The sequence below is a fragment of the Condylostylus longicornis genome, unplaced genomic scaffold (assembly GCF_029603195.1).
Source record: "Condylostylus longicornis isolate FDR11 unplaced genomic scaffold, ASM2960319v2 ptg000180l, whole genome shotgun sequence".
Lineage (NCBI taxonomy): Eukaryota > Metazoa > Arthropoda > Insecta > Diptera > Dolichopodidae > Condylostylus > Condylostylus longicornis.
This window is the reverse complement of record NW_026578148.1, coordinates 565466-709644: the sequence shown is the minus strand read 5'-3', so window position 1 is coordinate 709644 and position 144179 is coordinate 565466.

Here is a 144179-nt window from a genome sequence, read left to right as displayed (position 1 = left end):
GACAGTTGATAGATGACAGATCACAGATGACAAATGACAGATGACAGATGACAGATAATGAGTGAGTGATGACAGAACACAGATGACAGATGACAGATGACAGATGACAGATGACAGATGACAGTTGACAGATGACAGATGACAGATGACAGATGACAGATGACGGAAGACAGATGGCAGATGACAGATGTCAGATGACATATGACAGATGTCAGATGACAGATAAGAGATTATAGATAACAGATGACAGATGACAGATGACCGATGACAGCCGAAAGGTGACGGATGATATATGACAGATGACAGATGGCAGATGACAGATGACAGACGACAGGTGACAAAAGACAGATGACAGATAACAGGTGAAATCTGAGAGATGGCAGATAATAGGTGACAGATGACAGATGACAGATGAGAGATGACAGATGACAGATGACAGATGACAGATGACAGATGTCGATGGCAGATGACAGATGACAGATAACAATTTACAGATATCAGATGACCGATGGCAGATGACAGTTGACACATGACAAATGACAGATGACAGATGACAGATAACAGATGACAGATGACAGATGACAGATGACAGATGACAGATGACAGATGAAAGATAACAGATGACAGATGACCGATGACAGTTGAAAGATGACAGATGACAGTTGACAGATGACAGATAGCAGATGACAGATGACAGATGACAGATGAAAGATGACAAATGACAGATGACAGATGTCAGATGACAGATAACAGATGACAGATGACAGATGACAGATAACAGATCATAGATGACAGATGATCGATGACCGATGACAACTGAAAGATGACAGATGACAGATGACAGATGTCAGATGGCAGATGGCAGATGACAGATATCAATTTACAGATGTCAGATGACAGATGGCAGATGACAGTTGACACATGACAAATGACAGATGACAGATGACAGATGACAGATGACAGATGACAGATGACAGATGACAGATGACAGATGACAGATGACAGATGACAGATGACAGATAACAGATGACAGATGACCGATGACAGCTGAAAGATGACAGATGACAGATAATAGATGACAGATGACAGATGACAGTTGAAAAATGACAGATGACAAATAACAGATGACAGATGCCAGATGGCAGATGACAGATGACAGATGACAGATGAAAGATAACAGATGACAGATGACAGATGACCGATGACAGCTGAAAGATGACAGATGACAGTTGACAGATGACAGATGGCAGATGACAGATGACAATAATAACAGATAACAGATGGCAGATGACAGATAACAGATGACAGATAATAGATGACAGATGACAGATGACAGCTGAAAAATGACAGATGACAGATGACAGATAACAGATGACAGATGCCAGATGGCAGATGACAGATGACAGATAACAGATGACTGATGACAGATGACAGATAACAGATGACAGATAATAGATGACAGATAATAGATGGCAGATGACAGATGACAGATGAAATATGACAAATTACAAATGACAGATGACAGATGACAGATGACAGATGACAGAAGAAAGATGACAGATGACAGATGACAATAATAACAGATAACAGATGGCAGATGACAGATAACAGATGACAGATAATAGATGACAGATGACAGATGAAAGATGACAAATTACAAATGACAGATGACAGATGACAGATGACAGATGACAGATGACAGATGTCAGATGGCAGATGACAGATGACAGATGACAGATGACAGATGATAGATGAGGGATAACAGATAATAGATTATAGATGACAGATGGCAGATGGCAGATAACAGATGACAGATAACAGATAATAGATGAGAGATGACAGATGAGAGATGACAGATGACAGATAAAAGATAACAGATAACTGATGACAGATGACAGATAACAGATGACAGATAATGGGTGACAAATGACAGATGACATATGACAGATGACATATGACAGATGACAGATGACAGATGACAGATGACAGATGGCAGATGACAGATGACAGATGACAGATCACAGATGACAGATGACAGATGACAGATGACAGATGACAGATGACAGATGACAGATGACAGATGACAGATGGCAGATGGCAGATAACAGCTGACAGATGACAGATAATAGATGACAGATGACAGATGACAGATGAGAGATGAGAGATGACAGATGACAGATAACAGATAACAGATGACTGATGACAGATGACAGATAACAGATGACAGATAATGGGTGACAAATGACAGATGACAGATGGCAGATGACAGATGACAGATGACAAATGACAGATGACAGTTGATAGATGACAGATGACAGATGACAAATGACAGATGACGGATAACAGATAATAGATTATAGATGACAGATGGCAGATGACAGATGGCAGATGACAGATGAGAGATGACAGATGAGAGATGACAGATGACAGATAACAGATAATAGATGACTGATGACAGATGACAGATAACAGATGACAGATAATGGGTGACAAATGACAGATGACAGATGGCAGATGACAGATGACAGATGACAGATGACAGATGACAGTTGACAGATGACAGATGACAAATGACAGATGACGGATAACAGATAATAGATTATAGATGACAGATGGCAGATGACAGATGGCAGATAACAGATGACAGATGACAGATGACAGATGACAGATGACAGATGACAGATGACAGATGACAGTTGACAGATGACATATGATAGATGACAGATGACAGATAACAGATAACAGATGACTGATGACAGATGACAGATAACAGATGACAGATAATGGGTGACAGATGACAGATGACAGATGACAGATGGCAGATGACAGATGACAGATAACAGATGACAGTTGATAGATGACAGATGACAGATGACAAATGACAGGTGACAGATGACAGATAATGAGTGAGTGATGACAGAACACAGATGACAGATGACAGATGACAGATGATAGATGACAGATGACAGATGACAGATGACAGATGACAGATGACAGATGACAGATGACAGTTGACAGATGACAGATGACAGATGACAGATGACAGATGACAGATGACGGAAGACAGATGGCAGATGACAGATGTCAGATGACAGATGACAGATGTCTGATGACAGATAAGAGATTATAGATAACAGATGACAGATGACAGATGACCGATGACAGCTGAAAGGTGACGGATGATATATGACAGATGACAGATGGCAGATGACAGATGACAGACGACAGGTGACAAAAGACAGATGACAGATAACAGGTGAAATCTGAGAGATGGCAGATAATAGGTGACAGGTGACAGATGACAGATGAGAGATGACAGATGATAGATGACAGATGACAGATGACAGATGACAGATGACAGATGACAGATGACAGATGACAGATGACAGATGAAAGATAACAGATGACAGATGACCGATGACAGCTGAAAGATGACAGATGACAGTTGACAGATGACAGATAGCAGATGACAGATGACAGATGACAGATGACAGATGAAAGATGACAAATGACAGATGACAGATAACAATTTACAGATATCAGATGACCGATGGCAGATGACAGTTGACACATGACAAATGACAGATGACAGATGACAGATGACAGATGACAGATGACAGATGACAGATGACAGATGACAGATGACAGATGACAGATGACAGATGACAGATGACAGATGAAAGATAACAGATGACAGATGACCGATGACAGCTGAAAGATGACAGATGACAGTTGACAGATGACAGATAGCAGATGACAGATGACAGATGACAGATGACAGATGAAAGATGACAAATGGCAGATGACAGATGTCAGATGACAGATAACAGATGACAGATGACCGATGACAGATAACAGATCATAGATGACAGATGATCGATGACCGATGACAACTGAAAGATGACAGATGACAAATGACAGATGTCAGATGGCAGATGACAGATGACAGATATCAATTTACAGATGTCAGATGACAGATGGCAGATGACAGTTGACACATGACAAATGACAGATGACAGATGACAGATGACAGATGACAGATGACAGATGACAGATGACAGATGACAGATGACAGATGACAGATAACAGATGACAGATGACCGATGACAGCTGAAAGATGACAGATGACAGATAATAGATGACAGTTGACAGATGACAGTTGAAAAATGACAGATGACAAATAACAGATGACAGATGCCAGATGGCAGATGACAGATGACAGATGACAGATGAAAGATAACAGATGACAGATGACAGATGACCGATGACAGCTGAAAGATGACAGATGACAGTTGACAGATGACAGATGGCAGATGACAGATGACAATAATAACAGATAACAGATGGCAGATGACAGATAACAGATGACAGATAATAGATGACAGATGACAGATGACAGCTGAAAAATGACAGATGACAGATGACAGATAACAGATGACAGATGCCAGTTGGCAGATGACAGATGACAGATAACAGACGACTGATGACAGATGACAGATAACAGATGACAGATAATAGATGACAGATAATAGATGGCAGATGACAGATGACAGATGACAGATGACAGAAGAAAGATGACAGATGACAGATGACAGATGACAGATGACAGATGACAGATGACAGATGACAGATGAAAGATAACAGATGACAGATGACCGATGACAGCTGAAAGATGACAGATGACAGTTGACAGATGACAGATAGCAGATGACAGATGACAGATGACAGATGACAGATGAAAGATGACAAATGACAGATGACAGATGTCAGATGACAGATAACAGATGACAGATGACAGATGACAGATAACAGATCATAGATGACAGATGATCGATGACCGATGACAACTGAAAGATGACAGATGACAAATGACAGATGTCAGATGGCAGATGACAGATGACAGATATCAATTTACAGATGTCAGATGACAGATGGCAGATGACAGTTGACACATGACAAATGACAGATGACAGATTACAGATGACAGATGACAGATGACAGATGACAGATGACAGATGACAGATAACAGATGACAGATGACCGATGACAGCTGAAAGATGACAGATGACAGATAATAGATGACAGTTGACAGATGACAGTTGAAAAATGACAGATGACAAATAACAGATGACAGATGCCAGATGACAGATGACAGATGACAGATAACAGATCATAGATGACAGATGATCGATGACCGATGACAACTGAAAGATGACAGATGACAAATAACAGATGAAAGATGCCAGATAGCAGATGACAGATGACAGATGACAGATGAAAGATAACAGATGACAGATGACAGATGACCGATGACAGCTAAAAGATGACAGATGACAGTTGACAGATGACAGATAACAGATTATCGATGACAGATGATCGATGACCGATGACAACTGAAAGATGACAGATGACAGATGACAGATGTCAGATGGCAGATGACAGATGACAGATAACAATTTACAGATGACAGACGGCAGATGACAGTTGACACATGACAAATGACAGATGACAGATGACAGATGACAGATGACAGATGACAGATGACAGATGACAGATAACAGATGACCGATGATAGCTGAAAGATGACAGATGACAGATAATAGATGACAGATGACAGATGACAGCTGAAAAATGACAGATGACAGATGACAAATAACAGATGACAGATGCCAGATGGCAGATGACAGATGACAGATGACAGATGACAGATGAAAGATAACAGATGACAGATGACAGATGACAGATGACCGATGACAGCTGAAAGATGACAGATGACAGTTGACAGATGACAGATGGCAGATGACAGATGACAGATGACAGATGACAGATGAAAGATGACAGATAACAGATGACAGATGACAGATTAGAGATAACAGATTATAGATGAGAGATGACCGATGACCGATGACAACTGAAAGATGACAGATGACAGATGACAGATGACAGATGACAGATGACAGATGACAGATGACAGATGACAGTTGACAGATGACATATGATAGATGACAGATGACAGATAACAGATAACAGATGACTGATGACAGATGACAGATAACAGATGACAGATAATGGGTGACAGATGACAGATGACAGATGGCAGATGACAGATGACAGATAACAGATGACAGTTGATAGATGACAGATCACAGATGACAAATGACAGATGACAGATGACAGATAATGAGTGAGTGATGACAGAACACAGATGACAGATGACAGATGACAGATGACAGATGACAGATGACAGTTGACAGATGACAGATGACAGATGACAGATGACAGATGACGGAAGACAGATGGCAGATGACAGATGTCAGATGACATATGACAGATGTCAGATGACAGATAAGAGATTATAGATAACAGATGACAGATGACAGATGACCGATGACAGCCGAAAGGTGACGGATGATATATGACAGATGACAGATGGCAGATGACAGATGACAGACGACAGGTGACAAAAGACAGATGACAGATAACAGGTGAAATCTGAGAGATGGCAGATAATAGGTGACAGATGACAGATGACAGATGACAGATGAGAGATGACAGATGACAGATGACAGATGACAGATGACAGATGTCGATGGCAGATGACAGATGACAGATAACAATTTACAGATATCAGATGACCGATGGCAGATGACAGTTGACACATGACAAATGACAGATGACAGATAACAGATGACAGATGACAGATGACAGATGACAGATGAAAGATAACAGATGACAGATGACCGATGACAGTTGAAAGATGACAGATGACAGTTGACAGATGACAGATAGCAGATGACAGATGACAGATGACAGATGAAAGATGACAAATGACAGATGACAGATGTCAGATGACAGATAACAGATGACAGATGACAGATGACAGATAACAGATCATAGATGACAGATGATCGATGACCGATGACAACTGAAAGATGACAGATGACAGATGACAGATGTCAGATGGCAGATGACAGATGACAGATATCAATTTACAGATGTCAGATGACAGATGGCAGATGACAGTTGACACATGACAAATGACAGATGACAGATGACAGATGACAGATGACAGATGACAGATGACAGATGACAGATGACAGATGACAGATGACAGATGACAGATGACAGATAGCAGATGACAGATGACCGATGACAGCTGAAAGATGACAGATGACAGATAATAGATGACAGATGACAGATGACAGTTGAAAAATGACAGATGACAAATAACAGATGACAGATGCCAGATGGCAGATGACAGATGACAGATGACAGATGAAAGATAACAGATGACAGATGACAGATGACCGATGACAGCTGAAAGATGACAGATGACAGTTGACAGATGACAGATGGCAGATGACAGATGACAATAATAACAGATAACAGATGGCAGATGACAGATAACAGATGACAGATAATAGATGACAGATGACAGATGACAGCTGAAAAATGACAGATGACAGATGACAGATAACAGATGACAGATGCCAGATGGCAGATGACAGATGACAGATAACAGATGACTGATGACAGATGACAGATAACAGATGACAGATAATAGATGACAGATAATAGATGGCAGATGACAGATGACAGATGAAAGATGACAAATTACAAATGACAGATGACAGATGACAGAAGAAAGATGACAGATGACAGATGACAATAATAACAGATAACAGATGGCAGATGACAGATAACAGATGACAGATAATAGATGACAGATGACAGATGAAAGATGACAAATTACAAATGACAGATGACAGATGACAGATGACAGATGACAGATGACAGATGACAGATGGCAGATGACAGATGACAGATGACAGATGATAGATGAGGGATAACAGATAATAGATTATAGATGACAGATGGCAGATGGCAGATAACAGATGACAGATAACAGATAATAGATGAGAGATGACAGATGAGAGATGACAGATGACAGATAAAAGATAACAGATGACTGATGACAGATGACAGATAACAGATGACAGATAATGGGTGACAAATGACAGATGACAGATGACAGATGACATATGACAGATGACAGATGACAGATGACAGATGACAGATGGCAGATGACAGATGACAGATGACAGATCACAGATGACAGATGACAGATGACAGATGACAGATGACAGATGACAGATGACAGATGACAGATGACAGATGGCAGATGGCAGATAACAGCTGACAGATGACAGATAATAGATGACAGATGACAGATGACAGATGAGAGATGAGAGATGACAGATGACAGATAACAGATAACAGATGACTGATGACAGATGACAGATAACAGATGACAGATAATGGGTGACAAATGACAGATGACAGATGGCAGATGACAGATGACAGATGACAAATGACAGATGACAGTTGATAGATGACAGATGACAGATGACAAATGACAGATGACGGATAACAGATAATAGATTATAGATGACAGATGGCAGATGACAGATGGCAGATGACAGATGAGAGATGACAGATGAGAGATGACAGATGACAGATAACAGATAATAGATGACTGATGACAGATGACAGATAACAGATGACAGATAATGGGTGACAAATGACAGATGACAGATGGCAGATGACAGATGACAGATGACAGATGACAGATGACAGTTGACAGATGACAGATGACAAATGACAGATGACGGATAACAGATAATAGATTATAGATGACAGATGGCAGATGACAGATGGCAGATGACAGATGACAGATGACAGATGACAGATGACAGATGACAGATGACAGATGACAGATGACAGTTGACAGATGACATATGATAGATGACAGATGACAGATAACAGATAACAGATGACTGATGACAGATGACAGATAACAGATGACAGATAATGGGTGACAGATGACAGATGACAGATGACAGATGGCAGATGACAGATGACAGATAACAGATGACAGTTGATAGATGACAGATGACAGATGACAAATGACAGGTGACAGATGACAGATAATGAGTGAGTGATGACAGAACACAGATGACAGATGACAGATGACAGATGATAGACGACAGATGACAGATGACAGATGACAGATGACAGATGACAGATGACAGCTGACAGTTGACAGATGACAGATGACAGATGACAGATGACAGATGACAGATGACGGAAGACAGATGGCAGATGACAGATGTCAGATGACAGATGACAGATGTCTGATGACAGATAAGAGATTATAGATAACAGATGACAGATGACAGATGACCGATGACAGCTGAAAGGTGACGGATGATATATGACAGATGACAGATGGCAGATGACAGATGACAGACGACAGGTGACAAAAGACAGATGACAGATAACAGGTGAAATCTGAGAGATGGCAGATAATAGGTGACAGGTGACAGATGACAGATGAGAGATGACAGATGATAGATGACAGATGACAGATGACAGATGACAGATGACAGATGACAGATGACAGATGACAGATGACAGATGAAAGATAACAGATGACAGATGACCGATGACAGCTGAAAGATGACAGATGACAGTTGACAGATGACAGATAGCAGATGACAGATGACAGATGACAGATGACAGATGAAAGATGACAAATGACAGATGACAGATAACAATTTACAGATATCAGATGACCGATGGCAGATGACAGTTGACACATGACAAATGACAGATGACAGATGACAGATGACAGATGACAGATGACAGATGACAGATGACAGATGACAGATGACAGATGACAGATGACAGATGACAGATGACAGATGACAGATGACAGATGACAGATGAAAGATAACAGATGACAGATGACCGATGACAGCTGAAAGATGACAGATGACAGTTGACAGATGACAGATAGCAGATGACAGATGACAGATGACAGATGACAGATGAAAGATGACAAATGACAGATGACAGATGTCAGATGACAGATAACAGATGACAGATGACCGATGACAGATAACAGATCATAGATGACAGATGATCGATGACCGATGACAACTGAAAGATGACAGATGACAAATGACAGATGTCAGATGGCAGATGACAGATAACAGATATCAATTTACAGATGTCAGATGACAGATGGCAGATGACAGTTGACACATGACAAATGACAGATGACAGATGACAGATGACAGATGACAGATGACAGATGACAGATGACAGATGACAGATGACAGATGACAGATGACAGATAACAGATGACAGATGACCGATGACAGCTGAAAGATGACAGATGACAGATAATAGATGACAGTTGACAGATGACAGTTGAAAAATGACAGATGACAAATAACAGATGACAGATGCCAGATGGCAGATGACAGATGACAGATGACAGATGAAAGATAACAGATGACAGATGACAGATGACCGATAACAGCTGAAAGATGACAGATGACAGTTGACAGATGACAGATGGCAGATGACAGATGACAATAATAACAGATAACAGATGGCAGATGACAGATAACAGATGACAGATAATAGATGACAGATGACCGATGACAGCTGAAAGATGACAGATGACAGATGACAGATAATAGATGACAGATAATAGATGGCAGATGACAGATGACAGTTGACAGATGACAGATAGCAGATGACAGATGACAGATGACAGATGACAGATGAAAGATGACAAATGACAGATGACAGATGTCAGATGACAGATAACAGATGACAGATGACAGATGACAGATAACAGATCATAGATGACAGATGATCGATGACCGATGACAACTGAAAGATGACAGATGACAAATGACAGATGTCAGATGGCAGATGACAGATGACAGATATCAATTTACAGATGTCAGATGACAGATGGCAGATGACAGTTGACACATGACAAATGACAGATGACAGATTACAGATGACAGATGACAGATGACAGATGACAGATGACAGATGACAGATAACAGATGACAGATGACCGATGACAGCTGAAAGATGACAGATGACAGATAATAGATGACAGTTGACAGATGACAGTTGAAAAATGACAGATGACAAATAACAGATGACAGATGCCAGATGGCAGATGACAGATGACAGATGACAGATGAAAGATAACAGATGACAGATGACAGATGACCGATGACAGCTGAAAGATGACAGATGACAGTTGACAGATGACAGATGGCAGATGACAGATGACAATAATAACAGATAACAGATGGCAGATGACAGATAACAGATGACAGATAACAGATGACAGATGACAGATGACAGCTGAAAAATGACAGATGACAGATGACAGATAACAGATGACAGATGCCAGATGGCAGATGACAGATGACAGATAACAGATGACTGATGACAGATGACAGATAACAGATGACAGATAATAGATGACAGATAATAGATGGCAGATGACAGATGACAGATGAAAGATGACAAATTACAAATGACAAATGACAGATGACAGATGACAGAAGAAAGATGACAGATGACAGATGACAATAATAACAGATAACAGATGGCAGATGACAGATAACAGATGACAGATAATAGATGACAGATGACAGATGAAAGATGACAAATTACAAATGACAGATGACAGATGACAGATGACAGATGACAGATGGCAGATGACAGATGACAGATGACAGATGACAGATGAGGGATAACAGATAATAAATTATAGATGACAGATGGCAGATGGCAGATAACAGATGACAGATAACAGATAATAGATGAGAGATGACAGATGAGAGATGACAGATGAGAGATGACAGATGACAGATAAAAGATAACAGATGACTGATGACAGATGACAGATAACAGATGACAGATAATGGGTGACAAATGACAGATGACAGATGACAGATGACATATGACAGATGACAGATGACAGATGACAGATGACAGATGACAGATGGCAGATGACAGATGACAGATGACAGATGACAGATGATAGATGACAGATGACAGATGACAGATGACAGATGACATATGACAGATGACAGATGGCAGATGGCAGATAACAGCTGACAGATGACAGATAATAAATGACAGATGACAGATGACAGATGAGAGATGAGAGATGACAGATGACAGATAACAGATAACAGATGACTGATGACAGATGACAGATAACAGATGACAGATAATGGGTGACAAATGACAGATGACAGATGGCAGATGACAGATGACAGATGACAAATGACAGATGACAGTTGATAGATGACAGATGACAGATGACAAATGACAGATGACGGATAACAGATAATAGATTATAGATGACAGATGGCAGATGACAGATGGCAGATGACAGATGAGAGATGACAGATGAGAGATGACAGATGACAGATAACAGATAATAGATGACTGATGACAGATGACAGATAACAGATGACAGATAATGGGTGACAAATGACAGATGACAGATGGCAGATGACAGATGATAGATGACAGATGACAGATGACAGATGACAGATGACAGATGACAGATGACAGATGACAGATGACAGTTGACAGATGACAGATGACAGATGACAGATGTCGATGGCAGATGACAGATGACAGATAACAATTTACAGATATCAGATGACCAATGGCAGATGACAGTTGGCACATGACAAATCACAGATGACAGATGACAGATGAGAGATGACAGATGACAGATGACAGATGACAAATGACAGATGTCAGATGACAGATGACAGATGAAAGGTAACAGATGACAAATGACAGATGACCGATGACAGCTGAAAGATGACAGATGACAGTTGACAGATGACAGATGGCAGATGACAGATGACAGATGACAGATGACAGATGAAAGATGACAAATGGCAGATGACAGATGTCAGATGACAGATAACAGATGACAGATGACAGATGACAGATAACAGATTATAGATGACAGATGATCGATGACCGATGACAACTGAAAGATGACAGATGACAGATGACAGATGTCAGATGGCAGATGACAGATAACAATTTACAGATGTCAGATGACAGATGGCAGATGACCGATGACAGCTGAAAGGTGACGGGTGATATATGACAGATGACAGATGGCAGATGACAGATGATAGATGACAGATGACAGATGACAGATGACCAATGACAGATGACAGATGACAGTTGACAGATGACAGATGACAGATGACAGATGACAGATGACAGATGTCGATGGCAGATGACAGATGACAGATAACAATTTACAGATATCAGATGACCAATGGCAGATGACAGTTGGCACATGACAAATCACAGATGACAGATGACAGATGAGAAATGACAGATGACAGATGACAGATGACAGATGACAGATGTCAGATGACAGATGACAGAAGACAGATGACAGATGACAGATGTCAGATGACAGATAAGAGATTATAGATAACAGATGACAGATGACAGATGACCGATGACAGCTGAAAGGTGACGGATGATATATGACAGATGACAGATGGCAGATGACAGATGACAGATGACAGATGACAGATGACAGATGACAGATGACAGTTGACAGATGACAGATGACAGATAACAGATGACCGATGATAGCTGAAAGATGACAGATGACAGATAATAGATGACTGATGACAGATTACAGATGACAGATGACAGATGACAGATGACAGATGACAGATGACAGTTGACAGATGACAGATGACAGATGACAGATGACAGATGTCGATGGCAGATGACAGATGACAGATAACAATTTACAGATATCAGATGACCAATGGCAGATGACAGTTGGCACATGACAAATCGCAGATGACAGATGACAGAACACAGATGACAGATGACAGATGACAGATGATAGATGACAGATGACAGATGACAGATGACAGATGACAGATGACAGATGACAGATGACAGTTGACAGATGACAGATGACAGATGACAGATGACAGATGTCGATGGCAGATGACAGATGACAGATAACAATTTACAGATATCAGATGACCAATGGCAGATGACAGTTGGCACATGACAAATCACAGATGACAGATGACAGATGAGAAATGACAGATGACAGATGACAGATGACAGATGACAGATGTCAGATGACAGATGACAGAAGACAGATGACAGATGACAGATGTCAGATGACAGATAAGAGATTATAGATAACAGATGACAGATGACAGATGACAGATGACAGATGACAGCTGAAAGGTGACGGATGATATATGACAGATGACAGATGGCAGATGACAGATGATAGATGACAGATGACAGATGACAGATGACAAATGACAGATGACAGATGACAGATAATGAGTGAGTGATGACAGAACACAGATGACAGATGACAGATGACAGATGACTGATGACAGATGACAGCTAACAGATGACAGATAATAGATGACAGATGACAGATGACAGATGGCAGATGGCAGATGGCAGATGACAGATGACAGATGAAAGATGACAAATTACAAATGTCAGATGACAGATGACAGATGGCAGATGACAGTTGACACATGACAAATGACAGATGACAGATGACAGATGACAGATGACAGATGACAGATGACAGATGACAGATGACAGATAACAGATGACCGATGATAGCTGAAAGATGACAGATGACAGATAATAGATGACTGATGACAGATGACAGCTGAAAAATGACAGATGACAGATGACAGATAATAGATGACAAATGCCAGATGGCAGATGACAGATGACAGATGACCGATGACCGATGACAGCTGAAAGGTGACAGATGACAGATAACAGATGACTGATGACAGATGACAGCTGAAAAATGACAGATGACAGATGACAGATAACAGATGACAGATGCCAGATGGCAGATGACAGATGACAGATAACAGATGACTGATGACAGATGACAGATAACAGATAACAGATAATAGATGACAGATAATAGATGGCAGATGACAGATGACAGATGAAAGATGACAAATTACAAATGACAAATGACAGATGACAGATGACAGATGACAGAAGAAAGATGACAGATGACAGATGACAATAATAACAGATAACAGATGGCAGATGACAGATAACAGATGACAGATAATAGATGACAGATGACAGATGAAAGATGACAAATTACAAATGACAGATGACAGATGACAGATGACAGATGACAGATGACAGATGGCAGATGACAGATGACAGATAACAGATTATAGATGACAGATAATAGATTATAGATGACAGATGGCAGATGGCAGATAACAGATGACAGATAACAGTTAATAGATGAGAGATGACAGATGAGAGATGACAGATGAGAGATGACAGATGACAGATAAAAGATAACAGATGCCTGATGACAGATGACAGATAACAGATGACAGATAATGGGTGACAAATGACAGATGACAGATGACAGATGACATATGACAGATGACAGATGACAGATGACAGATGACAGATGGCAGATGACAGATGACAGATGACAGATGACAGATGATAGATGACAGATGACAGATGACAGATGACAGATGACAGATGGCAGATGGCAGATAACAGCTGACAGATGACAGATAATAGATGACAGATGACAGATGACAGATGAGAGATGAGAGATGACAGATGACAGATAACAGATAACAGATGACTGATGACAGATGACAGATAACAGATGACAGATAATGGGTGACAAATGACAGATGACAGATGGCAGATGACAGATGACAGATGACAAATGACAGATGACAGTTGATAGATGACAGATAACAGATGACAAATGACAGATGACGGATAACAGATAATAGATTATAGATGACAGATGGCAGATGACAGATGGCAGATGACAGATGAGAGATGACAGATGAGAGATGACAGATGACAGATAACAGATAATAGATGACTGATGACAGATGACAGATAACAGATGACAGATAATGGGTGACAAATGACAGATGACAGATGGCAGATGACAGATGATAGATGACAGATGACAGATGACAGATGACAGATGACAGATGACAGATGACAGTTGACAGATGACAGATGACAGATGACAGATGTCGATGGCAGATGACAGATGACAGATAACAATTTACAGATATCAGATGACCAATGGCAGATGACAGTTGGCACATGACAAATCACAGATGACAGATGACAGATGAGAGATGACAGATGACAGATGACAGATGACAAATGACAGATGTCAGATGACAGATGACAGATGAAAGGTAACAGATGACAAATGACAGATGACCGATGACAGCTGAAAGATGACAGATGACAGTTGACAGATGGCAGATGACAGATGACAGATGACAGATGACAGTTGACAGATGACAGATGACAGATGACAGATGACAGATGTCGATGGCAGATGACAGATGACAGATAACAATTTACAGATATCAGATCACCAATGGCAGATGACAGTTGGCACATGACAAATCACAGATGACAGATGACAGATGAGAGATGACAGATGACAGATGACAAATGACAGATGACAGATGACAGATAATGAGTGAGTGATGACAGAACACAGATGACAGATGACAGATGACAGATGATAGATGACAGATGACAGATGACAGATGACAGATGACAGATGACAGATGACAGTTGACAGATGACAGACGACAGATGACAGATGACAGATGTCGATGGCAGATGACAGATGACAGATAACAATTTACAGATATCAGATGACCAATGGCAGATGACAGTTGGCACATGACAAATCACAGATGACAGATGAGAAATGACAGATGACAGATGACAGATGACAGATGACAGATGTCAGATGACAGATGACAGATGACAGATGACAGATGTCAGATGACAGATAAGAGATTGTAGATAACAGATGACAGATGACAGATGACCGATGACAGCTGAAAGGTGACGGATGATATATGACAGATGACAGATGGCAGATGACAGATGATAGATGACAGATGACAGATGACAGATGACAGATGACAGATGACAGATGTCAGATGACAGATAAGAGATTATAGATAACAGATGACAGATGACAGATGACCGATGACAGCTGAAAGGTGACGGATGATATATGACAGATGACAGATGGCAGATGACAGATGACAGATGATAGATGACAGATGACAGATGACAGATGACAGATGACAGATGACAGATGACAGATGACAGATGACCGATGACAGTTGACAGATGACAGATGACAGATGACAGATAACAATTTACAGATATCAGATGACCAATGGCAGATGACAGTTGGCACATGACAAATCACAGATGACAGATGACAGATGAGAGATGACAGATGACAGATGCCAGATGACAGATGACAGATGTCAGATGACAGATGACAGATGAAAGGTAACAGATGACAGATGACAGATGACCGATGACAGCTGAAAGATGACAGATGACAGTTGACAGATGACAGATGACAGATGACAGATGACAGATGACAGATGACAGATGACAGATGACAGATGACAGATGACAGATGAAAGATGACAAATGACAGATGACAGATGTCAGATGACAGATAACAGATGACAGATGACAGATAACAGATTATAGATGACAGATGATCGATGACCGATGACAACTGAAAGATGACAGATGACAGATGACAGATGTCAGATGGCAGATGACAGATGACAGATAACAATTTACAGATGTCAGATGACAGATGGCAGATGACAGTTGACACATGACAAATGACAGATGACAGATGACAGATGACAGATGACAGATGACAGATGACAGATGACAGATGACAGATAACAGATGACCGATGATAGCTGAAAGATGACAGATGACAGATAATAGATGACAGATGACAGATGACAGCTGAAAAATGACAGATGACAAATAACAGATGACAGATGACATATGACAGATGACAGATGACAGATGACAGATGACAGATGGCAGATGACAGATGACAGATGACAGATGACAGATGATAGATGACAGATGACAGATGACAGATGACAGATGACAGATAACAGATAACAGATGACTGATGACAGATGACAGATAACAGATGACAGATAATGGGTGACAAATGACAGATGACAGATGGCAGATGACAGATGACAGATGACAAATGACAGATGACAGTTGATAGATGACAGATGACAGATGACAAATGACAGATGACGGATAACAGATAATAGATTATAGATGACAGATGGCAGATGACAGATGGCAGATGACAGATGAGAGATGACAGATGAGAGATGACAGATGACAGATAACAGATAATAGATGACTGATGACAGATGACAGATAACAGATGACAGATAATGGGTGACAAATGACAAATGACAGATGGCAGATGACAGATGATAGATGACAGATGACAGATGACAGATGACAGGTGACAGATGACAGATGACAGTTGACAGATGACAGATGACAGATGACAGATGTCGATGGCAGATGACAGATGACAGATAACAATTTACAGATATCAGATGACCAATGGCAGATGACAGTTGGCACATGACAAATCACAGATGACAGATGACAGATGAGAGATGACAGATGACAGATGACAGATGACAAATGACAGATGTCAGATGACAGATGACAGATGAAAGGTAACAGATGACAAATGACAGATGACCGATGACAGCTGAAAGATGACAGATGACAGTTGACAGATGACAGATGGCAGATGACAGATGACAGATGACAGATGACAGTTGACAGATGACAGATGACAGATGACAGATGACAGATGTCGATGGCAGATGACAGATGACAGATAACAATTTACAGATATCAGATCACCAATGGCAGATGACAGTTGGCACATGACAAATCACAGATGACAGATGACAGATGAGAGATGACAGATGACAGATGACAAATGACAGATGACAGATGACAGATAATGAGTGAGTGATGACAGAACACAGATGACAGATGACAGATGACAGATGATAGATGACAGATGACAGATGACAGATGACAGATGACAGATGACAGATGACAGTTGACAGATGACAGACGACAGATGACAGATGACAGATGTCGATGGCAGATGACAGATGACAGATAACAATTTACAGATATCAGATGACCAATGGCAGATGACAGTTGGCACATGACAAATCACAGATGACAGATGAGAAATGACAGATGACAGATGACAGATGACAGATGACAGATGTCAGATGACAGATGACAGATGACAGATGACAGATGTCAGATGACAGATAAGAGATTATAGATAACAGATGACAGATGACAGATGACCGATGACAGCTGAAAGGTGACGGATGATATATGACAGATGACAGATGGCAGATGACAGATGATAGATGACAGATGACAGATGACAGATGACAGATGACAGATGACAGATGACAGATGTCAGATGACAGATAAGAGATTATAGATAACAGATGACAGATGACAGATGACCGATGACAGCTGAAAGGTGACGGATGATATATGACAGATGACAGATGGCAGATGACAGATGACAGATGATAGATGACAGATGACAGATGACAGATGACAGATGACAGATGACAGATGACCGATGACAGTTGACAGATGACAGATGACAGATGACAGATAACAATTTACAGATATCAGATGACCAATGGCAGATGACAGTTGGCACATGACAAATCACAGATGACAGATGACAGATGAGAGATGACAGATGACAGATGCCAGATGACAGATGACAGATGTCAGATGACAGATGAGAGATGAAAGGTAACAGATGACAGATGACAGATGACCGATGACAGCTGAAAGATGACAGATGACAGTTGACAGATGACAGATGACAGATGACAGATGACAGATGACAGATGTCAGATGGCAGATGACAGATGACAGATAACAATTTACAGATGTCAGATGACAGATGGCAGATGACAGTTGACACATGACAAATGATAGATGACAGATGACAGATGACAGATGACAGATGACAGATGACAGATGACAGATGACAGATGACAGATGACAGATAACAGATGACCGATGATAGCTGAAAGATGACAGATGACAGATAATAGATGACAGATGACAGATGACAGCTGAAAAATGACAGATGACAGATGACAAATAACAGATGACAGATGCCAGATGGCAGATGACAGATGACAGATGACAGATGAAAAATAACAGATGACAGATGACAGATAACAGATGACAGATAATAGATGACAGATGACAGATGACAGCTAAAAAATGACAGATGACAGATAATAGATGACAGATGACAGATGACAGCTGAAAAATGACAGATGACAGATAATAGATTACAGATGACAGATGACAGCTGAAAAATGACAGATGACAGATGACAGATAACAGATGACAAATGCCAGATGGCAGATGACAGATGACAGATGACCGATGACAGCTGAAAGGTGACAGATGACAGATAACAGATGACTGATGACAGATGACAGCTAGGAGATGACAGATAATAGATGACAGATGACAAATGACAGATGGCAGATGGCAGATGGCAGATGACAGATGACAGATGAAAGATGACAAATTACAAATGTCAGATGACAGATGACAGATGACAGATGGCAGATGACAGTTGACACATGACAAATGACAGATGACAGATGACAGATGACAGATGACAGATGACAGATGACAGATGACAGATGACAGATGACAGATGACAGATAACAGATGACCGATGATAGCTGAAAGATGACAGATGACAGATAATAGATGACAGATGACAGATGACAGCTGAAAAATGACAGATGACAGATGACAGATAACAGATGACAAATGCCAGATGGCAGATGACAGATGACAGATGACCGATGACCGATGACAGCTGAAAGGTGACAGATGACAGATAACAGATGACAGATGACAGCTAACAGATGACAGATAATAGATGACAGATGACAGATGACAGATGGCAGATGGCAGATGGCAGATGACAGATGACAGATGAAAGATGACAAATTACAAATGTCAGATGACAGATGACAGATGACAGATGACAGATGACTGATGACAGATGACAATAATAACAGATAACAGAAGACAGATGACAGATAACAGATGACAGATAATAGATGACAGATGACAGATGACAGCTGAAAAATGACAGATGACAGATGACAGATAACAGATGACAAATGCCAGATGGCAGATGACAGATGACAGATGACCGATGACCGATGACAGCTGAAAGGTGACAGATGACAGATAACAGATGACTGATGACAGATGACAGCTAACAGATGACAGATAATAAATGACAGATGACAGATGACACATGGCAGATGGCAGATGGCAGATGACAGATGACAGATGAAAGATGACAAATTACAAATGACAGATGACAGATGACAGATGACAGATGACAGATGACAGATGACAGATGACAGATGACCGATGACCGATGACAGCTGAAAGGTGACAAATGACAGATATCAGATGACTGATGACAGATGACAGCTAACAGATGACAGATAATAGATGACAGATGACAGATGACAGATGGCAGATGGCAGATGGCAGATGACAGATGACAGATGAAAGATGACAAATTACAAATGACAGATGATAGATGACAGATGAGAGATGACAGAAGACAGATGACAGATGACAGATGACAATAATAACAGATAATAGATGGCAGATGACAGATAACAGATGACAGATAATAGATGACAGATGACAGATGACAGCTGAAAAATGACAGATGACAGATGACAGATAACAGATGACAGATGCCAGATGGCAGATGACAGATGACAGATAACAGATGACTGATGACAGATGACAGATAACAGATGACAGATAATAGATGACAGATAATAGATGACAGATGACAGATGACAGATGAAAGATGACAAATTACAAATGACAGATGACAGATGACAGATGACAGATGACAGATGACAGATGGCAGATGACAGATTACAGATAACAGATGACTGATGACAGATGACAGATAACAGATGACAGATAATAGATGACAGATAATAGATGGCAGATGACAGATGACAGATGAAAGATGACAAATTACAAGTGACAGATGACACATGCCAGATGGCAGATGACAGATGACAGATGACCGATGACCGATGATAGCTGAAAGGTGACAGATGACAGATAACAGATGACTGATGACAGATGACAGATAACAGATGACAGATAATAGATGACAGATGACAGATGACAGCTGAAAAATGACAGATGACAGATGACAGATAACAGATGAAAGATGCCAGATGGCAGATGACAGATGACAGATAACAGATGACTGATGACAGATGACAGATAACAGATGACAGATAATAGATGACAGATAATAGATGACAGACGACAGATGACAGATGAAAGATGACAAATTACAAATGACAGATGACAGATGACAGATGACAGATGACAGATGACAGATGGCAGATGACAGATGACAGATAACAGATGACTGATGACAGATGACAGATAACAGATGACAGATAATAGATGACAGATAATAGATGACAGATGACAGATGACTGATGACAGATGAAAGATGACAAATTACAAATGACAGATGACAGATGACAGATGACAGATGACAGATGACAGATGACAGACGACAGATGACAAAAGACAGATGACAGATGACAGATGACAATAATAACAGATAACAGATGGCAGATGACAGATAACAGATAATAGATGACAGATGACAGATGACAGCTGAAAAATGACAGATGACAGATGACAGATAACAGATGACAGATGCCAGATGGCAGATGACAGATGACAGATAACAGATGACTGATGACAGATGACAGATAACAGATGACAGATTATAGATGACAGATAATAGATGGCAGATGACAGATGACAGATGAAAGATGACAAATTACAAATGACAGATGACAGATGACAGATGACAGATGACAGAAGACAGATGACAGATGACAGATGACAATAATAACAGATAACAGATGGCAGATGACAGATAACAGATGACAGATAATAGATGACAGATGACAGATGACAGATGAAAGATGACAAATTACAAATGACAGATGACAGATGAAAGATGACAGATGACAGATGACAGATGACAGATGACATATGGCAGATGACAGATGACAGATGACAGATTACAGATGACAGATGAGGGATAACAGATAATAGATTATAGACGACAGATGGCAGATGGCAGATAACAGATGACAGATAACAGATATTAGATGAGAGATGACAGATGAGAGATGACAGGTGAGAGATGACAGATGACAGATAAAAGATAACAGATGACTGATGACAGATGACAGATAACAGATGACAGATAATGGGTGACAAATGACAGATGACAGATGGCAGATGACAGATGACAGATGACAGATGACAGATGACAGATGACAGTTGATAGATTACAGACGACAGATGACAAATGACAGATGACGGATAACAGATAATAGATTATAGATGACAGATGGCAGATGACAGATGGCAGATGACAGATGAGAGATGACAGATGAGAGATGACAGATGACAGATAACAGATAATAGATTATAGACGACAGATGGCAGATGGCAGATAACAGATGACAGATAACAGATATTAGATGAGAGATGACAGATGAGAGATGACAGATGAGAGATGACAGATGACAGATAAAAGATAACAGATGACTGATGACAGATGACAGATAACAGATGACAGATAATGGGTGACAAATGACAGATGACAGATGGCAGATGACATATGACAGATGACAGATGACAGATGACAGATGGCATATGACAGATGACAGATGACAGATGACAGATGACAGATGACAGATGACAGATGGCAGATGGCAGATAACAGCTGACAGATGACAGATAATAGATGACAGATGACAGATGAGAGATGACAGATGAGAGATGACAGATGACAGATAACAGATAACAGATGACTGATGACAGATGACAGATAACAGATGACAGATAACAGATATTAGATGAGAGATGACAGATGAGAGATGACAGATGAGAGATGACAGATGACAGATAAAAGATAACAGATGACTGATGACAGATGACTGATGACAGATGACGGATAACAGATGACAGATAATGGGTGACAAATGACAGATGACAGATGGCAGATGACATATGACAGATGACAGATGACAGATGACAGATGGCATATGACAGATGACAGATGACAGATGACAGATGACAGATGACAGATGACAGATGGCAGATGGCAGATAACAGCTGACAGATGACAGATAATAGATGACAGATGACAGATGAGAGATGACAGATGAGAGATGACAGATGACAGATAACAGATAACAGATGACTGATGACAGATGACAGATAACAGATGACAGATAATGGGTGACAAATGACATATGACAGATGGCAGATGACAGATGACAGATGACAGATGACAGATGACAGATGACAGTTGATAGATGACAGACGACAGATGACAAATGACAGATGACGGATAACAGATAATAGATTATAGATGAGAGATGGCAGATGACAGATGGCAGATGACAGATGAGAGATGACAGATGAGAGATGACAGATGACAGATAACAGATAATAGATGACTGATGACAGATGACAGATAACAGATGACAGATAATGGGTGACAAATGACAGATGACAGATGGCAGATGGCAGATGGCAGATGACAGATGACAGATGAAAGATGACAAATTACAAATGTCAGATGACAGATGACAGATGACAGATGACAGATGACTGATGACAGATGACAATAATAACAGATAACAGAAGACAGATGACAGATAACAGATGACAGATAATAGATGACAGATGACAGATGACAGCTGAAAAATGACAGATGACAGATGACAGATAACAGATGACAAATGCCAGATGGCAGATGACAGATGACAGATGACCGATGACCGATGACAGCTGAAAGGTGACAGATGACAGATAACAGATGACTGATGACAGATGACAGCTAACAGATGACAGATAATAAATGACAGATGACAGATGACAGATGGCAGATGGCAGATGGCAGATGACAGATGACAGATGAAAGATGACAAATTACAAATGACAGATGACAGATGACAGATGACAGATGACAGATGACAGATGTCAGATGACAGATAAGAGATTATAGATAACAGATGACAGATGACAGATGACCGATGACAGCTGAAAGGTGACGGATGATATATGACAGATGACAGATGGCAGATGACAGATGACAGATGATAGATGACAGATGACAGATGACAGATGACAGATGACAGATGACAGATGACAGATGACAGATGACCGATGACAGTTGACAGATGACAGATGACAGATGACAGATAACAATTTACAGATATCAGATGACCAATGGCAGATGACAGTTGGCACATGACAAATCACAGATGACAGATGACAGATGAGAGATGACAGATGACAGATGCCAGATGACAGATGACAGATGTCAGATGACAGATGACAGATGAAAGGTAACAGATGACAGATGACAGATGACCGATGACAGCTGAAAGATGACAGATGACAGTTGACAGATGACAGATGACAGATGACAGATGACAGATGACAGATGACAGATGACAGATGACAGATGACAGATGACAGATGAAAGATGACAAATGACAGATGACAGATGTCAGATGACAGATAACAGATGACAGATGACAGATAACAGATTATAGATGACAGATGATCGATGACCGATGACAACTGAAAGATGACAGATGACAGATGACAGATGTCAGATGGCAGATGACAGATGACAGATAACAATTTACAGATGTCAGATGACAGATGGCAGATGACAGTTGACACATGACAAATGACAGATGACAGATGACAGATGACAGATGACAGATGACAGATGACAGATGACAGATGACAGATAACAGATGACCGATGATAGCTGAAAGATGACAGATGACAGATAATAGATGACAGATGACAGATGACAGCTGAAAAATGACAGATGACAAATAACAGATGACAGATGACATATGACAGATGACAGATGACAGATGACAGATGACAGATGGCAGATGACAGATGACAGATGACAGATGACAGATGATAGATGACAGATGACAGATGACAGATGACAGATGACAGATAACAGATAACAGATGACTGATGACAGATGAAAGATAACAGATGACAGATAATGGGTGACAAATGACAGATGACAGATGGCAGATGACAGATGACAGATGACAAATGACAGATGACAGTTGATAGATGACAGATGACAGATGACAAATGACAGATGACGGATAACAGATAATAGATTATAGATGACAGATGGCAGATGACAGATGGCAGATGACAGATGAGAGATGACAGATGAGAGATGACAGATGACAGATAACAGATAATAGATGACTGATGACAGATGACAGATAACAGATGACAGATAATGGGTGACAAATGACAAATGACAGATGGCAGATGACAGATGATAGATGACAGATGACAGATGACAGATGACAGGTGACAGATGACAGATGACAGTTGACAGATGACAGATGACAGATGACAGATGTCGATGGCAGATGACAGATGACAGATAACAATTTACAGATATCAGATGACCAATGGCAGATGACAGTTGGCACATGACAAATCACAGATGACAGATGACAGATGAGAGATGACAGATGACAGATGACAGATGACAAATGACAGATGTCAGATGACAGATGACAGATGAAAGGTAACAGATGACAAATGACAGATGACCGATGACAGCTGAAAGATGACAGATGACAGTTGACAGATGACAGATGGCAGATGACAGATGACAGATGACAGATGACAGTTGACAGATGACAGATGACAGATGACAGATGACAGATGTCGATGGCAGATGACAGATGACAGATAACAATTTACAGATATCAGATCACCAATGGCAGATGACAGTTGGCACATGACAAATCACAGATGACAGATGACAGATGAGAGATGACAGATGACAGATGACAAATGACAGATGACAGATGACAGATAATGAGTGAGTGATGACAGAACACAGATGACAGATGACAGATGACAGATGATAGATGACAGATGACAGATGACAGATGACAGATGACAGATGACAGATGACAGTTGACAGATGACAGACGACAGATGACAGATGACAGATGTCGATGGCAGATGACAGATGACAGATAACAATTTACAGATATCAGATGACCAATGGCAGATGACAGTTGGCACATGACAAATCACAGATGACAGATGAGAAATGACAGATGACAGATGACAGATGACAGATGACAGATGTCAGATGACAGATGACAGATGACAGATGACAGATGTCAGATGACAGATAAGAGATTATAGATAACAGATGACAGATGACAGATGACCGATGACAGCTGAAAGGTGACGGATGATATATGACAGATGACAGATGGCAGATGACAGATGATAGATGACAGATGACAGATGACAGATGACAGATGACAGATGACAGATGACAGATGTCAGATGACAGATAAGAGATTATAGATAACAGATGACAGATGACAGATGACCGATGACAGCTGAAAGGTGACGGATGATATATGACAGATGACAGATGGCAGATGACAGATGACAGATGATAGATGACAGATGACAGATGACAGATGACAGATGACAGATGACAGATGACCGATGACAGTTGACAGATGACAGATGACAGATGACAGATAACAATTTACAGATATCAGATGACCAATGGCAGATGACAGTTGGCACATGACAAATCACAGATGACAGATGACAGATGAGAGATGACAGATGACAGATGCCAGATGACAGATGACAGATGTCAGATGACAGATGACAGATGAAAGGTAACAGATGACAGATGACAGATGACCGATGACAGCTGAAAGATGACAGATGACAGTTGACAGATGACAGATGACATATGACAGATGACAGATGACAGATGTCAGATGGCAGATGACAGATGACAGATAACAATTTACAGATGTCAGATGACAGATGGCAGATGACAGTTGACACATGACAAATGACAGATGACAGATGACAGATGACAGATGACAGATGACAGATGACAGATGACAGATGACAGATAACAGATGACCGATGATAGCTGAAAGATGACAGATGACAGATAATAGATGACAGATGACAGATGACAGCTGAAAAATGACAGATGACAGATGACAAATAACAGATGACAGATGCCAGATGGCAGATGACAGATGACAGATGACAGATGAAAAATAACAGATGACAGATGACAGATAACAGATGACAGATAATAGATGACAGATGACAGATGACAGCTAAAAAATGACAGATGACAGATAATAGATGACAGATGACAGATGACAGCTGAAAAATGACAGATGACAGATAATAGATTACAGATGACAGATGACAGCTGAAAAATGACAGATGACAGATGACAGATAACAGATGACAAATGCCAGATGGCAGATGACAGATGACAGATGACCGATGACAGCTGAAAGGTGACAGATGACAGATAACAGATGACTGATGACAGATGACAGCTAGGAGATGACAGATAATAGATGACAGATGACAAATGACAGATGGCAGATGGCAGATGGCAGATGACAGATGACAGATGAAAGATGACAAATTACAAATGTCAGATGACAGATGACAGATGACAGATGGCAGATGACAGTTGACACATGACAAATGACAGATGACAGATGACAGATGACAGATGACAGATGACAGATGACAGATGACAGATGACAGATGACAGATGACAGATAACAGATGACCGATGATAGCTGAAAGATGACAGATGACAGATAATAGATGACAGATGACAGATGACAGCTGAAAAATGACAGATGACAGATGACAGATAACAGATGACAAATGCCAGATGGCAGATGACAGATGACAGATGACCGATGACCGATGACAGCTGAAAGGTGACAGATGACAGATAACAGATGACAGATGACAGCTAACAGATGACAGATAATAGATGACAGATGACAGATGACAGATGGCAGATGGCAGATGGCAGATGACAGATGACAGATGAAAGATGACAAATTACAAATGTCAGATGACAGATGACAGATGACAGATGACAGATGACTGATGACAGATGACAATAATAACAGATAACAGAAGACAGATGACAGATAACAGATGACAGATAATAGATGACAGATGACAGATGACAGCTGAAAAATGACAGATGACAGATGACAGATAACAGATGACAAATGCCAGATGGCAGATGACAGATGACAGATGACCGATGACCGATGACAGCTGAAAGGTGACAGATGACAGATAACAGATGACTGATGACAGATGACAGCTAACAGATGACAGATAATAAATGACAGATGACAGATGACAGATGGCAGATATCAGATGGCAGATGACAGATGACAGATGAAAGATGACAAATTACAAATGACAGATGACAGATGACAGATGACAGATGACAGATGACAGATGACAGATGACAGATGACCGATGACCGATGACAGCTGAAAGGTGACAAATGACAGATATCAGATGACTGATGACAGATGACAGCTAACAGATGACAGATAATAGATGACAGATGACAGATGACAGATGGCAGATGGCAGATGGCAGATGACAGATGACAGATGAAAGATGACAAATTACAAATGACAGATGATAGATGACAGATGAGAGATGACAGAAGACAGATGACAGATGACAGATGACAATAATAACAGATAATAGATGGCAGATGACAGATAACAGATGACAGATAATAGATGACAGATGACAGATGACAGCTGAAAAATGACAGATGACAGATGACAGATAACAGATGACAGATGCCAGATGGCAGATGACAGATGACAGATAACAGATGACTGATGACAGATGACAGATAACAGATGACAGATAATAGATGACAGATAATAGATGACAGATGACAGATGACAGATGAAAGATGACAAATTACAAATGACAGATGACAGATGACAGATGACAGATGACAGATGACAGATGGCAGATGACAGATTACAGATAACAGATGACTGATGACAGATGACAGATAACAGATGACAGATAATAGATGACAGATAATAGATGGCAGATGACAGATGACAGATGAAAGATGACAAATTACAAGTGACAGATGACACATGCCAGATGGCAGATGACAGATGACAGATGACCGATGACCGATGATAGCTGAAAGGTGACAGATGACAGATAACAGATGACTGATGACAGATGACAGATAACAGATGACAGATAATAGATGACAGATGACAGATGACAGCTGAAAAATGACAGATGACAGATGACAGATAACAGATGAAAGATGCCAGATGGCAGATGACAGATGACAGATAACAGATGACTGATGACAGATGACAGATAACAGATGACAGATAATAGATGACAGATAATAGATGACAGACGACAGATGACAGATGAAAGATGACAAATTACAAATGACAGATGACAGATGACAGATGACAGATGACAGATGACAGATGGCAGATGACAGATGACAGATAACAGATGACTGATGACAGATGACAGATAACAGATGACAGATAATAGATGACAGATAATAGATGACAGATGACAGATGACTGATGACAGATGAAAGATGACAAATTACAAATGACAGATGACAGATGACAGATGACAGATGACAGATGACAGATGACAGACGACAGATGACAAAAGACAGATGACAGATGACAGATGACAATAATAACAGATAACAGATGGCAGATGACAGATAACAGATAATAGATGACAGATGACAGATGACAGCTGAAAAATGACAGATGACAGATGACAGATAACAGATGACAGATGCCAGATGGCAGATGACAGATGACAGATAACAGATGACTGATGACAGATGACAGATAACAGATGACAGATTATAGATGACAGATAATAGATGGCAGATGACAGATGACAGATGAAAGATGACAAATTACAAATGACAGATGACAGATGACAGATGACAGATGACAGAAGACAGATGACAGATGACAGATGACAATAATAACAGATAACAGATGGCAGATGACAGATAACAGATGACAGATAATAGATGACAGATGACAGATGACAGATGAAAGATGACAAATTACAAATGACAGATGACAGATGAAAGATGACAGATGACAGATGACAGATGACAGATGACATATGGCAGATGACAGATGACAGATGACAGATTACAGATGACAGATGAGGGATAACAGATAATAGATTATAGACGACAGATGGCAGATGGCAGATAACAGATGACAGATAACATATATTAGATGAGAGATGACAGATGAGAGATGACAGATGAGAGATGACAGATGACAGATAAAAGATAACAGATGACTGATGACAGATGACAGATAACAGATGACAGATAATGGGTGACAAATGACAGATGACAGATGGCAGATGACAGATGACAGATGACAGATGACAGATGACAGTTGATAGATGACAGACGACAGATGACAAATGACAGATGACGGATAACAGATAATAGATTATAGATGACAGATGGCAGATGACAGATGGCAGATGACAGATGAGAGATGACAGATGAGAGATGACAGATGACAGATAACAGATAATAGATTATAGACGACAGATGGCAGATGGCAGATAACAGATGACAGATAACAGATATTAGATGAGAGATGACAGATGAGAGATGACAGATGAGAGATGACAGATGACAGATAAAAGATAACAGATGACTGATGACAGATGACAGATAACAGATGACAGATAATGGGTGACAAATGACAGATGACAGATGGCAGATGACATATGACAGATGACAGATGACAGATGACAGATGGCATATGACAGATGACAGATGACAGATGACAGATGACAGATGACAGATGACAGATGGCAGATGGCAGATAACAGCTGACAGATGACAGATAATAGATGACAGATGACAGATGAGAGATGACAGATGAGAGATGACAGATGACAGATAACAGATAACAGATGACTGATGACAGATGACAGATAACAGATGACAGATAACAGATATTAGATGAGAGATGACAGATGAGAGATGACAGATGAGAGATGACAGATGACAGATAAAAGATAACAGATGACTGATGACAGATGACTGATGACAGATGACGGATAACAGATGACAGATAATGGGTGACAAATGACAGATGACAGATGGCAGATGACATATGACAGATGACAGATGACAGATGACAGATGGCATATGACAGATGACAGATGACAGATGACAGATGACAGATGACAGAAGACAGATGGCAGATGGCAGATAACAGCTGACAGATGACAGATAATAGATGACAGATGACAGATGAGAGATGACAGATGAGAGATGACAGATGACAGATAACAGATAACAGATGACTGATGACAGATGACAGATAACAGATGACAGATAATGGGTGACAAATGACATATGACAGATGGCAGATCACAGATGACAGATGACAGATGACAGATGACAGATGACAGTTGATAGATGACAGACGACAGATGACAAATGACAGATGACGGATAACAGATAATAGATTATAGATGAGAGATGGCAGATGACAGATGGCAGATGACAGATGAGAGATGACAGATGAGAGATGACAGATGACAGATAACAGATAATAGATGACTGATGACAGATGACAGATAACAGATGACAGATAATGGGTGACAAATGACAGATGACAGATGGCAGATGGCAGATGGCAGATGACAGATGACAGATGAAAGATGACAAATTACAAATGTCAGATGACAGATGACAGATGACAGATGACAGATGACTGATGACAGATGACAATAATAACAGATAACAGAAGACAGATGACAGATAACAGATGACAGATAATAGATGACAGATGACAGATGACAGCTGAAAAATGACAGATGACAGATGACAGATAACAGATGACAAATGCCAGATGGCAGATGACAGATGACAGATGACCGATGACCGATGACAGCTGAAAGGTGACAGATGACAGATAACAGATGACTGATGACAGATGACAGCTAACAGATGACAGATAATAAATGACAGATGACAGATGACAGATGGCAGATGGCAGATGGCAGATGACAGATGACAGATGAAAGATGACAAATTACAAATGACAGATGACAGATGACAGATGACAGATGACAGATGACAGATGACAGATGACAGATGACCGATGACCGATGACAGCTGAAAGGTGACAAATGACAGATAACAGATGACTGATGACAGATGACAGCTAACAGATGACAGATAATAGATGACAGATGACAGATGACAGATGGCAGATGGCAGATGGCAGATGACAGATGACAGATGAAAGATGACAAATTACAAATGACAGATGATAGATGACAGATGAGAGATGACAGAAGACAGATGACAGATGACAGATGACAATAATAACAGATAATAGATGGCAGATGACAGATAACAGATGACAGATAATAGATGACAGATGACAGATGACAGCTGAAAAATGACAGATGACAGATGACAGATAACAGATGACAGATGCCAGATGGCAGATGACAGATGACAGATAACAGATGACTGATGACAGATGACAGATAACAGATGACAGATAATAGATGACAGATAATAGATGACAGATGACAGATGACAGATGAAAGATGACAAATTACAAATGACAGATGACAGATGACAGACGACAGATGACAGATGCCAGATGGCAGATGACAGATTACAGATAACAGATGACTGATGACAGATGACAGATAACAGATGACAGATAATAGATGACAGATAATAGATGGCAGATGACAGATGACAGATGAAAGATGACAAATTACAAGTGACAGATGACACATGCCAGATGGCAGATGACAGATGACAGATGACCGATGACCGATGACAGCTGAAAGGTGACAGATGACAGATAACAGATGACTGATGACAGATGACAGATAACAGATGACAGATAATAGATGACAGATGACAGATGACAGCTGAAAAATGACAGATGACAGATGACAGATAACAGATGAAAGATGCCAGATGGCAGATGACAGATGACAGATAACAGATGACTGATGACAGATGACAGATAACAGATGACAGATAATAGATGACAGATAATAGATGACAGACGACAGATGACAGATGAAAGATGACAAATTACAAATGACAGATGACAGATGACAGATGACAGATGACAGATGACAGATGGCAGATGACAGATGACAGATAACAGATGACTGATGACAGATGACAGATAACAGATGACAGATAATAGATGACAGATAATAGATGACAGATGACAGATGACTGATGACAGATGAAAGATGACAAATTACAAATGACAGATGACAGATGACAGATGACAGATGACAGATGACAGATGACAGACGACAGATGACAAAAGACAGATGACAGATGACAGATGACAATAATAACAGATAACTGATGGCAGATGACAGATAACAGATAATAGATGACAGATGACAGATGACAGCTGAAAAATGACAGATGACAGATGACAGATAACAGATGACAGATGCCAGATGGCAGATGACAGATGACAGATAACAGATGACTGATGACAGATGACAGATAACAGATGACAGATTATAGATGACAGATAATAGATGGCAGATGACAGATGACAGATGAAAGATGACAAATTACAAATGACAGATGACAGATGACAGATGACAGATGACAGAAGACAGATGACAGATGACAGATGACAATAATAACAGATAACAGATGGCAGATGACAGATAACAGATGACAGATAATAGATGACAGATGACAGATGACAGATGAAAGATGACAAATTACAAATGACAGATGACAGATGAAAGATGACAGATGACAGATGACAGATGACAGATGACATATGGCAGATGACAGATGACAGATGACAGATTACAGATGACAGATGAGGGATAACAGATAATAGATTATAGACGACAGATGGCAGATGGCAGATAACAGATGACAGATAACAGATATTAGATGAGAGATGACAGATGAGAGATGACAGATGAGAGATGACAGATGACAGATAAAAGATAACAGATGACTGATGACAGATGACAGATAACAGATGACAGATAATGGGTGACAAATGACAGATGACAGATGGCAGATGACAGATGACAGATGACAGATGACAGATGACAGTTGATAGATGACAGACGACAGATGACAAATGACAGATGACGGATAACAGATAATAGATTATAGATGACAGATGGCAGATGACAGATGGCAGATGACAGATGAGAGATGACAGATGAGAGATGACAGATGACAGATAACAGATAATAGATTATAGACGACAGATGGCAGATGGCAGATAACAGATGACAGATAACAGATATTAGATGAGAGATGACAGATGAGAGATGACAGATGAGAGATGACAGATGACAGATAAAAGATAACAGATGACTGATGACAGATGACAGATAACAGATGACAGATAATGGGTGACAAATGACAGATGACAGATGGCAGATGACATATGACAGATGACAGATGACAGATGACAGATGGCATATGACAGATGACAGATGACAGATGACAGATGACAGATGACAGATGACAGATGGCAGATGGCAGATAACAGCTGACAGATGACAGATAATAGATGACAGATGACAGATGAGAGATGACAGATGAGAGATGACAGATGACAGATAACAGATGACTGATGACAGATGACAGATAACAGATGACAGATAATGGGTGACAAATGACATATGACAGATGGCAGATGACAGATGACAGATGACAGATGACAGATGACAGATGACAGTTGATAGATGACAGACGACAGATGACAAATGACAGATGACGGATAACAGATAATAGATTATAGATGACAGATGGCAGATTACAGATGGCAGATGACAGATGAGAGATGACAGATGAGAGATGACAGATGACAGATAACAGATAATAGATGACTGATGACAGATGACAGATAACAGATGACAGATAATGGGTGACAAATGACAGATGACAGATGGCAGATGACAGATGACAGATGACAGATGACAGATGACAGATGACAGATGACAGATGACAGATGACAGTTGACAGATGACATATGACAGATGACAAATGACAGATGACGGATAACAGATAATAGATTATAGATGACAGATGGCAGATGACAGATGGCAGATGACAGATGACAGATGACAGATGACAGATGACAGATGACAGATGACAGTTGACAGATGACATATGATAGATGACAGATGACAGATAACAGATGACAGATAATGGGTGACAGATGACAGATAACAGATGACAGATAATGGGTGACAGATGACAGATGACAGATGACAGATGGCAGATGACAGATAACAGATAACAGATGACTGATGACAGATGACAGATGACAGATGACAAATGACTGATGACAGATGACAGATAATGAGTGAGTGATGACAGTACACAGATGACAGATGACAGATGACAGATGACAGATGACAGATGACAGTTGACATTTGACAGATGACAGATGACAGATGACGGAAGACAGATGGCAGATGACAGATGTCAGATGACAGATGACAGATGTCAGATGACAGATAAGAGATTATAGATAACAGATGACAGATGACAGATGACCGATGATAGCTGAAAGGTGACGGAAGATATATGACAGATGACAGATGGCAGATGACAGATGACAGACGACAGGTGACAAAAGACAGATGACAGATAACAGGTGAAATCTGAGAGATGGCAGATAATAGGTGACAGGTGACAGATGACAGATGAGAGATGACAGATGACAGATGACAGATGACAGATGACAGATGTCGATGGCAGATGACAGATGACAGATAACAATTTACAGATATCAGATGACCGATGGCAGATGACAGTTGACACATGACAAATGACAGTTGACAGATGACAGATGACAGATGACAGATGACAGATGACAGATGAAAGATAACAGATGACAGATGACCGATGACATCTGAGAGATGACAGATGACAGTTGACAGATGACAGATAGCAGATGACAGATGACAGATGACAGATGACAGATGAAAGATGACAAATGACAGATGACAGATGTCAGATGACAGATAACAGATGACAGATGACTGATGACAGATGACAGATAACAGATTATAGATGACAGATGATCGATGACCGATGACAACTGAAAGATGACAGATGACAGATGACAGATGTCAGATGGCAGATGACAGATGACAGATATCAATTTACAGATGTCAGATGACAGATGGCAGATGACAGTTGACACATGACAAATGACAGATGACAGATGACAGATGACAGATGACAGATGACAGATGACAGATGACAGATAACAGATGACAGATGACCGATGACAGCTGAAAGATGACAGATGACAGATAATAGATGACAGATGACAGATGACAGTTGAAAAATGACAGATGACAAATAACAGATGACAGATGGCAGATGACAGATGACAGATGACAGATGAAAGATAACAGATGACAGATGACAGATGACCAATGACAGCTGAAAGATGACAGATGACAGTTGACAGATGACAGATGGCAGATGACAGATGACAATAATAACAGATAACAGATGGCAGATGACAGATAACAGATGACAGATAATAGATGACAGATGACAGATGAGAGCTGAAAAATGACAGATGACAGATGACAGATAACAGATGACAGATGCCAGATGGCAGATGACAGATGACAGATAACAGATGACTGATGACAGATGACAGATAACAGATGACAGATAATAGATGACAGATAATAGATGGCAGATGACAGATGACAGATGAAAGATGACAAATTACAAATGACAGATGACAGATGACAGATGACAGAAGAAAGATGACAGATGACAGATGACAATAATAACAGATAACAGATGGCAGATGACAGATAACAGATGACAGATAATAGATGACAAATGACAGATGACAGATGAAAGATGACAAATTACAAATGACAGATGACAGATGACAGATGACAGATGACAGATGACAGATGACAGATGACAGATGGCAGATGACAGATGACAGATGACAGATGACAGATGACAGATGACAGATGACAGATGAGGGATAACAGATAATAGATTATAGATGACAGATGGCAGATGGCAGATAACAGATGACAGATAACAGATAATAGATGAGAGATGACAGATGAGAGATGACAGATGAGAGATGACAGATGACAGATAAAAGATAACAGATGACTGATGACAGATGACAGATAATAGATGACAGATAATGGGTGACAAATGACAGATGACAGATGACATATGACAGATGACAGATGACTGATGACAGATGACAGATAACAGATGACAGATAATGGGTGACAGATGACAGATGACAGATGACAGATGGCAGATGACAGATAACAGATGACAGTTGATAGATGACAGATGACAGATGACAAATGACAGATGACAGATGACAGATGACGGAAGACAGATGGCAGATGACAGATGACAGATGACAGATGACAGATGTCAGATGACAGATGACAGATGACAGATAACAGATAATAGATGACTGATGACAGATAACAGATGACAGATAATGGGTGACAAATGACAGATGACAGATGACAGATGACAGATGACAGATGGCAGATGACAGATGACAAATGACAGATGACAGATGACAGATGACAGTTGACAGATGACAGATGACAGATGACAAATGACAGATGACGGATAACAGATAATAGATAATAGATGACAGATGGCAGATGACAGATGGCAGATGACAGATGACAGATGACAGATGACAGATGACAGATGACAGATGACAGATGACAGATGACAGATGACAGTTGACAGATGACATATGATAGATGACAGATGACAGATAATAGATGACAGATGACAGATGAGAGCTGAAAAATGACAGATGACAGATGACAAATAACAGTTGACAGATGCCAGATGGCAGATGACAGATGACAGATGACAGATGAAAGATAACAGATGACAGATGACAGATGACCGATGACAGCTGAAAGATGACACATGACAGTTGACAGATGACAGATGGCAGATGACAGATGACAGATGACAGATGACAGATGAAAGATGACAGATAACAGATGACAGATGACAGATGACAGATAACAGATTATAGATGAGAGATGACCGATGACCGATGACAACTGAAAGATGACAGATGACAGATGACAGATGACAGATGACAGATGACAGATGACAGTTGACAGATGACATATGATAGATGACAGATGACAGATAACAGATAACAGATGACTGATGACAGATGACAGATAACAGATGACAGATAATGGGTGACAGATGACAGATGACAGATGACAGATGGCAGATGACAGATGACAGATAACAGATGACAGTTGATAGATGACAGATGACAGATGACAAATGACAGATGACAGATAATGAGTGAGTGATGACAGAACACAGATGACAGATGACAGATGACAGATGACAGATGACAGATAACAGATGAAAGTTGACAGATGACAGATGACAGATGACGGAAGACAGATGGCAGATGACAGATGTCAGATGACAGATGACAGATGTCAGATGACAGATAAGTGATTATAGATAACAGATGACAGATGACAGATGACCGATGACAGCTGAAAGGTGACGGAAGATATATGACAGATGACAGATGGCAGATGACAGATGATAGATGACAGATGACAGATGACAGATGACAAATGACAGATGACAGATGACAGATAATGAGTGAGTGATGACAGAACACAGATGACAGATGACAGATGACAGATGATAGATGACAGATGACAGATGACAGATGACAGATGACAGATGACAGATGACAGATGACAGATGACAGATGACAGATGACAGATGACAGTTGACAGATGACAGATGACAGATGACAGATGTCGATGGCAGATGACAGATGACAGATAACAATTTACAGATATCAGATGACCAATGACAGATGACAGTTGGCACATGACAAATCACAGATGACAGATGACAGATGAGAGATGACAGATGACAGATGACAGATGACAGATGACAGATGTCAGATGACAGATGACAGATGACAGATGACAGATGTCAGATGACAGATAAGTGATTATAGATAACAGATGACAGATGACAGATGACCGATGACAGCTGAAAGGTGACGGATGATATATGACAGATGACAGATGGCAGATGACAGATGATAGATGACAGATGACAGATGACAGATGACAAATGACAGATGACAGATGACAGATAATGTGTGAGTGATGACAGAACACAGATGACAGATGACAGATGACAGATGATAGATGACAGATGACAGATGACAGATGACAGATGACAGATGACAGATGACAGATGACAGATGACAGTTGACAGATGACAGATGACAGATGACAGATGACAGATGTCGATGGCAGATGACAGATGACAGATAACAATTTACAGATATCAGATGACCAATGGCAGATGACAGTTGGCACATGACAAATCACAGATGACAGATGACAGATGAGAGATGACAGATGACAGATGACAGATGACAGATGACAGATGTCAGATGACAGATGACAGATGAAAGGTAACAGATGACAGATGACAGATGACCGATGACAGCTGAAAGATGACAGATGACAGTTGACAGATGACAGATGGCAGATGACAGATGACAGATGACAGATGACAGATGACAGATAACAGATTATAGATGACAGATGATCGATGACAGATGACAACTGAAAGATGACAAATGACAGATGACAGATGTCAGATGGCAGATGACAGATGACAGATAACAATTTACAGATGTCAGATGACAGATGGCAGATGACAGTTGACACATGACAAATGACAGATCACAGATGACAGATGACAGATGACAGATAACAGATGACCGATGATAGCTGAAAGATGACAGATGACAGATAATAGATGACAGATGACAGATGACAGCTGAAAAATGACAGATGACAGATGACAAATAACAGATGACAGGTGCCAGATGGCAGATGACAGATGACAGATGACAGATGAAAGATAACAGATGACAGATGATAGATGATCGATGACAGCTGAAAGATGACAGATGACAGTTGACAGATGACAGATGGCAGATGACAGATGACCGATGACAGATGACAGATGAAAGATGACAGATAACAGATGACAGATGACAGATGACAGATAGCAGATTATAAATGACAGATGACCGATGACCGATGACAACTGAAAGATGACAGATGACAGATGACAGATGACAGATGACAGATGACAGAAGACAGATGACAGATGACAGATGACAGATGACAGAAGACAGATGACAGATGACAGATAACAGATTATAGATGACAGATGACCGATGACCGATGACAACTGAAAGATGACCGATGACTGATGACAACTGAAAGATGACAGATGACAGATGACAGATGACAGATGACAGATGACAGATGACAGATGACAGATGAAAGATGACAAATTACAAATAACAGATGACAGATGACAGATGACAGATGACAGATGGCAGATGACAGATGACAGATGACAGATGAGGGATAACAGATAATAGATTATAGATGACTGATGGCAGATGCCAGATAACAGATGACAGATAATAGATGAGAGATGACAGATGAGAGATGACAGATGACAGATTAAAGATAACAAATGACTGATGACAGATGACAGATAACAGATGACAGATAATGGGTGACAAATGACAGATGACAGATGGCAGATGACAGATGACAGATGACAGATCACAGATGACAGATGGCAGATGACAGATGACAGCTGACAGATGACAGATGACAGATGACAGATGACAGATGAGAGATGACAGATGACAGATGACAGATGGCAGATGGCAGATAACAGCTGACAGATGACAGATAATAGATGACAGATGACAGATGAGAGATGACAGATGAGAGATGACAGATGACAGATAACAGATAACAGATGACTGATGACAGATGACTGATAACAGATGACAGATAATGGGTGACAAATGACAGATGACAGATGGCAGATGACAGATGACAGATGACAGATGACAGATGACAGTTGATGGATGACAGATGACCGATGACAAATGACAGATGACGGATAACAGATAATAGATTATAGATGACAGATGGCAGATGACAGATGGCAGATGACAGATGAGAGATGACAGATGAGAGATGACAGATGACAGATAACAGATAATAGATGACTGATGACAGATGACAGATAACAGACGGCAGATGACAGATGACAGATGACAGATGACAGATGACGGATAACAGATAATAGATTATAGATGACAGATGGCAGATGACAGATGGCAGATGACAGATGACAGATGACAGATGACAGATGACAGATGGCAGATGACAGATGACAGATGACAGATGACAGATGACAGTTGACAGATGACAAATGACAGATTACGGATAACAGATAATAGATTATAGATGACAGATGGCAGATGACAGATGGCAGATGACAGATGAGAGATGACAGATGACAGATGGCAGATGACAGATGACAGATGACAGATGACAGATGACAGATGACAGATGACAGATGACAGTTGACAGATGACAGATGACAGATGACAAATGACAGATGACGGATAACAGATAATAGATTATAGATGACAGATGGCAGATGACAGATGGCAGATGACAGATGACAGATGACAGATGGCAGATGACAGATGACAGATGACAGATGACAGATGGCAGTTGACAGATGACAGATGACAGATGACGGAAAACAGATAATAGATTATAGATGACAGATGGCAGATGGCAGATGGCAGATGACAGATGACAGATGACAGATGACAGACGACAGATGACATTTGACAGATGACATATGACAGTTGACAGATGACAGATGACAGATGACAAATGACAGATGACGGATAACAGATAATAGATTATAGATGACAGATGGCAGATGACAGATGGCAGATGACAGATGACAGATGACAGATGGCAGATGACAGATGACAGATGACAGTTGACAGATGACAGATGACAGATGACAAATGACAGATGACGGATAACAGATAATAGATTATAGATGACAGATGGCAGATGACAGATGGCAGATGACAGATGACAGTTGACAGATGACAGATGACAAATGACAACTGACGGATAACAGATAATAGATTATAGATGACAGATGGCAGATGGCAGATGGCAGATGACAGATGACAGATGACAGATGACAGATGACAGATGACAGATGACAGATGACAGATGACAGATGACAGATGACAGTTGACAGATGACAGATGACAGATGACGGATAACAGATAATAGATTATAGATGACAGATGGCAGATGGCAGATGACAGATGACAGATGACAGATGACAGATGACAGATGACAGATGACAGATGACAGTTGACAGATGACAGATAACAGATGACAGATAATAGATTATAGATGACAGATGGCAGATGGCAGATGGCAGATGACAGATGACAGATGACAGATGACAGATGACAGATGACAGATGACAGATGACAGATGACAGATGACAGATAATGGGTGACAAATGACAGATGACAGATGGCAGATGACAGATGACAGATGACAGATGACAGTTGATAGATGACAGATGACAGATGACAAATGACAGATGACGGATAACAGATAATAGATTATAGATGACAGATGGCAGATGGCAGATGACAGATGACAGATGACAGATGACAGATGACAGATGACAGATGACAGATGACAGTTGACAGATGACAGATAACAGATGACAGATAATGGGTGACAAATGCCAGATGACAGATGACAGATAACAGATGACTGATAACAGATGACAGATAACAGATGACAGATAATGGGTGACAAATGACAGATGACAAATGGCAGATGACAGATGACAGATGACAAATGACAGATGACGGATAACAGATAATAGATTATAGATGACAGATGGCAGATGACAGATGGCAGATGACAGATGAGAGATGACAGATGACAGATGGCAGATGACAGATGACAGATGACAGATGACAGATGACAGATGACAGATGACAGTTGACAGATGACAAATGACAGATGACGGATAACAGATAATAGATAATAGATTATAGATGACAGATGGCAGATGGCAGATGGCAGATGACAGATGACAGATGACAGATGACAGATGACAGATGACAGATGACAGTTGACAGATGACAGATGACAGATGACAGTTGACAGATGACAGATGACAGATAACAGATGACAGATAATGGGTGACAAATGACAGATGACAGATGGCAGATGACAGATGACAGATGACAGATGACAGTTGATAGATGACAGATTACAGATGACAGATAACAGATGACAGTTGATAGATGACAGATGACAGATGACAAATGACAGATGACAGATGACAGATAATGAGTGAGTGATGACAGAACACAGATGACAGATGACAGATGACAGATGATAGATGACAGATGACAGATGACAGATGACAGATGACAGATGACTGATGACAGATGACAGATGACAGATGACAGTTGACAGATGACAGATGACAGATGACGGAAGACAGATGGCAGATGACAGATGACAGATGACAGATGACAGATGTCAGATGACAGATAAGAGATTATAGATAACAGATGACAGATGACAGATGACCGATGACAGCTGAAAGGTGACGGATGATATATGACAGATGACAGATGGCAGATGACAGATGACAGACGACAGGTGACAAAAGACAGATGACAGATAACAGGTGAAATCTGAGAGATGGCAGATAATAGGTGACAGGTGACAGATGACAGATGAGAGATGACAGATTACAGATGACAGATGACAGATGTCGATGGCAGATGACAGATGACAGATGACAAATGAGAGATGACAGATGACAGATGACAGATGACAGATGACAGGTGTCAGATGACAGATGTCAGATGACAGATGACAGATGAAAGATAACAGATGACAGATGACCGATGACAACCGAAAGATGACAGATGACAGTTGACAGATGACAGATGGCAGATGACAGATGACAGATGACAGATGAAAGATGACAAATGACAGATGACAGATGTCAGATGACAGATAACAGATGACAGATGACAGCTGACAGATAACAGATTATAGATGACAGATGACAGATGACAGATAACAATTTACAGATGTCAGATGACAGATGGCAGATGACAGTTGACACATGACAAATGACAGATGACAGATGACAGATGACAGATGACAGATAACAGATGACCGATGATAGCTGAAAGATGACAGATGACAGATAATAGATGACAGATGACAGATGACCGCTGAAAAATGACAGATGACAGATGACAAATAACAGATGACAGATGCCAGATGGCAGATGACAGATGACAGATGAAAGATAACAGATGACAGATGACAGACGACCGATGACAGCTGAAAGATGACAGATGACAGTTGACAGATGACAGATGACAGATGACAGATGACAGATGACCGATGACCGATGACTGATGAAAGATGACAGATAACAGATGACAGATGACAGATGACAGTTGACAGATGACAGATGACAGATGACAGATGACAGATGACGGAAGACAGATGGCAGATGACAGATGTCAGATGACAGATGACAGATGACAGTTGACAGATGACAGATGACAGATGACGGAAGACAGATGGCAGATGACAGATGTCAGATGACAGATGACAGATGTCAGATGACAGATAAGAGATTATAGATAACAGATGACAGATGACAGATGACCGATGACAGCTGAAAGGTGACGGATGATATATGACAAATGACAGATGGCAGATGACAGATGACAGACGACAGGTGACAAAAGACAGATGACAGATAACAGGTGAAATCTGAGAGATGGCAGATAATAGGTGACAGGTGACAGATGACAGATGAGAGATGACAGATGACAGATGACAGATGACAGATGACAGATGTCGATGGCAGATGACAGATGACAGATAACAATTTACAGATATCAGATGACCGATGGCAGATGACAGTTGACAGATGACAGATGAAAGATGAAAGATAACAGATGACAGATGACCGATGACAGCTGAAAGATGACAGATGACAGTTGACAGATGACAGACGACAGATGACAGATGACAGATAACAGATTATAGATGACAGATGATCGATGACCGATGACAACTGAAAGATGACAGATGACAGATGACAGATGTCAGATGGCAGATCACAGATGACAGATATCAATTTACAGATGTCAGATGACAGATGGCGGATGACAGTTGACACATGGCAAATGACAGATGACAAATGACAGGTGAAATCTGAGAGATGGCAGATAACAGGTGACAGGTGACAGATGACAGATGAGAGATGACAGATGACAAATGACAGATGACAGATGACAGATGACAGATGACAGATGACAGACGACAGGTGACAAAAGACAGATGACAGATAACAGGTGAAATCTGAGAGATGGCAGATAATAGGTGACAGGTGACAGATGACAGATGAGAGATGACAGATGACAAATGACAGATGACAGATGACAGATGACAGATGACAGATGACAGATGACAGATGACAGATGACAGATGACAGATGACAGATGAAAGATAACAGATGACAGATGACCGATGACAGCTGAAAGATGACAGATGACAGATGACAGTTGACAGATGACAGACGACAGATGACAGATGACAGATAACAGATTATAGATGACAGATGATCGATGACCGATGACAACTGAAAGATGACAGATGACAGATGACAGATGTCAGATGGCAGATCACAGATGACAGATATCAATTTACAGATGTCAGATGACAGATGGCAGATGACAGTTGACACATGACAAATGACAGATGACAAATGACAGATGACAGATGACAGATGACAGATAACAGATGACAGATGACCGATGACAGCTGAAAAATGACAGATGACAGATAATAGATGACAGATGACAGATGACAGTTGAAAAATGACAGATGACAAATAACAGATGCTAGATGGCAGATGACAGATGACAGATGACAGATGAAAGATAACCGATGACAGATGACAGATGACCGATGACAGCTGAAAGATGACAGATGACAGTTGACAGATGACAGATGGCAGATGACAGATGACAATAATAACAGATAACAGATGGCAGATGACAGATAACAGATGACAGATAATAGATGACAGATGACAGATGACAGCTGAAAAATGACAGATGACAGATGACAGATAACAGATGACAGATTCCAGATGGCAGATGACAGATGACAGATAACAGATGACTGATGACAGATGACAGATAACAGATGACAGATAATAGATGACAGATAATAGATGGCAGATGACAGATGACAGATGAAAGATGACAAATTACAAATGACAGATGACAGATGACAGATGCCAGATGACAGATGGCAGATGACAGATGACAGATGACAGGTGACAGATGACAGATGACAGATGAGGGATAACAGATAATAGATTATAGATGACAGATGGCAGATGGCAGATAACAGATGACAGATAACAGATAATAGATGAGAGATGACAGATGAGAGATGACAGATGAGAGATGACAGATGACAGATAAAAGATAACAGATGACTGATGACAGATGACAGATAACAGATGACAGATAATGGGTGACAAATGACAGATGACAGATGACAGATGACATATGACAAATGACAGATGACAGATGACAGATGACAGATGGCAGATGACAGATGACAGATGACAGATGACAGATGACAGATGACAGATGACAGATGACAGATGACAGATGACAGATGACAGATGACAGATGGCAGATGGCAGATAACAACTGACAGATGACAGATAATAGATGACAGATGACAGTTGATAGATGACAGATGACAGATGACAAATGACAGATGACGGATAACAGATAATAGATTATAGATGACAGATGGCAAATGACAGATGGCAGATGACAAATGAGAGATGACAGATGAGAGATGACAGATGACAGATGACAGATAACAGATGACAGATAATGGGTGACAAATGACAGATGACAGATGGCAGATGACAGATGACAGATGACAGATGACAGATGACAGATAATGGGTGACAAATGACAGATGACAGATGGCAGATGACAGATGACAGATGACAGATGACAGTTGATAGATGACAGATGACAGATGACAAATGACAGATGACGGATGACAGATGGCAGATGGCAGATAACAACTGACAGATGACAGATAATAGATGACAGATGACAGTTGATAGATGACAGATGACAGATGACAAATGACAGATGACGGATAACAGATAATAGATTATAGATGACAGATGGCAAATGACAGATGGCAGATGACAAATGAGAGATGACAGATGAGAGATGACAGATGACAGATGACAGATAACAGATGACAGATAATGGGTGACAAATGACAGATGACAGATGACAGATGACAGATGACAGATGACAGATGACAGATGACAGATGACAGATGACAGATGACAAATGACAGATGACAGATGACAGATGACAGATGGCAGATGACAGATGACAGATGACAGATGACAGATGACAGATGACAGATGACAGATGACAGATGACAGATGACAGATGACAGATGACAGATGGCAGATGGCAGATAACAACTGACAGATGACAGATAATAGATGACAGATGACAGTTGATAGATGACAGATGACAGATGACAAATGACAGATGACGGATAACAGATAATAGATTATAGATGACAGATGGCAAATGACAGATGGCAGATGACAAATGAGAGATGACAGATGAGAGATGACAGATGACAGATGACAGATAACAGATGACAGATAATGGGTGACAAATGACAGATGACAGATGACAGATGAGAGATGCCAGATGACAGATAACAGATAACAGATGACTGATGACAGATGACAGATAACAGATGACAGATAATGGGTGACAAATGACAGATGACAGATGGCAGATGACAGATGACAGATGACAGATGACAGTTGATAGATGACAGATGACAGATGACAAATGACAGATGACGGATAACAGATAATAGATTATAGATGACAGATGGCAAATGACAGATGGCAGATGACAAATGAGAGATGACAGATGAGAGATGACAGATGACAGATGACAGATAACAGATGACAGATAATGGGTGACAAATGACAGATGACAGATGGCAGATGACAGATGACAGATGACAGATGACAGATGACAGATGACAGATGACAGTTGACAGATGACAGATGACAGATGACAAATGACAGATGACGGATAACAGATAATAGATTATAGATGACAGATGGCAGATGACAGATGGCAGATGACAGATGACAGATGACAGATGACAGATGACAGATGACAGATGACAGATGACAGTTGACAGATGACATATGATAGATGACAGATGACAGATAACAGATAACAGATGACTGATGACAGATGACAGATAACAGATGACAGATAATGGGTGACAGATGACAGATGACAGATGACAGATGGCAGATGACAGATGACAGATAACAGATGACAGTTGATAGATGACAGATGACAGATGACAAGTGACAGATGACAGATGGCAGATAATGAGTGAGTGATGACAGAATACAGATGACAGATGACAGATGACAGATGATAGATGACAGATGACAGATGACAGATGACAGCTGAAGGATGACAGATGACAGATGACAGTTGACAGATGACAGATGACAGATGACGGAAGACAGATGGCAGATGACAGATGACAGATGACAGATGACAGATGTCAGATGACAGATAAGAGATTATAGATAACAGATGACAGATGACAGATGACCGATGACAGCTGAAAGGTGACGGATGATATATGACAGATGACAGATGGCAGATGACAGATGACAGACGACAGGTGACAAAAGACAGATGACAGATAACAGGTGAAATCTGAGAGATGGCAGATAATAGGTGACAAGTGACAGATGACAGATGAGAGATGACAGATGACAGATGACAGATGACAGATGTCGATGGCAGATGAAAGGTAACCGATGACAGATGACAGATGACCGATGACAGCTGAAAGATGACAGATGACAGTTGACAGATGACAGATGGCAGATGACAGATGAAAGATGACAAATGACAGATGACAGATGTCAGATGACAGATAACAGATGACAGATGACAGATAACAGATTATAGATGACAGATGATCGATGACCGATGACAACTGAAAGATGACAGATGACAAATGACAGATGTCAGATGGCAGATGACAGATGACAGATAACAATTTACAGATGTCAGATGACAGATGGCAGATGACAGTTGACACATGACAAATGACAGATGACAGATGACAGATGACAGATGACAGATGACAGATGACAGATGACAGATGACAGATGATAGATGTCAGGTGACAGATGACAGATGAAAGGTAACAGATGACAGATGACAGATGACCGATGACAGCTGAAAGATGACAGATGACAGATGACAGATGTCAGATGGCAGATGACAGATGACAGATAACAATTTACAGATGTCAGATGACAGATGGCAGATGACAGACGACAGGTGACAAAAGACAGATGACAGATAACAGGTGAAATCTGAGAGATGGCAGATAATAGGTGACAGGTGACAGATGACAGATGACAGATGACAGATGACAGATGGCAGATGACAGATGACAGATAACAGATGACAGTTGATAGATGACAGATGACAGATGACAAATGACAGATGACAGATGACAGATAATGAGTGAGTGATGACAGAACACAGATGACAGATGACAGATGACAGATGATAGATGACAGATGTCAGGTGACAGATGACAGATGAAAGGTAACAGATGACAGATGACAGATGACCGATGACAGCTGAAAGATGACAAATGACAGATGACAGATGACAGATGACAGATGACAGACGACAGGTGACAAAAGACAGATGACAGATAACAGGTGAAATCTGAGAGATGGCAGATAATAGGTGACAGGTGACAGATGACAGATGACAGATGACAGATGACAGATGGCAGATGACAGATGACAGATAACAGATGACAGTTGATAGATGACAGATGACAGATGACAAATGACAGATGACAGATGACAGATAATGAGTGAGTGATGACAGAACACAGATGACAGATGACAGATGACAGATGATAGATGACAGATGACAGATGACAGATGGCAGATGACAGATGACAGATGACAGATGACAGATGTCAGATGACAGATAAGAGATTATAGATAACAGATGACAGATGACAGATGACCGATGACAGACGACAGGTGACAAAAGATAGATGACAGATAACAGGTGAAATCTGAGAGATGGCAGATAATAGGTGACAGGTGACAGATGACAGATGAGAGATGACAGATGACAGATGACAGATGACAGATGACAGATGTCGATGGCAGATGAAAGGTAACAGATGACAGATGACAGATGACCGATGACAGCTGAAAGATGACAGATGACAGTTGACAGATGACAGATGGCAGATGACAGATGAAAGATGACAAATGACAGATGACAGATGTCAGATAACAGATGACAGATGACAGATGACAGATAACAGATTATAGATGACAGATGATCGATGACCGATGACAACTGAAAGATGACAGATGACAGATGTCAGATGGCAGATGACTGATGACAGATAACAATTTACAGATGTCAGATGACAGATGGCAGATGACAGTTGACACATGACAAATGACAGATGACAGATGACAGATGATAGATGACAGATGACAGATGACAGATGACAGATGATAGATGTCAGGTGACAGATGACAGATGAAAGGTAACAGATGACAGACGACAGGTGACAAAAGACAGATGACAGATAACAGGTGAAATCTGAGAGATGGCAGATAATAGGTGACAGGTGACAGATGACAGATGAGAGATGACAGATGACAGATGACAGATGACAGATGACAGATGACAGATGACAGATGTCGATGGCAGATGAAAGGTAACAGATGACAGATGACAGATGACCGATGACAGCTGAAAGATGACAGATGACAGTTGACAGATGACAGATGGCAGATGACAGATGAAAGATGACAAATGACAGATGACAGATGTCAGATGACAGATAACAGATGATAGATGACAGATGACAGATAACAGATTATAGATGACAGATGATCGATGACCGATGACAACTGAAAGATGACAGATGACAGATGTCAGATGGCAGATGACAGATGACAGATAACAATTTACAGATGTCAGATGACAGATGGCAGATGACAGTTGACACATGACAAATGACAAATGACAGATGACAGATGACAGATGACAGATGACAGATGACAGATGACAGATGACAGATGACAGATGATAGATGTCAGATGACAGATGACAGATGAAAGGTAACAGATGACAGATGACAGATGACCGATGACAGCTGAAAGATGACAGATGACAGTTGACAGATGACAGATGGAAGATGACAGATGAAAGATGACAAATGACAGATGACAGATGTCAGATGACAGATAACAGATGACAGATGACAGATGACAGATGACAGATAACAGATTATAGATGAGAGATGATCGATGACCGATGACAACTCAAAGATGACAGATGACAGATGACAGATGTCAGATGGCACATGACAGATGACAGATAACAATTTACAGATGTCAGATGACAGATGGCAGATGACAGTTGACACATGACAAATGACAGATGACAGATGACAGATGACAGATGACAGATGACAGATAACAGATGACCGATGATAGCTGAAAGATGACAGATGACAGATAATAGATGACAGATGACAGATGACAGCTGAAAAATGACAGATGACAGATGACAAATAACAGATGACAGATGCCAGATGGCAGATGACAGATGACAGATGACAGATGAAAGATAACAGATGACAGATGACAGATGACCGATGACAGCTGAAAGATGACAGATGACAGTTGACAGATGACAGATGGCAGATGACAGATGACCGATGACAGATGACAGATGAAAGATGACAGATAACAGATGACAGATGACAGATAACAGATTATAAATGACAGATGACCGATGACCGATGACAACTGAAAGATGACAGATGACAGATGACAGATGACAGATGACAGATGACAGAAGACAGATGACAGATGACAGATGACAGATGACAGATGACAGAAGACAGATGACAGATGACAGATAACAGATTATAGATGACAGATGACCGATGACCGATGACAACTGAAAGATGACAGATGACAGATGACAGATGACCGATGACAGCTGAAAGATGACAGATGACAGTTGATGGCAGATAACAGCTGACAGATGACAGATAATAGATGACAGATGACAGATGAGAGATGACAGATGAGAGATGACAGATGACAGATGACAGATAACAGATAACAGATGACTGATGACAGATGACAGATAACAGATGACAGATAATGGGTGACAAATGACAGATGACAGATGGCAGATGACAGATGACAGATGACAGATGACAGTTGATGGATGACAGATGACAGATGACAAATGACAGATGACGGATAACAGATAATAGATTATTGATGACAGATGGCAGATGACAGATGGCAGATGACAGATGAGAGATGACAGATGAGAGATGACAGATGAGAGATGACAGATGACAGATAACAGATAATAGATGACTGATGACAGATGACAGATAACAGATGGCAGATGACAGATGACAGATGACAGATGATGGACAACAGATAATAGATTATAGATGACAGATGGCAGATGACAGATGGCAGATGACAGATGACAGATGACAGATGACAGATGACAGATGACAGATGACAGATGACAGTTGACAGATGACAAATGACAGATTACGGATAACATATAATAGATTATAGATGACAGATGGCAGATGACAGATGGCAGATGACAGATAAGAGATGACAGATGACAGATGACAAATGGCAGATGACAGATGACAGATGACAGATGACAGATGACAGATGACAGTTGACAGATGACAGATGACAGATGACAAATGACAGATGACGGATAACAGATAATAGATTATAGATTATAGATGACAGATGGCAGATGACAGATGGCAGATGACAGATGACAGATGACAGATGGCAGATGACAGATGACAGATGACAGATGACAGATGACAGATGACAGATGACAGTTGACAGATGACAGATGACAGATGACAAATGACAGATGACGGATAACAGATAATAGATTATAGATGACAGATGGCAGATGACAGATGGCAGATGACAGATGACAGATGACAGATGACAGATGACGGACGACAGATGACAGTTGACAGATGAAATATGATAGATGACAGATGACAGATAACAGATAACAGATGACTGATGACAGATGACAGATGACAGATAACAGATGACAGATAATGGGTGACAGATGACAGATGACAGATGGCAGATGACAGATGACAGATGACAGTTGATAGATGACAGATGACAGATGACAAATGACAGATGACGGATAACAGATAATAGATTATAGATGATAGATGGCAGATGACAGATGGCAGATGACAGATGAGAGATGACAGATGACAGATGGCAGATGACAGATGACAGATGAGAGATGACAGATGACAGTTGACAGATGACAGATGACAGATGACAAATGACAGATGACGGATAACAGATAATAGATTATACATGACAGATGGCAGATGGCAGATGGCAGATGACAGATGACAGATGACAGATGACAGATGACAGATGACAGATGACAGATGACAGTTGACAGATGACAGATGACAGATGACAGTTGACAGATGACAGATGACAGATAACAGATGACAGATAATGGGTGACAAATGACAGATGACAGATGGCAGATGACAGATGACAGATGACAGATGACAGTTGATAGATGACAGATGACAGATAACAAATGACAGATGACGGATAACAGATAATAGATTATAGATGACAGATGGCAGATGGCAGATGACAGATGACAGATAATAGATTATAGATGATAGATGGCAGATGACAGATGGCAGATGACAGATGAGAGATGACAGATGACAGATGGCAGATGACAGATGACAGATGACAGATGACAGATGACAGTTGACAGATGACAGATGACAGATGACAAATGACAGATGACGGATAACAGATAATAGATTATACATGACAGATGGCAGATGGCAGATGACAGATGACAGATGACAGATGACAGATGACAGATGACAGATGACAGATGACAGTTGACAGATGACAGATGACAGATGGCAGATGGCAGATGACAGATGACAGATGACAGATGACAGATGACAGATGACAGATGACAGATGACAGTTGACAGATGACAGATGACAGATGACAGTTGACAGATGATAGATGACAGATGACAGATAACAAATGACAGATGACGGATAACAGATAATAGATTATAGATGACAGATGGCAGATGGCAGATGACAGATGACAGATGACAGATGACAGATGACAGATGACAGATGACAGATGACAGATGACAGATGACAGTTGACAGATGACAGATGACAGATGACAGTTGACAGATGACAGATGACAGATGACAGATGACAGATAACAGATGACAGATAATGGGTGACAAATGCCAGATGACAGATGACAGATAACAGATAACAGATGACTGATGACAGATGACAGATAACAGATGACAGATAATGGGTGACAAATGACAGATGACAGATGGCAGATGACAGATGACAGATGACGGATGACAGTTGATAGATGACAGATGACAGATGACAAATGACAGATGACGGATAACAGATAATAGATTATAGATGACAGATGGCAGATGGCAGATGACAGATGACAGATGACAGATGACAGATGACAGATGACAGATGACAGATGACAGATGACAGTTGACAGATGACAGATGACAGATGACAGTTGACAGATGACAGATGACAGATGACAGATAACAGATGACAGATAATGGGTGACAAATGACAGATGACAGATGACAGATAACAGATAACAGATGACTGGTGACAGATGACAGATAACAGATGACAGATAATGGGCGACAAATGACAGATGACAGATCACAGTTAATAGATGACAGATGACAGATGACAAATGACAGATGACGGATAACAGATAATAGATTATAGATGACAGATGGCAGATGACAGATTGCAGATGACAGATGAGAGATGACAGATGACAGATTGCAGATGACAGATGACAGATGACATATGACAGATGACAGATGACAGATGACAGTTGACAGATGACAGATGACAAATGACAGATAACAGATGACAGATAATGGGTGACAAATGACAGATGACAGATGGCAGATGACAGATGACAGATGACAGATGACAGATGACAGTTGATAGATGACAGATGACAAATGACAGATAATAGATTATAGATGACAGATGGCAGATGACAGATGGCAGATGACAGATGAGAGATGACAGAAGACAGATGACAGACGACAGATGACAATAATAACAGATAACAGATGGCAGATGACAGATAACAGATGACACATAATGGATGACAGATGACAGATGACAGATGACAGATGAAAGATGACAAATTACAAATAACAGATGACAGATGACAGATGACAGATGACAGATGACAGATGAGGGATAACAGATAATAGATTATAGATGACAGATGGCAGATGGCAGATAACAGATGACAGATAATAGATGAGAGATGACAGATGAGAGATGACAGATGACAGATTAAAGATAACAGATGACTGATGACAGATGACAGATAACAGATGACAGATAATGGGTGACAAATGACAGATGGCAGATGACAGATGACAGATGACAGATCACAGATGACAGATGGCAGATGACAGATGACAGCTGACAGATGACAGATGACAGATGACAGATGACAGATGAGAGATGACAGATGACAGATGACAGATGGCAGATGGCAGATAACAGCTGACAGATGACAGATAATAGATGACAAATGACAGATGAGAGATGACAGATGAGAGATGACAGATGACAGATAACAGATAACAGATGACTGATGACAGATGACAGATAACACATGACAGATAATGGGTGACAAATGACAGATGGCAGATGACAGATGACAGATGACAGATGACAGATGACAGATGACAGTTGATGGATGACAGATGACAGATGACAGATGGCAGATGACAGATGAGAGATGACAGATGAGAGATGACAGATGACAGATAACAGATAATAGATGACTGATGACAGATGACAGATAACAGATGGCAGATGACAGATGACAGATGACAGATGACGGATAACAGATAATAGATTATAGATGACAGATGGCAGATGACAGATGGCAGATGACAGATGACAGATGACAGATGACAGATGACAGATGACAGATGACAGATGACAGTTGACAGATGACAAATGACAGATTACGGATAACATATAATAGATTATAGATGACAGATGGCAGATGACAGATGGCAGATGACAGATGAGAGATGACAGATGACAGATGGCAGATGACAGATGACAGATGACAGATAACAGATGACAGATGACAGTTGACAGATGACAGATGACAGATGACAAATGACAGATGACGGATAACAGATAATAGATTATAGATGACAGATGGCAGATGACAGATGGCAGATGACAGATGACAGATGACAGATGGCAGATGACAGATGACAGATGACAGATGACAGATGACAGTTGACAGATGACAGTTGACAGATGACAAATGACAGATGACGGATAACAGATAATAGATTATAGATGACAGATGGCAGATGACAGATGGCAGATGACAGATGACAGATGACAGATGACAGATGACGGACGACAGATGACAGTTGACAGATGAAATATGATAGATGACAGATGACAGATAACAGATAACAGATGACTGATGACAGATGACAGATGACAGATAACAGATGACAGATAATGGGTGACAGATGACAGATGACAGATGGCAGATGACAGATGACAGATGACAGTTGATAGATGACAGATGACAGATGACAAATGACAGATGACGGATAACAGATAATAGATTATAGATGACAGATGGCAGATGACAGATGGCAGATGACAGATGAGAGATGACAGATGACAGATGGCAGATGACAGATGACAGATGACAGATGACAGATGACAGATGACAGTTGACAGATGACAGATGACAGATGACAGATGACAAATGACAGATGACGGATAACAGATAATAGATTATAGATGACAGATGGCAGATGGCAGATGGCAGATGACAGATGACAGATGACAGATGACAGATGACAGATGACAGATGACAGATGACAGATGACAGTTGACAGATGACAGATGACAGATGACAGATGACAGATGACAGATGACAGTTGATAGATGACAGATGACAGATGACAAATGACAGATGACGGATAACAGATAATAGATTATAGATTACAGATGGCAGATGACAGATGGCAGATGACAGATGAGAGATGACAGAAGACAGATGACAGACGACAGATGACAATAATAACAGATAACAGATGGCAGATGACAGATGAAAGATAACAGATGACAGATGACAGATGACCGATGACAGCTGAAAGATGACAGATGACAGTTGACAGATGACAGATGGCAGATGACAGATGACCGATGACAGATGACAGATGAAAGATGACAGATAACAGATGACAGATGACAGATAACAGATTATAAATGACAGATGACCGATGACCGATGACAACTGAAAGATGACAGATGACAGATGACAGATGACAGATGACAGATGACAGAAGACAGATGACAGATGACAGATGACAGATGACAGATGACAGAAGACAGATGACAGATGACAGATAACAGATTATAGATGACAGATGACCGATGACCGATGACAACTGAAAGATGACAGATGACAGATGACAGATGACCGATGACAGCTGAAAGATGACAGATGACAGCTGACAGATGACAGATGGCAGATGGCAGATAACAGCTGACAGATGACAGATAATAGATGACAGATGACAGATGAGAGATGACAGATGAGAGATGACAGATGACAGATAACAGATAACAGATGACTGATGACAGATGACAGATAACAGATGACAGATAATGGGTGACAAATGACAGATGACAGATGGCAGATGACAGATGACAGATGACAGATGACAGTTGATGGATGACAGATGACAGATGACAAATGACAGATGACGGATAACAGATAATAGATTATTGATGACAGATGGCAGATGACAGATGGCAGATGACAGATGAGAGATGACAGATGAGAGATGACAGATGAGAGATGACAGATGACAGATAACAGATAATAGATGACTGATGACAGATGACAGATAACAGATGGCAGATGACAGATGACAGATGACAGATGATGGACAACAGATAATAGATTATAGATGACAGATGGCAGATGACAGATGGCAGATGACAGATGACAGATGACAGATGACAGATGACAGATGACAGATGACAGATGACAGTTGACAGATGACAAATGACAGATAACAGATGACAGTTGATAGATGACAGATGACAGATGACAAATGACAGATGACAGATGACAGATAATGAGTGAGTGATGACAGAACACAGATGACAGATGACAGATGACAGATGATAGATGACAGATGACAGATGACAGATGGCAGATGACAGATGACAGATGACAGATGACAGATGTCAGATGACAGATAAGAGATTATAGATAACAGATGACAGATGACAGATGACCGATGACAGCTGAAAGGTGACGGATGATATATGACAGATGACAGATGGCAGATGACAGATGACAGACGACAGGTGACAAAAGACAGATGACAGATAACAGGTGAAATCTGAGAGATGGCAGATAATAGGTGACAGGTGACAGATGACAGATGAGAGATGACAGATGACAGATGACAGATGACAGATGACAGATGTCGATGGCAGATGAAAGGTAACAGATGACAGATGACAGATGACCGATGACAGCTGAAAGATGACAGATGACAGTTGACAGATGACAGATGGCAGATGACAGATGAAAGATGACAAATGACAGATGACAGATGTCAGATGACAGATGACAGATGACAGATAACAGATTATAGATGACAGATGATCGATGACCGATGACAACTGAAAGATGACAGATGACAGATGTCAGATGGCAGATGACAGATGACAGATAACAATTTACAGATGTCAGATGACAGATGGCAGATGACAGTTGACACATGACAAATGACAGATGACAGATGACAGATGACAGATGACAGATGACAGATGACAGATGACAGATGATAGATGTCAGGTGACAGATGACAGATGAAAGGTAACAGATGACAGATGACAGATGACCGATGACAGCTGAAAGATGACAGATGACAGATGACAGATGTCAGATGGCAGATGACAGATGTCGATGGCAGATGAAAGGTAACAGATGACAGATGACAGATGACCGATGACAGCTGAAAGATGACAGATGACAGTTGACAGATGACAGATGGCAGATGACAGATGAAAGATGACAAATGACAGATGACAGATGTCAGATAACAGATGACAGATGACAGATGACAGATAACAGATTATAGATGACAGATGATCGATGACCGATGACAACTGAAAGATGACAGATGACAGATGTCAGATGGCAGATGACTGATGACAGATAACAATTTACAGATGTCAGATGACAGATGGCAGATGACAGTTGACACATGACAAATGACAGATGACAGATGACAGATGATAGATGACAGATGACAGATGACAGATGACAGATGATAGATGTCAAGTGACAGATGACAGATGAAAGGTAACAGATGACAGACGACAGGTGACAAAAGACAGATGACAGATAACAGGTGAAATCTGAGAGATGGCAGATAATAGGTGACAGGTGACAGATGACAGATGAGAGATGACAGATGACAGATGACAGATGACAGATGACAGATGACAGATGTCGATGGCAGATGAAAGGTAACAGATGACAGATGACAGATGACCGATGACAGCTGAAAGATGACAGATGACAGTTGACAGATGACAGATGGCAGATGACAGATGAAAGATGACAAATGACAGATGACAGATGTCAGATGACAGATAACAGATGATAGATGACAGATGACAGATAACAGATTATAGATGACAGATGATCGATGACCGATGACAACTGAAAGATGACAGATGACAGATGTCAGATGGCAGATGACAGATGACAGATAACAATTTACAGATGTCAGATGACAGATGGCAGATGACAGTTGACACATGACAAATGACAAATGACAGATGACAGATGACAGATGACAGATGACAGATGACAGATGACAGATGACAGATGACAGATGACAGATGACAGATGACAGATGATAGATGTCAGATGACAGATGACAGATGAAAGGTAACAGATGACAGATGACAGATGACCGATGACAGCTGAAAGATGACAGATGACAGTTGACAGATGACAGATGGAAGATGACAGATGAAAGATGACAAATGACAGATGACAGATGTCAGATGACAGATAACAGATGACAGATGACAGATGACAGATGACAGATAACAGATTATAGATGAGAGATGATCGATGACCGATGACAACTGAAAGATGACAGATGACAGATGACAGATGTCAGATGGCAGATGACAGATGACAGATAACAATTTACAGATGTCAGATGACAGATGGCAGATGACAGTTGACACATGACAAATGACAGATGACAGATGACAGATGACAGATGACAGATGACAGATAACAGATGACCGATGATAGCTGAAAGATGACAGATGACAGATAATAGATGACAGATGACAGATGACAGCTGAAAAATGACAGATGACAGATGACAAATAACAGATGACAGATGACAGATGGCAGATGACAGATGACAGATGAAAGATAACAGATGACAGATGACAGATGACCGATGACAGCTGAAAGATGACAGATGACAGTTGACAGATGACAGATGGCAGATGACAGATGACCGATGACAGATGACAGATGAAAGATGACAGATAACAGATGACAGATGACAGATAACAGATTATAAATGACAGATGACCGATGACCGATGACAACTGAAAGATGACAGATGACAGATGACAGATGACAGATGACAGATGACAGAAGACAGATGACAGATGACAGATGACAGATGACAGATGACAGAAGACAGATGACAGATGACAGATAACAGATTATAGATGACAGATGACCGATGACCGATGACAACTGAAAGATGACAGATGACAGATGACAGATGACCGATGACAGCTGAAAGATGACAGATGACAGTTGACAGATGACAGATGGCAGATGGCAGATAACAGCTGACAGATGACAGATAATAGATGACAGATGACAGATGAGAGATGACAGATGAGAGATGACAGATGACAGATAACAGATAACAGATGACTGATGACAGATGACAGATAACAGATGACAGATAATGGGTGACAAATGACAGATGACAGATGGCAGATGACAGATGACAGATGACAGATGACAGTTGATGGATGACAGATGACAGATGACAAATGACAGATGACGGATAACAGATAATAGATTATTGATGACAGATGGCAGATGACAGATGGCAGATGACAGATGAGAGATGACAGATGAGAGATGACAGATGAGAGATGACAGATGACAGATAACAGATAATAGATGACTGATGACAGATGACAGATAACAGATGGCAGATGACAGATGACAGATGACAGATGATGGACAACAGATAATAGATTATAGATGACAGATGGCAGATGACAGATGGCAGATGACAGATGACAGATGACAGATGACAGATGACAGATGACAGATGACAGATGACAGATGACAGTTGACAGATGACAAATGACAGATTACGGATAACATATAATAGATTATAGATGACAGATGGCAGATGACAGATGGCAGATGACACATGAGAGATGACAGATGACAGATGACAGATGGCAGATGACAGATGACAGATGACAGATGACAGATGACAGATGACAGATGACAGTTGACAGATGACAGATGACAGATGACAAATGACAGATGACGGATAACAGATAATAGATTATAGATTATAGATGACAGATGGCAGATGACAGATGGCAGATGACAGATGACAGATGACAGATGGCAGATGACAGATGACAGATGACAGATGACAGATGACAGATGACAGATGACAGTTGACAGATGACAGATGACAGATGACAAATGACAGATGACGGATAACAGATAATAGATTATAGATGACAGATGGCAGATGACAGATGGCAGATGACAGATGACAGATGACAGATGACAGATGACGGACGACAGATGACAGTTGACAGATGACTGATGACAGATGACAGATGACAGATAACAGATGACAGATAATGGGTGACAGATGACAGATGACAGATGGCAGATGACAGATGACAGATGACAGTTGATAGATGACAGATGACAGATGACAAATGACAGATGACGGATAACAGATAATAGATTATAGATGATAGATGGCAGATGACAGATGGCAGATGACAGATGAGAGATGACAGATGACAGATGGCAGATGACAGATGACAGATGACAGATGACAGATGACAGTTGACAGATGACAGATGACAGATGACAAATGACAGATGACGGATAACAGATAATAGATTATACATGACAGATGGCAGATGGCAGATGGCAGATGGCAGATGACAGATGACAGATGACAGATGACAGATGACAGATGACAGATGACAGTTGACAGATGACAGATGACAGATGACAGTTGACAGATGACAGATGACAGATAACAGATGACAGATAATGGGTGACAAATGACAGATGACAGATGGCAGATGACAGATGACAGATGACAGATGACAGTTGATAGATGACAGATGACAGATACCAAATGACAGATGACGGATAACAGATAATAGATTATAGATGACAGATGGCAGATGGCAGATGACAGATGACAGATAATAGATTATAGATGATAGATGGCAGATGACAGATGGCAGATGACAGATGAGAGATGACAGATGACAGATGGCAGATGACAGATGACAGATGACAGATGACAGATGACAGTTGACAGATGATAGATGACAGATGACAAATGACAGATGACGGATAACAGATAATAGATTATACATGACAGATGGCAGATGGCAGATGACAGATGACAGATGACAGATGACAGATGACAGATGACAGATGACAGATGACAGTTGACAGATGACAGATGACAGATGACAGTTGACAGATGACAGATGACAGATAACAGATGACAGATAATGGGTGACAAATGACAGATGACAGATGGCAGATGACAGATGACAGATGACAGATGACAGTTGATAGATGACAGATGACAGATAACAAATGACAGATGACGGATAACAGATAATAGATTATAGATGACAGATGGCAGATGGCAGATGACAGATGACAGATGACAGATGACAGATGACAGATGACAGATGACAGATGACAGATGACAGTTGACAGATGACAGATGACAGATGACAGTTGACAGATGACAGATGACAGATGACAGATGACAGATAACAGATGACAGATAATGGGTGACAAATGCCAGATGACAGATGACAGATAACAGATAACAGATGACTGATGACAGATGACAGATAACAGATGACAGATAATGGGTGACAAATGACAGATGACAGATGGCAGATGACAGATGACAGATGACAGATGACAGTTGATAGATGACAGATGACAGATGACAAATGACAGATGACGGATAACAGATAATAGATTATAAATGACAGATGGCAGATGGCAGATGACAGATGACAGATGACAGATGACAGATGACAGATGACAGATGACAGATGACAGATGACAGTTGACAGATGACAGATGACAGATGACAGTTGACAGATGACAGATGACAGATGACAGATAACAGATGACAGATAATGGGTGACAAATGACAGATGACAGATGACAGATAACAGATAACAGATGACTGGTGACAGATGACAGATAACAGATGACAGATAATGGGCGACAAATGACAGATGACAGATCACAGTTAATAGATGACAGATGACAGATGACAAATGACAGATGACGGATAACAGATAATAGATTATAGATGACAGATGGCAGATGACAGATTGCAGATGACAGATGAGAGATGACAGATGACAGATTGCAGATGACAGATGACAGATGACATATGACAGATGACAGATGACAGATGACAGTTGACAGATGACAGATGACAAATGACAGATAACAGATGACAGATAATGGGTGACAAATGACAGATGACAGATGGCAGATGACAGATGACAGATGACAGATGACAGATGACAGTTGATAGATGACAGATGACAAATGACAGATAATAGATTATAGATGACAGATGGCAGATGGCAGATAACAGGTGACAGATAATAGATGAGAGATGACAGATGAGAGATGACAGATGACAGATTAAAGATAACAGATGACTGATGACAGATGACAGATAACAGATGACAGATAATGGGTGACAAATGACAGATGGCAGATGACAGATGACAGATCACAGATGACAGATGGCAGATGACAGATGACAGCTGACAGATGACAGATGACAGATGACAGATGACAGATGAGAGATGACAGATGACAGATGACAGATGGCAGATGGCAGATAACAGCTGACAGATGACAGATAATAGATGACAAATGACAGATGAGAGATGACAGATGAGAGATGACAGATGACAGATAACAGATAACAGATGACTGATGACAGATGACAGATAACACATGACAGATAATGGGTGACAAATGACAGATGGCAGATGACAGATGACAGATGACAGATGACAGATGACAGATGACAGTTGATGGATGACAGATGACAGATGACAGATGGCAGATGACAGATGAGAGATGACAGATGAGAGATGACAGATGACAGATAACAGATAATAGATGACTGATGACAGATGACAGATAACAGATGGCAGATGACAGATGACAGATGACAGATGACGGATAACAGATAATAGATTATAGATGACAGATGGCAGATGACAGATGGCAGATGACAGATGACAGATGACAGATGACAGATGACAGATGACAGATGACAGATGACAGTTGACAGATGACAAATGACAGATTACGGATAACATATAATAGATTATAGATGACAGATGGCAGATGACAGATGGCAGATGACAGATGAGAGATGACAGATGACAGATGGCAGATGACAGATGACAGATGACAGATAACAGATGACAGATGACAGTTGACAGATGACAGATGACAGATGACAAATGACAGATGACGGATAACAGATAATAGATTATAGATGACAGATGGCAGATGACAGATGGCAGATGACAGATGACAGATGACAGATGGCAGATGACAGATGACAGATGACAGATGACAGATGACAGATGACAGTTGACAGATGACAGTTGACAGATGACAAATGACAGATGACGGATAACAGATAATAGATTATAGATGACAGATGGCAGATGACAGATGGCAGATGACAGATGACAGATGACAGATGACAGATGACGGACGACAGATGACAGTTGACAGATGAAATATGATAGATGACAGATGACAGATAACAGATAACAGATGACTGATGACAGATGACAGATGACAGATAACAGATGACAGATAATGGGTGACAGATGACAGATGACAGATGGCAGATGACAGATGACAGATGACAGTTGATAGATGACAGATGACAGATGACAAATGACAGATGACGGATAACAGATAATAGATTATAGATGACAGATGGCAGATGACAGATGGCAGATGACAGATGAGAGATGACAGATGACAGATGGCAGATGACAGATGACAGATGACAGATGACAGATGACAGATGACAGTTGACAGATGACAGATGACAGATGACAGATGACAAATGACAGATGACGGATAACAGATAATAGATTATAGATGACAGATGGCAGATGGCAGATGGCAGATGACAGATGACAGATGACAGATGACAGATGACAGATGACAGATGACAGATGACAGATGACAGTTGACAGATGACAGATGACAGATGACAGATGACAGATGACAGATGACAGATGACAGTTGATAGATGACAGATGACAGATGACAGATGAAAGATGACAGATAACAGATGACAGATGACAGATAACAGATTATAAATGACAGATGACCGATGACCGATGACAACTGAAAGATGACAGATGACAGATGACAGATGACCGATGACAGCTGAAAGATGACAGATGACAGTTGACAGATGACAGATGGCAGATGACAGATGAGAGATGACAGATGACAGATGGCAGATGACAGATGACCGATGACAGATGACAGATGAAAGATGACAGATAACAGATGACAGATGACAGATAACAGATTATAAATGACAGATGACCGATGACCGATGACAACTGAAAGATGACAGATGACAGATGACAGATGACCGATGACAGCTGAAAGATGACAGATGACAGTTGACAGATGACAGATGGCAGATGACAGATGACCGATGACAGATGACAGATGAAAGATGACAGATAACAGATGACAGATGACAGATAACAGATTATAAATGACAGATGACCGATGACCGATGACAACTGAAAGATGACAGATGACAGATGACAGATGACCGATGACAGCTGAAAGATGACAAATGACAGATGACGGATAACAGATAATAGATTATAGATTACAGATGGCAGATGACAGATGGCAGATGACAGATGAGAGATGACAGAAGACAGATGACAGACGACAGATGACAATAATAACAGATAACAGATGGCAGATGACAGATAACAGATGACACATAATGGATGACAGATGAAAGATAACAGATGACAGATGACAGATGACCGATGACAGCTGAAAGATGACAGATGACAGTTGACAGATGACAGATGGCAGATGACAGATGACCGATGACAGATGATAGATGAAAGATGACAGATAACAGATGACAGATGACAGATAACAGATTATAAATGACAGATGACCGATGACCGATGACAACTGAAAGATGACAGATGACAGATGACAGATGACCGATGACAGCTGAAAGATGACAGATGACAGTTGACAGATGACAGATGGCAGATGACAGATGAGAGATGACAGATGACAGATGGCAGATGACATATGACAGATGACAGATGACAGATGACAGTTGACAGATGACAGATGACAAATGACAGATAACAGATGACAGATAATGGGTGACAAATGACAGATGACAGATGGCAGATGACAGATGACAGATGACAGATGACAGATGACAGTTGATAGATGACAGATGACAAATGACAGATAATAGATTATAGATGACAGATGGCAGATGACAGATGGCAGATGACAGATGAGAGATGACAGAAGACAGATGACAGACGACAGATGACAATAATAACAGATAACAGATGGCAGATGACAGATAACAGATGACACATAATGGATGACAGATGAAAGATAACAGATGACAGATGACAGATGACCGATGACAGCTGAAAGATGACAGATGACAGTTGACAGATGACAGATGGCAGATGACAGATGACCGATGACAGATGACAGATGAAAGATGACAGATAACAGATGACAGATGACAGATAATAGATTATAGATGACAGATGGCAGATGACAGATGGCAGATGACAGATGAGAGATGACAGAAGACAGATGACAGACGACAGATGACAATAATAACAGATAACAGATGGCAGATGACAGATGACCGATGACAGCTGAAAGATGACAGATGACAGTTGACAGATGACAGATGGCAGATGGCAGATAACAGCTGACAGATGACAGATAATAGATGACAGATGACAGATGAGAGATGACAGATGAGAGATGACAGATGACAGATAACAGATAACAGATGACTGATGACAGATGACAGATAACAGATGACAGATAATGGGTGACAAATGACAGATGACAGATGGCAGATGACAGATGACAGATGACAGATGACAGTTGATGGATGACAGATGACAGATGACAAATGACAGATGACGGATAACAGATAATAGATTATTGATGACAGATGGCAGATGACAGATGGCAGATGACAGATGAGAGATGACAGATGAGAGATGACAGATGAGAGATGACAGATGACAGATAACAGATAATAGATGACTGATGACAGATGACAGATAACAGATGGCAGATGACAGATGACAGATGACAGATGATGGACAACAGATAATAGATTATAGATGACAGATGGCAGATGACAGATGGCAGATGACAGATGACAGATGACAGATGACAGATGACAGATGACAGATGACAGATGACAGTTGACAGATGACAAATGACAGATTACGGATAACATATAATAGATTATAGATGACAGATGGCAGATGACAGATGGCAGATGACAGATGAGAGATGACAGATGACAGATGACAGATGGCAGATGACAGATGACAGATGACAGATGACAGATGACAGATGACAGTTGACAGATGACAGATGACAGATGACAAATGACAGATGACGGATAACAGATAATAGATTATAGATTATAGATGACAGATGGCAGATGACAGATGGCAGATGACAGATGACAGATGACAGATGACAGATGGCAGATGACAGATGACAGATGACAGATGACAGATGACAGATGACAATTGACAGATGACAGATGACAGATGACAAATGACAGATGACGGATAACAGATAATAGATTATAGATGACAGATGGCAGATGACAGATGGCAGATGACAGATGACAGATGACAGATGACAGATGACGGACGACAGATGACAGTTGACAGATGAAATATGATAGATGACAGATGACAGATAACAGATAACAGATGACTGATGACAGATGACAGATGACAGATAACAGATGACAGATAATGGGTGACAGATGACAGATGACAGATGGCAGATGACAGATGACAGATGACAGATGACAGTTGATAGATGACAGATGACAGATGACAAATGACAGATGACGGATAACAGATAATAGATTATAGATGATAGATGGCAGATGACAGATGGCAGATGACAGATGAGAGATGACAGATGACAGATGGCAGATGACAGATGACAGATGACAGATGACAGATGACAGTTGACAGATGACAGATGACAGATGACAAATGACAGATGACGGATAACAGATAATAGATTATACATGACAGATGGCAGATGGCAGATGGCAGATGACAGATGACAGATGACAGATGACAGATGACAGATGACAGATGACAGTTGACAGATGACAGATGACAGATGACAGTTGACACATGACAGATGACAGATGACAGATAACAGATGACAGATAATGGGTGACAAATGACAGATGACAGATGGCAGATGACAGATGACAGATGACAGATGACAGTTGATAGATGACAGATGACAGATAACAAATGACAGATGACGGATAACAGATAATAGATTATAGATGACAGATGGCAGATGGCAGATGACAGATGACAGATGACAGATGACAGATGACAGATGACAGATGACAGATGACAGATGACAGTTGACAGATGACAGATGACAGATGACAGTTGACAGATGACAGATGACAGATGACAGATGACAGATAACAGATGACAGATAATGGGTGACAAATGCCAGATGACAGATGACAGATAACAGATAACAGATGACTGATGACAGATGACAGATAACAGATGACAGATAATGGGTGACAAATGACAGATGACAGATGGCAGATGACAGATGACAGATGACAGATGACAGTTGATAGATGACAGATGACAGATGACAAATGACAGATGACGGATAACAGATAATAGATTATAGATGACAGATGGCAGATGGCAGATGACAGATGACAGATGACAGATGACAGATGACAGATGACAGATGACAGATGACAGATGACAGTTGACAGATGACAGATGACAGATGACAGTTGACAGATGACAGATGACAGATGACAGATAACAGATGACAGATAATGGGTGACAAATGACAGATGACAGATGACAGATAACAGATAACAGATGACTGGTGACAGATGACAGATAACAGATGACAGATAATGGGCGACAAATGACAGATGACAGATCACAGTTAATAGATGACAGATGACAGATGACAAATGACAGATGACGGATAACAGATAATAGATTATAGATGACAGATGGCAGATGACAGATTGCAGATGACAGATGAGAGATGACAGATGACAGATGGCAGATGACAGATGACAGATGACATATGACAGATGACAGATGACAGATGACAGTTGACAGATGACAGATGACAAATGACAGATAACAGATGACAGATAATGGGTGACAAATGACAGATGACAGATGGCAGATGACAGATGACAGATGACAGATGACAGATGACAGTTGATAGATGACAGATGACAAATGACAGATAATAGATTATAGATGACAGATGGCAGATGACAGATGGCAGATGACAGATGAGAGATGACAGAAGACAGATGACAGACGACAGATGACAATAATAACAGATAACAAATGGCAGATGACAGATAACAGATGACACATAATGGATGACAGATGACAGATGACAGATGACAGATGAAAGATGACAAATTACAAATAACAGATGACAGATGAGAGATGACAGATGACAGATGACAGATGAGGGATAACAGATAATAGATTATAGATGACAGATGGCAGATGGCAGATAACAGATGACAGATAATAGATGAGAGATGACAGATGAGAGATGACAGATGACAGATTAAAGATAACAGATGACTGATGACAGATGACAGATAACAGATGACAGATAATGGGTGACAAATGACAGATGGCAGATGACAGATGACAGATGACAGATCACAGATGACAGATGGCAGATGACAGATGACAGCTGACAGATGACAGATGACAGATGACAGATGACAGATGAGAGATGACAGATGACAGATAATAGATGACAAATGACAGATGAGAGATGACAGATGAGAGATGACAGATGACAGATAACAGATAACAGATGACTGATGACAGATGACAGATAACACATGACAGATAATGGGTGACAAATGACAGATGGCAGATGACAGATGACAGATGACAGATGACAGATGACAGATGACAGTTGACAGATGACAGATGACAGATGACAGATGACAGATGACAGATGACAGATGACAGTTGATAGATGACAGATGACAGATGACAAATGACAGATGACGGATAACAGATAATAGATTATAGATTACAGATGGCAGATGGCAGATGACAGATGAGAGATGACAGAAGACAGATGACAGACGACAGATGACAATAATAACAGATAACAGATGGCAGATGACAGATAACAGATGACACATAATGGATGACAGATGAAAGATAACAGATGACAGATGACAGATGACCGATGACAGCTGAAAGATGACAGATGACAGTTGACAGATGACAGATGGCAGATGACAGATGACCGATGACAGATGACAGATGAAAGATGACAGATAACAGATGACAGATGACAGATAACAGATTATAAATGACAGATGACCGATGACCGATGACAACTGAAAGATGACAGATGACAGATGACAGATGACCGATGACAGCTGAAAGATGACAGATGACAGTTGACAGATGACAGATGGCAGATGACAGATGAGAGATGACAGATGACAGATGGCAGATGACATATGACAGATGACAGATGACAGTTGACAGATGACAGATGACAAATGACAGATAACAGATGACAGATAATGGGTGACAAATGACAGATGACAGATGGCAGATGACAGATGACAGATGACAGATGACAGATGACAGTTGATAGATGACAGATGACAAATGACAGATAATAGATTATAGATGACAGATGGCAGATGACAGATGGCAGATGACAGATGAGAGATGACAGAAGACAGATGACAGACGACAGATGACAATAATAACAGATAACAGATGGCAGATGACAGATAACAGATGACACATAATGGATGACAGATGAAAGATAACAGATGACAGATGACAGATGACCGATGACAGCTGAAAGATGACAGATGACAGTTGACAGATGACAGATGGCAGATGACAGATGACCGATGACAGATGACAGATGAAAGATGACAGATAACAGATGACAGATGACAGATAACAGATTATAAATGACAGATGACCGATGACCGATGACAACTGAAAGATGACAGATGACAGATGACAGATGACCGATGACAGCTGAAAGATGACAGATGACAGTTGACAGATGACAGATGGCAGATGGCAGATAACAGCTGACAGATGACAGATAATAGATGACAGATGACAGATGAGAGATGACAGATGAGAGATGACAGATGACAGATAACAGATAACAGATGACTGATGACAGATGACAGATAACAGATGACAGATAATGGGTGACAAATGACAGATGACAGATGGCAGATGACAGATGACAGATGACAGATGACAGTTGATGGATGACAGATGACAGATGACAAATGACAGATGACGGATAACAGATAATAGATTATTGATGACAGATGGCAGATGACAGATGGCAGATGACAGATGAGAGATGACAGATGAGAGATGACAGATGAGAGATGACAGATGACAGATAACAGATAATAGATGACTGATGACAGATGACAGATAACAGATGGCAGATGACAGATGACAGATGACAGATGATGGACAACAGATAATAGATTATAGATGACAGATGGCAGATGACAGATGGCAGATGACAGATGACAGATGACAGATGACAGATGACAGATGATAGATGACAGATGACAGTTGACAGATGACAAATGACAGATTACGAATAACATATAATAGATTATAGATGACAGATGGCAGATGACAGATGGCAGATGACAGATGAGAGATGACAGATGACAGATGACAGATGGCAGATGACAGATGACAGATGACAGATGACAGATGACAGATGACAGTTGACAGATGACAGATGACAGATGACAAATGACAGATGACGGATAACAGATAATAGATTATATATTATAGATGACAGATGGCAGATGACAGATGGCAGATGACAGATGACAGATGACAGATGGCAGATGACAGATGACAGATGACAGATGACAGATGACAGATGACAGATGACAGTTTACAGATGACAGATGACAGATGACAAATGACAGATGACGGATAACAGATAATAGATTATAGATGACAGATGGCAGATGACAGATGGCAGATGACAGATGACAGATGACAGATGACAGATGACGGACGACAGATGACAGTTGACAGATGAAATATGATAGATGACAGATGACAGATAACAGATAACAGATGACTGATGACAGATGACAGATGACAGATAACAGATGACAGATAATGGGTGACAGATGACAGATGACAGATGGCAGATGACAGATGACAGATGACAGTTGATAGATGACAGATGACAGATGACAAATGACAGATGACGGATAACAGATAATAGATTATAGATGATAGATGGCAGATGACAGATGGCAGATGACAGATGAGAGATGACAGATGACAGATGGCAGATGACAGATGACAGATGACAGATGACAGATGACAGTTGACAGATGACAGATGACAGATGACAAATGACAGATGACGGATAACAGATAATAGATTATACATGACAGATGGCAGATGGCAGATGGCAGATGACAGATGACAGATGACAGATGACAGGTGACAGATGACAGATGACAGTTGACAGATGACAGATGACAGATGACAGTTGACAGATGACAGATGACAGATGACAGATAACAGATGACAGATAATGGGTGACAAATGACAGATGACAGATGGCAGATGACAGATGACAGATGACAGATGACAGTTGATAGATGACAGATGACAGATAACAAATGACAGATGACGGATAACAGATAATAGATTATAGATGACAGATGGCAGATGGCAGATGACAGATGACAGATGACAGATGACAGATGACAGATGACAGATGACAGATGACAGATGACAGTTGACAGATGACAGATGACAGATGACAGTTGACAGATGACAGATGACAGATGACAGATGACAGATAACAGATGACAGATAATGGGTGACAAATGCCAGATGACAGATGACAGATAACAGATAACAGATGACTGATGACAGATGACAGATAACAGATGACAGATAATGGGTGACAAATGACAGATGACAGATGGCAGATGACAGATGACAGATGACAGATGACAGTTGATAGATGACAGATGACAGATGACAAATGACAGATGACGGATAACAGATAATAGATTATAGATGACAGATGGCAGATGGCAGATGACAGATGACAGATGACAGATGACAGATGACAGATGACAGATGACAGATGACAGATGACAGTTGACAGATGACAGATGACAGATGACAGTTGACAGATGACAGATGACAGATGACAGATAACAGATGACAGATAATGGGTGACAAATGACAGATGACAGATGACAGATAACAGATAACAGATGACTGGTGACAGATGACAGATAACAGATGACAGATAATGGGCGACAAATGACAGATGACAGATCACAGTTAATAGATGACAGATGACAGATGACAAATGACAGATGACGGATAACAGATAATAGATTATAGATGACAGATGGCAGATGACAGATTGCAGATGACAGATGAGAGATGACAGATGACAGATGGCAGATGACAGATGACAGATGACATATGACAGATGACAGATGACAGATGACAGTTGACAGATGACAGATGACAAATGACAGATAACAGATGACAGATAATGGGTGACAAATGACAGATGACAGATGGCAGATGACAGATGACAGATGACAGATGACAGATGACAGTTGATAGATGACAGATGACAAATGACAGATAATAGATTATAGATGACAGATGGCAGATGACAGATGGCAGATGACAGATGAGAGATGACAGAAGACAGATGACAGACGACAGATGACAATAATAACAGATAACAGATGGCAGATGACAGATAACAGATGACACATAATGGATGACAGATGACAGATGACAGATGACAGATGAAAGATGACAAATTACAAATAACAGATGACAGATGACAGATGACAGATGACAGATGACAGATGAGGGATAACAGATAATAGATTATAGATGACAGATGGCAGATGGCAGATAACAGATGACAGATAATAGATGAGAGATGACAGATGAGAGATGACAGATGACAGATTAAAGATAACAGATGACTGATGACAGATGACAGATAACAGATGACAGATAATGGGTGACAAATGACAGATGGCAGATGACAGATGACAGATGACAGATCACAGATGACAGATGGCAGATGACAGATGACAGCTGACAGATGACAGATGACAGATGACAGATGACAGATGAGAGATGACAGATGACAGATGACAGATGGCAGATGGCAGATAACAGCTGACAGATGACAGATAATAGATGACAAATGACAGATGAGAGATGACAGATGAGAGATGACAGATGACAGATAACAGATAACAGATGACTGATGACAGATGACAGATAACACATGACAGATAATGGGTGACAAATGACAGATGGCAGATGACAGATGACAGATGACAGATGACAGATGACAGATGACAGTTGATGGATGACAGATGACAGACGACAAATGACAGATGACGGATAACAGATAATAGATTATAGATGACAGATGGCAGATGACAGATGGCAGATGACAGATGAGAGATGACAGATGAGAGATGACAGATGACAGATAACAGATAATAGATGACTGATGACAGATGACAGATAACAGATGGCAGATGACAGATGACAGATGACAGATGACGGATAACAGATAATAGATTATAGATGACAGATGGCAGATGACAGATGAGAGATGACAGATGAGAGATGACAGATGACAGATGACAGATGACAGATGACAGATGACAGTTGACAGATGACAAATGACAGATTACGGATAACATATAATAGATTATAGATGACAGATGGCAGATGACAGATGGCAGATGACAGATGAGAGATGACAGATGACAGATGGCAGATGACAGATGACAGATGACAGATGACAGATGACAGATGACAGTTGACAGATGACAGATGACAGATGACAAATGACAGATGACGGATAACAGATAATAGATTATAGATGACAGATGGCAGATGACAGATGGCAGATGACAGATGACAGATGACAGATGGCAGATGACAGATGACAGATGACAGATGACAGATGACAGATGACAGTTGACAGATGACAGTTGACAGATGACAAATGACAGATGACGGATAACAGATAATAGATTATAGATGACAGATGGCAGATGACAGATGGCAGATGACAGATGACAGATGACAGATGACAGATGACGGACGACAGATGACAGTTGACAGATGAAATATGATAGATGACAGATGACAGATAACAGATAACAGATGACTGATGACAGATGACAGATGACAGATAACAGATGACAGATAATGGGTGACAGATGACAGATGACAGATGGCAGATGACAGATGACAGATGACAGTTGATAGATGACAGATGACAGATGACAAATGACAGATGACGGATAACAGATAATAGATTATAGATGACAGATGGCAGATGACAGATGGCAGATAACAGATGAGAGATGACAGATGACAGATGGCAGATGACAGATGACAGATGACAGATGACAGATGACAGATGACAGTTGACAGATGACAGATGACAGATGACAGATGACAAATGACAGATGACGGATAACAGATAATAGATTATAGATGACAGATGGCAGATGGCAGATGGCAGATGACAGATGACAGATGACAGATGACAGATGACAGATGACAGATGACAGATGACAGTTGACAGATGACAGATGACAGATGACAGATGACAGATGACAGATGACAGATGACAGTTGATAGATGACAGATGACAGATGACAAATGACAGATGACAGTTGACAGATGACAGATGACGGATGACAGATGACAGATAACAGATGACAGATAATGGGTGACAAATGCCAGATGACAGATGACAGATAACAGATAACAGATGACTGATGACAGATGACAGATGACAGATGACAGATAATGGGTGACAAATGACAGATGACAAATGGCAGATGACAGATGGCAGATGACAGATGACAGTTGATAGATGACAGATGACAGATGACAAATGACAGATGACGGATAACAGATAATATATTATATATGACAGATGGCAGATGACAGCTGGCAGATGACAGATGAGAGATGACAGATGACAGATGGCAGATGACAGATGACAGATGACAGATGACAGATGACAGATGACAGTTGACAGATGACAAACGACAGATGACGGATAACAGATAATAGATTATAAATGACAGATGGCAGATGGCAGATGGCAGATGACAGATGACAGATGACAGATGACAGATGACAGATGACAGATGACAGTTGACAGATGACAGATGACAGATCACAGTTGACAGATGACAGATGACAGATGACAGATAACAGATGACAGATAATGGGTGACAAATGACAGATGACAGTTGACAGATGACAAATGACAGATGACGGATAACAGATAATAGATTATAAATGACAGATGGCAGATGGCAGATGGCAGATGACAGATGACAGATGACAGATGACAGATGACAGATGACAGATGACAGATGACAGTTGACAGATGACAGATGACAGATGACAGTTGATAGATGACAGATGACAGATGACAAATGACAGATGACGGAAAACAGATAATAGATTATAGATGACAGATGGCAGATGGCAGATGACAGATGACAGATGACAGATGACAGATGACAGATGACAGATGACAGATGACAGATGACAGATGACAGATGACAGTTGACAGATGACAGATGACAGATGACAGTTGACAGATGACAGATGACAGATGACAGATAACAGATGACAAACAATGGGTGACAAATGACAGATGACAGATGACAGATAACAGATAACAGATGACTGGTGACAGATGACAGATAACAGATGACAGATAATGGGTGACAAATGACAGATGACAGATGGCAGATGACAGATGACAGATGACAGATGACAGATGACAGTTAATAGATGACAGATGACAGATGACAAATGACAGATGACGGATAACAGATAATAGATTATATATGACAGATGGCAGATGACAGATTGCAGATGACAGATGAGAGATGACAGATGACAGATGACAGATGACAGATGACAGATGACAGATGACAGTTGACAGATGACAGATGACAAATGACAGATACCAGATGACAGATAATGGGTGACAAATGACAGATGACAGATGGCAGATGACAGATGACAGATGACAGATGACAGATGACAGTTGATAGATGACAGATGACAGATGACAAATGACAGATGACGGATAACAGATAATAGATTATAGATGACGTGGCAGATGACAGATGGCAGATGACAGATGAGAGATGACAGATGAGAGATGACAGATGACAGATAACAGATAATAGATGACTGATGACAGATGACAGATAACAGATGGCAGATAATAGGTGACAAATGACAGATGACAGATGGCAGATGACAGATGACAGATGGCAGATGACAGATGACAGATGACAGATGACAGATGACAGATGACAGTTGACAGATGACAGATGACAGATGAAAAATGACAGATGACGGATAACAGATAATAGATTATAGATGACAGATGGCAGATGACAGATGGCAGATGACAGATGACAGATGACAGATGACAGATGACAGTTGACAGATGACAGTTGACAGATGACATATGACAGATGACAGATGACAGACAACAGATAACAGATGACTGATGACAGATGACAGATAACAGATGACAGATAATGGGTGACAAATGACAGATGACAGATGGCAGATGACAGATGACAGATGGCAGATGACAGATGACAGATGATAGATGACAGATGACAGATGACAGTTGACAGATGACAGATGACAGATGACAAATGACAGATGACGGATAACAGATAATAGATTATAGATGACAGATGGCAGATGACAGATGGCAGATGACAGATGACAGATGACAGATGACAGATAACAGATGACAGATGACAGATGACAGTTGACAGATGACATATGATAGATGACAGATGACAGATAACAGATAACAGATGACTGATGACAGATGACAGATAACAGATGACAGATAATGGGTGACAGATAACAGATGACAGATGACAGATGGCAGATGACAGATGACAGATAACAGATGACAGTTGATAGATGACAGATGACAGATGACAAATGACAGATGACAGATGACAGATAATGAGTGAGTGATGACAGAACACAGATGACAGATGACAGATGATAGATGACAGATGACAGATGACAGATGACAGATGACAGATGACAGATGACAGATGACGGTTGACAGATGACAGATGAGAGATGACGTAAGACAGATGGCAGATGACAGATGACAGATGACAGATGACAGATGACAGATGTCAGATGACAGATAAGAGATTATAGATAACAGATGACAGATGACAGATGACCGATGACAGCTGAAAGGTGACGGATGATATATGACAGATGACAGATGGCAGATGACAGATGACAGACGACAGGTGACAAAAGACAGATGACAGATAACAGGTGAAATCTGAGAGATGGCAGATAATAGGTGACAGGTGACAGATGACAGATGAGAGATGACAGATGACAGATGACAGATGACAGATGACAAATGTCGATGGCAGATGACAGATGACAGATGACAGATGACAGATGAGAGATGACAGATGACAGATAACAGATGACAGATGACAGATGACAGGTGACAGATGTCAGATGACAGATGACAGATGAAAGATAACAGATGACAGATGACCGATGACAGCTGAAAGATGACAGATGACAGTTGACAGATGACAGATGGCAGATGACAGATGACAGATGACAGATGAAAGATGACAAATGACAGATGACAGATGTCAGATGACAGATAACAGATGACAGATGACAGATAACAGATTATAGATGACAGATTATCGATGACCGATGACAACTGAAAGATGACAGATGACAGATGACAGATGACAGATGTCAGATGGCAGATGACAGATGACAGATAACAATTTACAGATGTCAGATGACAGATGGCAGATGACAGTTGACACATGACAAATGACAGATGACAGATGACAGATGACAGATGACAGATGACAGATGACAGATAAAAGATGACCGATGATAGCTGAAAGATGACAGATGACAGATAATAGATGACACATGACAGATGACAGCTGAAAAATGACAGATGACAGATGACAAATAACAGATGACAGATGCCAGATGGCAGATGACAGATGACAGATGACAGATAAAAGATAACAGATGACAGATGACAGATGACCGATGACAGCTGAAAGATAACAGATGACAGTTGACAGATGACAGATGGCAGATGACAGATGACCGATGACAGATGACAGATGAAAGATGACAGATAACAGATAACAGATGACAGATGACAGATGACAGATAACAGATTATAGATGACAGATGACCGATGACCGGTGACAACTGAACGATGACAGATGACAGATGACAGATGACAGATGACAGATGACAGATGACAGAAGACAGATGACAGATGACAGATGACAGATGACAGAAGACAGATGACAGATGACAGATAACAGATTATAGATGACAGATGACCGATGACCGATGACAACTGAAAGATGACCGATGACCGATGACAACTGAAAGATGACAGATGACAGATGACAGATGACAGATGACAGAAAACAGATGACAGACGACAGATGACAATAATAACAGATAACAGATGGCAGATGACAGATAACAGATGACACATAATAGATGACAGATGACAGATGACAGATGACAGATGAAAGATGACAAATTACAAATAACAGATGACAGATGACAGATGACAGATGACAGATGGCAGATGACAGATGACAGATGACATATGACAGATGAGGGATAACAGATAATAGATTATAGATGACAGATGGCAGATGGCAGATAACAGATGACGGATAATAGATGAGAGATGACAGATGAGAGATGACAGATGACAGATAAAAGATAACAGATGACTGATGACAGATGACAGATAACAGATGACAGATAATGGGCGACAAATGACAGATGGCAGATGACAGATGACAGATGACAGATGACAGATGACAGATGGCAAATGACAGATGACAGATGACAGATGACAGATGACAGATGACAGATGACAGATGACAGATGACAGATGACAGATGACAGATGGCAGATGGCAGATAACAGCTGACAGATGACAGATAATAGATGACAGATGACAGATGAGAGATGACAGATGAGAGATGACAGATGACAGATAACAGATAACACATGACTGATGACAGATGACAGATAACAGATGACAGATAATGGGTGACAAATGACAGATGACAGATGGCAGATGACAGATGACAGATGACAGATGACAGATGACAGTTGATGGATGACAGATTACAGATGACAAATGACAGATGACGGATAACAGATAATAGATTATAGATGACAGATGGCAGATGACAGATGGCAGATGACAGATGAGAGATGACAGATGAGAGATAACAGATGACAGATAACAGATAATAGATGACTGATGACAGATGACAGATAACAGATGGCAGATGACAGATGACAGATGACAGATGACGGATAACAGATAATAGATTATAGATGACAGATGGCAGATGACAGATGGCAGATGACAGATGAGAGATGACAGATGAGAGATGACAGATGACAGATAACAGATAATAGATGACTGATGACAGATGACAGATAACAGATGGCAGATGACAGATGACAGATGACAGATGACGGATAACAGATAATAGATTATAGATGACAGATGGCAGATGACAGATGGCAGATGACAGATGACAGATGACAGATGTCAGATGACAGATAACAGATGACAGATGACAGATGACAGATAACAGATTATAGATGACAGATGATCGATGACCGATGACAACTGAAAGATGACAGATGACAGATGACAGATGACAGATGTCAGATGGCAGATGACAGATTACAGATAACAATTTACAGATGTCAGATGACAGATTTCAGATGACAGTTGACACATGACAAATGACAGATGACAGATGACAGATGACAGATGACAGATGACAGATGACAGATAAAAGATGACCGATGATAGCTGAAAGATGACAGATGACAGATAATAGATGACACATGACAGATGACAGCTGAAAAATGACAGATGACAGATGACAAATAACAGATGACAGATGCCAGATGGCAGATGACAGATGACAGATGACAGATGAAAGATAACAGATGACAGATGACAGATGACCGATGACAGCTGAAAGATGACAGATGACAGTTGACAGATGACAGATGGCAGATGACAGATGACCGATGACAGATGACAGATGAAAGATGACAGATAACAGATGACAGATGACAGATAACAGATTATAGATGACAGATGACAGATGACAGATGACAGATGACAGATGACAGATGACAGAAGACAGATGACAGATGACAGATGACAGATGACAGAAGACAGATGACAGATGACAGATAACAGATTATAGATGACAGATGACCGATGACCGATGACAACTGAAAGATGACCGATGACCGATGACAACTGAAAGATGACAGATGACAGATGAAAGATGACAGATGACAGAAGACAGATGACAGACGACAGATGACAATAATAACAGATAACAGATGGCAGATGACAGATAACAGATGACACATAATAGATGACAGATGACAGATGACAGATGACAGATGAAAGATGACAAATTACAAATAACAGATGACAGATGACAGATGACAGATGACAGATGGCAGATGACAGATGACAGATGACAGATGACATATGACAGATGAGGGATAACAGATAATAGATTATAGATGACAGATGGCAGATGGCAGATAACAGATGACGGATAATAGATGAGAGATGACAGATGAGAGATGACAGATGACAGATAAAAGATAACAGATGACTGATGACAGATGACAGATAACAGATGACAGATAATGGGTGACAAATGACAGATGACAGATGGCAGATGACAGATGACAGATGACAGGTGACAAAAGACAGATGACAGATAACAGGTGAAATCTGAGAGATGGCAGATAATAGGTGACAGGTGACAGATGACAGATGACAGATGACAGATGACAGATGGCAGATGACAGATGACAGATAACAGATGACAGTTGATAGATGACAGATGACAGATGACAAATGACAGATGACAGATGACAGATAATGAGTGAGTGATGACAGAACACAGATGACAGATGACAGATGACAGATGATAGATGACAGATGACAGATGACAGATGGCAGATGACAGATGACAGATGACAGATGACAGATGACAGATGTCAGATGACAGATAAGAGATTATAGATAACAGATGACAGATTACAGATGACCGATGACAGCTGAAAGGTGACGGATGATATATGACAGATGACAGATGGCAGATGACAGATGACAGACGACAGGTGACAAAAGACAGATGACAGATAACAGGTGAAATCTGAGAGATGGCAGATAATAGGTGACAGGTGACAGATGACAGATGAGAGATGACAGATGACAGATGACAGATGACAGATGACAGATGTCGATGGCAGATGAAAGGTAACAGATGACAGATGACAGATGACCGATGACAGCTGAAAGATGACAGATGACAGTTGACAGATGACAGATGGCAGATGACAGATGAAAGATGACAAATGACAGATGACAGATGTCAGATAACAGATGACAGATGACAGATGACAGATAACAGATTATAGATGACAGATGATCGATGACCGATGACAACTGAAAGATGACAGATGACAGATGTCAGATGGCAGATGACAGATGACAGATAACAATTTACAGATGTCAGATGACAGATGGCAGATGACAGTTGACACATGACAAATGACAGATGACAGATGACAGATGACAGATGACAGATGACAGATGACAGATGACAGATGATAGATGTCAGGTGACAGATGACAGATGAAAGGTAACAGATGACAGATGACAGATGACCGATGACAGCTGAAAGATGACAGATGACAGATGACAGATGTCAGATGGCAGATGACAGATGTCGATGGCAGATGAAAGGTAACAGATGACAGATGACAGATGACCGATGACAGCTGAAAGATGACAGATGACAGTTGACAGATGACAGATGGCAGATGACAGATGAAAGATGACAAATGACAGATGACAGATGTCAGATAACAGATGACAGATGACAGATGACAGATAACAGATTATAGATGACAGATGATCGATGACCGATGACAACTGAAAGATGACAGATGACAGATGTCAGATGGCAGATGACTGATGACAGATAACAATTTACAGATGTCAGATGACAGATGGCAGATGACAGTTGACACATGACAAATGACAGATGACAGATGACAGATGACAGATGAAAGATGACAGATGACAGATGACAGATGATAGATGTCAGGTGACAGATGACAGATGAAAGGTAACAGATGACAGACGACAGGTGACAAAAGACAGATGACAGATAACAGGTGAAATCTGAGAGATGGCAGATAATAGGTGACAGGTGACAGATGACAGATGAGAGATGACAGATGACAGATGACAGATGACAGATGACAGATGACAGATGTCGATGGCAGATGAAAGGTAACAGATGACAGATGACAGATGACCGATGACAGCTGAAAGATGACAGATGACAGTTGACAGATGACAGATGGCAGATGACAGATGAAAGATGACAAATGACAGATGACAGATGTCAGATGACAGATAACAGATGATAGATGACAGATGACAGATAACAGATTATAGATGACAGATGATCGATGACCGATGACAACTGAAAGATGACAGATGACAGATGTCAGATGGCAGATGACAGATGACAGATAACAATTTACAGATGTCAGATGACAGATGGCAGATGACAGTTGACACATGACAAATGACAAATGACAGATGACAGATGACAGATGACAGATGACAGATGACAGATGACAGATGACAGATGACAGATGACAGATGACAGATGATAGATGTCAGATGACAGATGACAGATGAAAGGTAACAGATGACAGATGACAGATGACCGATGACAGCTGAAAGATGACAGATGACAGTTGACAGATGACAGATGGAAGATGACAGATGAAAGATGACAAATGACAGATGACAGATGTCAGATGACAGATAACAGATGACAGATGACAGATGACAGATGACAGATAACAGATTATAGATGAGAGATGATCGATGACCGATGACAACTGAAAGATGACAGATGACAGATGACAGATGTCAGATGGCAGATGACAGATGACAGATAACAACTTACAGATGTCAGATGACAGATGGCAGATGACAGTTGACACATGACAAATGACAGATGACAGATGACAGATGACAGATGACAGATAACAGATGACCGATGATAGCTGAAAGATGACAGATGACAGATAATAGATGACAGATGACAGATGACAGCTGAAAAATGACAGATGACAGATGACAAATAACAGATGACAGATGCCAGATGGCAGATGACAGATGACAGATGACAGATGAAAGATAACAGATGACAGATGACAGATGACCGATGACAGCTGAAAGATGACAGATGACAGTTGACAGATGACAGATGGCAGATGACAGATGACCGATGACAGATGACAGATGAAAGATGACAGATAACAGATGACAGATGACAGATAACAGATTATAAATGACAGATGACCGATGACCGATGACAACTGAAAGATGACAGATGACAGATGACAGATGACAGATGACAGATGACAGAAAACAGATGACAGATGACAGATGACAGATGACAGATGACAGAAGACAGATGACAGATGACAGATAACAGATTATAGATGACAGATGACCGATGACCGATGACAACTGAAAGATGACAGATGACAGATGACAGATGACCGATGACAGCTGAAAGATGACAGATGACAGTTGACAGATGACAGATGGCAGATGGCAGATAACAGCTGACAGATGACAGATAATAGATGACAGATGACAGATGAGAGATGACAGATGAGAGATGACAGATGACAGATAACAGATAACAGATGACTGATGACAGATGACAGATAACAGATGACAGATAATGGGTGACAAATGACAGATGACAGATGGCAGATGACAGATGACAGATGACAGATGACAGTTGATGGATGACAGATGACAGATGACAAATGACAGATGACGGATAACAGATAATAGATTATTGATGACAGATGGCAGATGACAGATGGCAGATGACAGATGGCAGATGACAGATGAGAGATGACAGATGAGAGATGACAGATGAGAGATGACAGATGACAGATAACAGATAATAGATGACTGATGACAGATGACAGATAAGAGATGGCAGATGACAGATGACAGATGACAGATGATGGACAACAGATAATAGATTATAGATGACAGATGTCAGATGACAGATGGCAGATGACAGATGACAGATGACAGATGATAGATGACAGATGACAGATGACAGTTGACAGATGACAAATGACAGATTACGGATAACATATAATAGATTATAGATGACAGATGGCAGATGACAGATGGCAGATGACAGATGAGAGATGACAGATGACAGATGACAGATGGCAGATGACAGATGACAGATGACAGATGACAGATGACAGATGACAGTTGACAGATGACAGATGACAGATGACAAATGACAGATGACGGATAACAGATAATAGATTATAGATTATAGATGACAGATGGCAGATGACAGATGGCAGATGACAGATGACAGATGACAGATGGCAGATGACAGATGACAGATGACAGATGACAGATGACAGATGACAGATGACAGTTGACAGATGACAGATTACAGATGACAAATGACAGATGACGGATAACAGATAATAGATTATAGATGACAGATGGCAGATGACAGATGGCAGATGACAGATGACAGATGACAGATGACAGATGACGGACGACAGATGACAGTTGACAGATGAAATATGATAGATGACAGATGACAGATAACAGATAACAGATGACTGATGACAGATGACAGATGACAGATAACAGATGACAGATAATGGGTGACAGATGACAGATGACAGATGGCAGATGACAGATGACAGATGACAGTTGATAGATGACAGATGACAGATGACAAATGACAGATGACGGATAACAGATAATAGATTATAGATGATAGATGGCAGATGACAGATGGCAGATGACAGATGAGAGATGACAGATGACAGATGGCAGATGACAGATGACAGATGACAGATGACAGATGACAGTTGACAGATGACAGATGACAGATGACAAATGACAGATGACGGATTAAAGATAATAGATTATACATGACAGATGGCAGATGGCAGATGGCAGATGACAGATGACAGATGACAGATGACAGATGACAGATGACAGATGACAGTTGACAGATGACAGATGACAGATGACAGTTGACAGATGACAGATGACAGATAACAGATGACAGATAATGGGTGACAAATGACAGATGACAGATGGCAGATGACAGATGACAGATGACAGATGACAGTTGATAGATGACAGATGACAGATAACAAATGACAGATGACGGATAACAGATAATAGATTATAGATGACAGATGGCAGATGGCAGATGACAGATGACAGATGACAGATGACAGATGACAGATGACAGATGACAGATGACAGATGACAGATGACAGTTGACAGATGACAGATGACAGATGACAGTTGACAGATGACAGATGACAGATGACAGATGACAGATGACAGATGACAGATAACAGATGACAGATAATGGGTGACAAATGCCAGATGACAGATGACAGATAACAGATAACAGATGACTGATGACAGATGACAGATAACAGATGACAGATAATGGGTGACAAATGACAGATGACAGATGGCAGATGACAGATGACAGATGACAGATGACAGTTGATAGATGACAGATGACAGATGACAAATGACAGATGACGGATAACAGATAATAGATTATAGATGACAGATGGCAGATGGCAGATGACAGATGACAGATGACAGATGACAGATGACAGATGACAGATGACAGATGACAGATGACAGATGACAGATGACAGTTGACAGATGACAGATGACAGATGACAGTTGACAGATGACAGATGACAGATGACAGATAACAGATGACAGATAATGGGTGACAAATGACAGATGACAGATGACAGATAACAGATAACAGATGACTGGTGACAGATGACAGATAACAGATGACAGATAATGGGCGACAAATGACAGATGACAGATCACAGTTAATAGATGACAGATGACAGATGACAAATGACAGATGACGGATAACAGATAATAGATTATAGATGACAGATGGCAGATGACAGATTGCAGATGACAGATGAGAGATGAAAGATGACAGATGGCAGATGACAGATGACAGATGACATATGACAGATGACAGATGACAGATGACAGTTGACAGATGACAGATGACAAATGACAGATAACAGATGACAGATAATGGGTGACAAATGACAGATGACAGATGGCAGATGACAGATGACAGATGACAGATGACAGATGACAGTTGATAGATGACAGATGACAAATGACAGATAATAGATTATAGATGACAGATGGCAGATGACAGATGGCAGATGACAGATGAGAGATGACAGAAGACAGATGACAGACGACAGATGACAATAATAACAGATAACAGATGGCAGATGACAGATAACAGATGACACATAATGGATGACAGATGACAGATGACAGATGACAGATGAAAGATGACAAATTACAAATAACAGATGACAGATGACAGATGACAGATGACAGATGACAGATGAGGGATAACAGATAATAGATTATAGATGACAGATGGCAGATGGCAGATAACAGATGACAGATAATAGATGAGAGATGACAGATGAGAGATGACAGATGACAGATTAAAGATAACAGATGACTGATGACAGATGACAGATAACAGATGACAGATAATGGGTGACAAATGACAGATGGCAGATGACAGATGACAGATGACAGATCACAGATGACAGATGGCAGATGACAGATGACAGCTGACAGATGACAGATGACAGATGACAGATGACAGATGAGAGATGACAGATGACAGATGACAGATGGCAGATGGCAGATAACAGCTGACAGATGACAGATAATAGATGACAAATGACAGATGAGAGATGACAGATGAGAGATGACAGATGACAGATAACAGATAACAGATGACTGATGACAGATGACAGATAACACATGACAGATAATGGGTGACAAATGACAGATGGCAGATGACAGATGACAGATGACAGATGACAGATGACAGATGACAGTTGATGGATGACAGATGACAGATGACAAATGACAGATGACGGATAACAGATAATAGATTATAGATGACAGATGGCAGATGACAGATGGCAGATAACAGATGAGAGATGACAGATGAGAGATGACAGATGACAGATAACAGATAACAGATGGCAGATGACAGATGACAGATGACAGATGACGGATAACAGATAATAGATTATAGATGACAGATGGCAGATGACAGATGGCAGATGACAGATGACAGATGACAGATGACAGATGACAGATGACAGATGACAGATGACAGTTGACAGATGACAAATGACAGATTACGGATAACATATAATAGATTATAGATGACAGATGGCAGATGACAGATGGCAGATGACAGATGAGAGATGACAGATGACAGATGGCAGATGACAGATGACAGATGACAGATGACAGATGACAGATGACAGTTGACGGATGACAGATGACAGATGACAAATGACACATGACGGATAACAGATAATAGATTATAGATGACAGATGGCAGATGACAGATGGCAGATGACAGATGACAGATGACAGATGGCAGATGACAGATGACAGATGACAGATGACAGATGACAGATGACAGTTGACAGATGACAGTTGACAGATGACAAATGACAGATGACGGATAACAGATAATAGATTATAGATGACAGATGGCAGATGACAGATGGCAGATGACAGATGACAGATGACAGATGACAGATGACGGACGACAGATGACAGTTGACAGATGAAATATGATAGATGACAGATGACAGATAACAGATAACAGATGACTGATGACAGATGACAGATGACAGATAACAGATGACAGATAATGGGTGACAGATGACAGATGACAGATGGCAGATGACAGATGACAGATGACAGTTGATAGATGACAGATGACAGATGACAAATGACAGATGACGGATAACAGATAATAGATTATAGATGACAGATGGCAGATGACAGATGGCAGATGACAGATGAGAGATGACAGATGACAGATGGCAGATGACAGATGACAGATGACAGATGACAGATGACAGATGACAGATGACAGTTGACAGATGACAGATGACAGATGACAGATGACAAATGACAGATGACGGATAACAGATAATAGATTATAGATGACAGATGGCAGATGGCAGATGGCAGATGACAGATGACAGATGACAGATGACAGATGACAGATGACAGATGACAGATGACAGTTGACAGATGACAGATGACAGATGACAGATGACAGATGACAGATGACAGATGACAGATGACAGTTGGTAGATGACAGATGACAGATGACAAATGACAGATGACGGATAACAGATAATAGATTATAGATTACAGATGGCAGATGACAGATGGCAGATGACAGATGAGAGATGACAGAAGACAGATGACAGACGACAGATGACAATAATAACAGATAACAGATGGCAGATGACAGATAACAGATGACACATAATGGATGACAGATGACAGATGACAGATGAAAGATGACAAATTACAAATAACAGATGACAGATGACAGATGACAGTTGATAGATGTCAGATGACAGATGACAAATGACAGATGACGGATAACAGATAATAGATTATAGATGACAGATGGCAGATGGCAGATGACAGATGACAGATGACAGATGACAGATGACAGATGACAGATGACAGATGACAGATGACAGATGACAGTTGACAGATGACAGATGACAGATGACAGTTGACAGATGACAGATGACAGATGACAGATGACAGATAACAGATGACAGATAATGGGTGACAAATGCCAGATGACAGATGACAGATAACAGATAACAGATGACTGATGACAGATGACAGATGACAGATGACAGATAATGGGTGACAAATGACAGATGACAAATGGCAGATGACAGATGACAGATGACAGATGACAGTTGATAGATGACAGATGACAGATGACAAATGACAGATGACGGATAACAGATAATATATTATATATGACAGATGGCAGATGACAGCTGGCAGATGACAGATGAGAGATGGCAGATGACAGATGGCAGATGACAGATGACAGATGACAGATGACAGATGACAGATGACAGTTGACAGATGATAAATGACAGATGACGGATAACAGATAATAGATTATAAATGACAGATGGCAGATGGCAGATGGCAGATGACAGATGACAGATGACAGATGACAGATGACAGATGACAGATGACAGATGACAGATGACAGATGACAGATGACAGTTGACAGATGACAGATGACAGATCACAGTTGACAGATGACAGATGACAGATGACAGATAACAGATGACAGATAATGGGTGACAAATGACAGATGACAGATGGCAGATGACAGATGACAGATGACAGATGACAGTTGATAGATGACAGATGACAGATGACAAATGACAGATGACGGAAAACAGATAATAGATTATAGATGACAGATGGCAGATGGCAGATGACAGATGACAGATGACAGATGACAGATGACAGATGACAGATGACAGATGACAGATGACAGATGACAGATGACAGATGACAGATGACAGTTGACAGATGACAGATGACAGATGACAGATGACAGTTGACAGATGACAGATGACAGATGACAGATAACAGATGACAAACAATGGGTGACAAATGACAGATGACAGATGACAGATAACAGATAACAGATGACTGGTGACAGATGACAGATAACAGATGACAGATAATGGGTGACAAATGACAGATGACAGATGGCAGATGACAGATGACAGATGACAGATGACAGATGACAGTTAATAGATGACAGATGACAGATGACAAATGACAGATGACGGATAACAGATAATAGATTATATATGACAGATGGCAGATGACAGATTGCAGATGACAGATGAGAGATGACAGATGACAGATGACAGATGACAGATGACAGATGACAGATGACAGTTGACAGATGACAGATGACAAATGACAGATACCAGATGATAGATAATGGGTGACAAATGACAGATGACAGATGGCAGATGACAGATGACAGATGACAGATGACAGATGACAGATGACAGTTGATAGATGACAGATGACAGATGACAAATGACAGATGACGGATAACAGATAATAGATTATAGATGACGTGGCAGATGACAGATGGCAGATGACAGATGAGAGATGACAGATGAGAGATGACAGATGACAGATAACAGATAATAGATGACTGATGACAGATGACAGATAACAGATGGCAGATAATGGGTGACAAATGACAGATGACAGATGGCAGATGACAGATGACAGATGGCAGATGACAGATGACAGATGACAGATGACAGATGACAGATGACAGTTGACAGATGACAGATGACAGATGAAAAATGACAGATGACGGATAACAGATAATAGATTATAGATGACAGATGGCAGATGACAGATGGCAGATGACAGATGACAGATGACAGATGACAGATGACAGATGACAGATGACAGTTGACAGATGACATATGACAGATGACAGATGACAGACAACAGATAACAGATGACTGATGACAGATGACAGATAACAGATGACAGATAATGGGTGACAAATGACAGATGACAGATGGCAGATGACAGATGACAGATGGCAGATGACAGATGACAGATGATAGATGACAGATGACAGATGACAGTTGACAGATGACAGATGACAGATGACAAATGACAGATGACGGATAACAGATAATAGATTATAGATGACAGATGGCAGATGACAGATGGCAGATGACAGATGACAGATGACAGATAACAGATGACAGATGACAGATGACAGTTGACAGATGACATATGATAGATGACAGATGACAGATAACAGATAACAGATGACTGATGACAGATGACAGATAACAGATGACAGATAATGGGTGACAGATGACAGATGACAGATGACAGATGGCAGATGACAGATGACAGATAACAGATGACAGTTGATAGATGACAGATGACAGATGACAAATGACAGATGACAGATGACAGATAATGAGTGAGTGATGACAGAACACAGATGACAGATGACAGATGACAGATGATAGATGACAGATGACAGATGACAGATGACAGATGACAGATGACAGATGACAGATGACGGTTGACAGATGACAGATGACAGATGACGGAAGACAGATGGCAGATGACAGATGACAGATGACAGATGACAGATGACAGATGTCAGATGACAGATAAGAGATTATAGATAACAGATGACAGATGACAGATGACCGATGACAGCTGAAAGGTGACGGATGATATATGACAGATGACAGATGGCAGATGATAGATGACAGACGACAGGTGACAAAAGACAGATGACAGATAACAGGTGAAATCTGAGAGATGGCAGATAATAGGTGACAGGTGACAGATGACAGATGAGAGATGACAGATGACAGATGACAGATGACAGATGACAAATGTCGATGGCAGATGACAGATGACAGATGACAGATGACAGATGAGAGATGACAGATGACAGATAACAGATGACAGATGACAGATGACAGATGACAGATGTCAGATGACAGATGACAGATGAAAGATAACAGATGACAGATGACCGATGACAGCTGAAAGATGACAGATGACAGTTGACAGATGACAGATGGCAGATGACAGATGACAGATGACAGATGAAAGATGACAAATGACAGATGACAGATGTCAGATGACAGATAACAGATGACAGATGACAGATGACAGATAACAGATTATAGATGACAGATGATCGATGACCGATGACAACTGAAAGATGACAGATGACAGATGACAGATGACAGATGTCAGATGGCAGATGACAGATGACAGATAACAATTTACAGATGTCAGATGACAGATGGCAGATGAGAGTTGACACATGACAAATGACAGATGACAGATGACAGATGACAGATGACAGATGACAGATGACAGATGACAGATAAAAGATGACCGATGATAGCTGAAAGATGACAGATGACAGATAATAGATCACACATGAAAGATGACAGCTGAAAAATGACAGATGACAGATGACAAATAACAGATGACAGATGCCAGATGGCAGATGACAGATGACAGATGACAGATGAAAGATAACAGATGACAGATGACAGATGACCGATGACAGCTGAAAGATGACAGATGACAGTTGACAGATGACAGATGGCAGATGACAGATGACCGATGACAGATGACAGATGAAAGATGACAGATAACAGATAACAGATGACAGATGACAGATGACAGATAACAGATTATAGATGACAGATGACCGATGACCGGTGACAACTGAACGATGACAGATGACAGATGACAGATGACAGATGACAGATGACAGATGACAGAAGACAGATGACAGATGACAGATGACAGATGACAGAAGACAGATGACAGATGACAGATAACAGATTATAGATGACAGATGACCGATGACCGATGACAACTGAAAGATGACCGATGACCGATGACAACTGAAAGATGACAGATGACAGATGACAGATGACAGATGACAGATGACAGAAAACAGATGACAGACGACAGATGACAATAATAACAGATAACAGATGGCAGATGACAGATAACAGATGACACATAATAGATGACAGATGACAGATGACAGATGACAGATGAAAGATGACAAATTACAAATAACAGATGACAGATGACAGATGACAGATGACAGATGGCAGATGACAGATGACAGATGACAGATGACATATGACAGATGAGGGATAACAGATAATAGATTATAGATGACAGATGGCAGATGGCAGATAACAGATGACGGATAATAGATGAGAGATGACAGATGAGAGATGACAGATGACAGATAAAAGATAACAGATGACTGATGACAGATGACAGATAACAGATGACAGATAATGGGTGACAAATGACAGATGGCAGATGACAGATGACAGATGACAGATGACAGATGACAGATGGCAAATGACAGATGACAGATGACAGATGACAGATGACAGATGACAGATGACAGATGACAGATGACAGATGACAGATGACAGATGACAGATGACAGATGACAGATGGCAGATGGCAGATAACAGCTGACAGATGACAGATAATAGATGACAGATGACAGATGAGAGATGACAGATGAGAGATGACAGATGACAGATAACAGATAACACATGACTGATGACAGATGACAGATAACAGATGACAGATAATGGGTGACAAATGACAGATGACAGATGGCAGATGACAGATGACAGATGACAGATGACAGATGACAGTTGATGGATGACAGATGACAGATGACAAATGACAGATGACGGATAACAGATAATAGATTATAGATGACAGATGGCAGATGACAGATGGCAGATGACAGATGAGAGATGACAGATGAGAGATGACAGATGACAGATAACAGATAATAGATGACTGATGACAGATGACAGATAACAGATGGCAGATGACAGATGACAGATGACAGATGACGGATAACAGATAATAGATTATAGATGACAGATGGCAGCTGACAGATGGCAGATGACAGATGAGAGATGACAGATGAGAGATGACAGATGACAGATAACAGATAATAGATGACTGATGACAGATGACAGATAACAGATGGCAGATGACAGATGACAGATGACAGATGACGGATAACAGATAATAGATTATTGATGACAGATGGCAGATGACAGATGGCAGATGACAGATGACAGATGACAGATGTCAGATGACAGATAACAGATGACAGATGACAGATGACAGATAACAGATTATAGATGACAGATGATCGATGACCGATGACAACTGAAAGATGACAGATGACAGATGACAGATGACAGATGTCAGATGGCAGATGACAGATGACAGATAACAATTTACAGATGTCAGATGACAGATTTCAGATGACAGTTGACACATGACAAATGACAGATGACAGATGACAGATGACAGATGACAGATGACAGATGACAGATAAAAGATGACCGATGATAGCTGAAAGATGACAGATGACAGATAATAGATGACACATGACAGATGACAGCTGAAAAATGACAGATGACAGATGACAAATAACAGATGACAGATGCCAGATGGCAGATGACAGATGACAGATGACAGATGAAAGATAACAGATGACAGATGACAGATGACCGATGACAGCTGAAAGATGACAGATGACAGTTGACAGATGACAGATGGCAGATGACAGATGACCGATGACAGATGACAGATGAAAGATGACAGATAACAGATGACAGATGACAGATAACAGATTATAGATGACAGATGACCGATGACCGGTGACAACTGAAAGATGACAGATGACAGATGACAGATGACAGATGACAGATGACAGAAGACAGATGACAGATGACAGATGACAGATGACAGAAGACAGATGACAGATGACAGATAACAGATTATAGATGACAGATGACCGATGACCGATGACAACTGAAAGATGACCGATGACCGATGACAACTGAAACATGACAGATGACAGATGAAAGATGACAGATGACAGAAGACAGATGACAGACGACAGATGACAATAATAACAGATAACAGATGGCAGATGACAGATAACAGATGACACATAATAGATGACAGATGACAGATGACAGATGACAGATGAAAGATGACAAATTACAAATAACAGATGACAGATGACAGATGACAGATGACAGATGGCAGATGACAGATGACAGATGACAGATGACATATGACAGATGAGGGATAACAGATAATAGATTATAGATGACAGATGGCAGATGGCAGATAACAGATGACGGATAATAGATGAGAGATGACAGATGAGAGATGACAGATGACAGATAAAAGATAACAGATGACTGATGACAGATGACAGATAACAGATGACAGATAATGGGTGACAAATGACAGATGACAGATGGCAGATGACAGATGACAGATGACAGATAACAGATGACAGATGGCAGATGACAGATGACAGATGACAGATGACAGATGACAGATGACAGATGACAGATGACAGATGACAGATGACAGATGAGAGATGACAGATGACAGATGACAGATGACAGATGGCAGATGGCAGATAACAGCTGACAGATGACAGATAATAGATGACAGATGACAGATGAGAGATGACAGATGACAGATAACAGATAACAGATGACTGATGACAGATGACAGATGACAGATAACAGATGACAGATAATGGGTGACAGATGACAGATGACAGATGGCAGATGACAGATGACAGATGACAGTTGATAGATGACAGATGACAGATGACAAATGACAGATGACGGATAACAGATAATAGATTATAGATGACAGATGGCAGATGACAGATGGCAGATGACAGATGAGAGATGACAGATGACAGATGGCAGATGACAGATGACAGATGACAGATGACAGATGACAGATGACAGTTGACAGATGACAGATGACAGATGACAGATGACAAATGACAGATGACGGACGACAGATGACAGTTGACAGATGAAATATGATAGATGACAGATGACAGATAACAGATAACAGATGACTGATGACAGATGACAGATGACAGATAACAGATGACAGATAATGGGTGACAGATGACAGATGACAGATGGCAGATGACAGATGACAGATGACAGTTGATAGATGACAGATGACAGATGACAAATGACAGATGACGGATAACAGATAATAGATTATAGATGACAGATGGCAGATGACAGATGGCAGATGACAGATGAGAGATGACAGATGACAGATGGCAGATGACAGATGACAGATGACAGATGACAGATGACAGATGACAGTTGACAGATGACAGATGACAGATGACAGATGACAAATGACAGATGACGGATAACAGATAATAGATTATAGATGACAGATGGCAGATGGCAGATGGCAGATGACAGATGACAGATGACAGATGACAGATGACAGATGACAGATGACAGATGACAGTTGACAGATGACAGATGACAGATGACAGATGACAGATGACAGATGACAGTTGATAGATGACAGATGACAGATGACAAATGACAGATGACGGATAACAGATAATAGATTATAGATTACAGATGGCAGATGACAGATGGCAGATGACAGATGAGAGATGACAGAAGACAGATGACAGACGACAGATGACAATAATAACAGATAACAGATGGCAGATGACAGATAACAGATGACACATAATGGATGACAGATGACAGATGACAGATGAAAGATGACAAATTACAAATAACAGATGACAGATGACAGATGACAGATGACAGTTGATAGATGTCAGATGACAGATGACAAATGACAGATGACGGATAACAGATAATAGATTATAGATGACAGATGGCAGATGGCAGATGACAGATGACAGATGACAGATGACAGATGACAGATGACAGATGACAGATGACAGATGACAGTTGACAGATGACAGATGACAGATGACAGTTGACAGATGACAGATGACAGATGACAGATAACAGATGACAGATAATGGGTGACAAATGCCAGATGACAGATGACAGATAACAGATAACAGATGACTGATGACAGATGACAGATGACAGATGACAGATAATGGGTGACAAATGACAGATGACAAATGGCAGATGACAGATGACAGATGACAGATGACAGTTGATAGATGACAGATGACAGATGACAAATGACAGATGACGGATAACAGATAATATATTATATATGACAGATGGCAGATGACAGCTGGCAGATGACAGATGAGAGATGACAGATGACAGATGGCAGATGACAGATGACAGATGACAGATGACAGATGACAGATGACAGATGACAGTTGACAGATGACAAATGACAGATGACGGATAACAGATAATAGATTATAAATGACAGATGGCAGATGGCAGATGGCAGATGACAGATGACAGATGACAGATGACAGATGACAGATGACAGATGACAGATGACAGTTGACAGATGACAGATGACAGATCACAGTTGACAGATGACAGATGACAGATGACAGATAACAGATGACAGATAATGGGTGACAAATGACAGATGACAGATGGCAGATGACAGATGACAGATGACAGATGACAGTTGATAGATGACAGATGACAGATGACAAATGACAGATGACGGAAAACAGATAATAGATTATAGATGACAGATGGCAGATGGCAGATGACAGATGACAGATGACAGATGACAGATGACAGATGACAGATGACAGATGACAGATGACAGATGACAGATGACAGTTGACAGATGACAGATGACAGATGACAGTTGACAGATGACAGATGACAGATGACAGATAACAGATGACAAACAATGGGTGACAAATGACAGATGACAGATGACAGATAACAGATAACAGATGACTGGTGACAGATGACAGATAACAGATGACAGATAATGGGTGACAAATGACAGATGACAGATGGCAGATGACAGATGACAGATGACAGATGACAGATGACAGATGACAGTTAATAGATGACAGATGACAGATGACAAATGACAGATGACGGATAACAGATAATAGATTATATATGACAGATGGCAGATGACAGATTGCAGATGACAGATGAGAGATGACAGATGAGAGATGACAGATGACAGATAACAGATAATAGATGACTGATGACAGATGACAGATAACAGATGGCAGATAATGGGTGACAAATGACAGATGACAGATGGCAGATGACAGATGACAGATGACAGATGACAGATGACAGATGACAGATGACAGATGACAGATGACAGATGACAGATGACAGTTGACAGATGACAGATGACAGATGACAGTTGACAGATGACAGATGACAGATGACAGATAACAGATGACAAACAATGGGTGACAAATGACAGATGACAGATGACAGATAACAGATAACAGATGACTGGTGACAGATGACAGATAACAGATGACAGATAATGGGTGACAAATGACAGATGACAGATGGCAGATGACAGATGACAGATGACAGATGACAGATGACAGATGACAGTTGATAGATGACAGATGACAGATGACAAATGACAGATGACGGATAACAGATAATAGATTATAGATGACGTGGCAGATGACAGATGGCAGATGACAGATGAGAGATGACAGATGAGAGATGACAGATGACAGATAACAGATAATAGATGACTGATGACAGATGACAGATAACAGATGGCAGATAATGGGTGACAAATGACAGATGACAGATGGCAGATGACAGATGACAGATGGCAGATGACAGATGACAGATGACAGATGACAGATGACAGATGACAGTTGACAGATGACAGATGACAGATGAAAAATGACAGATGACGGATAACAGATAATAGATTATAGATGACAGATGGCAGATGACAGATGGCAGATGACAGATGACAGATGACAGATGACAGATGACAGATGACAGATGACAGATGACAGTTGACAGATGACATATGACAGATGACAGATGACAGACAACAGATAACAGATGACTGATGACAGATGACAGATAACAGATGACAGATAATGGGTGACAAATGACAGATGACAGATGGCAGATGACAGATGACAGATGGCAGATGACAGATGACAGATGATAGATGACAGATGACAGATGACAGTTGACAGATGACAGATGACAGATGACAAATGACAGATGACGGATAACAGATAATAGATTATAGATGACAGATGGCAGATGACAGATGGCAGATGACAGATAATGGGTGACAGATGACAGATGACAGATGACAGATGGCAGATGACAGATGACAGATAGCAGATGACAGTTGATAGATGACAGATGACAGATGACAAATGACAGATGACAGATGACAGATAATGAGTGAGTGATGACAGAACACAGATGACAGATGACAGATGACAGATGATAGATGACAGATGACAGATGACAGATGACAGATGACAGATGACAAATGTGGATGGCAGATGACAGATGACAGATGACAGATGACAGATGACAGATGAGAGATGACAGATGACAGATAACAGATGACAGATGACAGATGACAGATGACAGATGACAGATGTCAGATGACAGATGACAGATGAAAGATAACAGATGACAGATGACCGATGACAGCTGAAAGATGACAGATGACAGTTGACAGATGACAGATGGCAGATGACAGATGACCGATGACAGATGAAAGATGACAAATGACAGATGACAGATGTCAGATGACAGATAACAGATGACAGATGACAGATGACAGATAACAGATTATAGATGACAGATGATCGATGACCGATGACAACTGAAAGATGACAGATGACAGATGACAGATGACAGATGACAGATGTCAGATGGCAGATGACAGATGACAGATAACAATTTACATATGTCAGATGACAGATGGCAGATGACAGTTGACACATGACAAATGACAGATGACAGATGACAGATGACAGATGACAGATAAAAGATGACCGATGATAGCTGAAAGATGACAGATGACAGATAATAGATGACACATGACAGATGACAGCTGAAAAATGACAGATGACAGATGACAAATAACAGATGACAGATGCCAGATGGCAGATGACAGATGACAGATGACAGATGAAAGATAACAGATGACAGATGACAGATGACCGATGACAGCTGAAAGATGACAGATGACAGTTGACAGATGACAGATGGCAGATGACAGATGACCGATGACAGATGACAGATGAAAGATGACAGATAACAGATAACAGATGACAGATGACAGATGACAGATAACAGATTATAGATGACAGATGACCGATGACCGGTGACAACTGAACGATGACAGATGACAGATGACAGATGACAGATGACAGATGACAGATGACAGATGACAGAAGACAGATGACAGATGACAGATGACAGATGACAGAAGACAGATGACAGATGACAGATAACAGATTATAGATGACAGATGACCGATGACCGATGACAACTGAAAGATGACCGATGACCGATGACAACTGAAAGATGACAGATGACAGATGACAGATGACAGATGACAGAAAACAGATGACAGACGACAGATGACAATAATAACAGATAACAGATGGCAGATGACAGATAACAGATGACACATAATAGATGACAGATGACAGATGACAGATGACAGATGAAAGATGACAAATTACAAATAACAGATGACAGATGACAGATGACAGATGACAGATGGCAGATGACAGATGACAGATGACAGATGACAGATGACATATGACAGATGAGGGATAACAGATAATAGATTATAGATGACAGATGGCAGATGGCAGATAACAGATGACGGATAATAGATGAGAGATGACAGATGAGAGATGACAGATGACAGATAAAAGATAACAGATGACTGATGACAGATGACAGATAACAGATGACAGATAATGGGTGACAAATGACAGATGGCAGATGACAGATGACAGATGACAGATGACAGATGACAGATGGCAAATGACAGATGACAGATGACAGATGACAGATGACAGATGACAGATGACAGATGACAGATGACAGATGACAGATGACAGATGACAGATGGCAGATGGCAGATAACAGCTGACAGATGACAGATAATAGATGACAGATGACAGATGAGAGATGACAGATGAGAGATGACAGATGACAGATAACAGATAACACATGACTGATGACAGATGACAGATAACAGATGACAGATAATGGGTGACAAATGACAGATGGCAGATGACAGATGACAGATGACAGATGACAGATGACAGATGGCAAATGACAGATGACAGATGACAGATGACAGATGACAGATGACAGATGACAGATGACAGATGACAGATGGCAGATGGCAGATAACAGCTGACAGATGACAGATAATAGATGACAGATGACAGATGAGAGATGACAGATGAGAGATGACAGATGACATATGACAGATGAGGGATAACAGATAATAGATTATAGATGACAGATGGCAGATGGCAGATAACAGATGACGGATAATAGATGAGAGATGACAGATGAGAGATGACAGATGACAGATAAAAGATAACAGATGACTGATGACAGATGACAGATAACAGATGACAGATAATGGGTGACAAATGACAGATGGCAGATGACAGATGACAGATGACAGATGACAGATGACAGATGGCAAATGACAGATGACAGATGACAGATGACAGATGACAGATGGCAGATGACAGATGACAGATGACAGATGACAGATGACAGTTGATGGATGACAGATGACAGATGACAAATGACAGATGACGGATAACAGATAATAGATTATAGATGACAGATGGCAGATGACAAATGGCAGATGACAGATGAGAGATGACAGATGAGAGATGACAGATGACAGATAACAGATAATAGATGACTGATGACAGATGACAGATAACAGATTGCAGATGACAGATGACAGATGACAGATGACGGATAACAGATAATAGATTATAGATGACAGATGGCAGATGACAGATGGCAGATGACAGATGAGAGATGACAGATGAGAGATGACAGATGACAGATAACAGATAATAGATGACTGATGACAGATGACAGATAACAGATGGCAGATGACAGATGACAGATGACAGATGACGGATAACAGATAATAGATTATAGATGACAGATGGCAGATGACAGATGGCAGATGACAGATGACAGATGACAGATGACAGATGTCAGATGACAGATAACAGATGACAGATGACAGATGACAGATAACAGATTATAGATGACAGATGATCGATGACCGATGACAACTGAAAGATGACAGATGACAGATGACAGATGACAGATGTCAGATGGCAGATGACAGATGACAGATAACAATTTACAGATGTCAGATGACAGATTTCAGATGACAGTTGACACATGACAAATGACAGATGACAGATGACAGATGACAGATGACAGATGACAGATGACAGATAAAAGATGACCGATGATAGCTGAAAGATGACAGATGACAGATAATAGATGACACATGACAGATGACAGCTGAAAAATGACAGATGACAGATGACAAATAACAGATGACAGATGCCAGATGGCAGATGACAGATGACAGATGACAGATGAAAGATAACAGATGACAGATGACAGATGACCGATGACGGCTGAAAGATGACAGATGACAGTTGACAGATGACAGATGGCAGATGACAGATGACCGATGACAGATGACAGATGAAAGATGACAGATAACAGATGACAGATGACAGATAACAGATTATAGATGACAGATGACCGATGACCGGTGACAACTGAAAGATGACAGATGACAGATGACAGATGACAGATGACAGATGACAGATGACAGATGACAGAAGACAGATGACAGATGACAGATGACAGATGACAGAAGACAGATGACAGATGACAGATAACAGATTATAGATGACAGATGACCGATGACCGATGACAACTGAAAGATGACCGATGACCGATGACAACTGAAACATGACAGATGACAGATGAAAGATGACAGATGACAGAAGACAGATGACAGACGACAGATGACAATAATAACAGATAACAGATGGCAGATGACAGATAACAGATGACACATAATAGATGACAGATGACAGATGACAGATGACAGATGAAAGATGACAAATTACAAATAACAGATGACAGATGACAGATGACAGATGACAGATGGCAGATGACAGATGACAGATGACAGATGACATATGACAGATGAGGGATAACAGATAATAGATTATAGATGACAGATGGCAGATGGCAGATAACAGATGACGGATAATAGATGAGAGATGACAGATGAGAGATGACAGATGACAGATAAAAGATAACAGATGACTGATGACAGATGACAGATAACAGATGACAGATAATGGGTGACAAATGACAGATGACAGATGGCAGATGACAGATGACAGATGACAGATAACAGATGACAGATGGCAGATGACAGATGACAGATGACAGATGACAGATGACAGATGACAGATGACAGATGACAGATGACAGATGACAGATGACAGATGACAGATGACAGATGGCAGATGGCAGATAACAGCTGACAGATGACAGATAATAGATGACAGATGACAGATGAGAGATAACACATTACTGATGACAGATGACAGATAACAGATAACACATTACTGATGACAGATGACAGATAACAGATGACAGATAATGGGTGACAAATGACAGATGACAGATGGCAGATGACAGATGACAGATGACAGATGACAGATGACAGATGACAGATGACAGATGACAGTTGATGGATGACAGATGACAGATGACAAATGACAGATGACGGATAACAGATAATAGATTATAGATGACAGATGGCAGATGACAGATGAGAGATGACAGATGAGAGATGACAGATGACAGATAACAGATAATAGATGACTGATGACAGATGACAGATAACAGATGGCAGATGGCAGATGACAGATGACAGATGACGGATAACAGATAATAGATTATAGATGACAGATGGCAGATGACAGATGGCAGATGACAGATGACAGATGACAGATGACAGATGACAGATGACAGATGACAGATGACAGTTGACAGATGACAAATGACAGATTACGGATAACAGATAATAGATTATAGATGACAGATGGCAGATGACAGATGAGAGATGACAGATGACAGATGGCAGATGACAGATGACAGATGACAGATGACAGATGACAGTTGACAGATGACAGATGACAGATGACAAATGACAGATGACGGATAACAGGTAATAGATTATAGATGACAGATAGCAGATGACAGATGGCAGATGACAGATGAGAGATGACTGATGAGAGATGACAGATGACAGATAACAGATAATAGATGACTGATGACAGATGACAGATAACAGATGGCAGATGACAGATGACAGATGACAGATGACGGATAACAGATAATAGATTATAGATGACAGATGGCAGATGGCAGATGACAGATGGCAGATGACAGATGACAGATGACAGATGACAGATGGCAGATGACAGATGACAGATGACAGATGGCAGATGACAGATGACAGATGACAGATGACAGATGACAGATGACAGATGACAGTTGACAGATGACAGATGACAGATGACAAATGACAGATGACGGATAACAGATAATAGATTATAGATGACAGATGGCAGATGACAGATGGCAGATGACAGATGACAGATGACAGATGACAGATGACAGACGACAGATGACAGTTGACAGATGACATATGATAGATGACAGATGACAGATAACAGATAACAGATGACTGATGACAGATGACAGATGACAGATAACAGATGACAGATAATGGGTGACAGATGACAGATGACAGATGACAGATGACAGATGGCAGATGACAGATGACAGATGACAGTTGATAGATGAGAGATGACAGATGACAAATGACAGATGACGGATAAAAGATAATAGATTATAGATGACAGATGGCAGATGACAGATGGCAGATGACAGATGAGAGATGACAGATGACAGATGGCAGATGACACATGACAGATGACAGATGACATATGACAGATGACAGTTGACAGATGACAGATGACAGATGACAAATGACAGATAACGGATAACAGATAATAGATTATAGATGACAGATGGCAGATGGCAGATGGCAGATGACAGATGACAGATGACAGATGACAGATGACAGATGACAGATGACAGATGACAGTTGACAGATGACAGATGACAGATGACAGTTGACAGATGACAGATGACAGATGACAGATGACAGATAACAGATGACAGATAATGGGTGACAAATGACAGATGACAGATTACAGATGACAGATGACAGATGACAGATGACAGTTGATAGATGACAGATGACAGATGACAAATGACAGATGACGGATAACAGATAATATATTATAGATGACAGATGGCAGATGGCAGATGACAGATGACAGATGACAGATGACAGATGACAGATGACAGATGACAGATGACAGATGACAGATGACAGATGACAGTTGACAGATGACAGATGACAGATGACAGTTGACAGATGACAGATGACAGATGACAGATGACAGATGACAGATAACAGATGACAGATAATGGGTGACAAATGCCAGATGACAGATGACAGATAACAGATAACAGATGACTGATGACAGATGACAGATAACAGATGACAGATAATGGGTGACAAATGACACATGACAAATGGCAGATAACAGATGACAGATGACAGATGACAGATGACAGATGACAGATGACAGTTGATAGATGACAGATGACAGATGACAAATGACAGATGACGGATAACAGATAATAGATTATAGATGACAGATGGCAGATGACAGATGGCAGATGACAGATGAGAGATGACAGATGACAGATGGCAGATGACAGATGACAGATGACAGATGACAGATGACAGATGACAGTTGACAGATGACAGATGACAGATGACAGATGACAGATGACAGATAACAGATGACAGATAATGGGTGACAAATGCCAGATGACAGATGACAGATAACAGATAACAGATGACTGATGACAGATGACAGATAACAGATGACAGATAATGGGTGACAAATGACACATGACAAATGGCAGATAACAGATGACAGATGACAGATGACAGATGGCAGATGGCAGATCTCAGATGACAGATGACAGATGACAGATGACAGATGACAGATGACAGTTGACAGATGACAGATGACAGTTGACAGATGACAGATGACAGATGACAGTTGATAGATGACAGATGACAGATGACAAATGACAGATGACGGATAACAGATAATAGATTATATATGACAGATGGCAGATGGCAGATGACAGATGACAGATGACAGATGACAGATGACAGATGACAGATGAAAGATGACAGATGACAGTTGACAGATGACAGATGACAGATGACAGTTGACAGATGACAGATGACAGATAACAGATGACAGATAATGGGTGACAAATGACAGATGACAGATGACAGGTAACAGATGACTGGTGACAGATGACAGATAACAGATGACAGATAATGGGTGACAAATGACAGATGACAGATGGCAGATGACAGATGACAGATGACAGATGACAGTTAATAGATGACAGATGACAGATGACAAATGACAGATGACGGATAACAGATAATAGATTATAGATGACAGATGGCAGATGACAGATGGCAGATGACAGATGACAGATGACAGATGACAGATGACAGATGACAGATGACAGATGACAGTTGACAGATGACATATGATAGATGACAGATGACGGATAACAGATAACAGATGACTGATGACAGATGACAGATGACAGATAACAAATGACAGATAATTTGTGACAGATGACAGATGACAGATGACAGATGGCAGATGACAGATGACAGATAACAGATGACAGTTGATAGATGACAGATGACAGATGACAAATGACAGATGACAGATGACGGATAATGAGTGAGTGATGACAGAACACAGATGACAGATGACAGATGACCGATGACAGATGACAGATGACAGATGGCAGATGACAGATGACAGATGACAATTGATAGATGACAAATGACAGATGACAAATGACAGATGACGGATAAAAGATAATAGATTATAGATGACAGATGGCAGATGACAGATGGCAGATGACAGATGAGAGATGACAGATGACAGATGGCAGATGACAGATGACAGATGACAGATGAGAGATGACAGATGACAGTTGACAGATGACAGATGACAGATGACAAATGACAGATAACGGATAACAGATAATAGATTATAGATGACAGATGGCAGATGGCAGATGGCAGATGACAGATGACAGATGACAGATGACAGATGACAGATGACAGATGACAGTTGACAGATGACAGATGACAGATGACAGTTGACAGATGACAGATGACAGATGACAGATGACAGATAACAGATGACAGATAATGGGTGACAAATGACAGATGACAGATTACAGATGACAGATGACAGATGACAGATGACAGTTGATAGATGACAGATGACAGATGACAAATGACAGATGACGGATAACAGATAATAGATTATAGATGACAGATGGCAGATGGCAGATGACAGATGACAGATGACAGATGACAGATGACAGATGACAGATGACAGATGACAGATGACAGATGACAGATGACAGATGACAGATGACAGATGACAGATGACAGTTAACAGATGACAGATGACAGATGACAGATGACAGTTGACAGATGACAGATGACAGATGACAGATGACAGATGACAGATAACAGATGACAGATAATGGGTGACAAATGCCAGATGACAGATGACAGATAACAGATAACAGATGACTGATGACAGATGACAGATAACAGATGACAGATAATGGGTGACAAATGACAGATGACAAATGGCAGATGACAGATGACAGATGACAGATGACAGATGACAGTTGATAGATGACAGATGACAGATGACAGATAACAGATTATAGATGACAGATGATCGATGACCGATGACAACTGAAAGATGACAGATGACAGATGACAGATGACAGATGTCAGATGGCAGATGACAGATGACAGATAACAATTTACAGATGTCAGATGACAGATTTCAGATGACAGTTGACACATGACAAATGACAGATGACAGATGACAGATGACAGATGACAGATGACAGATGACAGATGACAGATGACAGATAAAAGATGACCGATGATAGCTGAAAGATGACAGATGAGAGATAATAGATGACACATGACAGATGACAGCTGAAAAATGACAGATGACAGATGACAAATAACAGATGACAGATGCCAGATGGCAGATGACAGATGACAGATGACAGATGAAAGATAACAGATGACAGATGACAGATGACCGATGACAGCTGAAAGATGACAGATGACAGTTGACAGATGACAGATGGCAGATGACAGATGACCGATGACAGATGACAGATGAAAGATGACAGATAACAGATGACAGATGACAGATAACAGATTATAGATGACAGATGACCGATGACCGGTGACAACTGAAAGATGACAGATGACAGATGACAGATGACAGATGACAGATGACAGAAGACAGATGACAGATGACAGATGACAGATGACAGAAGACAGATGACAGATGACAGATAACAGATTATAGATGACAGATGACCGATGACCGATGACAACTGAAAGATGACCGATGACCGATGACAACTGAAACATGACAGATGACAGATGAAAGATGACAGATAATAGATGACAGATGACAGATGAGAGATAACACATTACTGATGACAGATGACAGATAACAGATAACACATTACTGATGACAGATGACAGATAACAGATGACAGATGACAGATGACAGTTGATGGATGACAGATGACAGATGACAAATGACAGATGACGGATAACAGATAATAGATTATAGATGACAGATGGCAGATGACAGATGAGAGATGACAGATGAGAGATGACAGATGACAGATAACAGATAATAGATGACTGATGACAGATGACAGATAACAGATGGCAGATGGCAGATGACAGATGACAGATGACGGATAACAGATAATAGATTATAGATGACAGATGGCAGATGACAGATGGCAGATGACAGATGACAGATGACAGATGACAGATGACAGATGACAGATGACAGATGACAGTTGACAGATGACAAATGACAGATTACGGATAACAGATAATAGATTATAGATGACAGATGGCAGATGACAGATGAGAGATGACAGATGACAGATGGCAGATGACAGATGGCAGATGACAGATGACAGATGACAGATGACAGATGACAGATGACAGATGACAGTTGATGGATGACAGATGACAGATGACAAATGACAGATGACGGATAACAGATAATAGATTATAGATGACAGATGGCAGATGACAGATGAGAGATGACAGATGAGAGATGACAGATGACAGATAACAGATAATAGATGACTGATGACAGATGACAGATAACAGATGGCAGATGGCAGATGACAGATGACAGATGACGGATAACAGATAATAGATTATAGATGACAGATGGCAGATGACAGATGGCAGATGACAGATGACAGATGACAGATGACAGATGACAGATGACAGATGACAGATGACAGTTGACAGATGACAAATGACAGATTACGGATAACAGATAATAGATTATAGATGACAGATGGCAGATGACAGATGAGAGATGACAGATGACAGATGGCAGATGACAGATGACAGATGACAGATGACAGATGACAGATGACAGTTGACAGATGACAGATGACAGATGACAAATGACAGATGACGGATAACAGATAATAGATTATAGATGACAGATAGCAGATGACAGATGGCAGATAACAGATGAGAGATGACTGATGACAGAAGACAGATGACAGACGACAGATGACAATAATAACAGATAACAGATGGCAGATGACAGATAACAGATGACACATAATAGATGACAGATGACAGATGACAGATGACAGATGAAAGATGACAAATTACAAATAACAGATGACAGATGACAGATGACAGATGACAGATGGCAGATGACAGATGACAGATGACAGATGACATATGACAGATGAGGGATAACAGATAATAGATTATAGATGACAGATGGCAGATGGCAGATAACAGATGACGGATAATAGATGAGAGATGACAGATGAGAGATGACAGATGACAGATAAAAGATAACAGATGACTGATGACAGATGACAGATAACAGATGACAGATAATGGGTGACAAATGACAGATGACAGATGGCAGATGACAGATGACAGATGACAGATAACAGATGACAGATGGCAGATGACAGATGACAGATGACAGATGACAGATGACAGATGACAGATGACAGATGACAGATGACAGATGACAGATGACAGATGACAGATGACAGATGACAGATGACAGATGACAGATGGCAGATGGCAGATAACAGCTGACAGATGACAGATAATAGATGACAGATGACAGATGAGAGATAACACATTACTGATGACAGATGACAGATAACAGATAACACATTACTGATGACAGATGACAGATAACAGATGACAGATAATGGGTGACAAATGACAGATGACAGATGGCAGATGACAGATGACAGATGACAGATGACAGATGACAGATGACAGATGACAGATGACAGTTGATGGATGACAGATGACAGATGACAAATGACAGATGACGGATAACAGATAATAGATTATAGATGACAGATGGCAGATGACAGATGAGAGATGACAGATGAGAGATGACAGATGACAGATAACAGATAATAGATGACTGATGACAGATGACAGATAACAGATGGCAGATGGCAGATGACAGATGACAGATGACGGATAACAGATAATAGATTATAGATGACAGATGGCAGATGACAGATGGCAGATGACAGATGACAGATGACAGATGACAGATGACAGATGACAGATGACAGATGACAGTTGACAGATGACAAATGACAGATTACGGATAACAGATAATAGATTATAGATGACAGATGGCAGATGACAGATGAGAGATGACAGATGACAGATGGCAGATGACAGATGACAGATGACAGATGACAGATGACAGTTGACAGATGACAGATGACAGATGACAAATGACAGATGACGGATAACAGATAATAGATTATAGATGACAGATAGCAGATGACAGATGGCAGATGACAGATGAGAGATGACTGATGAGAGATGACAGATGACAGATAACAGATAATAGATGACTGATGACAGATGACAGATAACAGATGGCAGATGACAGATGACAGATGACAGATGACGGATAACAGATAATAGATTATAGATGACAGATGGCAGATGGCAGATGACAGATGGCAGATGACAGATGACAGATGACAGATGACAGATGGCAGATGACAGATGACAGATGACAGATGGCAGATGACAGATGACAGATGACAGATGACAGATGACGGATAACAGATAATAGATTATAGATGACAGATGGCAGATGGCAGATGACAGATGGCAGATGACAGATGACAGATGACAGATGACAGATGGCAGATGACAGATGACAGATGACAGATGGCAGATGACAGATGACAGATGACAGATGACAGATGACAGATGACAGATGACAGTTGACAGATGACAGATGACAGATGACAAATGACAGATGACGGATAACAGATAATAGATTATAGATGACAGATGGCAGATGACAGATGGCAGATGACAGATGACAGATGACAGATGACAGATGACAGACGACAGATGACGGTTGACAGATGACATATGATAGATGACAGATGACAGATAACAGATAACAGATGACTGATGACAGATGACAGATGACAGATAACAGATGACAGATAATGGGTGACAGATGACAGATGACAGATGACAGATGACAGATGGCAGATGACAGATGACAGATGACAGTTGATAGATGAGAGATGACAGATGACAAATGACAGATGACGGATAAAAGATAATAGATTATAGATGACAGATGGCAGATGACAGATGGCAGATGACAGATGAGAGATGACAGATGACAGATGGCAGATGACACATGACAGATGACAGATGACATATGACAGATGACAGTTGACAGATGACAGATGACAGATGACAAATGACAGATAACGGATAACAGATAATAGATTATAGATGACAGATGGCAGATGGCAGATGGCAGATGACAGATGACAGATGACAGATGACAAATGACAGATGACAGATGACAGATGACAGTTGACAGATGACAGATGACAGATGACAGTTGACAGATGACAGATGACAGATGACAGATGACAGATAACAGATGACAGATAATGGGTGACAAATGACAGATGACAGATTACAGATGACAGATGACAGATGACAGATGACAGTTGATAGATGACAGATGACAGATGACAAATGACAGATGACGGATAACAGATAATATATTACAGATGACAGATGGCAGATGGCAGATGACAGATGACAGATGACGGATGACAGATGACAGATGACAGATGACAGATGACAGATGACAGATGACAGTTGACAGATGACAGATGACAGATGACAGTTGACAGATGACAGATGACAGTTGACAGATGACAGATGACAGATAACAGATGACAGATAATGGGTGACAAATGCCAGATGACAGATGACAGATAACAGATAACAGATGACTGATGACAGATGACAGATAACAGATGACAGATAATGGGTGACAAATGACACATGACAAATGGCAGATAACAGATGACAGATGACAGATGACAGATGACAGATGACAGATGACAGTTGATAGATGACAGATGACAGATGACAAATGACAGATGACGGATAACAGATAATAGATTATAGATGACAGATGGCAGATGACAGATGGCAGATGACAGATGAGAGATGACAGATGACAGATGGCAGATGACAGATGACAGATGACAGATGACAGATGACAGATGACAGTTGACAGATGACAGATGACAGATGACAAATGACAGATGGCGGATAACAGATAATAGATTATAGATGACAGATGGCAGATGGCAGATCTCAGATGACAGATGACAGATGACAGATGACAGATGACAGATGACAGATGACAGTTGACAGATGACAGATGACAGTTGACAGATGACAGATGACAGATGACAGTTGATAGATGACAGATGACAGATGACAAATGACAGATGACGGATAACAGATAATAGATTATATATGACAGATGGCAGATGGCAGATGACAGATGACAGATGACAGATGACAGATGACAGATGACAGATGAAAGATGACAGATGACAGTTGACAGATGACAGATGACAGATGACAGTTGACAGATGACAGATGACAGATAACAGATGACAGATAATGGGTGACAAATGACAGATGACAGATGACAGGTAACAGATGACTGGTGACAGATGACAGATAACAGATGACAGATAATGGGTGACAAATGACAGATGACAGATGGCAGATGACAGATGACAGATGACAGATGACAGTTAATAGATGACAGATGACAGATGACAAATGACAGATGACGGATAACAGATAATAGATTATAGATGACAGATGGCAGATGACAGATGGCAGATGACAGATGACAGATGACAGATGACAGATGACAGATGACAGATGACAGATGACAGTTGACAGATGACATATGATAGATGACAGATGACGGATAACAGATAACAGATGACTGATGACAGATGACAGATGACAGATAACAAATGACAGATAATTTGTGACAGATGACAGATGACAGATGACAGATGGCAGATGACAGATGACAGATAACAGATGACAGTTGATAGATGACAGATGACAGATGACAAATGACAGATGACAGATGACGGATAATGAGTGAGTGATGACAGAACACAGATGACAGATGACAGATGACCGATGACAGATGACAGATGACAGATGGCAGATGACAGATGACAGATGACAATTGATAGATGACAGATGACACATGACAAATGACAGATGACGGATAAAAGATAATAGATTATAGATGACAGATGGCAGATGACAGATGGCAGATGACAGATGAGAGATGACAGATGACAGATGGCAGATGACAGATGACAGATGACAGATGAGAGATGACAGATGACAGTTGACAGATGACAGATGACAGATGACAAATGACAGATAACGGATAACAGATAATAGATTATAGATGACAGATGGCAGATGGCAGATGGCAGATGACAGATGACAGATGACAGTTGACAGATGACAGATGACAGATGACAGATGACAGATAACAGATGACAGATAATGGGTGACAAATGACAGATGACAGATTACAGATGACAGATGACAGATGACAGATGACAGTTGATAGATGACAGATGACAGATGACAAATGACAGATGACGGATAACAGATAATAGATTATAGATGACAGATGGCAGATGGCAGATGACAGATGACAGATGACAGATGACAGATGACAGATGACAGATGACAGATGACAGATGACAGATGACAGATGACAGATGACAGATGACAGATGACAGATGACAGTTAACAGATGACAGATGACAGATGACAGATGACAGTTGACAGATGACAGATGACAGATGACAGATGACAGATGACAGATAACAGATGACAGATAATGGGTGACAAATGCCAGATGACAGATGACAGATAACAGATAACAGATGACTGATGACAGATGACAGATAACAGATGACAGATAATGGGTGACAAATGACAGATGACAAATGGCAGATGACAGATGACAGATGACAGATGACAGATGACAGTTGATAGATGACAGATGACAGATGACAAATGACAGATGACGGATAACAGATAATAGATTATAGATGACAGATGGCAGATGACAGATGGCAGATGACAGATGAGAGATGACAGATGACAGATGGCAGATGACAGATGACAGGTGACAGATGACAGATGACAGATGACAGATGACAGTTGACAGATGACAGATGACAAATGACAGATGACGGATAACAGATAATAGATTATAGATGACAGATGGCAGATGGCAGATCTCAGATGACAGATGACAGATGACAGATGACAGATGACAGATGACAGATGACAGTTGACAGATGACAGATGACAGTTGACAGATGACAGATGACAGATGACAGTTGATAGATGACAGATGACAGATGACAAATGACAGATGACGGATAACAGATAATAGATTATAGATGACAGATGGCAGATGGCAGATGACAGATGACAGATGACAGATGACAGATGACAGATGACAGATGAAAGATGACAGATGACAGTTGACAGATGACAGATGACAGATGACAGTTGACAGATGACAGATGACAGATGACAGATAACAGATGACAGATAATGGGTGACAAATGACAGATGACAGATGACAGATAACAGATGACTGGTGACAGATAACAGATGACAGATAATGGGTGACAAATGACAGATGACAGATGGCAGATGACAGATGACAGATGACAGATGACAGATGACAGTTAATAGATGACAGATGACAGATGACAAATGACAGATGACGGATAACAGATAATAGATTATAGATGACAGATGGCAGATGACAAATGGCAGATGACAGATGACAGATGACAGATGACAGATGACAGATGACAGATGACAGATGACAGTTGACAGATGACATATGATAGATGACAGATGACGGATAACAGATAACAGATGACTGATGACAGATGACAGATGACAGATAACAAATGACAGATAATGGGTGACAGATGACAGATGACAGATGACCGATGACAGCTGAAAGGTGACGGATGATATATGACAGATGACAGATGGCAGATGACAGATGACAGACGACAGGTGACAAAAGACAGATAACAGATAACAGGTGAAATCTGAGAGATGGCAGATAATAGGTGACAGGTGACAGATGACAGATGAGAGATGACAGATGACAGATGACAGATGACAGATGACAGATGTCGATGGCAGATGACAGATGACAGATAACAATTTACGGATATCAGATGACCGATGGCAGATGACAGTTGACACATGACAAATGACAGATGACTTATAACAGATGACAGATGACAGATGACAGATGACAGATGACAGATGACAGATGACAGATGACAGATGACAGATGACAGATGACAGATGACAGATGACAGATGAAAGATAACAGATGACAGATGACAGATGACCGATGACAGCTGAAAGATGACAGATGACAATTGACAGATGACAGATGGCAGATGGCAGATGACAGATGACAGATGACAGATGACAGATGAAAGATGACAAATGACAGATGACAGATGACAGATGACAGATGTCAGATGACAGATAACAGATGACAGATGACAGATGACAGATAACAGATTATAGATGACAGATGACCGATGACCGATGACAACTGAAAGATGACAGATGACAGATGACAGATGTCAGATGGCAGATGACAGATGACAGATAACAATTTACAGATGTCAGATGACAGATGGCAGATGACAGTTGACACATGACAAATGACAGATGACAGATGACAGATGACAGATGACAGATGACAGATGACAGATAACAGATGACAGATGACCGATGACAGCTGAAAGATGACAGATAATAGATGACAGATGACAGATGACAGATGACAGATGACAGATGACAGATGGCAGATGACAGATGACAGATGACGGATGACAGATGACAGATGACAGATAACAGATGACAGATGACAAATGACAGATAACAGTTGGCAGATGACATATGACAGATGACAGATAACAGTTGACAGATGACAGATAAGAGATTATAGATGACAGATGACAGATGACAGATAACAGAAGACAGATGACCGGTGACAGCTGAAATATGACAGATGACAGATGACAGATAACAGATAATAGATGACTGATGACAGATAACAGATGACAGATAATAGATGACAGATGACATATGACAGAGGACTGAAAACAGATAACAGATGACAGATTACGAATGACAGATGACAGATGGCAGATGACAGATCACAGATGACCAATGACAGCTGAAAGATGACAGATGACAGATGAGAGATGACAGATGGCAGGTGACAAAAGACAGATGACAGATAACAGGTGAAAGCTGAGAGATGACAGATGACAGATGACAAATAACAGATAACAGATGACAGATGACAGATGACAGATAACAGATGACAGATAATGGGTGACAAATGACAGATGACAGATGGCAAATGACAGATGACAGATGACAGATGACAGTTGATAGATGACAGATGACAGATGACAAATGACAGATGACGGATAACAGATAATAGATTATAAATGACAGATGGCAGATGACAGATGGCAGATGACAGATGGCAGATGACAGATGGCAGATGACAGATGACAGATGACAGATGACAGATGACAGATGACAGATGACAGATGACAGATGACAGATGACAGATGACAGTTGACAGATGACAGATGAAAGATGACAGTTGACAGATGACAGATGACAGATAACAGATGACAGATAATGGGTGACAAATGACAGATGACAGATGACAGATAACAGATAACAGATGACTGATGACAGATGACAGATAACAGATGACAGATAATGGGTGACAAATGACAGATGACAGATGGCAGATGACAGATGACAGATGACAGATGACAGATGACAGTTGATAAATGACAGATGACAGATGACAAATGACAGATGACGGATAACAGATAATAGATTATAGATGACAGATGGCAGATGACAGATGGCAGATGACAGATGAGAGATGACAGATGACAGATAACAGATGACGGATAATGGGTGACAAATGCCAGATGACAGATGACAGATAACAGATAACAGATGACTGATGACAGATGACAGATAACAGATGACAGATAATGGGTGACAAATGACAGATGACAAATGGCAGATGACAGATGACAGATGACAGATGACAGATGACAGTTGATAGATGACAGATGACAGATGACAAATGACAGATGAGAGATGACAGATGACAGATGGCAGATGACAGATGACAGATGACAGATGACAGATGACAGATGACAGTTGACAGATGACAAATGACAGATGACGGATAACAGATAAAAGATTATAGATGACAGATGGCAGATGGCAGATGGCAGATGACAGATGACAGATGACAGATGACAGATGACAGATGACAGATGACAGATGACAGATGACAGATGACAGTTGACAGATGACAGATGACAGATGACAGTTGACAGATGACAGATGACAGATGACAGATGACAGATAACAGATGACAGATAATGGGTGACAAATGACAGATGACAGATGGCAGATTACAGATGACAGATGACAGATGACAGTTGATAGATGACAGATGACAGATGACAAATGACAGATGACGGATAACAGATAATAGATTATAGATGACAGATGGCAGATGGCAGATGACAGATGACAGATGACAGATGACAGATGACAGATGACAGATGACAGATGACAGTTGACAGATGACAGATGACAGATGACAGATGACAGATAACAGATGACAGATAATGGGTGACAAATGACAGATGACAGATGACAGATAACAGATAACAGATGACTGGTGACAGATGACAGATAACAGATGACAGATAATGGGTGACAAATGACAGATGACAGATGACAGATAACAGATAACAGATGACTGGTGACAGATGACAGATAACAGATGACAGATAATGGGTGACAAATGACAGATGACAGATGGCAGATGACAGATGACAGATGACAGATGACAGTTAATAGATGACAGATGACAGATGACAAATGACAGATGACGGATAACAGATAATAGATTATAGATGACAGATGGCAGATGACAGATTGCAGATGACAGATGAGAGATGACAGATGACAGATGGCAGATGACAGATGACAGATGACAGATGACAGATGACAGATGACAGATGACAGTTGACAGATGACTGATGACAGATGACAGATAACAGATAACAGATAATGGGTGACAGATGACAGATGACAGATGACAGATGGCAGATGACAGATGACAGATAACAGATGACAGTTGATAGATGACAGATGACAGATGACAAAGGACAGATGACAGATGACAGATAATGAGTGAGTGATGACAGAACACAGATGACAGATGACAGATGACAGATGATAGATGACAGATGACAGATGACAGATGACAGATGACAGATGACAGATGACAGATGACAGTTGACAGATGACAGATGACGGAAGACAGATGGCAGATGACAGATGACAGATGACAGATGTCAGATGACAGATAAGAGATTATAGATAACAAATGACAGATGACAGATGACCGATGACAGCTGAAAGGTGACGGATGATATATGACAGATGACAGATGGCAGATGACAGATGACAGACGACAGGTGACAAAAGACAGATGACAGATAACAGGTGAAATCTGAGAGATGGCAGATAATAGGTGACAGGTGACAGATGAGAGATGACAGATGACAGATGACAGATGACAGATGACAGATGTCGATGGCAGATGACAGATGACAGATGACAGATGAGAGATGACAGATGACAGATGACAGATGACAGATGACAGATGTCAGATGACAGTTGACAGATGACAGATGACAGATGACAGATGAGAGATGACAGATGACAGATGACAGATGACAGTTGACAGATGACAGATGACAGATAACAGATGACAGATAATGGGTGACAAATGACAGATGACAGATGGCAGATTACAGATGACAGATGACAGATGACAGTTGATAGATGACAGATGACAGATGACAAATGACAGATGACGGATAACAGATAATAGATTATAGATGACAGATGGCAGATGGCAGATGACAGATGACAGATGACAGATGACAGATGACAGATGACAGATGACAGATGACAGATGACAGATGACGGATAACAGATAATAGATTATAGATGACAGATGGCAGATGACAGATTGCAGATGACAGATGAGAGATGACAGATGACAGATGGCAGATGACAGATGACAGATGACAGATGACAGATGACAGATGACAGTTGACAGATGACTGATGACAGATGACAGATGACAGATGGCAGATGACAGATGACAGACGACAGGTGACAAAAGACAGATGACAGATAACAGGTAAAATCTGAGAGATTGCAGATAATAGGTGACAGATGACAGATGAGAGATGACAGATGACAGATGACAGATGACAGATGACAGATGTCGATGGCAGATGACAGATGACAGATGACAGATGAGAGATGACAGATGACAGATGACAGATGACAGATGACAGATGACAGATAATGAGTGAGTGATGACAGAACACAGATGACAGATGACAGATGATAGATGACAGATGACAGATGACAGATGACAGATGACAGATGACAGATGACAGATAATAGATTATAGATGACAGATGGCAGATGACAGATGACAGATGACAGATGACAGATGGCAGATGACAGATGACAGATAACAGATGACAGTTGATAGATGACAGATGACAGATGACAAATGACAGATGACAGATGACAGATAATGAGTGAGTGATGACAGAACACAGATGACAGATGACAGATGACAGATGATAGATGACAGATGACAGATGACAGATGACAGATGACAGATGACAGATGACAGATGACAGATGACAGTTGACAGATGACAGATGACAGATGACGGAAGACAGATGGCAGATGACAGATGACAGATGACAGATGACAGATGACAGATGTCAGATGACAGATAAGAGATTATAGATAACAAATGACAGATGACAGATGACCGATGACAGCTGAAAGGTGACGGATGATATATGACAGATGACAGATGGCAGATGACAGATGACAGACGACAGGTGACAAAAGACAGATGACAGATAACAGGTAAAATCTGAGAGATTGCAGATAATAGGTGACAGGTGACAGATGACAGATGAGAGATGACAGATGACAGATGACAGATGACAGATGACTGATGTCGATGGCAGATGACAGATGACAGATGACAGATGAGAGATGACAGATGACAGATGACAGATGACAGATGACAGATGACAGATGACAGATGACAGATGTCAGATGACAGATGACAGATGAAAGATAACAGATGACAGATGACCGATGACAGCTGAAAGATGACAGATGACAGTTGACAGATGACAGATGGCAGATGACAGATGACAGATGACAGATGACAGATGAAAGATGACAAATGACAGATGACAGATGTCAGATGACAGATAACAGATGACAGATGACAGATGACAGATAACAGATTATAGATGACAGATGATCGATGACAGATGACAAATAAAAGATGACCGATGATAGCTGAAAGATGACAGATGACAGATAATAGATGACAGATGACAGATGACAGCTGAAAAATGACAGATGACAGATGACAAATAACAGATGACAGATGCCAGATGGCAGATGACAGATGACAGATGACAGATGAAAGATAACAGATGACAGATGACAGATGACCGATGACAGATAACAGATTATAGATGACAGATGACCGATGACAACTAAAAGATGACAGATGACACATGACAGATGACAGATGACAGATGACAGATGACAGATGACAGATGACAGATGACAGATGACAGATAACAATTTACAGATGTCAGATGACAGATGGCAGATGACAGTTGACACATGACAAATGACAGATGACAGATGACAGATGACAGATGACAGATGACAGATGACAGATGACAAATAAAAGATGACCGATGATAGCTGAAAGATGACAGATGACAGATAATAGATGACAGATGACAGATGACAGCTGAAAAATGACAGATGACAGATGACAAATAACAGATGACAGATGCCAGATGGCAGATGACAGATGACAGATGACAGATGAAAGATAACAGATGACAGATGACAGATGACCGATGACAGATAACAGATTATAGATGACAGATGACCGATGACAACTAAAAGATGACAGATGACACATGACAGATGACAGATGACAGATGACAGATGACAGATGACAGATGACAGATGACAGATGACAGAAGACAGGTGACAGATGACAGATAACAGATTATAGATGACAGATGAATGATGACCGATGACAACTGAAAGATGACCGATGACCGATGACAACTGAAAGATGACAGATGACAGATGACAGATGACAGATGACAGATGACAGAAGACAGATGACAGACGACAGATGGCAATAATAACAGATAACAGATGGCAAATGACAGATAACAGATGACACATAATAGATGACAGATGACAGATGACAGATGACAGATGAAAGATGACAAATTACAAATAACAGATGACAGATGACAGATGACAGATGACAGATGGCAGATGACAGATGACAGATGAGGTATAACAGATAATAGATTATAGATGACAGATGGCAGATGGCAGATAACAGATGACAGATAATAGATGAGAGATGACAGATGAGAGATGACAGATGACAGATAAAAGATAACAGATGACTGATGACAGATGACAGATAACAGATGACAGATAATGGGTGACAAATGACAGATGACAGATGGCAGATGACAGATGACAGATGACAGATGACAGATGACAGATGACAGATGGCAGATGACAGATGACAGATGACAGATGACAGATAACAGATGACAGATGACAGATGACAGATGACAGATGACAGATGGCAGATGGCAGATAACAGCTGACAGATGACAGATAATAGATGACAGATGACAGATGAGAGATGACAGATGAGAGCTGACAGATGACAGATAACAGATAACAGATGACTGATGACAGATGACAGATAACAGATGACAGATAATGGGTGACAAATGACAGATGACAGATGGCAGATGACAGATGACAGATGACAGATGACAGATGACAGATGACAGATGACAGATGACAGATGACAGATGACAGATGACAGATGACAGATGACAGATGACAGATGACAGATGACAGATGACGGATAACAGATAATAGATTATAGATGACAGATGGCAGATGACAGATTGCAGATGACAGATGAGAGATGACAGATGACAGATGGCAGATGACAGATGACAGATGACAGATGACAGATGACAGATGACAGTTGACAGATGACTGATGACAGATGACAGATAACAGATGACAGATGACAAATGACAGATGACGGATAACAGATAATAGATTATAGATGACAGATGGCAGATGACAGATGGCAGATGACAGATGGCAGATGACAGATGAGAGATGACAGATGAGAGATGACAGATGACAGATAACAGATAATAGATGACTGATGACAGATGACAGATGACAGATGACAGATGACAGATGACAGATGACAGATGACAGATGACAGTTGATGGATGACAGACGACAGATGACAAATGACAGATGACGGATAACAGATAATAGATTATAGATGACAGATGGCAGATGACAGATGGCAGATGACAGATGGCAGATGACAGATGAGAGATGACAGATGAGAGATGACAGATGACAGATAACAGATAATAGATGACTGATGACAGATGACAGATAACAGATGGCAGATGACAGATGACAGATGACAGATGACGGATAACAGATAATAGATTATAGATGACAGATGGCAGATGACAGATGACAGATGACAGATGACAGATGACAGATGACAGATGACAGATGACAGATGACAGATGACAGATGACAGTTGACAGATGAAAAATGACAGATTACGGATAACAGATAATAGATTATAGATGACAGATGGCAGATGACAGATGGCAGATGACAGATGAGAGATGACAGATGACAGATGGCAGATGACAGATGACAGATGACAGATGACAGATGACAGTTGACAGATGACAGATGACAGATGACAAATGACAGATGACGGATAACAGATAATAGATTATAGATGACAGATGGCAGATGACAGATGGCAGATGACAGATGACAGATGACAGATGGCAGATGACAGATGACAGATGACAGATGACAGATGACAGATGACAGATGACAGATGACAGATGACAAATAACAGATGACAGATGACAGATGACAGATGACAAATGACAGATGACGGATAACAGATAATAGATTATAGATGACAGATGGCAGATGACAGATGGCAGATGACAGATGACAGATGACAGATGACAGACGACAGATGACAGTTGACAGATGACATATGATAGATGACAGATGACAGATAACAGATAACAGATGACTGATGACAGATGACAGATGACAGATAACAGATAACAGATGACAGATAATGGGTGACAGATGACAGATGACAGATGACAGATGGCAGATGACAGATGACAGATGACAGTTGATAGATGACAGATGACAGATGACAAATGACAGATGACGGATAACATATAATAGATTATAGATGACAGATGGCAGATGACAGATGGCAGATGACAGATGAGAGATGACAGATGACAGATGGCAGATGACAGATGACAGATGACAGATGACAGATGACAGATGACAGATGACAGTTGACAGATGACAGAAGACAGATGACAGATGACAGATAACAGATTATAGACGACAGATGACCGATGACCGATGACAACTGAAAGATGACAGATGACCGATGACAACTGAAAGATGACAGATGACAGATAACAGATGACAGATGACAGAAGACAGATGACAGACGACAGATGGCAATAATAACAGATAACAGATGGCAAATGACAGATAACAGATGACACATAATAGATGACAGATGACAGATGACAGATGACAGATGAAAGATGACAAATTACAAATAACAGATGACAGATGACAGATGACAGATGACAGATGGCAGATGACAGATGACAGATGACAGATGACAGATGAGGTATAACAGATAATAGATTATAGATGACAGATGGCAGATGGCAGATAACAGATGACAGATAATAGATGAGAGATGACAGATGAGAGATGACAGATGACAGATAAAAGATAACAGATGACTGATGACAGATGACAGATAACAGATGACAGATAATGGGTGACAAATGACAGATGACAGATGGCAGATGACAGATGACAGATGACAGATGACAGATGACAGATGACAGATGGCAGATGACAGATGACAGATGACAGATGACAGATGACAGATGACAGATGACAGATGACAGATGACAGATGACAGATGGCAGATGGCAGATAACAGCTGACAGATGACAGATAATAGATGACAGATGACAGATGAGAGATGACAGATGAGAGATGACAGATGACAGATAACAGATAACAGATGACTGATGACAGATGACAGATAACAGATGACAGATAATGGGTGACAAATGACAGATGACAGATGGCAGATGACAGATGACAGATGACAGATGACAGATGACAGATGACAGATGACAGATGACAGTTGATGGATGACAGACGACAGATGACAAATGACAGATGACGGATAACAGATAATAGATTATAGATGACAGATGGTAGATGACAGATGGCAGATGACAGATGAGAGATGACAGATGAGAGATGACAGATGACAGATAACAGATAATAGATGACTGATGACAGATGACAGATAACAGATGGCAGATGACAGATGACAGATGACAGATGACGGATAACAGATAATAGATTATAGATGACAGATGGCAGATGACAGATGACAGATGACAGATAAGAGATGACAGATGACAGATGACAGATGACAGATGACAGATGACAGTTGACAGTTGACAGATGACAGATGACAGATGACAAATGACAGATGACGGATAATAGATAATAGATTATAGATGACAGATGGCAGATGACAGATGGCAGATGACAGATGACAGATGACAGATGGCAGATGACAGATGACAGATGACAGATGACAGATGACAGATGACAGTTGACAGATGACAGATGACAGATGACAAATGACAGATGACGGATAACAGATAATAGATTATAGATGACAGATGGCAGATGACAGATGGCAGATGACAGATGACAGATGACAGACGACACATGACAGTTGACAGATGACATATGATAGATGACAGATGACAGATAACAGATAACAGATGACTGATGACAGATGACAGATGACAGATAACAGATAACAGATGACAGATAATGGGTGACAGATGACAGATGACAGATGACAGATGGCAGATGACAGATGACAGATGACAGTTGATAGATGACAGATGACAGATGACAAATGACAGATGACGGATAACAGATAATAGATTATAGATGACAGATGGCAGATGACAGATGGCAGATGACAGATGAGAGATGACAGATGACAGATGGCAGATGACAGATGACAGATGACAGATGACAGATGACAGATGACAGATGACAGTTGACAGATGACAGATGACAGATGACAAATGACAGATGACGGATAACAGATAATAGATTATAGATGACAGATGGCAGATGACAGATGGCAGATGACAGATGACAGATGACAGATGACAGATGACAGATGACAGATGACAGATGACAGATGACAGATGACAGATGACAGTTGACAGATGACAGATGACAGATGACAGTTGACAGATGACAGATGACAGATGACAGATGACAGATAACAGATGACAGATAATGGGTGACAAATGACAGATGACAGATTACAGATGACAGATGACAGATGACAGATGACAGTTGATAGATGACAGATGACAGATGACAAATGACAGATGACGGATGACAGATGACAGTTGACAGATGACAGATGACAGATGACAGTTGACAGATGACAGATGACAGATGACAGATGACAGATGACAGATGACAGATAACAGATGACAGATAATGGGTGACAAATGCCAGATGACAGATGACAGATAACAGATGACAGATAATGGGTGACAAATGACAGATGACAAATGGCAGATGACAGATGACAGATGACAGATGACAGATGACAGTTGATAGATGACAGATGACAGATGACAAATGACAGATGACGGATAACAGATAATAGATTATAAATGACAGATGGCAGATGACAGATGGCAGATAACAGATAACAGATGACTGATGACAGATGACAGATAACAGATGACAGATAATGGGTGACAAATGACAGATGACAAATGGCAGATGACAGATGACAGATGACAGATGACAGTTGATAGATGACAGATGACAGTTGACAGATGACAGATGACAGATGACAGATGACAGATAACAGATGACAGATAATGGGTGACAAATGACAGATGACAGATTACAGATGACAGATGACAGATGGCAGATGACAGATGACAGATGACAGATGACAGATGACAGATGACAGATGACAGATGACAGATGACAGATGACAGTTGACAGATGACAGATGACAGATGACAGTTGACAGTTGACAGATGACAGATGACAGATGACAGTTGACAGATGACAGATGACAGATGACAGATGACAGATGACAGATAACAGATGACAGATAATGGGTGACAAATGCCAGATGACAGATGACAGATAACAGATAACAGATGACTGATGACAGATGACAGATAACAGATGACAGATAATGGGTGACAAATGACAGATGACAAATGGCAGATGACAGATGACAGATGACAGATGACAGTTGACAGATGACAGATGACAGATGACAGATGACAGATGACAGATGACAGATGACAGATAACAGATGACAGATAATGGGTGACAAAAGCCAGATGACAGATGACAGATAAGAGATAACAGATGACTGATGACAGATGACAGATAACAGATGACAGATAATGGGTGACAAATGACAGATGACAAATGGCAGATGACAGATGACAGATGACAGATGACAGATGACAGTTGATAGATGACAGATGACAGTTGACAGATGACAGATGACAGATGACAGATGACAGATAACAGATGACAGATGACAGATAATGGGTGACAAATGACAGATGACAGATTACAGATGACAGATGACAGATGGCAGATGGCAGATGGCAGATGACAGATGACAGATGACAGATGACAGATGACAGATGACAGATGACAGATGACAGATGACAGATGACAGTTGACAGATGACAGATGACAGATGACAGTTGACAGATGACAGATGACAGGTGACAGATGACAGATAACAGATGACAGATAATGGGTGACAAATGCCAGATGACAGATGACAGATAACAGATAACAGATGACTGATGACAGATGACAGATAACAGATGACTGGTGACAGATGACAGATAACAGATGACAGATAATGGGTGACAAATGACAGATGACAGATGGCAGATGACAGATGACAGATGACAGATGACAGATGACAGATGACAGTTAATAGATGACAGATGACAGATGACAAATGACAGATGACAGATGACAGTTGACAGATGACAGATGACAAATGACAGATGACGGATAACAGATAATAGATTATAGATGACAGATGGCAGATGACAGATGACAGATGACAGAAGACAGATGACAGACGACAGATGGCAATAATAACAGATAACAGATGGCAAATGACAGATAACAGATGACACATAATAGATGACAGATGACAGATGACAGATGAAAGATGACAAATTACAAATAACAGATGACAGATGACAGATGACAGATGACAGATGGCAGGTGACAGATGACAGATGACAGATGACAGATGAGGTATAACAGATAATAGATTATAGATGACAGATGGCAGATGGCAGATAACAGATGACAGATAATAGATGAGAGATGACAGATGAGAGATGACAGATGACAGATAAAAGATAACAGATGACTGATGACAGATGACAGATAACAGATGACAGATAATGGGTGACAAATGACAGATGACAGATGGCAGATGACAGAAGAAAGATGACAGATGACAGATGACAGATGGCAGATGACAGATGACAGATGACAGATGACAGATGACAGATGACAGATGACAGATGACAGATGACAGATGACAGATGACAGATGACAGATGGCAGATGGCAGATAACAGCTGACAGATGACAGATAATAGATGACAGATGACAGATGAGAGATGACAGATGAGAGATGACAGATGACAGATAACAGATAACAGATGACTGATGACAGATGACAGATAACAGATGACAGATAATGGGTGACAAATGACAGATGACAGATGGCAGATGACAGATGACAGATGACAGATGACAGATGACAGATGACAGATGACAGTTGATGGATGACAGACGACAGATGACAAATGACAGATGACGGATAACAGATAATAGATTATAGATGACAGATGGCAGATGACAGATGGCAGATGACAGATGAGAGATGACAGATGAGAGATGACAGATGACAGATAACAGATGACGGATAACAGATAATAGATTATAGATGACAGATGGCAGATGACAGATGACAGATGACAGATGACAGATGACAGATGACAGATGACAGATGACATATGACAGATGACAGATGACAGATGACAGTTGACAGATGAAAAATGACAGATTACGGATAACAGATAATAGATTATAGATGACAGATGGCAGATGACAGATGGCAGATGACAGATGAGAGATGACAGATGACAGATGGCAGATGACAGATGACAGATGACAGATGACAGATGACAGTTGACAGATGACAGATGACAGATGACAAATGACAGATGACGGATAACAGATAATAGATTATAGATGACAGATGGCAGATGACAGATGGCAGATGACAGATGACAGATGACAGATGGCAGATGACAGATGACAGATGACAGATGACAGATGACAGATGACAGATGACAGATGACAGTTGACAGATAACAGATGACAAATGACAGATGACGGATAACAGATAATAGATTATAGATGACAGATGGCAGATGACAGATGGCAGATGACAGATGACAGATGACAGATGACAGATGACAGACGACAGATGACAGTTGACAGATGACATATGATAGATGACAGATGACAGATAACAGATAACAGATGACTGATGACAGATGACAGATGACAGATAACAGATGACAGATAATGGGTGACAAATGACAGATGACAGATGGCAGATGACAGATGACAGATGACAGTTGATAGATGACAGATGACAGATGACAAATGACAGATGACATATAACAGATAATAGATTATAAATGACAGATGGCAGATGACAGATGGCAGATGACAGATGAGAGATGACAGATGACAGATGGCAGATGACAGATGACAGATGACAGATGACAGATGACAGATGACAGATGACAGATGACAGATGACAGATGACAGTTGACAGATGACAGATGACAGATGACAAATGACAGATGACGGATAACAGATAATAGATTATAGATGACAGATGGCAGATGGCAGATGGCAGATGACAGATGACAGATGAAAGATGACAGATGACAGATGACAGATGACAGATGACAGATGACAGATGACAGATGACAGATGACAGTTGACAGATGACAGATGACAGATGACAGATGACAGATAACAGATGACAGATAATGGGTGACAAATGACAGATGACAGATTACAGATGACAGATGACAGATGACAGATCACAGTTGATAGATGACAGATGACAAATGACAGATGACGGATGACAGATGACAGTTGACAGATGACAGATGACAGATGACAGTTGACAGATGACAGATGACAGATGACAGATGACAGATGACAGATGACAGATGACAGATGACAGATAACAGATGACAGATAATGGGTGACAAATGCCAGATGACAGATGACAGATAACAGATAACAGATGACTGACGACAGATGACAGATAACAGATGACAGATAATGGGTGACAAATGACAGATGACAAATGGCAGATGACAATTGACAGATGACAGATGACAGTTGATAGATGACAGATGACAGATGACAAATGACAGATGACGGATAACAGATAATAGATTATAGATGACAGATGGCAGATGACAGATGGCAGATAACAGATAACAGATGACTGATGACAGATGACAGATAACAGATGACAGATAATGGGTGACAAATGACAGATGACAAATGGCAGATGACAGATGACAGATGACAGATGACAGATGACAGATGACAGTTGATAGATGACAGATGACAGTTGACAGATGACAGATGACAGATGACAGATGACAGATAACAGATGACAGATAATGGGTGACAAATGACAGATGACAGATTACAGATGACAGATGGCATATGGCAGATGACAGATGACAGATGACAGATGGCAGATGACAGATGACAGATGACAGATGACAGATGACAGTTGACAGATGACAGATGACAGATGACAGTTGACAGTTGACAGATGACAGATGACAGATGACAGTTGACAGATGACAGATGACAGATGACAGATGACAGATGACAGATAACAGATGACAGATAATGGGTGACAAATGCCAGATGACAGATGACAGATAACAGATAACAGATGACTGATGACAGATGACAGATAACAGATGACAGATAATGGGTGACAAATGACAGATGACAAATGGCAGATGACAGATGACAGATGACAGATGACAGTTGACAGATGACAGATGACAGATGACAGATGACATATGACAGATGACAGATAACAGATGACAGATAATGGGTGACAAAAGCCAGATGACAGATGACAGATAACAGATAACAGATGACTGATGACAGATGACAGATAACAGATGACAGATAATGGGTGACAAATGACAGATGACAAATGGCAGATGACAGATGACAGATAACAGATGACAGATGACAGATGACAGTTGATAGATGACAGATGACAGTTGACAGATGACAGATGACAGTTGACAGATGACAGATGACAGATAACAGATTACAGATAATGGGTGACAAATGACAGATGACAGATTACAGATGACAGATGACAGATGGCAGATGGCAGATGACAGATGACAGATGACAGATGACAGATGACAGATGACAGATGACAGATGACAGTTGACAGATGACAGATGACAGATGACAGTTGACAGATGACAGATGACAGATGACAGGTGACAGATGACAGATAACAGATGACAGATAATGGGTGACAAATGCCAGATGACAGATGACAGATAACAGATAACTGATGACTGATGACAGATGACAGATAACAGATGACTGGTGACAGATGACAGATAACAGATGACAGATAATGGGTGACAAATGACAGATGACAGATGGCAGATGACAGATGACAGATGACAGATGACAGATGACAGATGACAGATGACAGTTGACAGATGAAAAATGACAGATTACGGATAACAGATAATAGATTATAGATGACAGATGGCAGATGACAGATGGCAGATGACAGATGAGAGATGACAGATGACAGATGGCAGATGACAGATGACAGATGACAGATGACAGATGACAGTTGACAGATGACAGATGACAGATGACAAATGACAGATGACGGATAACAGATAATAGATTATAGATGACAGATGGCAGATGACAGATGGCAGATGACAGATGACAGATGACAGATGGCAGATGACAGATGACAGATGACAGATGACAGATGACAGATGACAGATGACAGATGACAGATGACAAATAACAGATGACAGATGACAGATGACAGATGACAAATGACAGATGACGGATAACAGATAATAGATTATAGATGACAGATGGCAGATGACAGATGGCAGATGACAGATGACAGATGACAGATGACAGACGACAGATGACAGTTGACAGATGACATATGATAGATGACAGATGACAGATAACAGATAACAGATGACTGATGACAGATGACAGATGACAGATAACAGATAACAGATGACAGATAATGGGTGACAGATGACAGATGACAGATGACAGATGGCAGATGACAGATGACAGATGACAGTTGATAGATGACAGATGACAGATGACAAATGACAGATGACGGATAACATATAATAGATTATAGATGACAGATGGCAGATGACAGATGGCAGATGACAGATGAGAGATGACAGATGACAGATGGCAGATGACAGATGACAGATGACAGATGACAGATGACAGATGACAGATGACAGTTGACAGATGACAGAAGACAGATGACAGATGACAGATAACAGATTATAGACGACAGATGACCGATGACCGATGACAACTGAAAGATGACAGATGACCGATGACAACTGAAAGATGACAGATGACAGATAACAGATGACAGATGACAGAAGACAGATGACAGACGACAGATGGCAATAATAACAGATAACAGATGGCAAATGACAGATAACAGATGACACATAATAGATGACAGATGACAGATGACAGATGACAGATGAAAGATGACAAATTACAAATAACAGATGACAGATGACAGATGACAGATGACAGATGGCAGATGACAGATGACAGATGACAGATGACAGATGAGGTATAACAGATAATAGATTATAGATGACAGATGGCAGATGGCAGATAACAGATGACAGATAATAGATGAGAGATGACAGATGAGAGATGACAGATGACAGATAAAAGATAACAGATGACTGATGACAGATGACAGATAACAGATGACAGATAATGGGTGACAAATGACAGATGACAGATGGCAGATGACAGATGACAGATGACAGATGACAGATGACAGATGACAGATGGCAGATGACAGATGACAGATGACAGATGACAGATGACAGATGACAGATGACAGATGACAGATGACAGATGACAGATGGCAGATGGCAGATAACAGCTGACAGATGACAGATAATAGATGACAGATGACAGATGAGAGATGACAGATGAGAGATGACAGATGACAGATAACAGATAACAGATGACTGATGACAGATGACAGATAACAGATGACAGATAATGGGTGACAAATGACAGATGACAGATGGCAGATGACAGATGACAGATGACAGATGACAGATGACAGATGACAGATGACAGATGACAGTTGATGGATGACAGACGACAGATGACAAATGACAGATGACGGATAACAGATAATAGATTATAGATGACAGATGGTAGATGACAGATGGCAGATGACAGATGAGAGATGACAGATGAGAGATGACAGATGACAGATAACAGATAATAGATGACTGATGACAGATGACAGATAACAGATGGCAGATGACAGATGACAGATGACAGATGACGGATAACAGATAATAGATTATAGATGACAGATGGCAGATGACAGATGACAGATGACAGATAAGAGATGACAGATGACAGATGACAGATGACAGATGACAGATGACAGTTGACAGTTGACAGATGACAGATGACAGATGACAAATGACAGATGACGGATAATAGATAATAGATTATAGATGACAGATGGCAGATGACAGATGGCAGATGACAGATGACAGATGACAGATGGCAGATGACAGATGACAGATGACAGATGACAGATGACAGATGACAGTTGACAGATGACAGATGACAGATGACAAATGACAGATGACGGATAACAGATAATAGATTATAGATGACAGATGGCAGATGACAGATGGCAGATGACAGATGACAGATGACAGACGACACATGACAGTTGACAGATGACATATGATAGATGACAGATGACAGATAACAGATAACAGATGACTGATGACAGATGACAGATGACAGATAACAGATAACAGATGACAGATAATGGGTGACAGATGACAGATGACAGATGACAGATGGCAGATGACAGATGACAGATGACAGTTGATAGATGACAGATGACAAATGACAGATGACGGATAACAGATAATAGATTATAGATGACAGATGGCAGATGACAGATGGCAGATGACAGATGAGAGATGACAGATGACAGATGGCAGATGACAGATGACAGATGACAGATGACAGATGACAGATGACAGATGACAGTTGACAGATGACAGATGACAGATGACAAATGACAGATGACGGATAACAGATAATAGATTATAGATGACAGATGGCAGATGACAGATGGCAGATGACAGATGACAGATGACAGATGACAGATGACAGATGACAGATGACAGATGACAGATGACAGTTGACAGATGACAGATGACAGATGACAGTTGACAGATGACAGATGACAGATGACAGATGACAGATAACAGATGACAGATAATGGGTGACAAATGACAGATGACAGATTACAGATGACAGATGACAGATGACAGATGACAGTTGATAGATGACAGATGACAGATGACAAATGACAGATGACGGATGACAGATGACAGTTGACAGATGACAGATGACAGATGACAGTTGACAGATGACAGATGACAGATGACAGATGACAGATGACAGATGACAGATGACAGATAACAGATGACAGATAATGGGTGACAAATGCCAGATGACAGATGACAGATAACAGATGACAGATAATGGGTGACAAATGACAGATGACAAATGGCAGATGACAGATGACAGATGACAGATGACAGATGACAGTTGATAGATGACAGATGACAGATGACAAATGACAGATGACGGATAACAGATAATAGATTATAAATGACAGATGGCAGATGACAGATGGCAGATAACAGATAACAGATGACTGATGACAGATGACAGATAACAGATGACAGATAATGGGTGACAAATGACAGATGACAAATGGCAGATGACAGATGACAGATGACAGATGACAGTTGATAGATGACAGATGACAGTTGACAGATGACAGATGACAGATGACAGATGACAGATAACAGATGACAGATAATGGGTGACAAATGACAGATGACAGATTACAGATGACAGATGACAGATGGCAGATGACAGATGACAGATGACAGATGACAGATGACAGATGACAGATGACAGATGACAGATGACAGATGACAGATGACAGTTGACAGATGACAGATGACAGATGACAGTTGACAGTTGACAGATGACAGATGACAGATGACAGTTGACAGATGACAGATGACAGATGACAGATGACAGATGACAGATAACAGATGACAGATAATGGGTGACAAATGCCAGATGACAGATGACAGATAACAGATAACAGATGACTGATGACAGATGACAGATAACAGATGACAGATAATGGGTGACAAATGACAGATGACAAATGGCAGATGACAGATGACAGATGACAGATGACAGTTGACAGATGACAGATGACAGATGACAGATGACAGATGACAGATGACAGATGACAGATGACAGATGACAGATAACAGATGACAGATAATGGGTGACAAAAGCCAGATGACAGATGACAGATAAGAGATAACAGATGACTGATGACAGATGACAGATAACAGATGACAGATAATGGGTGACAAATGACAGATGACAAATGGCAGATGACAGATGACAGATGACAGATGACAGATGACAGTTGATAGATGACAGATGACAGTTGACAGATGACAGATGACAGATGACAGATGACAGATAACAGATGACAGATGACAGATAATGGGTGACAAATGACAGATGACAGATTACAGATGACAGATGACAGATGGCAGATGGCAGATGGCAGATGACAGATGACAGATGACAGATGACAGATGACAGATGACAGATGACAGATGACAGATGACAGATGACAGTTGACAGATGACAGATGACAGATGACAGTTGACAGATGACAGATGACAGATGACAGGTGACAGATGACAGATAACAGATGACAGATAATGGGTGACAAATGCCAGATGACAGATGACAGATAACAGATAACAGATGACTGATGACAGATGACAGATAACAGATGACTGGTGACAGATGACAGATAACAGATGACAGATAATGGGTGACAAATGACAGATGACAGATGGCAGATGACAGATGACAGATGACAGATGACAGATGACAGATGACAGTTAATAGATGACAGATGACAGATGACAAATGACAGATGACAGATGACAGTTGACAGATGACAGATGACAAATGACAGATGACGGATAACAGATAATAGATTATAGATGACAGATGGCAGATGACAGATGACAGATGACAGAAGACAGATGACAGACGACAGATGGCAATAATAACAGATAACAGATGGCAAATGACAGATAACAGATGACACATAATAGATGACAGATGACAGATGACAGATGAAAGATGACAAATTACAAATAACAGATGACAGATGACAGATGACAGATGACAGATGGCAGGTGACAGATGACAGATGACAGATGACAGATGAGGTATAACAGATAATAGATTATAGATGACAGATGGCAGATGGCAGATAACAGATGACAGATAATAGATGAGAGATGACAGATGAGAGATGACAGATGACAGATAAAAGATAACAGATGACTGATGACAGATGACAGATAACAGATGACAGATAATGGGTGACAAATGACAGATGACAGATGGCAGATGACAGAAGAAAGATGACAGATGACAGATGACAGATGACAGATGGCAGATGACAGATGACAGATGACAGATGACAGATGACAGATGACAGATGACAGATGACAGATGACAGATGACAGATGACAGATGACAGATGACAGATGGCAGATGGCAGATAACAGCTGACAGATGACAGATAATAGATGACAGATGACAGATGAGAGATGACAGATGAGAGATGACAGATGACAGATAACAGATAACAGATGACTGATGACAGATGACAGATAACAGATGACAGATAATGGGTGACAAATGACAGATGACAGATGGCAGATGACAGATGACAGATGACAGATGACAGATGACAGATGACAGATGACAGTTGATGGATGACAGACGACAGATGACAAATGACAGATGACGGATAACAGATAATAGATTATAGATGACAGATGGCAGATGACAGATGGCAGATGACAGATGAGAGATGACAGATGAGAGATGACAGATGACAGATAACAGATAATAGATGACTGATGACAGATGACAGATAACAGATGGCAGATGACAGATGACAGATGACAGATGACGGATAACAGATAATAGATTATAGATGACAGATGGCAGATGACAGATGACAGATGACAGATGACAGATGACAGATGACAGATGACAGATGACATATGACAGATGACAGATGACAGATGACAGTTGACAGATGAAAAATGACAGATTACGGATAACAGATAATAGATTATAGATGACAGATGGCAGATGACAGATGGCAGATGACAGATGAGAGATGACAGATGACAGATGGCAGATGACAGATGACAGATGACAGATGACAGATGACAGTTGACAGATGACAGATGACAGATGACAAATGACAGATGACGGATAACAGATAATAGATTATAGATGACAGATGGCAGATGACAGATGGCAGATGACAGATGACAGATGACAGATGGCAGATGACAGATGACAGATGACAGATGACAGATGACAGATGACAGATGACAGTTGACAGATGACAGATGACAAATGACAGATGACGGATAACAGATAATAGATTATAGATGACAGATGGCAGATGACAGATGGCAGATGACAGATGACAGATGACAGATGACAGATGACAGACGACAGATGACAGTTGACAGATGACATATGATAGATGACAGATGACAGATAACAGATAACAGATGACTGATGACAGATGACAGATGACAGATAACAGATGACAGATAATGGGTGACAAATGACAGATGACAGATGGCAGATGACAGATGACAGATGACAGTTGATAGATGACAGATGACAGATGACAAATGACAGATGACATATAACAGATAATAGATTATAAATGACAGATGGCAGATGACAGATGGCAGATGACAGATGGCAGATGACAGATGAGAGATGACAGATGACAGATGGCAGATGACAGATGACAGATGACAGATGACAGATGACAGATGACAGATGACAGATGACAGATGACAGATGACAGTTGACAGATGACAGATGACAGATGACAAATGACAGATGACGGATAACAGATAATAGATTATAGATGACAGATGGCAGATGGCAGATGGCAGATGACAGATGACAGATGACAGATGACAGATGACAGATGACAGATGACAGATGACAGATGACAGATGACAGATGACAGATGACAGATGACAGTTGACAGATGACAGATGACAGATGACAGATGACAGATAACAGATGACAGATAATGGGTGACAAATGACAGATGACAGATTACAGATGACAGATGACAGATGACAGATCACAGTTGATAGATGACAGATGACAAATGACAGATGACGGATGACAGATGACAGTTGACAGATGACAGATGACAGATGACAGTTGACAGATGACAGATGACAGATGACAGATGACAGATGACAGATGACAGATGACAGATGACAGATAACAGATGACAGATAATGGGTGACAAATGCCAGATGACAGATGACAGATAACAGATAACAGATGACTGACGACAGATGACAGATAACAGATGACAGATAATGGGTGACAAATGACAGATGACAAATGGCAGATGACAATTGACAGATGACAGATGACAGTTGATAGATGACAGATGACAGATGACAAATGACAGATGACGGATAACAGATAATAGATTATAGATGACAGATGGCAGATGACAGATGGCAGATAACAGATAACAGATGACTGATGACAGATGACAGATAACAGATGACAGATAATGGGTGACAAATGACAGATGACAAATGGCAGATGACAGATGACAGATGACAGATGACAGATGACAGTTGATAGATGACAGATGACAGTTGACAGATGACAGATGACAGATGACAGATGACAGATAACAGATGACAGATAATGGGTGACAAATGACAGATGACAGATTACAGATGACAGATGGCATATGGCAGATGACAGATGACAGATGACAGATGGCAGATGACAGATGACAGATGACAGATGACAGATGACAGTTGACAGATGACAGATGACAGATGACAGTTGACAGTTGACAGATGACAGATGACAGATGACAGTTGACAGATGACAGATGACAGATGACAGATGACAGATGACAGATAACAGATGACAGATAATGGGTGACAAATGCCAGATGACAGATGACAGATAACAGATAACAGATGACTGATGACAGATGACAGATAACAGATGACAGATAATGGGTGACAAATGACAGATGACAAATGGCAGATGACAGATGACAGATGACAGATGACAGTTGACAGATGACAGATGACAGATGACAGATGACATATGACAGATGACAGATAACAGATGACAGATAATGGGTGACAAAAGCCAGATGACAGATGACAGATAACAGATAACAGATGACTGATGACAGATGACAGATAACAGATGACAGATAATGGGTGACAAATGACAGATGACAAATGGCAGATGACAGATGACAGATAACAGATGACAGATGACAGATGACAGTTGATAGATGACAGATGACAGTTGACAGATGACAGATGACAGTTGACAGATGACAGATGACAGATAACAGATTACAGATAATGGGTGACAAATGACAGATGACAGATTACAGATGACAGATGACAGATGGCAGATGGCAGATGACAGATGACAGATGACAGATGACAGATGACAGATGACAGATGACAGATGACAGTTGACAGATGACAGATGACAGATGACAGTTGACAGATGACAGATGACAGATGACAGGTGACAGATGACAGATAACAGATGACAGATAATGGGTGACAAATGCCAGATGACAGATGACAGATAACAGATAACAGATGACTGATGACAGATGACAGATAACAGATGACTGGTGACAGATGACAGATAACAGATGACAGATAATGGGTGACAAATGACAGATGACAGATGGCAGATGACAGATGACAGATGACAGATGACAGTTAATAGATGACAGATGACAGATGACAAATGACAGATGACAGATGACAGTTGACAGATGACAGATGACAAATGACAGATGACGGATAACAGATAATAGATTATAGATGACAGATGGCAGATGACAGATTGCAGATGACAGATGAGAGATGACAGATGACAGATGACAGATGACAGATGACAGATGACAGTTGACAGATGACAGATGACAAATGACAGATGACGGATAACAGATAATAGATTATAGATGACAGATGGCAGATGACAGATGGCAGATGACAGATGACAGATGACAGATGACAGATGACAGATGACAGATGACAGTTGACAGATGACATATGATAGATGGCAGATGACAGATAACAGATAACAGATGACTGATGACAGATGACAGATGACAGATAACAGATGACAGATAATGGGTGACAGATGACAGATGACAGATGACAGATGGCAGATGACAGATGACAGATAACAGATGACAGTTGATAGATGACAGATGACAGATGACAAATGACAGATGACAGATGACGGATAATGAGTGAGTGATGACAGAACACAGATGACAGATGACAGATGACAGATGACAGATGACAGTTGACAGATGACAGATGACAGATGACGGAAGACAGATGGCAGATGACAGATGACAGATGACA